We start from the raw sequence: 120506 nt of genomic DNA, 5'->3' as shown, positions 1-120506 counted from the left end.
AGTGTGTTTATGTGAGAACGACAGGGCTCGAATCCACGGTCCAGTGTGCTGTGCTCCCAGCGCGGTGCATGGCTTCCATCCCTATATGAACCATCAGTACAGTCAGATAGGAATAAAAAGCCATACAGCGCACTGGGCATTGGGAAGACTGGATTTTGAGAGCAAGGAGACAGGCATACACCCACACACCCACACACGCGCGCACACACACACACACACACACACACACACACACACACACACACACACACACACCCACACACACAGAGTCGGATGATAGATGGAAAGACATTAAAATACCCCTGGGGCCTGCAAAACTGTAAAATGACAGCAGGCGAAGGACATCGGCAGCCAGAGCGGAGGAGAGCTGATAGAGGATGACGCTGGGCCCTGTATACTGGGTATAGTGAGGATACGGCATCATACTGGGATGAAGACTGGTCAACGCACTGACAAGAAGACAGATAACGTGTAAGGAACATGTGAAGCCTCATCAAACGATGAGTGATGCCATCCAGTGTTGTGGTGTGGCAACAGGTGGCATCCACTGTTTATCCCCTCAGCGTCTCCTGGCAGCTGGATTTCCAGCTGTGAAGCTCTCGGCTCTTGAGGATCAGGCTGAACCACCCTCTGTGGTGTAGAAGATTTGATTTTTCTTGAGACATTGAAGGATCTTGACTTGTTAACACACTTGGTGTGGTGACAGAAAGTCCTATTCTTTTCGATCCCAACATATTCTTACCACAAAATATACTCTATGTTCATCTCCTCAACCACAGGTACTGTCCCATCCCCTCAGCTTTTCCAAGGGCAAATGTTGAAATCAATAAGAAAGAAACAGAAGCACTCATCCAGGTGGTTATGCTAACAGCAACGTAGAAAACAGCTACGTACAAAAATGTTACAAAGAGTTTCCAAAAATGCATTCATGCATGTTTGTTTGAAATATCGTTTTGATCAATTGAGATATTGTTTTGTACTTGGCAACAAGTATGTGCAAGTAATGGAAATATAGTTAAAATATATGTTCAATTTTATTAAATATACTTTCCATATTATAATCATTTTGTGACGCTTATGTTTTATTAAATGAGATTCAAACTTGATTTTCTTCTTGAATGGAAATTGTTGCATGTCTGAACGCAGCCGTAACTTTTCTTTTCCAGCAAATATAGGCCCCAACTGTGCAACAATGATTTAAAAGTAAAATCAGGCATTTTGCATGAGTGTAAATCTAACTGTTGGGATTTAATTTTAAAAAAAGAAAAGAAACCTCCCTTTAAATAATTTGCTCTTTAACCTTTTGAATACTGCCCCTATTTAGGAGGGGTCAACTCTTCCACCAATGAGCTCTGTGGCACCTGTTGACCTCTTGGATAGGAACCACATGCTGCAAAGTGCACCAAATTTACACATTTTTATCAAACCCATATTAAAAACCTGTCAGCGGGAGAGATGATTTCACGTGTTTCACAGAACAAACAACTTGTTCTCCTTTAATCAAGAGGCACATCTTTTCAGTGAACAACCTCCTCATTCTGCCACATATGGACATTTATTTCTGGACTATTCCTGAATCATAAGACTGAACTATATTTGATTTTAAGACTGATAAGAGACTCAATAAGAAAGACCTCAGTGAAGGTTATGGATCTTTTTGTACAATGTATTTCTATAAAATAATCTCTCTGTTCTGCCTGAAATGCGTATCCTGCCCTGCATTCTTGGGCCTCATAAGCTCCAGGAATGACTTGGAAAAGGATTGAGTATTTGCCAAGTGGCATTAAAACTAAAATAAACCTCAACAAAAAAACCTACAAGTCTGTATGTTATTATTGTTTTCTACAGAAATAAAGCCTTTAGAAACCAATCCTGTCGTGCCTTAAGAGGCTTCACAACTTCAAGGAGCGGATAAATAAATCCAATTACCGAGCTGTCAATCAAGACGCTAATTAGTACGACTCTGGCAGACTAAGTGGCATCAAAGCTGGAAACTCGAAATAGAGGCGACGAGAGAGGCACAAAAAAAATATCACACAAAACGGGGAAAATTCGTTGCTCGAAACATAACTACCGCAAATAAACCTCTTCAGACGCTCCCTCACACAACCTCTAGACCGGCTGCTGCTATTTCTGGATTGCCACAGACGAGCAACTGCAGCTCCTGAAAAAGAAGAAAAAGAAGAAGAAGCGATGCATCCGAGCCGGGACACCGCGCGGGTCCTCGTACGCCTCTGCGCCCCTTTGCCTGCGTCCTCTGGCCGCGCTGCTAGAGCTCATGAGCTCCGCCGGGTGATCCGAGCGAACAGGGACCGGCTTCAAACAGGTGGGCTCCAGGCTTGTGGTTGGGCTTCTGGTCGCTTCTGCATGAGGCGTGAACAATTGTCCAGGATAGTAGTTTGTCCCCTGCTCTGGCCCTCTTGTCCAAAGATAAGGGGGTCGCTGATGCTGCCGCTGATGCTGCCGCTGCCACCGGTGGATGTGAGGAGTTTGATCGCCCCTTTACGCATCTGTGCGTATTTCCATCTAGTGGCAGAGGCAAACAGACAGAGCGAGAGAAAGGGAGAGAGAGGGAGGGGAGGTGTGGTGGAACAGGAGAGGAGGGGGTAACAAAAGCCCCTGAGTGAGGAGGAGCCAACGAAAAAGAGGGATGAGAGAAAAGGGAAAGGGGGGGGGGGGAGCAAGGAGGGGGCATCATCATACCTGAACAGGAGACCTCCCTCTGCTTGTGTGTGTGTGTGTGTGTTTGTGTGTGAGGAGGCAGACATGGGGTGTGAGGGAGGGGAGGCTTATGTCGCCTCAGTGACGCGCAGTGTTAATAAAAGCCGGGCAGAGGGGCTGAATAAGGCTCTTTTCTGTCTCATTCAAATACCGCCAGAAAGCACTTTCATTCTGCTGATAAAGTAGAGAGAGAGTGTGTACGGTGGCACAGTGGAGCGAGAGAATGTGTGACTGTGTGTGTGTGTCCATCTGCATCTCCATGTGTTTGCCCTCTCTCTCCCTCTGTCTCTTTCACTGGCATTTACACTGCAAGCCAGACAAACAGACGGCTGGGTGTACGGCCCGACTGACGGCCGATAAACAGAAGCCCCAAAAACAGAAGAAGAAGTAGAGACAGCAAAGAAAAGAAGAAAAGAAAGGAAAAGCCCAAACAAAGTTGTATGTATGTAATATCAGATAAAATATGAGGAGAGAGACAGGTCCGTAAGGAGAGAGAGCAGCAAGGAAATGGAGAATAACAGTCGCCGGCACCCTCTTTTCAGAGAAAGAGGAGGGCAAAACAAAAGAGACGCAGCTACAATGTGTCTGCAGGCGAGACAGAGACACACTGAAACACAAGAGATGAAGAGGAAAACTAAGAGGTGAATAGGACAAGAAAAAGAGAGAATTTTGGAGAAACACTTCACAGGGATAAAGTGGAAATACTTGCTCTCGCTCTCCCCTTCCTCCTCCTCCTCCTCCTCCTGTTCTCAGGGGCTCGGCTGGAGTTGCATTCCAACGCGTCGCTCTCAATCCCTGTTACTCCCGGCAACACAGTTCCTTGATCTGGTCCCACGTCATGCCGGGCAGAGGAGGAGGAGGAGGAGGAGGAGGAAGAGGAGGAAGAGGAGGAGGGGGGCACAAAGAGGAGGTGAAGGTGGGAGCCTCAGGGGTGGGAGAAGTGGGAGACAGGATTGATGGTCAAATGGTTAAGAAGAAGGAGCCGGGGAGATGAAAGGGAGGTAAGAGGGTATGCCGTGCAGGAGGAGGTTAAGATGAAGGGAAGAGGATAGTTTAAGAGGAGGGAGGAATAGCAAGGGGAGGGTAAGGAGGTGACAGAGGACAAAAGAGGGGAAAGGATGGGGGACGTAGAGGCGAGAGCGAGAAGAAATACCAAGAAATGAAAGAAGACAGGAGCTGGTGAGAGGAAGGAAGAAGGGGTGAGAAAGAAGAGGAGCAAATATGTCTGACAGGAAGAAATAGGCGGTGGAGAAGCAAAAGAAAGATAGAAAATGAAGTGGGAGCATTGAAGCCGCAACACTCCCAACCCTTCCCCAGTCCTCATTCGATGTTATAATAAAATAAAAAAGTGAAAGGATCATTTGCTTCTCTCAAGCCATTAAAGTTAGATGGGTTTATTCTGAACTGCCTGGTTTAATAAAGTTCAATAAACGAGAGTTAATTAGTAAAGGAGAGAGATGGATATGATAATAAAGAAGAGGTGACACAGCACACATGGCTGAAGTCGCATTCGGAAAGTTGTGGTGAATATTTCTAAATCCCTGACAGAAACAAAACAACAAAACATAAGAACAAGAAATAAGGTTTCAATAATCAAAATAGCTCTTCATTAATACGGAGCTAGACATTGTCATCTAAATGTTCATGACAATTGTTGAGTTGAAAAGATGTGTTCAATGTAAATACTGTTGTTTTAACAGTCAACTATTAATGAATTCAAGGCGTTATTTATGTAATTATCCAAGCATGAGTTTAGATTATTCTATAATTCTGAAGTCTTACATAACTTTCACAATTTCCCACTCCAGCTGTCTGAAAGTCAACAATTTAATGTCATTTAATGAGTTTTTACGCCAGCGGAAACAAGCGCTGTCGGTCAGGATGGCATTATCAGCTGTTACCGCCGTATGCAGAGAAGCTGCAGAGCTAGCCAGTGGGGCACGCTCACATGCACTAACATGCACGAATAGCACATCCTGCTGTTGCTGCGTCGATGTAAGCCAATAACACGACAGAAAAACATTGACAGTACCGTGGCAGCTTTATTGTCCAATCCGAATAACACTGAAAGCATTTTACGTAAGCTGTGTAAGGAAATGGACACTGTCTGTTCTGAGATATGTAAGAGCAGAGACAGTTTTCATGAAGAGAAACAGCTACATGTTACACAGCCTGGATAAACCTCTGATCAATTCATTGAGCTGAACACACAAGCAACAGCCCTTGTCTCCAACATGAACAATCAGAAACAGATTGTTTTCACAAAGCGAAACATGAACTTGTGTCAGGTTGTCTATCCCTGACGAGATACTGTACAAAAATACACATCCACCTTAATGACCAAATAAAGGCGGACTAGATTCAGTATTCATGGACGTTGTGTGTTCCTGTTGATGTTGATAAACCATCTATCTACTCCAAGTTACAGCACACAGGGTTATTGAAAATGGCATTTATTGATCCACGTGAGAAGGAATTATATGAGAGGAGGTTAAAGGTCAACTCATCTGGGTTTTGAAGGCCAATACTGATTTTTCACTGACCATAACTTGACACTAGAACTTCCTTGAAGGCCATACTACTACAATACTAATGGTGATACCAGCTCCTTAAAGCAGCAATGTTTAGGATTTAGTGGTGAGGTTGTGAGGTTGCACATAGCATCCAACCAAACACCCCTCTGCTCACCTCATGTCGGAGAGCTACGGTGGCCTCCAGGTTACGTAAAAATGTGAAAGATTCTAGAGACAGTGTTTGGTTTGTCCGCTCTGGTCTATTGGACAAACATGGCGGTACACCAATGGCGGAGTCCGTGAAGGACCCGCACGCTATGTAGATATAAACGGCTCATCCAAAGCTATCAAAAACACAATTATTCTTCGGTGATATTACATGAATGTATTATATGATATTATGTTATATTTCAGCCAATTAATCCCCCTAAATCCTACACACTGTTTTTTAAGGTACAGTGACAGACATGGGATATTTAACCACAATGTGCTCTGATTGACACATCGCTCTAATGATAAAAGAGAGAAGGAGAGAGAAGATGGGCGGAAAAAGGAAAGGAGGACAGAGGAAGAGAAAGTACAGGAGAGTAAATCCGTAGGTGAAGATGAGGAGAGTATAAACAAATGGGAAGCAGGTGTGTAAAGACAGGATCTGATGAAAGTTTCCTCATGTTGACGACAGCCACTCAGATCTTATTTCATACCTCAAACACACCCACAGGTCTGTTGTCTTTAGGACCCTGTGAGGACATAATGCATAACTGTAACTTACACCCATGCAACTACAGTACCGATGTTGTGTTAAAACACCAAATAAAGAGACCATCCCAAATTAAAGATTATATGTTTTTTGGAAACGCTCTGTAGTTTCTCAGTTGCTGTTACAAGCAGAAATATGTATGCATGCGACAACAATCCACGCTACTGAAAGGCTGCAGACAGATTCCATTTCTTTCACATCTTAAACGTCACTTTAGAGCAGTAATGGGCATGTTGGAGTGCCCTTTGCCTCCGCTCATCACAAAGAATAGCTAAGCTGCCCATCACACATCGAGTGCAAATTGGAGGAAGATGTCAGCGATAAGATATCAGTCACTTTAACAGTCCATCCTGATGATTTGTAATATCAAACAGGCGTTTGTGATGATACAAGCGGCTGTTTTGCTACTCTCATCAGTTGATCATAACCAAGCTTTTACTGTTGAAGGCCTGGGAACATGTTTTTGGATAATGTTTTGTTGTGCTCAGCAAGTTGAGAATTCTATGTTGAATGCAACAGCAGCTTTTTTTGGAATAAGAAGAGGGGAGTTAGCATGAGCAGTGATAGGTAGAGTGACAGATGAATATCTGTACAAAACTTTGTTGCAATCCATCGAGTAAATGTTGAGATATTTCACAGCAAAAGGGAAACATTTTGCTTTATGATGCCGGCAGATGGAAAGTCAGTGGCTCATCAAAGTTAATGTGCTTCATCCTCTGGGGACCACACATGTTTTAACCAAATTTCTTAGCAATCCATCACATAATGGTTGAGGTATTTCAGTCTGGACCAAAGCAGTTGACCTGCCATTTCCATCCAGGAGCCATGCAAATAAAAACGATCTTGTGGATTTCCACTTTAAGACAAGCAATCTGAAGGGATCAAATATGTACAGTATGAAGTATGACATTTGAAAAATGTTTTTTGTTGTTGTTTTGTTTAGAATTTAGAAATGCAATTGACTCTTAACATGAGTTTTTAGCTGGTATCCCTGCACTGGCAACGGTTGTAAAAAGGTAATAATGTGCAGAAGGCTGCTCTGTACTGTGAATATGGATGTGATGCATGAGGCAGCGGTGAAGCATGACAGAGATTTCACAGCTGTAATCAAACATGTCGTAGTCAGTCTGGGAATGACAGGAATTTTAATTTCTCAGCATCTGCAAAGAATTTTGTGTGATCATACAGGTGGGCTCCTATAGGCTGTATGTTTTCATATATTACGTCTCCATCTACTATTTGAATGATCATTAGTGCAAGACCAGAATGATAATGCAAAGAAAAAAACAAGAAAGGATGTGTCTTTTCATCTTTGCTTTCGATGTTTTAACCTTTGAAAAAAGAACAGGATCATTCGGTTTTTATGATTCATGCAAACTCTGGCTGCTTTTGCCTGACTGTGGCACGCTGTGTGGTTATCCACAAAACATTAGTGGGTTAAAGAGAGAAGGTGAGCAAGAGGAAGTGACAAAGGATTGAAGTAAGCAGAAAATGAAAAGTACAAGGCAGAATTGAACATAACAGATGAGAATAGGCTGCAATAGAAACATTCAAAATATATGAATAGGCCCTTGATGATATTCCAACTCTATCTGCCTGTCAGTGGGACTCCATTGATATTCAGGAGGGAGCTCCACTTCTAGCAGCACATATCAAAAGCCAGTGTTGTGATCAATAAACATGCCATGGGAATCAAGGCTTTTATCTTTGGTAGCATTGGTCATTTGCCCAGAAACTGTTTGGAAGTTGGAGCCAGCTTTGAAGGCAGTCTGGTATGAGTCACTGGTTACATTTACAAGAGAGCAGAAAATCAGATTTTTTAACCTTTTGTGGGTCAGCTGAGCCGCTGATCCTCTTGACGCCGTCTCAGCGGTGGAGAATAAGAGGCCGGGCGTTTCGTCCCCGCTTAAGGCAGCCTTGAAAAAAACAGTTTTAAAAAAAGAAAGTTGGGATTGATTGTAAAAAATCTCTACAAACAGCTTGAACCCTTCGACTTATTGATTGATAATACTGCAGTCATAACAGATTGTGTGACATTTCGGAGTTAACCTGTGGGTTTAGGACTGATTGCATGTTTGGAGCTGCATGAAACTGGTGTATATAAAATCTCTGAGCAAAGAGTAAGATGTGAAAATATGTCCTTGACCAGTGCTGTGTCACGCGCAGGTAAACATGTATCAGCAAAAATAACCCACTCAGTATCTTCAAGATCAAATAATACGGTTTTATCTGGTTCTTCGTGACAATGCAGTTGTGCACACATACTGCATTGTCACGATTATTCTTATATTCTTCTTTGGTAGAGCCTTCAACAAAAGAGCTGACATCATCATTTGAGAGTTGACAGCCGTATGGCATTGATCAACGATTGCATTCACCAAGTCTGTTGTCAAAAGTTCAAATCCGGAAGCTCAATCAGCTGATCAACACTGTGGGATACCATTGAAAGCTCTAACAAACCAAACTGTGAATGGACACAAACTGATTTTCGGAGTGTTCTGATATACACTGGAATAGCAAAAGGTTACCTTCAAAGGTAGTTCAACACCTGTGCTTTTGGATTTCATTTTTTGTTTGATGTAGTTTATACAGGATTTATATATGGGCTAAAATGTACAAACCCACATGAATCATCCCCCATTCCATCTTTCCATTTTCCATCACTTAACCTGGTCTGGCTCACTGTGACAGCAAGCTAAGCAAATCTGCCCCGCCACGTCCTGCAGCTCCTCCAGGGGCATCCTGAGAGGATACTCTGGGTCGGACGAGCCCAAAATCTCCCCCTAGTTAGATAGAAGAGGTGCCATCCTGATTAGATGCCCAATCTACAGTATATGCACTGGATTTCAGTTGTTCTGAGTCCCTAATCCTGTCTCTGAGGTGACCTCAGCCTACAGGGAAGCTCATTTAGGCAGTATGGAGTGGTCCTTTAAAGCCCAAAAGTGTTGTTTGCAACTGCATAGGGGATTCATTACCTCCACCAAGGAGGTTATGTTCTCGGTTCAGTTTGTTTGTATTTCTGTTCGTCAGCAGGTTGATAGAAAAACTCCCGGCCTGATATTCATGAAACTTGGTTGAAGGCTATAGCGTGGGCCAAGGAAGAACCCATTACATTTCGGAGCGGATCCGAATCACATGGCGGATACACGCTTTATATGTCTCTCATGGAAACGGCCTTAGCAGAGGTCTGTGCTCTCCAAGTGAGATGATACACTTCCTAACTCTTTGTGATTCTGTCTTCAGTAAATGCTCTTCTGCATTAGACATAGACCCTCGCCCTTTATATATACATTATTTTTGTCTTCTTGGAAACCTCCATCTTTTCCTCACAGATGAGCCTTCATCACAAACAATAAAAATAAACATTAAAACTGCATTTTTTCTTTCTTTTTTTTAAACTCACTGCTGAGTCGTGCTAAACGCATGCTGTCCATTTCTGAAGAGGCGATCAGTCCCAACGGACGCCCGGCTGCTCATCACACTTCTATTAGCAGTGGAGCCAAATGCTGCTGCAATTACTATCACTGTCATGGCAGACACAAGTGGCACACTCCCGGTGATTAGAGTCAGGCTTTGGAAAACTCTCATGGAAATGCAGACACACACACAAATGGCAGTTGCAACTTGGCTAAGTGGATGCTCCATCGCTGTGCTACACTCAGCCACCTGCTGCCGCTTCAGGCAGGAACATAACAGTGCCTGAGCCATTAGACATTAGTCATTAATTGAGCCAAATCGTCAAAAGGTTAATTGTCTGAGACCAACCTAATGATTATACCAAACTCAAGAGCAATAAACACCTGGCTGCAATCCATTTGAAGCCATGAATTTCTTAAGCTAAGGGTGGGGACTGGAAATGGGTCAAGGGCTTTCCTCCGCTGGGTCCATGTGTGACGAGAGCAAGTAACTTTTAATGAGCCTGAACTTAAACTTTATAAACGCATATTCAGAGCTAATAGAAAGTCAGTGTGTTTATCACGTGAAACACTCGCTTTTTATACAATTGCTAGTTCTGCAAAGTGAGGTAATTCAAGTCTGTTTTAGAGTGAATGTATGATTTAAAATTAGAAACAGGATTGGCGTTTAGGAATAAAGACGGGCTCCGTTATTGTCCTCACACACATAGTAACACAAACATGTGTGTTTGTGCTTGGAGCAAAACTCCAATTACCACAACTATGACATTATTGTCTGGCAGGACGGTGACAGTTGGCTAAATCTCCAGGATTTATTGGATAAGTGTGTGTGCACACACACACACACGCATTCACTGTGTATTCTATCGTTTCAGTTGGCCGGTTACTGCAGCAGCCACTGACGGTCAGATCGAATGGAAGGCCATGCGGATGGAGGGATGGAGTGTGGGGCGATAAGAGAGAGGAGGGATGCATGTGGCAGGGAGGTGGGGGTTTTGAGGGTTATTGGGTGGACGACTGCCCACCCTTTGTGCTGCAAATCCGGGGGAATCTGCTGGCTATTGTGGCTCCCTGCTTGTTCACCAGCCAGAGAGCTGAGAGAGGGGATTTCAGCACCACAGAGCCGATGACGGGAAGCTTTTTTTTTCACAATTGTCTGACAATTGTCTGGGTTTCTCTCTTGCTCTTTTATCCTCTCTGTCTTTTCTCGCTGTCTCTGCTTTGCTCTTTGGCTGCAGTGCACACTCAGCCCCGGCCAGCTATAGTACAGTAATCTGTGAGCAGCCGAGGTTAGTGATCCAGTTCTGGGTTCCGGGTGGAGAAAAACTGTACGAATATATGTCCAATATGACACAATAAGATTTAAATCTGCTCCCATCGTAAATGAAATGAGAGAGTTTACAGGGATATTAATTCCATGAAGAAAACAAGGCTTTACTGTTTTGAGACTAGTTGCTATAAATTTACTTTTTCTTGCTTCTGCAGCAACACATGTAGGCCTTCATGTATGTATTACTAATGCAGGATGAAACAGACATTGTAACACAAAGCTGAAAGCAAATGCTGAATTGAAAAGAATATATATAAACGGGATCCAAAGCATTTGTAGCTCATCTAGAACTATATCCCAGCATGTTAGACGGTTGTGAGCGAAGCAGAAAAGCATTTCTGAGGGCGGCAAGCCAGAAAACAAATGGGGCTTCCTGGTGGTTTCGGTGTATCAGTGCAGATGTGTGCGCGTGTGTGGTGTTTGGTTCCAATCTCGTGCTGGGCTGTCGCGTCTCCCTGCTCCATTTCCTGTCTCTCTGCTCTGCGGGCTGTCGCAGGGCCTGGAGGAGGAGGATGGTGGGATGCCTGCTCTCCTTTAAAATGACAGAGTCGTAAAATGAATCAGTGGTTCATGATGAAGGGAGACGGTTTCAATCACTGCAGCAATCGCAGGGACGACAGTCCAACAGCGTATAGTTTGTCATTGGGGTTGTAACCTGTTGACAAAATAAAGTACAACCGTGAGAAGAACTGACGCTACATTATGAGTCTTTTGATGTTTTCAGGGACTGATAATTAAGCAGAGGCATTATTTTCTCAGTCATCCTAGGAGGACTGTCTCGAGGCTGGGATTCATGCAGAGACACCAAAAGTTAAAAGACACAGTACAAACAAAATGGATCAAATCTTTTACGAAAAGACAACTGAAAGGAAAAAATGAGAGAAAGAAGAGACAGAAGAAGAGAGGGGAGGAGAGATGGAGCAAGAATGTAGAAGCAAATTGGAATAAAAAGTGAGTGTTTTGTTAATATGTCATGACAAAATGAGACAAGGAAAAGAAGAAATGCAACCCATTGGTGGTTATACATTCAAGGCCATATGACCAATCTATCCGAGGAAAGGATGCACCAGAAATGATGGGAAAAGAGTGAAAATAGTAAAGATAGTACCATTAAGGAATGAAAGGTTGAAGGTGTCATCACACAAAGGCATCAATCACAATAATTGAAGGAAAGCAATAAAGGCTGAAAAAAGGAACTTCTATGAACACGACAGGAAAGCAAACAGGCTGAAGTGGAAGTCTTGAACATTGAATCTGACAACAAAGTGAGCAGAGAAAGAAGGAATATAAAGAAAGAGACTGCGAACCAGCACAAGAAGCAAAAAGAAAAACGCCGCGTAACAAGATGAGCCTGCAGGAGAAGACACGGAGACAGCGAGCGGTGATTAAACAGAGAACTTTTTACTGGAAGCTGAAGAGCTGAAAGAGCACTGTGAAGAAAAAAGAAATGAATAAAGGTTTTGGAGGGAAGAAAGACACAAAACAGGAGAGCAGTAGCGTGCATGTATGTGTGTATGTTAAAGTGTGTGTGTGTGAGAGATCCTGTATGAGCCATGTGGAGCGCGGGCTGCATGGCTGAGCAATTCCTGTCCAGTCGGCTGGTTGGCTGTGAGTGTGTACGGTAGGGGGTCCCATGGAGAGCTTTGATCATTACCGAGTGTGACAGAAGAGTTCTGACAGAGAGGTAACCCCCCAACCCAACACACACACACACACGTACCAGTAACACCATCACCACTAATGTTACTCTTATACAAAAGAGATGGCGCAGAAGGTGAGCCTAAAGTCGGGTTACCTGCTTATTAGAGGTCGATTTGCTATTTTTGTCTCATCTGACTTATTTCTGAAAGTAAATTAGTGCTGCAAATAACAAATGTCGCCTTCATTTTCTAAATTTTTCAATTTACAATAATTTGAATGGGAGAAAGGCAGCAAATGTTCACATGTGACAAGCCATTACAAGACCATTTTTGTCATTTTACTTGACGGTGCTGAACAAGCTAACAACAAGTAATATTTAAATGTTACTGGATGAGTCACACCCACTGAAGAAGGAAGGAAGTGGATATTTTGAGCGATATCAGGTAGAGGCTTACGCAGAGCATTGACTTTCACACGTGAGCGCACAGAAATGTAACCGACTGGAACCCATAAAGTTAGTCCATTAAAAGTTAAATATCTAATAATATAGGCCTATGCCAAACATAATACAATTCAGATCAATTTCTGACAATTATTTTTGTTATATTGCATTGCTGAACATATTGTATTTACAACTCACTCTTTTTCTCATTATTATTCTAAACTCCCTTTGGTTTGTTTTCTTTGTTACAGCCCAGTTTTGCTTTAGTAAAAGTAATAAGAGCACTAAGAGTTATTGTGATTGCAGTAGAGTCAGGTTGAAAGACATTTTCTTATTTACTTATTCCCTTGAAATATATAATTAGAATATCTGCATTTAATTAGAATATCTGCATTTAATTAGAGCAGTCAAAATATGAAAACAAACATGATCCTACTGTCTGCAGCATTGTGCTTAAACAATAACATCGGCCAACACATAACTCATAACCAAGGTAAGTCAACTCATAACAGAGCTACAACAGTACAACCATAAATCAAACAAGTCAGACTGATACATATGCTGCTCAATATTACAGAGCCGGCTTTCCACCATTTTTTCCTCTCTTCAGCAAATGTAATAGCTCTGACGGAAACTGAAAGTGAAAATGAGTGATGATGCAGGTGGCTTTGCATTGGACTCAGTTGAAAACCTGGCGCATCTCATGCAGACACTAAAGGGTGCCTTGTGTGTGGGTATTAAGAAGCCGCGGGGTTTCTGCCCAAGCGTCGCCCTGGGAGTGAGACCATTGTAATAAAGGAATATGTCACCCAAATTCAAAGATGTGAAGTTGGTGGAGCTCACCAAGGTTTAAGTAAGGCCTGCATCCTTTCTTGAGTGGACACCCAAGGCCTTCAGCGTATGTTGTGGCCTGTGCGTGGCTGCTACAGCTAAAAGGCTTAGTGGAAATGAAATCCCCTACACATAACAACAAATCATTTGATCAGTATTACTTGTGCTGTGACATTGTTGAAGAGCTCATTCAAAATCCATGGCCATTGATATGTTGCTATCACAGCTCCTCTGGGAGGCTTTTCACAGGTTTTGGTAACCTGGCTGCAGGGATTTGTTCCCATTCAGCCACAAGAGCATTATGAGTCAGTCACTAAATAAGATAAGGCCCGGCTCGCAGTCGGCAGTCTGAAAATGACTTTGATTCTTTGGGATAGTTTGTCTTATAGTGAACACCGACTATACTTCATCCACCGTCCTTCACATGCACACACCACTGCTATCACCTGTGCAACAAGAGAATGCACCATTTCTAATTTAAGTTCAAACAGACGTGCACATCTACGTAGAAAACCACATTCATGAACACAACTGAGGCCAGGAAAAAAGGCATAATGTTCTCTTTTACAATAATAAAATCCTGGATAATCTGAGAACATGGGGGTAAAAATGAACCTGCACAGCCTGGAGCAGCAGAAAAATCATTTGCCGATTACAATTGGGTACATGCTAATTTAAAATGAGAGAAATCTTATGGCCTCTCAAACTCAGCTTGTATTTGCCAATATGCAGTGCAACTGTATTATTTTTCATAGTCCAATAAAACTGCCCCTGAGAAGGACCAAAAGTCACCCTAAAGGCGATCACATCATCATACCCTTTAAAATAACAGCCCGCACACACACTCTCAGTCCAATAATAGAACATTAATTTACCAATTTATTTTGTCTCTCGTTGCCAGCCTGCCAGTCCTTCAGGTGTTTTCCTTCAGGTTCAGGTTTCTCAGACACTCCGTAAACTGGTAATTAGTTTCCCCTGGCTTTCTGTCTCATAGCCTCTCTCTCTCTGTGTGTGTGTGTGTGTGTGTGTGTGTGTGTGTGTGTGTCACATCCAGACAGAAATCAATTTCAGGCGGAGATCTATCAGCTTTTGTAGCCAGCGATCCAATCATCAAATAATGCATCTGATATCACGCTGTCGAGGTGGTCTGTTCAGGGAATGATTCACTCTCTCTCTTTCTCTCTCTCTTGTTCACTTTCTCATTCTCTCTTTCTCCATCCAATTCTTGTCTCCACCACCCACACACCTGCAGTATCTCACACATTCTGTCACACACACACACACACACCCGTACGCACACACACACACACACACACACACACACACACACACACACACACACATACACACACACACACACACACACGGCGAGGTGATGGATTGTATTTGGAAACACGTCTTTACCTCAATATCATCAGAAGAAAAAACCCTTCAGATCCTTTTACATTGTTGGATATCATCAGGCTGAGATGCTCACAGCACGCCAGGAGATGCTTTTAGATTAAGTGTTGTGATGTATTTATTTATAAAAAGAAAACTGCTTTCCCTACCTCTAATTCAGCTCCTACATTTCCCAAGATGCATTGAAATTGCATCCAACTCCTTTCACAACAGGTGGAAAGAGCAACAGTAAGCGACAATACCTCAGTAAGAGGATGACTGGGGATTTGTTCTCAAGGTGATAGCTGTGCTTCCTCTGATTTAAAACACCCATGTGCTGCATCACCTTCCGGTTCATTCAGGCAACTATTGGTGCAGAAAGTGTAGATTTACCTCTTGTGTGGTGGATTCCTCCCTGCATACCGTGTCTGACTGCCACTGCTGACCTCGAATGAAAGTCATTTCAGTTTATTTCAAATTGGATCTTCATTTCATAGTATTGGCCATTATTTCTATTTAACAGAAACATGATCGCAAAGACGACCTGTTTGCTGTGCACTTTTTTGGAAGAGTAAACAGAGGTCAAATTATTACCCAAACAGTTTGGTCCAAGTTAGATCTTCTATACCGGTACTTTTTGTAGTTGTGCACAGTTTCCAATTGCAATGAGTGATTATCAAGCTTTTAGTACACTTACTTTTGGTTGTAACTTGATGTAATAAACCATAGATATGAAATGTATCATAGATATTCATAATACCCAGAGGATCCCTTTTTTCCAAACTTAAGTCCATTTAACAAAATCACTTAGAAACTCTCTGAACTGCTGTCTGACATGAAACATGAATGAAATATTTTTGTTGAAGAAACATCAAAATTCAACATTATCGTGGTTTGCTGGTGTCAGCTGTACTCTCATTTTAATCCTAATGTACACTGCTCAACATGTGATGCTAACATGAACATGATAGATTGGATTTAAATGTCTTTATTCAAATTATTCAAACCCAACATGTATTTCTTGCTTGAAACATTTTCTCCATAAATTGGTGGTTTCTAGTTGGTGAAATACGTTCTGCAAATACGTTAAAAAAAAAACTCAACAATGTGTTCTCAAAGTACTTCAGAGACCTGCACGCTTCCCTCTGAGTGTTAACAGGTTTTCTTCTCGCTCCATTTGAGTGTGTACGCATCTGTTTATGTGTGTGTGTGTGTGTGTGTGAGAGTGAGGTTTCTCCACTTCGAGGCTGGAGTGCCACACACCCGCAGCTTGGCATCGTGAGTGTATTTTCATGTAAATGCATGGGTTGCGTGTGAGTAGCCAAGCAGCAACTGTGTGTGTGTGTGTGTGTGTGTGTTTACCAGCTGTATTCACGAACAGTGAGAGTTTGTTTGCTGTATATAGTGTGTGTGTGTGTGTGTTTTGTGTTTTGGGGGTTAAATATTGATAACATAATGCATTTAGACAGCCTCAGCCTCTCCCATTGTGATGTCGTCATGGTTACCACATGAAGGCACAATACTGTAAATATCTCCATTTACTATCAGTTAACCACACACACACACACACACACACACATATGCAGGAGCCATGAACATATGGTATACACACGCACAATCACACAGCCCTTTCACACTTACACACTTGACCAAGTGTGACACACAACACGTAAACAAGCAATCATTTTCACACATGATTAAAAACACACACTCACACACGCACAAACTCATCATTCATCATTCCATCCTAACAGACATCATTCCATCAGACATCATTCCATCCTAACAGACTCTATGTTGTGTGCACAACTGTCTGACAACACACAAGCATCTCATCTTTCTACGACAGTAAATTATCATTCACTCATTTACACACATCACTACCTCTCTCGCTTCGTTTGCTTCCCCTCTCGCTCCTTCAGGAGAAAGGTCAGCTCTCAGAGGAGACCCACCGGCCTGTCAGAGAGAGAGAGAGAGGGAGAGAAAGAAGGGGGAGGAATAATGCACAGGCCATGCTTGGCCGACACCATTTCCGTGTGAATACGACAGAAAGATCAGAAAGATCTCCCATGACACAGAAACGATTAAAGAAGAGGAAATTGGTTTAATCTCTTCTTTTTTGTCTGGTTGATTCACAAACAAGAGAGCGGTGCATCGCAGCCAACATGTGGTGAAGAGTATGAAGAGACAGCCGGGTTACTCTGGGTCTCAAATGGAAGAAGCTCTGTTCTGTTTCTTTCTGCTCTCTGTGATTACGGATACTGTACGTCGATATAGTGCTGCAGAGACGAGTCCTAAAACCAATCAGTGAGCAGGTTTGCACTTCCGGTTCCCTTATCTTGAGGTCGATGGGTTTTTTGAATGGGTTTCGGTTAGATGTCTGAAATAAGGTCTGTGTTTAACACAAGCTTCACATATTTTAATGTTTTCTTCTCCAATATAGCATTTAATAAATAACCCACTTGTGGATTTTGAAGCATTTTAGTGTCTTAAAATAGGTGATTGCTAACAAGTTGCTCAGTGACAGTACAGAACTTCATCACGTCGACGAGTCCTCCTGCACAGCGTCAGTGTGTGGCCTCACGCTCATGCGACCGCTGTGCAGTTCGTTTGTAGCCTAACGTGAGCTTTTTACTTCTGCCAATTGCATTCACGCTTCAAAAATCTAAAAAGTGATGTTGATTTGTGAAGATTATCTTGCTGAACAAAATGTGTACCGGTAAGTATCATAAACTTGTGTTAGCCATGAAGGTTATTTTCTGCAAAAAGTATTCCTTTAAGTTTTGTTTAGCCTCTAGCTGCCAGCAGAAGTGTGTTACAGTGCTTCCTCATTATAAAAAATAAAAAAATAAAACTGGAAATACCTTTCAAAGCTGCAAGCATCCTTGATCGTCCTCTACAGAGACTCCCCTCTTCTTTCATCCTGTTTCTTCTTGTACTTCACCTTGTCCTTGTCTGTGTTATCTTCTGCTTTTAGGGAAATGTATCCAGGATAAATTCCCACAATGCAATATTATTTCAATGTGTAGATACTGAACTCGCGTCTATTGATTGTGATTTACAAACAGTATTTTTTAAAATATTTTTTGCATCGGTGTAAACAACTAAATCTACACCCACCATTATACTTACTGACTCACTCAAACACACACTACAGAGAGGAGACGAATAGAGAAAAGAATAAGACCTTGAGTCGGAGAGGGAATAAGAAGAATAAAAAGATGAATTTGAAGGTGGATTTGATTCCCTCAGACAACTCCAAGGAGGCTGACACAGGTGGAATATGAATGAGGAAAGAGTGCGTGTGTGTGTGTGTGTGTGTGTGGGGGTGTGTGTGTGTGTGTGTGTGTGTGTGTGTGTGTGTGTGTGTGTGTGTGTGTGTGTGTGTGTGTGTGTGTGAGAGTGGTGGTGGGATGGCGGGCAAGGAGAGCGAATGGTGGTGGAGAGACCTGTGGAGTGAAAGAAAGAGCCGTCGAGAGAGATAGAGAAATGTCAATGAGAGGAGGGAGCGAGGAGAAAAGGAACAGAGTGGAAACAGAAGAGAATGTAGAGGAAGGAGGGGGAGGAGGGTCAAAAGCCTTCAGGAAAAACTGACTGAGGAGTGGAGAGACAGACTGGTAAGCTAATGGCAGAAGACAATACGAGAGAGACAAAAGGAAATGATAGATAAGAGGTAAAGAAATAGGGCTGGCATTCAAGAGAAGGGAGAGCGTGAGGGAGATAATTACAAGCTATGAGACAAAATTGGTTTGAAGGTCTCAGAAGAAAAGTCAGACGATGGGGGCTTGAAGACTGCTGCGTTCACAACAACGCAACAACATCTTCAGCCAGCAATAATGTTCAGAGGTGGTTAAATAGGAAAATGCTGGTGATCTTCGCAGGAATAACTGAGCATTTGGAAAATGCTGGCATCTGATTGTTGTGTGATAAACCCTTCATGGCCTTTGTGTGTTTTTGGCCAGCAATGTTCAGAAGACCTCTGATGAGAGGCAGGAAAGTTCAAGATAGCGTAATGGAGAAAGTCAGACGGAAATACAGAAGATGAAGAGGATGACGGACAGAAGGTCAACGAAGGGAAAATAAGAGAGACTGTTCATGTCACAGAAAAGCAACGGGTAGGAATAGGAGAGAAGATGGAATGGACAAAGAAAGAATAGAAAGGTTAGAAGAGGATAAAAATACATGTAAAGTGACAACAGAACAGCAACAGAAGAGAAAGGCAGAGTGAGAAAAAGGAAGCCAGATGTGCATACGAATGAGCGGGAACAAAAGGCAGACAATCAGGAATAGAGCGAGGCTGACAGATTGACGGGAGGGGTGGAGAAGGGAGTCGGTCTGGGGATCAAACCGGTCTCAAAGATCATTTGACAATAGATGGAAAAAAAGGAGGCGATGAGGAGCGAAAGGGTTCTGATGAACAGACAGGGAAGATGAAGGTGTAGGGGAGGAGTGGAGGTGGTGAGATAAAAGAAAGACAGGACGAAGAAAAAAGAAAGAACCAGCGATGGCAGACTTAGCTACCTGGTGTCACCTTTGTTGGTGCATGACGCCACCGCTCTGCAATAATATGTATGGAGACAGCGCTGGCTGCCGAAAATTTCACCTGTACTATCTTTAGATATACGGGGATTTGTTTTTCGTGTTGTTTCTGCTTAATTAGATGCTCAGTTTTAGTGCAGAGAAGGAGGCAGGAAAAGGAAGAAAGCCAACACTGTTCTGAAAGGACCTAAAAATGAGCAACACAACTGGCGTGACAAGACTGATTACAGGTTTTAGTTGACATCTCCTCCTACGATGATATTCAGTGGTGCTATGTGCTGCATTTGATCATCAATAAGGCATATTCACTTTGAGAGATTACAGTACTTACCATATGAAATCATCAACAGCAAGCTTCTATGCTGCATTTTAAATTCTGTGATACATTTTCCTCCAAATCTGACCCTGTGAGTGTTTTATGAAACACACCTTTTAATTTCCTGCAACGGCAGACGGTGGAGCTTGTTTACGTGTAGATTGAAAAATCACTTGAAACATCCTCTCAAGTAGAGTAAAAAAACAAAAGCATAAAAACAAACCTTGACAAGAGCAATGACGTTGAGAGCTGGAGAGTCTCGAGGAGCATTCTTTTTAAGCCTGGAGTTTGGGTTTACCACGTTATATGTCAGGAGACAGAAAATCGATCACTTGGGCAACGAAGCAGAGCCTGAGCAGAAATGATGCGGCACAAGCAAACACCAACTGCCAAGGCTGAGACACCTGTCAATCAATAACCCCAAACAGTACTAGAGAAAAATAAGAGGGAGGAAAAGAAACAAAATGCAGATGGAAAGCAACGATGTTGAGCAGAAAAATGAGATGAGACGAAAGAAGTGGGACAACAATGGAACCACTGACCCACCCTGATGCTTCCGAGGCTTGTTCACTTTTTGACACATTCACTTTCATTTCCACGTCACACCATCATAACGGTGTGACGGATGTGTCAGATATTAACGCAGTGCGTGCCAGGAAAAGCTGCACAGTTCACTGGACGTCTACGTTTTTTAATTAGACACAAAAAAGAATCAATGAACTGCTGTTGACATGCCGGTATATCTTAATAGCTGCAACATTAATTGAAAAGTGACACAACATCAAGGTAAACAACAGGTTTAATGAAGAGCTGTGGATTCTGACTGTAGCGGGTGAAAAAAGGTTGCTGCTCACAGCTCACATTTTCAGGTTTTTCTTCGATCTGGAGGGTTTTTATTATGTGATATTTTATTGGTTGTGCAAGTTTTCTGACCCTGAGGCCCGCAAAATCAATTCAGTATCCTTAATAAGATTTCAAAGATCCATAGTCATCTATCTTAAAATGAGCCTGCCTTTCTGAATTCCAGAAAAATGGACTTTTTGACAGCACAGCGAACAGCAGGTGAAGAGAGGTGTTCACCTCTGCAGACACACAAAGGAGTAGCTCATCACTCTTCCTCCCAATTCAATTTAGGGTACAGCCGAGGAAAGGGTTCTCTTACGGCCCATTTATTTAACATTTTCTAGGGATGGATTCTGCTGAGAACAATATGATCATGAGCCGCCCTCGACAGTCTGCCCTGTCTGCGCTGTAACGTATCTCCAGGACATCCTGTCTGAAACATCACTGAGTGAAGGTCAGACTTTACCACCCACAAAAATCAGATCAGTCACATTAATGTGTGCAGGCCGGGAAGTAGTGATTCAAGACGTAGTGACAGCAACGTGTGGGTGGACTGGTTGTGTACGTGCACAGGCAAAGAAGTAGCATAACAAATCCACACGATGCCCTTTAGCAATGTGCCTGATACTTGCCTCTGTCACGAAGGCAATGTTTATCGTTTGTCAGTTATCGGGTCATCTCAAAAAACGTGTTCATAGATTATTTTGTTGGAAACGACGTGCCACAGGAAAAGCTAATGAGTTCAGATCCAGAGAAAGCCAGCGGTAACTATAGCCTTCCAGCAAGGAGTCGCTACGTCGTCAAGCTTCCACCAATGTCACGTGGACTTGCAGCTTAATACGAGGAGAACAAATGATTTATCACATCATATAACATCTCAAGACCGGACAAATTTCTAGACCTGAATCATGATCTGTGGCTGTAAAAGAGAACAACGGCGTGACTAAGACGCTGTAGATCTGGGACTACAGATGAAAAATAGCCTTTTGGCTAACTCTGGCACATTTGCAGAAATGTTTTTATTAATGTGCACTGTCCCGTTCAAATAAACCAATAAATAAAATAAAGTTATGATCACTGGTGGGAGAGAAACACAGGAAGTGACAAAACAGCCTTCTTCACAAAAAAAAGGAAAGCTGGACTCACCAGTGTCAGATCTTTTTCCTTTGAGCGAGTCCCTTTGGCTTTCTGTGGAATAAACAATCACCGACCCGCCAGATTGGTAAGCATTAAAGTGTTGTTTGTTCTATGCAAATGTCACCTCCGACTGTTACCTGGTGTTGCTATTTGGGGCTGCCAATGCTCAGAGCTGCCTTTGAATTTGAACAAACCGGGTTGCTTTCATCCACACATTAAATTCCAGTGTCTGTTTTGATAGAAGTCTTGCTGAGAAACGGAGAAACAACAGTTTGTTGGTGAAAGTAAAAAGAGAAGAAAATGTTTGGCTGACCTGAAATCCATGTATCCAAATCCAAGGTTATTAAAAAGTTCGTATGTAAACCATCTAAACACCTGAAAGAATAGTCTTCTATACTGTGTTCCTCTTATTGTCAGCAAATCCCATGAAATTAACGAAACCAACAGTGCGTTAGTTTTTCTAGCATAACTTATCAATGTCCCTACTCTGTCTGTGCATTCAGCACCAAAAGATAGCATTTAAATACATTATAGCAACATACAACATATAGGTACAGACTTTTAAAAAGGCTGAACTACTTCCTCAAACAGCTGGGTAATGTAGTTTTTAGCAAACATTAAAAAGTGCGTCTGTTGGGGATTGTTCTCAGTGGCGGATCAATACACACTTTCGTGCTCTAGTAAGTACTTTTAATGATGGTGAATGTCGGATCATCTTAAAATAACTACAGTGTGTGTGTACATGGTAATAAAGGGACAGGTCCCCCAGTGTTTTTAACATTTTTTTTTAGCTCTATAGCACAGAGGAACAAGTTAGATCAGGCTTCAGCCTCACAGACAACACTCGTTGGAGGCATCAATTCATTGTTAGTTTCAGGCCGTTTTCACATCAGCGACCCGGGGCCTGGATTCCAGTACACTCCACCCCAAAGTCCAGCTTGTGTGATGAGTGAGAACACTCTGTGAGCTCTGGCATGGTTCGTTTCACTTGAAAGGGGATCTCGAGCACGGTTCACGTGAACTCGGGTACGATTCGCATCAGGTGCGAAAAACCAGTGTACTAAAAAAAGTACTGTTCAACACGAGAAGCAGACAGCAAGTAGTTTTGAGAGGTCAGGCTGTTTTCAATGCCGCCGCTGTCCAAAATATAAACAAAAGCAAAGATCGAAAAAACAAAGACGCAAGAGTACTTGGACATTGAACTACATGACGAATGTGAAAGCTGAGCTGCAGGGGACTGGAGAGGAGGGGGGGGGGCAATCGCACTCGGGCACAGAACGAATCCATCATGCCGCATATGAAAACAATTGGACAATAACAACAATATAGAATATATCTTTATCCTTTTATCGAGAGGAGAGGAAAGAAAGGAACGTGAGAGAAAACAGAAATACAGGGGGACCAGGAGAGATGTGAGAGACAGAGTGATGGAGAGTACACCTGGCTGGTGTGTTGAGGATCGACTGATATCACTGGTGAACGGAGAGACACACTGAGGGAGGAGAACGGAGAACAGGGGAGGGGGGGGGAGTAGTAGGGCGCAAGAGAGGAGGAGGAGAGGAGGGCGAGTAAAGGGAGTAACGGTCGTCTCCATGGTGAAGCAGTGGTCGTCATGGTTACCCACAGAGCCCGGGTCAGCGGCTCCAGGAATGTGCATGCTGTTTGCACACACGCTCTCTCTCTCACTCACACACACACTGGTCATTATTTTCTCCCCCTCTGTTATATATATGTGTGTGTGTGTGTGTGTGTGTGTGTGTGTGTGTGATGACAGATGAGCCCTGTTGTCAGAGTCTCAGAGGGGTGTGAATGTCTACACTTCAGGAGGTAAGGAAGAGGTGGGTGCTTTTATTGTGTGTGTCAAAATGAAAAAGAGGCATTGAGTGTGTGTTATTTCATCTTTTTTGATTTACTTTTGGGGATCCAAACACATGTTTGCATCTGGTGTGTGTTGTGTTTTTTGTTTGTGTGTGTGTGTGTGTGTGTGTGTGTGTGTGTGTGTGTGTGTGTGTGTGGTCGGGTCAAATAGGTTCATAGCATGGAGGGGTGACAAGACAACTGTGACTCAACTGAAGCTACCACATGCTGGCGCCTGGCTGATGGTGTGTGTGTGTGTGTGTTTAACACAGCAAGGAGCGTGAGTTAACCAACAACCACTGCTGTGCTGCCATTTATGTATCAAAAAACATCCAAATCTTTTTGTGCGGTGGTTTAGCGCGCACACACACACACACACACACACACACACACGCGCACACGTCTCCGCCTCCAGACATGCTCACCCGAGCAAAAAATCAGAAGTTCAAGCAAGAAATCCACTCACTATTTTCCACTACATTTAGGTTTCAACTGCGATTCACATGGTTACCATGACATGCAGGCACGCCACAAACACGCCACACCACACTGCTCTAATGTGCTCCAATGTGTTTGGATGCATGTGACTGTTTCATGGCGTCCTCTTAATTCTAACCCCACCTGCTCTGTGGAGCCATCTTAAAACACACACAGCTGAAATAGTGAAGGACTTAATTCCCCAAAACATTTTTGTCGATTAAAACTTGGAATATTAACAAATCCCACACTGGAGTAACTGTAAAGATAGGTGTATGATAAATGTGCTCACGCCTAATCAGCTGTTTAGCTGTGCTACGAGCCATTTCAGTGGCACTGGAAAAAGAAAACACCTCACAGGTTGCTAATTATAGACTTGCTAATGTCAGTGGTAGCTTGCTAATATTACCATGTTACCATGGTACCATTACCACCAACGCATTTGCATTGATAAGTTTGTTTGATAACAGCCTTTGCATTTTCTTGAACTGATAAAAGCCGAGCCAAGTTTCAGAATGTAGAAATAAGACCGATAAGCTCAGTCTGAGGTGTCCTGAAATGGGCCAGGTACACAGGTACACATCCTGCCAGTTGGTTTTGTTGTGTGTAACGATCACAACAGACCAATGAGGCTGCTAGCATAGACATTTATACACATTCAGTGTCTATAGGACTAGGAAGTCACAGTTATAGCAGCAGCAGAATGTCAGCTTTGTTATCAATACTGCACTAATTACATCTACGATATGAACCACGGGCAAACCTATCAAAAGGCTTTTGTGAAAAGTCACACATTCACAGACATCAACAAGGGTCGAGGAGCAGGTTCCCCAGTTCCTGGATAGTCTTGTGTTCGTCCGGGGTTTGTTGACGGTCCCTGATGATACACGGCACGCCTGGTTTAGCCGGCCAGAGTACGACTCGTATTCAACCTGCTGACCTTTACAGCGCCGACTCAACATTCAGGAGGGATTTCTACTCCAGCAAGTGTTGCATTGTTCACTCACTTCCACCTCATTCTCACACATCAGACTCTGAGAGTTATTTGAGCATTTGAATAGTTTCCAAAGAGTCAAAGGATGTGAAGAAATTGTGTTAACTAATTGTGTAATTGTGTATTCTCTTAAAAGCCACTCTTTTCAATGCAGTGAGAACGATATATCTTTTTCTTTCAATTCCCATTGAAGGCTTCTCAGTTTTGTTTCTATCTTGGCTAGATTTCAACACGAGACAATGTCTGAAGGCTTTGACAATGAAAACAAGAGCAACAAATTGAAATCCATTTGTACAATATGTTGTAAATCCAAATCCCTAAAGCACATATTATACATTCCCTAACTTTGTGTCTGTGAGGGTCAGACTTCTTACACAAGACTCTTTCTTACTGACGTTCATGTTCTATAATCCTTCACCGACAACAAAGTTAAACTTGACCACTCTTGATCTTGACCGTGACCCTGCTCTGACACGCGAGTCTGTGACCCTACGAACAACCTTTGACCTTTGTGACATCATTCGTCATCAAACTCAAACCTTTGTGTGTGTGTGTGTGTGTGTGTGTGTGTGTGTGTGTGTGTGTGAAAGCCCTTTGATTGAGCCTGAATGGACCTCCCACTTCACCTTTATTGTCACTCTATTCAGTCTTCATCTGGACTCTCAATGGTGCGTCGGGCCCCATCTGTGAATACCGTGGGCCACACTGAAAGGCATTAAATACATCAACGTAGACATCAACAGTCTTTCTGAATGACTGAATGTCCCAGTTGGTGTACAATGCCACTCCTTCAATTACATTTTGGACAAGGAACTCAAATCTAATGTCCCGTGTGGCGCCGATATAGGCCCCTCTGCCAGCTTTCTTGTGTTTGTAGGGTCACACACCGCCTGTCTTCAGTGACAGATATTGTAAAGCGTTCTTTAAAAAAGAAAAAAAAGGAAATCAGAAATGTTTGTCAAATGTCATTTGTGGCACCAAGATGACTCCTCCAGGGTCCTCGTCTGTCCTCAAATAAAACAAGAAAATACTTTCTTTTTTTTTTACAACTGAGGACATTTATTTAAAGTCAATAAAAATGCAAAGGGAAGTATATCTCAATGATCCCTTTCACATTTTTGCAGCACCAAAACCACTCCACTGTGCTCAGTGTTCATTTAATGTGATCGATCTTTTCATTCTCACACTGTTTGGCTCAGTTGTTGATGACAACACCAACACTGTCTGCCCAGAGTTAAATTGGTCTCTACTCTCAAGCTGTCACGCTTGGTTTTCTTTTGTTTTGTCTGTCAAAAGAAAGAAATAAATAAGGTCAATAAATAACTATTTCATATGATATCTTATTTGAAGGTTTCAATGAGATGGACTAACCCCAGCATGTCTCGGCATACAAGAAAATGACACGAGTCTCAGACTGGAGTTTCTGTATTCAACATTTTTGTTCCGTTTCTGCGGCCTGCTGTGTTTGAGGTAAACAACATTCCAGTCCATTTTCAGCCCTGGGAGGAGGGCATGAACCATTAGCTTCCAGAAGCAGAGCCCATTCCTGCACTGTCTCTCGGCCTGAGAGGAGAGAGCTGGCAGGCAGGCAGGATAGCAGGCTTCCTGCTTCATTGGCTGGACGGCTGGCTGTTACACTCTGGTGCACAGAGATGCCAAAAAAGTGGGCATAAGAAAGCCTCGGGGGGCCAGAGAATAACAAAGGGTACAAAGAAGCGACCTTGTAATTTAAATGCAATTGTGAGTTTTTCCAGTTTTGTCTGAAATATCCTGCTGCACACGATAGCAACACAAAGTTTGGTTTGTCTTAAGGACGTGATGACTCGGGTGTTTTGCATTTGAGCTCCACGAATCACTCAAAGATGTAAAGATGAAAAGTCTGAAAGCTGTGCCATACTTTGAATACTGCATTATTATTTCTTATACTTAAGTGAAAAAAGAATTGCATTATATTGCAAGGACATTTGTCACACACAACGTGTCCTTGGCTGCATTATGAGAGCCAAATAAATTGGAAGTGTAATATTTCAAGGTAATGTGCTAGAGAGGCAGAGATGAGCGGGATTAAAACAAACAAAGAGAATGTCATTTTTAAGTCTAGGGGTGAACATTTCATTGTTGTGCAATGACGAAAGAGTCAGTCATGCCAGGGCTTTAATTCGGGGGGAATATAGAGATTCTTAGTGTCGGGCCTCAGTGCAATAGTTTTGGATGTATGGATGTGTGTGTTACTGACCGAGAGGCTGTGTGCTGCTACGTTACCTGTTTTCTCTCGATTGAAGTAGAAATTAAAGACGAATCTAATCTAATCACAGTGTGGATTGACTGATGGTGAGCAAGAAAGGAAAAATAACAGATTGGTCTTCATCCTTTCGTTTTAATTGATGCACAAGGAGAAGTCTATTTTAGAGGAAGCACAGAGAGCAATTTCCCCCTCTGCTACACACTGCTGGGTTCACCTGGTGCAGCCTCCTCTCCGGACTCAACAAGTTTTTGGCTGCAGACTCACAGCACTTTCCTCCGTAACATCTCATTGGTTGAATGTGTGGCGTTCCAGGCCAGCTAGCCAGCTGGCACCGAGACACAAGTTACTGAGCAACATCCACAGAGCAGGACTTTGGAGCTAAGATGTGCTGCCGCGTGATACTACAAAGGCCAGAGTGTGGGCGCTGACGCTGACTGGCATGGTGAGTGCCAATCCGCATTCTGGCACCAAACAGGACTGTTTGTAATTACAGAGTTGTGGCTCAGAGTGGACACCAGGTGCTCTGGGCCAAACAGTAAAGAGCAACAAAGCCTTTTGCAAAGTCCCTTTTGCTGCTTCCACACCAGGATGAACACGACTCGTCTTCTTGTGTGCAGCTTCTCTGTTTACTCGCCAACAAGTGGCTTCAAGCAATTTGACACATTTCATCTTCACCTCTTCATATCTGTCCAAACTGTTCATAAAGGGCTCCGCTACTCCTGCACTCACTTTTCCATTTTTTGAATCGAGGCAGAGCAGGTTGGCTGTAGCCTGTTATTACTCACTAACGCACACAGCGGAGAACAGGCCAGTAATCACCACCAACTATTTGATGTTGAAAGAATACATGTTATGTATTTGGGAGGGTTTTTATAGCCCTGCTTTCAAACCTCTGCAGCCTTAAATAAGGCTTCTATTGGTGTGTTATTGTGACACCTCTTCCTCACATATAGCAAACACATGAACGTCAGGTGTATAAGAGGCCAAGTGTCTGTGTATGACTTGGGAAAATGTTTATCTACCGTAACTTCTATAACAAGCAACGCTAAAAGACGCGATAAAATTCCGAGAGACGAGATGAACTGCAGAGCTGAGTGATCCCTGTCGGTCCATCAGCACTAACGATCCTTGTCCATACAAGTACTACTTTGATCCATTGGTAATACAAAAATATGATTATAGCCTGCTGCACTGATACTCAGAGCCTGCTACACACTGGAATCACAGCAATATTTGCTTGTTTTGCTCCATGCATCCCAGTATGTTAAGGCTGTTGTACAAAACATACTTTGCTTTCAAATTTAATCTGGTTTATCTTTTTAAATGCATCGGATCTCTATAATCTTTGTTTGGACTGCAATCCAGAGCGTCTCTAACTGCACTCAAGGCAACTTTGGTCAATAGGATTGCCGACACAAGTGGAATCTTTGGTCCTTTTCACACATGCAGTCCATCCCTGAAATGTTCAGGAACATTTCCTGGGTTCCTGTGTGAATGGGAGCAGTGGTCGATACTCAGGGAAATCTGTACTGCCCACTTCCCACTTTGGAGAAATGAAGCCAATGCGGACGTGCCAAAAACTGCAGTATCTCAAATGACCACTTGAGACTGTCTCCAAAAGTACTTAAGAGCAGAAACAAACATGTTTACAGCTCGGTACAAAAAACGGCTTTGGTCTCTATAGCTAGTTTTCCTGTACATGGCAACTGTATTGACGGGTGGATTTTTATATTACTCACTCGTATTACTCATAATTGTCATCAAAAGCAGTAATTTTGCAGGGACAAACATGTAAAGAACTTAAGTAGAGCGACAAACCAATCACAAGACTCCGCCATGTGATGTAATTGAATCCGCAACTTGTTTTACAGTTTAGTGGGTGATTCGACTTGTCTCGCAAATTTCAGAATATTAAATGTATTACAAGAACATTGGCACCGGACAAAAACACCTTTTTGCCCGCCAAAACAATACCAGACGTCTTTCCGCCGCGTACAAGTACATCCGGCCTGGCACCATCTTCCTGCGCTGGACTGTCTCTTGCCCCATCTATAACGGCACTGCCATGCTTGTGTGAAAAGGTGCAAGATGTAAATGTTCCTGAATGTAGTGCATGTGTAAAATCACTCGCAGTGCCTGAGAGGTTATCCTAGTAATTTACTGGGAACTATGTGTGAAAGAGGCTTTGAATAAGTCTGCATGAGTACAGGAGGAAGAAAAAAAAAAACATATGACGAGTGAGAGTGCACTGAGAACGTGTGGGGAAGTGGTCTACAGTTCTATGGCAGCTGGCAGCGTAACAGATGCAGAACTGACCTGCGGAACCTCAACCAAGGTTTCCCTGTGTGACCTTCTGGGTGCTTTAAACCACATAAAAGACTGTTGTATCTTTCACAGATAAGTGGTTTCTGTCTGACAACAGAGATGAGCACTGTGGCCAAAACCGCAAATAGCAGCAGAGGAAGGGAGACTCGCCAGACAGGCACTTTGGAGCGGAGCGCTGCCCGGGCTTCATGCTTCTCACTGTGAGTGGAGCTTCAAATTGTTTATTTCACAGTGGAGGAAACCACTTTGTGCTAAATATTGCTGCCAGCTAAAAATAACATGAGTGTGGTTGCCTTTAATGAAAACTCTTAGCCAAACGTATCTCTGTATCCTTCACTGTAGTTAGAGAGATGGTCCCCTGGTATCCTTCTTAAATTTGTCATCCACTCAGCATACATCAACATAAGAAGGCTTCATTAAATTACATTAAAGCGCTGCTAGCGAGAAGCATCTGTCAGAAAGTTGTGTCGTGTCTGTTTATTGTCTGCTGCTGCTGAGCCTCTCCGTGAACCACACAGATGGGGCATCGCTCGCCTCCGTCTTCAAGTGCTTGTTTCTTAAAAAGCTAAATCGCCTCTCGAAACTCTCACGGATTGGCTGCTGTCGAAAGTGCTATTTCTCTCGTCGGCTCTTCTCTTCTTCAATCTTTCTCTGTGAAACAGATTTTTCGTGTTTGGTGTGAATGAATTTGAAGGAGTACATTCCACACACCCCATCTCATTGCAAAGCGTCTCAGATCTGCGGCGTTAACACGGGAAAGTACAAGTGGTAACTTCTTTTCATGTGACGCCTCATTGGTCTCATCTCGGTGCAATCACACACACACAGACAGTTTGTCTTCTTTGGTCACACTCACTGTGGATCAGCTCACGTTATTGCATTTGTGTACTTAGTTTGTTTAGGCCCAGTTAGACACATGCAATCCACCCGGGGGTGTTTTCAACGAGAAAATAGTTTTCCAGTGAAATGTGTGGTACACAGCATTTAGTAACAGCCTGTTGACTCCTGTTCAGTGGGAGTGAAACTGTGAAACCCAACAGAGCAGTGATGTACGGAAACACGACAGGGTTCCCAGCAGCGACTTATGCATGAAGCGCATTTTACACCATCAGAGCAAACATTTCAACTGTTCAAGGTTCTCTGAGAAGTCGAAGATGTTGCGCACACAACTGCATTCATCTGCAAGTATTAAACACTTAACAACCGCACATTTGATCCTTATTTTGTTTTATCTCAGGTTCATTTTTATTATCATCATCACCATCATCTATCATGATGTGAAACATGCAGTTCCTGATCTTCTTCCCCACTTGTGTTCTGGTGTTGTTTCTAATAGGTGGTTTGGATCTGTTCAATTGTTAAACATATTCTAACCAGTTAGTCAAACAGCATTTTTTTGATATTCTTTTAATTTCATGGCTAAAGCTCCAGTCTGAGCATGATGTAAATAACTGTTGTTATTTCTGTTTTATTTCATTTCCACTGTATACGTAACAGTAGGCACACACCAGCTCAGGACGCTCTGACATGACATTATTGTTGGAATGCTGTTAAGCATTCCAACAATAATTGTTCTTCGAATCTTTATTGTTGGAATGCTGTCAAGCACTGTTCAGCTGTCAAAATGTTCAGCTCCTTCAGCTCATCTCTGCTATGACTTTTTCTATTTCTAACCTTTAAACTTTTTGAATTATTAAGCTTTTTGCAACTTTTTTTTTAATGGGTTTCTATGGAGAAGATTTTCAAATCCTCTTAAACTTCTTCAACTTTCAAATCCTTCAACTTCCTCATACTTTCAGCTACAGACACCATTTCAACTTTAAAATGTTGCCGCGTAATTCAGCTTTCCGATATCTTTTAAACTTTTTGAACTGCAGCAATTGAACTTTTATGATTTTTCAGCCCTTTTCTGACTTTATAATGGGTGTGTATTGCACAGCTTAGAGTGCGTGATGTCACCGCTAGAGTGAAGAGCAGCTTGAGATTCTTGTGAAAAAAACATTTAGAAATTCTAAATAAAAGCCCCCAGAGAGTGAATTCCAACTGAACTGCTTGTGATGAACTGTATTTAAACGTTTAGCTCAAAATTTGGCTTTTTTGTTGAAATAATGAATGCTCTTACTCATACTGCGACAACTACTACTACTGCTAATATTTCTAGTATTACTACTACTACAACTACTAATTCAACTTTTGCTGTTGCTACTATTACTACTACTGCTACTGCTATTACTGCTCCCATAAATATGATTACTACCACTACTGCTATTACTACCACTACCACTACTATTATTACTTATACCACAACTGCTAATACTGCTATTCCTGCTACTACCAGTACTAATACTACTACAGCTATTAGTACGACTGCTACTAGTACTACTACTACTGCTACTTCAAAAACTGACTTTACTATTACTACTACTACTTATTATACTACTACTACTGTTATATAAAATACTACGACCACTTCTACAGCTATTACTACGACTACTGATGCTACTACTTCTACTACTTCTTCTAATTACTAATACTTCAACTACAACTTCTACTACTACTGCTACAACAAATATCACTACCGCTGGAATTCTTTTAAGCTACAGAAACCGTTCGAATATCAAAATGTTCAGCTCTTTCAGGAGAGGGGTGATATGACTTCATATTTGTAATCTTTCAACTTTTTGAATTATTAAGCTTTTTGCAATTTCTTTTTAATTGGATATCTATTTTCAGCAATGTTTTTGAGATTCATTCAGTTTTCAGCATTCCAACGCATTTTCAGCAGGAAATGCATTTTCTAGTTTGTTTGATGTTTACTGACCAACAAAGGGCTTTTACAGGATTAGTGGTGGTGTTTAAATGGTCACATCACATTAACATAATGTTAGGGTGTTGCTTGAGTGAATGACAGAAGCTGCTGCCTTTAATGGAACATTTTGTATCGACATTCATGTTCCCCAGAGGATGGACCCTCCTGACTTTTCCTCTAGTGCAGGGGTCTCAAACTCATTTTCACTCCAGGCCACATCAGCATCATGGTCGCCCACAAAGGGCCGGTTGTAAATGTAACTACTCGTAACATATTGTTAAATAAGTCTCTGCATTTGATTATTGTTTATTCAAGTGTTAAAATATTGTACATACAAATATATTTAAGCACATTTCTGTTATAACTTAAATCCTTTTAATTGAGGGTTAAGAAACCTACTCTATCAAAGATCAAACTATTAAAGAAAATATCAAAGACAAATATCAAACAAGTTATTACAATAACTTTGTTCAAAGCTTAAAATCCTTTCAAGGGTGCGTTTTCAAAACACATGAAGTATTTCATGTGTTTTAAAGCCATGTTTAAAGTAGTCTTCAATGTACATTTACATGTCAAATGTACAGTAACCAGCCAAAGAGCTGCTTCTATGACTGTGTTTAAGTATCTCATCATTTTGACTTTCTATTTCATAATTTTGACTTTCTATCATAGTTATGACTTTCTATCTCATAACTTCGACTTTCTATCTCATAATTTCGACAATGGGGATATTTTTATTATCAAGTCCAACTTTTAAAAAAACAAAAATGTATTTATTTATTTTTTTTTACTTTTTTTTTTTTTTTGCTGGCGGATTCGCGGGCCACATAAATCCAACGTGGCGGGCCGGATTCGTCCCGCGGGCCGGGAGTTTGAGACCCCTGCTCTAGTGCAACCATGAGGTTGACATTTTTGGTTTTGAGTGAAATATCTCAACAATTACAGGATGGATTACCGTGAAATTTGGTACAAATATTCACGTTGCCTCATCATCAAGTCAAAATTTGAATTTGTCCATTGCTTTGGTTTATGGCCAAATACATTCAAATCTAATGGAATTTCCATCAACCTTAGGTTATGGTGCCTGCTACCTATCTATGGAAGGAAACATGTCACAAAATGTATTTTTATATCGTTGACATCAAACCTAAAGTGGATCTGCATTGTCACATTTCCAAAAAAAAGAAATTTCTCAAAGAAACTAAATAAAAACAAAATCCCTCAAATTCAAACTGTATTGTCCAAGCCTGGTTTAATGAATTAAACCGCTGATTTAAACGGTTTAAAGTTGAAATAATCCCCTTCACATTCACCCTAAACATGCTCGGTCTATCCGGTGCTAATCCTTTTGCATTATTCCCTCCCTTTCTGTCTGTGTCTCTCTCTGTCTTTCAGTTTCTCAATTTAATTTCTCAGCTTGAATCACTGCACTGGCACGACTGTTAACCAGACGAAACACTGCCAAAGTGGTTTACAAAATGTAGAATTTCTGCCAGCCTTCCTTTCTCTCCCTCTCTCGTCATTTATCCTCACCCTCCCTTTTACCCCCTGCCAGCTCCCCCCACCGTCCCGTCTTGAAGACAGCGTTGCGTTGCGGCTCTGTGCTCCTAAAGAGCTGAAACTGTCGGCTGGGGAAGCGGTGAAATGGAAAAATTTAATCGCATTAAGAGAAAAACCTTCTCTTTTCATTTGTAAATTCCTGGGACACACTTTTTTTTTCTCCAGCCTCTTTTTTCCCTTTTACACCTACCTCTCTCTCCCTCCATCTCTCTCTCTCTCTCTCCATCCTTACCCCGACACGGCTGCTGAGCTCAGAAAACATCCGCCAAGGCCTCAACACACACACACACACACACACACACACACACACACACACGGACACACTCACACTTAAAGGTCCACACACATACAGTACATGCATGTAAGAACAAACACACTCAAACACTAAACTCCACACTTTACTTCAGCTGAAGATTTAATAAACCACGCACGCACACACACACGCACACACACACACACAGTAATTCCTTTCCTTTCCCCTTAAATGAGACAGAGATCAAAGACTATTTCACTGACTCCTCCTCTATTCCCTCCCTCCATCTTGCTTTACATCCTCGAAATCAGTCAATGTATCTCAATGTTCTTCCTTCCTCCAAACTCTTCCCCCTTCCTTTCTCTTCCTCTCTTTCTGTAACACTGCATCTGTCCTTCTTCATTTGCAAGCTTTTCCTTATTTGTATTCCTCTTTCCTTTCTTTTGGTTTCTTCGTTCTTTTTGAAGAGCCGTGTTCCGGTTTCATGTCGTGTCCACATCCGCCTCCATTGTCATTCAGCTCCAGGCACACGCACACGCATGCGTGCACAGGCGCACGCGTGCACACTCGCACGCGCGCGCGCACACTCGCACGCGCGCGCGCGCGCGCACACACACACACACACACACACACAATCTTCTTTCAAACACTACCCACCATCCCTACTTCTCCACACACACAGAAATACACACACTGCTTCTATGGGGACGAGCCACCTGAAGAGTTGAGGATTAACGGACCAGTTCAAAGAGTGTCAAGAGCATTTTCTCTCCAACTCCCCTGTAAACCCCCATCCCCCACACACACATCATTGGATTTTAGGAGTTTGCCTCCAAAATTCGACTTAACAAAGTGAGATGCTCTGTTGCAAAATAATCTCCAACAGAAAATTAAGCTCACCTGGGATTAAGAGTGTCACCTTTAAGGCTGCAATCATGCATGTTGCAATCATGCATGTCTTCTTGAAATTATGAAATTATGATTTGCAGCTTTAATTCAAGTTATATTAAAAAGTAAAGCTTCCCTTTCCCTTGTAAACCAACCTTGATTTTTTTTTTAATTCAACAAAAGCTCCGTTAAAGCAGAATAAATTGTGCAAGTATCTCATTTTGAAGTAACACTTGTTGCCATTTAACAGTTGTCAGTACAAGTTGTTTTTCTTGCTATAGTTTGAGATGACAACACATAAGCTACAGTCCCCCCCCCCCCCCCCCCTCCCTCTGGTTTCTCTCTTTTCTCTTTTTTTTTGTACGTCAGCTCTAAACTGTGCGGCTGGTGTCCCCGCTGAACTCTACACTATCTATTGTGTGTAAAAAGGACCATTTATCTTCACATTCCTACTGGATACTGTCACACTAAAAAGCACAATAGAGGTGCTTTCACACTGCAAATCTTTTCGTTCAGAGCTGCAACGTCAGCCAAACTGTAATACCACTCACTCTGGTGTGTGTTTAGGTGTGTGTGTGTGTGTGTGTTTGTGTGTGTCCCATGCTCTTTCACTTGCTCACTCTGTCCCTCATTCCCTCTCTGGCCATCAGGGGGGGCTCTCATGCAGCCACATCACACCTAAATGTTATTTCTCATTATAAAACCTGCGTGTCTTTACTGTCAGTTCTGCGTAATGTATGAATGTACAGTATATGTCCAAAGTCCAAAGTGCTCAAGAGGGAGACTAATTAAATGAAAAGCACATTTACTGATCTCCTCTACGATGTACAGTCTGTGTCTTATTTTATACTGCAGGAAGGGAAGTGTTGAGCAAACAATCCAACAATGGCTCAGCCAAGAATGAGGTCCAACAGCTGGAATCAAGCCCTGCAATCACCTTCCACAATCGCTACACTTGAAGTGCCTGCACAACATTGAACACACTCGTCAGTTTGGAAGTGAGCTGTAATGAATGAGTGAAAATCCCAGTTGAATCATTCAAAATGACGACATATACACAACCCTTGGTTGCCTCCTGCCTTCCTGTGAGTGATCCCGTTTCCAAAGGCTGATGTTTCTCCATTACTTGTGCTATTTCTGTAAACGCTGTTGGTACTGCATGCCAGTTCCAACATCTGTTGGGATTTTACCAACTATTCCAACTACCCAGACTAACTTTGATGAGAACATAGGCGAGGTTCAACAATCTCTCCATAATTGATGAATGTCTAAGTGACTGAAATGATCAGGTTCACCCTGATAGCCACTGTGACAGGTGGTATGACGGGTTTATCATCCACAAAGGTGATGCCATGAATCAAGGTGACATGTAAACCAGAATATCTGACAATAAATAAAGACGTGGCTGCATTCTTCAAAAGGATGGAAACTTGTAAAAAGGTAAATAATATGCACAAAATACAAATTAGCTAGCAAGCTAGACTTTCTTTATGATTCATGATGTAGGTAAACTGTGGCAGACTATAGCCCAATCAACAGCGTGGTTTAGGAAGCAGGTCACAGCCAACGAGCGCGTTTCATGACGTTGGACGCTTTGCACTCTGGCTTGGGCCGGGAAGTAAACAGTATGCCATAAAACCAGTATTCCATCCCTTCCATCCCCTCAATCCACGAGCCTGAGTCCTGCTTCCTTTCAGGAGTGTCTCAATTTACATGAAATGTCTTGGCAAGCAGGTTGCAGCTAAGCAGCATCTGTGCAGCCTACGTTCCTATTAAACAGTAATAACTGGAATCAAACGTCAGGATAGGATCTTAAACGCTGATATGTAATCATCCGGCAATATGTGAATTGATTTAATTGCACAAAAACCTTGAAATGAATCCTTCCTCCTAGCTGGTCCATGCCTCAGGCTCCTTATCTACCTCCTCCATTTTATCTGTTTCCTGCCTCCTTATCTGCTTCCTGTCTCCTTATCTGCTCCCACTGTGTGTCCTATTTCAATCCGTATGCGCCGGCTTTTGAGATCACCATCATCGCCGTGATCCCTGTGCTGATCAGCTTCCAGGGAAACATGGCCTCGGTGAAAAGCGGATGACCTTAGGGTATTGAATACATTTAATCTGGCTGACGTGCAGGCATGTTTGTGTGTCTGTGATGGTCCATGTGTGTTTCACCTTAAAGTACTGTTGGTCACCTTTGTATAATCCGTGTGCTCCGTCTGCTCCACCATGAAGAGGGCTGAAAACCTCTGCCCGCCAACATTACACAACATGCTGTACAAATAAAAACACCTCTTATTCAACACACAACGCAATCAGAGTCAGTTGGACCTAAAACAAAGACCGGGGCAACATGAAAGGCACTAAATAACACCCACAGCACAACGACTTACTCACAAAACACTCCAATGTGTCATCCTCACAAATGTAAAGTAATTCAACTTAATTTTCACATGTAAAAACTTGCTTTTTGAATCTAAAGACTGACGTAATGAATGGCCCTCCCTCATTAATGTTGCTGAGGTGCCGTTGAGCTCGACACATTCCCTCCAACTGCTCCAGTGGAGCTGCTTACTGGGGAAAAAGATCAGATATTAGAGAGATATAGATATAATATGTAGCAGGGTGTTTACATTCATTTACACTCCTCTCACTGGTTGTTTTACATAGAAACAGATAAAACTGCTAATAAATCAGATGCACACATATACAAGAGATACAAGCAATATATATGGAGTGCAATGCAAGAAATACAAAAGCACTGATGCACAACACACATTCTGATATTAAGATACGCTGCATCCAGCCTGCTGCTCGGCATGTGGTGGATGCTTTTATCCGGAATTCCCTTTGGTGCAAAGCATGTATTTTAGGGCAGGAAACCTCAGTGGGAATAAAATACAAGGTTGGAAAATGTAAGACCCATGAGCATTAGCTAGATGCAGATACTGTGAGGAATGCACTGAACTCCACAAACATGCACACGTTAATATGCACAGACGACACGCACAGGAAACATGTGAAGGATACTAATGTATGAAGAGTTGATATGCTATATTCTCAGTGTAATAAATCATTGCCACATTTAATTGGATATGAACTAATTTGTTTGGTCAAATTTTGTAGAAATTGAACAAACATCAAATAATAAATGCAGCATCTAGAGAATCAGAAACTGTGACAGTTAACAGGGTAGAAAAGACCAGCAGTGAGACGAGGAAGAAAAAAGGGACATTTATAGAAAAAGCATGAGAGCACAGGTGCGATGCTTTGACCAGGTTATTAGCTATTGTGTGCAGTGACAGCTCTAATGGAAAAAAATGACAGGTAACATAGGAGAGAGAGATGGAATGCGAAAGGTATGGAGGCTAAATAAAGGACTGGGATGGAAATATAAGAGGCAAAATGAACATAGACAACAACAATGAAGGAAAAGATGATGTCGTGAGGCATAGAATATGAGCAGAAATGAGGCCGGTAGATGGAGAAAATAAGTATGTGATCTGTCGCACAGAAGCCAGACATGGTGGAGCTGCATTATTCTGTATTTTGTGTCTCCAACACAAATATAGCCCATATAAAATATCTGAGATTGGCCCAGTGCTTCATTAACACTGCACCATGCATAATCCTGAGTGATAAGCATGCATGACAGAAATAAAGAAAATAACAACGTATAATAATGTCAGCTTCTAATTAACTTTACAAATGGCAAAACAAATCTAAATATATGTACGTATGTATCATGGAAAAGGGTTGAAGACAAATAAGTTCTCAAAAATTCTAATCCTGTGTCCCTTTAATTGTTCAGTTGTCTATTATATGACAAGTAAAAGTAAAAAAAATATCTTTTTTTGGGGTAGTCTTACAACAAAATCGTTTTTTTTAATTTTTCAGTAATTCATCAAATTGTTTTCCATGGCTTATCATGTACTTAGGGGTGTGTACATGAATTTATTCAGTCAGATGTGATTTGGTGTGACTATAGCTAACCATAAAACTGCCCTTGGCGTTAGCTGTTGGGTATTAGCGTTTCCATAGCATGTACGCTACACTGTCTGCTAACGATCACACAATGCAATGTTTTGCATTTTAGAAACGACTCAGCACATATTGCTTTACAGCTCCGTATCCTGTGCTATATTCCTTCAGCCACACCCACTTCAAGCAATCCAATCAAATCTTAAGGATTTGATATCATATCTTTTATTATAGAGACAATCCATGTCAGTCAGAAATACATCACACAACAGACGCTACATGGTCTTTTTTCTTAGACAACACTGATTGTGAACTTTATATAGTCGAGCATCTAAAATACCAAAGCTTAAGGGTCACATGTAGAGTGTCGGATTAAATCCAAAACAACCAACGATCTACAACCTGCCACTGAGAATAACGTCGAACACATTCAACTTACATTTATGTTACTCTGAGATTTCACCCTGACTTTTTGATCAAGCACCACCAACAGGTCAAAATATCAACACTTGTTTCAATCCTCATGGGTGGGCCAGTGTGGCGCAAGTCTTTTGTACACCAAAGTGCTTTTTGAAGGCCAATACAATGTGTATGCAAATGTCAAAGACAATAATGCAGCATGACAGGAAACTAGGGACGGAAATAATGTTAGTGATAGATGAGATTGAAAGTGGAGAAGGAGGAAAGAGTGAGGAGAAAGAGGGAGCTTGTGTTTGTTTTGTAGCTGCTGAATCCTTGAAAGAAAAGACAACAGAGAGTCAAGCATGGAAGAAAAGAGATTAGGAAGATTAGGAAGAGGGATTTAGGAGGGAGGGAGGGTAGGAAGGAGCCGGAGGGGGAGGAGAACGAAGAAAAGGAGGAGGGGAAAAAAAATCCAGGTAATTGAAAATGAACAGAGGTGAGAGAGGGGGTGGAGGGCCACTGTGAGGTAGAGGAAGATGAGGAGAGGCACAATATGAAGAAGCAGAGGGAAGGGAGTGAGGGGGGAGGAGGAGGAGGAGGAGGAAGGAGCGGAGGACAGGTGTGATCCTCCATAGCTCAGGTGTTCGTTTAGCCAAGAGCGGTAGCGGAGAGCGGAGGATTATGGGATTACGGACAGTGTCGTTGGTCATGTGAGGTGCCGTGGTCGACACTGACCCTGCTTACCTTCTCTCAGTAAGGAAGCCTAGCCTGGCTGTGAAGGTGAGGTCACACACACACACACACACTCACATACACAGACACACACACACACTCACATACACAGACACATGCCCACCCATCATTTTATCTCCTGCTCAGACACTAAACTCCTTCTCTACCTCTCTTGTCTTTTTTCTTTTACCACTTTTCTGTCATTTCTTTCTTCATTTACCTCCCCTCTTCCCCTCCTGACAATTTCATTTCTTTTTTTTTAAATTCTCTTGTCTATCTCTGTCTCTTTATCTCCCTCCCTCTCATTCTTTATCTCTGTCTTCCAGATGTCAGGCTTACTTTTGGTGCATGTCATACATGCACAGCTTATCCATGCCCTCACGAATCCAGCAGGACGCCTTGTTGTGTCTATCTGGAAGAATAAGGAATAAAATATAAGAAAGAGGATTAAAACATTGCGGAATCAGAAGCAATAACTCTGATCATGTTCAGACTGTGAGGAGTAAATACAGGAACCACCTTGGCCTCGGTGAGTTTGTCTTGACTTCCTATGGGGGTAAACATTGTACCGTTTATCTCATTTTAGTGGTCTCTTTGTGGTCGTTTACTTTAGCTGATCATGATAATTTGAGTAAAGTATAAAGCCAGTGGTTTTGACATATTATGTATTCAGCAAAGTATAGATTACAAAAAGCCAAATTCAAACTAAAATGTTGGACTACATGACAACACAACAGCACAGATCGACTCAATTAAATCAAATGCTGTCACATCTTCTTATTCATGGCATCTGGTCCGGGACGAGCCTCATAATTACACTGAATTACCATTTCAGGCTAATACAAAACACCTGTAAGGGTGCAGATACATTCTCTTCTTTTGCCACCTTTAAAGCATGCGCATTTATTTGCATGTAGAATATGTAATGTGACGAGAGTCTCTCTGCATTTTATCTCCACCAGACATTCGTCACATAGTGTTTATATTTTACCTTTTTAATGGCTTGGTAGAGAGCGTGCAGCTATCTGGGCGGTAGAGAAGGGTTTCCACTGCTAACAAGCAATCGCTTGACGTTTTTCACTTCTACAGTGTTCCCAACTGAATCCATGGCAACATTACAGCACAGTTCCTGTTCATATCCACGGCCCACACATTTTGTAAACTAGTTATACACGTTGCATAAAGTTATACGATTTTACACCAAGTTGTGTTGGGACACTGTTTGTCGGTTGAATCAGCCTCGCTGTTCTTATCTTTCACACTTTGTTTTGATTATACTGCCTACGCAAAGCTGCCACTCAGCCAGATATTCTTTAAAAAGAGTATTTTTTTGTGCTGCTTCCAGCTCTCATTATCTCATATCTTGTGCTGCCTGTTGAACAACAGCCTTCAGTGTAACAACATATGTTTCTCACAGTTGGTCAAATGTTTCGCTAATCAGGCCAATTGTTGACAACTACCTGTCTGTTTTCTGGGATTCCTCCAATGCCTGTCTGTTGCATTAGCAGAACTTTGTATAACACTTCTACTGCTACATTGTTTCATTTGACAGCAAAGTATCACAAGACAGGCAGGAAAACTTGCATCCTGGAAAAACACGGTTTCAAGTTTTTCCAGTTTGTGAGTTCTTCCGATTCAACAAGAGGCGACAAGAGATGAAACCTTCTTTACTCCTAAAATGTTACATGTTAAAAAGACACCTGGATTATATATGTTGTCTAATTTTACCAGGTTGTCCTGCCACTTTCATGTTTGATGAGCCTAAATCTGCTTATTTTTACCAGGGGTTAGGTTAAAAACAATATCACACGGTTGATAGGCGCCGACGTGTTTAATCTGACATTTTTCCCCAAAACGCCGACTTTCAAATTCATGATGAAGAAGATAATCCACATCGTTCATGGTGACACATTGCCAACACTCGGAGTACTTGACTTCGCAAGCGTGGGACTATCCCCACATGTGGGCTTGTCGAGCCGAAACCATTCTATCCAGCCACTGACCTTATGGTAGAATAATAAATATCAGCAGCAACCGAGGATTTGTTCATGTCGTACATTAATCCAGAATAATAATAGTTTCTAAATGAATCTGTACCACTTTGTCTTCAGGTTGTGTGTCTTGTGATCACACGTGTGATGGGCCAAATGCTTAGCATGATTATTTCATTATTCACATTTAAAATCTTAGTTGTATACTTCATAATTTAAGTAGGTGCATGTTTTTACACTGTGTTTTCTGCCAGCATGGATTTTGTATTTCAGCTGTTTGAGGCAAAAAAGTAAATAATTCTGATTAAAGTCGTCATTTCTTCATTTTGTTGCTATGGTTTTGGGCAACATGAAAAATTGCAAGGCAGTCACTGGTGTCTCAGCAGATCAGTGAAAACAAAAATCAAGGTAGAGAATGTCGATGAGTTGCTGGAGGAACTTTTCTTTCTTTGGCAACGGATGAAACAATGTGTACCTGCGTTAGATGTAAGGACAGCATTTCTCCTCCTTTACTTGTGTGCACAGCCTTGCACAAAATCTGGACCCCAACTGAGTGTCTACTGTATCGACTGCATCACTGAGTGTATGAAATATTAAATACAACTGCTTTCTCCATGACATGTGTGACTGAGGGAACCCATGAGGATGTTATAATCTGACACTAATTTGACTGCACCTACTTGAAATGGGATGTAGGATGGTAGAGAAGATAAGAACAGTGATTGAAGCCTTTAAAATAAGAAATAAATGTCAAAATAGAGTGCAGCTAAATAGATCGAAAGAAATGTCTGGAGATTCTAATAGGCATGATTATAGTAAAGCAATAGCAGACAAACTCCTGGGCCCTCTGTTTGTGTCGGTCTGTCAGGACACAATCTCCCAATTACTCAGGATAGAAAGTGTGTTTGTTTGTGATTTGTACGCGCGGATCTCTTCATGTTAGCTTTGTTTACATCGTTGAGAGTTTTGGGGCAGCTGTGGCTCAGGGTGGGTTGAGCGGGTTGCCGTTTTGATCCCCGGCTCCTTCGGCTATGTGAAGTGTCTGACTCTGAACCCCAAGTTGCTCCCCAGGCGCTTCAAAGCAGCCGACTGCTCCTAAACGCGTCGGATGGGTTGAATGTAAAGGTCGAATTTTATGCGAGTATGTATGTGATGATAAAAATAAAGTCATGCAGGAATAATCCTGCTGTCCTTCATCGCCTTCTGCTCATTATTTGATCATAACCATATCACCCGACGGACTGAAGGAGGTTCGACGTCTGCTTTGTGTTTAACAGGAACATGATTGGCTGTGAGGGCCTGACAGGTAGCTGCTCCAATGGCGTGGGCCGAGCCACGGTCCCGTCCAGACCCAAAGCCTGAACCAAAACTCACACCTCACACTCTAAAGACTCGGGACACTTTTTCATCAGCTATCCTTCAAGTCCAGCCTCCAGTTTTACTGCCCCTCCTTCTTCTGCTTGCTGCCTTTGCTGACCTGGGTATTGCTGGTCCACCGCAGCCAGCTTGCCCCCCTCTCCTGTCTGGACAACCTTTCATCATCTTCTGGGGCATCCCGGACTCTTCCTGCTCCGGTCGGCCAGATCCTAGATCTTTCGGGATGGAACGGGAGGGCCGCGTGGCCGTCTTTTATGAGGACACGCTGGGGAACTACCCTTATTTTACAGACAAAGACACACCGGTCGATGGGGTTCTACCACAGCACACACGGCTGGACAACCACCTCCAGAAGACACAGCAGGACTTGGAGGCAGCTTTACCTGCCCCGAGGTACCTTGGGCTGGGGGTGCTGCGCTGGGCAGAGTGGGTCCCCCAGTGGTCACGGAACCAAGAGAGGCAGGCGATGTATCCGGAGGCATCGAGAAACCTGCTGAAGACTTTCTTTCCTAGCTGGACCCCGGAGGAGGTGGAAAAGTGGTCACAGGTAAGAAAAGATGATAAAGTGTGAGGAAAGAGTGATAACTGATAAAAAGTGCTTCCAAAAGTGTTTCTTCTGTCGTGAAGACAAAATCTTTGATGTAAATATTCAGTGGGCCTTGAACACTAACAACATCATTGTGATACCATTTGGTATTGCTATCATGTCAGCAATTATATTTTATTATGATGTGAGCACACTTTAAAGAGGGAGTGGGGAGGAAGGAGCGGATAATGGATCATTACAGCAGCGAGTGAGGAAGAGATGGAAGAAGAGTCACAGCATGTAATTATAAAGTGAGCTTCTTTTGCATAATTCACTCAGCAGAAACATGGTGTCAAAGGTACAATGAAGGGTGAAAACAACTTCACTCTGATTCTGTGAACTACATTCAGTCGGTTTGGAAAGATTAGAACAGTATGCAAACAGAAGCCCTGGGTAAATGTGAATAAAGCTGAATTGGTGATCATGTGATAAGAAGGAAGACAAAGGCTGTTGATTTGAGGTTTGAATGGAACATTTTATACTAAAGCAGCGGCCACGAAGCCAAATCCAGACTAAACGGTAACCAAAGTTAAGCTAATTAACATGGTATATGTTTGATTAATCCGTAAAAAAAACCAAAACAATTATATTCTCCGTGACGTTGCCAGGCAACCGACGGTGACGGATTAAAAAAAACAGATGAAGAGTAGAAATTAGTGAGCCTCAAAGATGCTAATCTATGAGAACTGTCCCCAGCTTCAAATTGAATGGAAAGACATGAGAGTGGTTATCGATCTTCACATCTAACTCTTAACAAGAAAGCAGGAAAAGGGTATTTTTCCAGTGTCAAACTGTCAAACTATTCCTTTTAATATCTGCAAAATGACGGCAGGCCAACACTGCCATAACACTGTTCTGCTTACTGATTTGCAAATTGTCCAGAATTATTTAAATGATTAAATAGCTACAAAAACAGTTGACACATTTGTATCATCATTTCTATAAAAATGTCTGTACTCCACTGAGAGAGGATGTATTGATCTCGTCACAGGTGGACTTCGAGGCAGCAGCCCAGTCAGTAATGATGGAAACTCTACGGGAGGTCAAAAGGTTAAGGCCCAAAGCATTATGGGGCGTCTCTCCTTACCCCAGCTGCTACAATGGCGATCCCGCCCAAACCATGTTGGCCAATTACACCGGCCAGTGCCCTGCTACGGACATGGCCCTCAACGACGAGCTCCTGTGGCTCTGGAAGCGATGCTCCGCCCTCTACCCTCTCCTCACCCTGGAGAAGCTGCAGGTGGGTAACACTACTGTGCTGTACTTTTGTGTAAATAATGAATGAATGTGATGTAGCTGGTTTACAGGTAAAAATGTGTACAATCTGTCCCCTTTTTATTTATAGTGTGGGACCTCTGGAGCCAGGCTTCACTTGTCCAGTCAAATCAGAGAAGCACTACGAGTATCATCTCTGACTGGCACTGTGTCTGATCTAAAGGTGTGTTTGGTCCACATCATCAGGTGTTGGATTTGTTCAAATAAACAGAGGGCTCATGTGACAGGTATAATGGTGTTTATAATGTATCGTACTGAGGAGTACAGAGACAAGAAGCAAACCCTCTTTGTATAATGTCTTGTTAACAGGCAGACCTGGTTAGCGCCATAGAAGAGAGTGCTGCCATGGGAACAGCTGGAGTTGTCATCTGGGGGAAGAGCGAGACTGAGACGGCGGTATACGGCCATACATTTACATAAAGTGCATACGCCCACGACTATTAGTCTGCACATTTATACACCGACACTTCTACATGTCAAGAGTTCACTTTATAAACACACGTTTTTACCATTTCACTTTTTCCATCTCACTAATGAAAACTTCAAAGAGGGCTTTGTGTTGGCAAACATTTTCTTCCCAAACCTGTCTGCTCCTCCCAGAGAGAGTGTCAATACCTGGCAGAGTTTGTCCGCAAGGTCCTGGGACCCTACTCCGTCAACGTAACCACGGCAACTCGACTCTGCTCAGCCTCTCTGTGCCAGGGAAAGGGCCGATGCGTGCGTAAAAATCCAGAGAGCTCCGTCTACCTCCACCTCCCACTGCCGACCGAAGTGGTGGAGAAGGTGACGGAGAAGGTGAGGGAATGTCATTTGAAGCAGATTTAAAGATGCATCTGTGCTGGATTTATAAAGCTCCGTTCATGTATCGTGTTCCAGATGTCATTAATCCTGTTCACACTGAATCCCACTCCTACAATGAGCCAAACATAGATGATGACATGAGACATATTGTTCAGATGTAAAACAGACTTGGTGACCTTATGGTCTTACGACAGATGAAGCTTCTTCAGTTTCCAGTTAATTAGCTACGCAAAGCTAGAACTGCTGCAGTCTAAAGCAAAGTTCACACCACAGAACTGTCAAAGTTGTCAGATCGCCGAACTGTTCCTCACGACACAACTTGTTGACTTGTAATTTGGAGTCTGGAAGTCGTCATGTTTTTCACACTACACAACTGACCGGCGACAGTAGGTCAAACACTCCAAGATCCTTGAATGAAATCACGTAATCCCACGTGCAAAGTCATGCATCTCGATGTTGTCGTTGGTACCCGCGTTAACACGAAGCTTGTTTGCTCTCAGCGCAGCAACAACAACAACTTTGGTCTGTGTTGCATTGAAATAAATTGACATAACTAAAGTGTTAGCTTGGTGTCTGCAATAAACAACTGGGCGTAAAGTACAGCGTGTCTTACTGACTTTACTCTTTGTAGAAAGGTTAACAAGCACACGTGATGCTGAGATATAAGATTCTACTACAATGTCTTAAAAAAGATGAAAGCTCCTAAAGAAAAGCTGATTGCCTCTTTGACTTCCTCCCTTCTCTGATACTCAAGAGTTGATTCATTGAAGCCTGTGTGCACATGTTGAAAGGCAATTGTCAAAAGTTCTCAACTTATGTTCTTTCCGTGTGGAGTTGGAAGCCGAACAACTGATTTTGAGTCACGACTGATAAAGATAACCAAGACAACAGCAGGGAGTCCAGTTGCCTGAGGATCTTCTGTCTTTAGACAGAAAGAAAGCAGAGTACAGGAGCCGAGACACAACAGAGACAGATATGCTGGAACATTGTGTTCTCTGGGAGCACTCAACACTATTCAGCTGTCATAAAATGTAAGACACAAGTATGAATATTGCGGCAACTGCAGAACATTATGAAAAGTTTGTTATTTCCATCTGATTTTGAGCCGTATACTCTTTGATCTTTAGTTTTCAGACTGATATCATAAAACCTTCACTATTCCCTGTGAATATCACAGCAGCAATGTTTGCTTATTTTTCTATCCACCAGGAAGAGGCAGCAAAAGCCACGGATCAGCCGGAGACCAACACCAAACCAGCAGAACCTGACCCAGCTGAGATCTGGAAGAAGGACTTCCAATGCCAGTGGTACAAGACTGTGGACGGAGACGTCTCAGACCAGCAGTCCCCCAAAGACGGCGCATCTGTTGGGGGTGCAGTAAAAACAAATACTGGAGATATATTGGGGATTACAGTAACTTCTACAACAAAAGGTGCCTCTGGGATCGAGTTGAGAGGAAGCAGTTCACCTGGGACCGGAAGCCCAACGCCTTCACTGGAAGTAACTACAGACGGTGGAACAAATTCACTGAGTGCCCCTAACCCGACTGTTCTGCTGTTGCTGGAAGTCTTTGCCTGGAACCTTAAAATAAGAACAAACCATCCTTCACCTGGAAGGTCTGGGCTTCAACTGCAATATGAGCCCTTCTGAAGTGCCCTTGAGCAAAACACAGAATCTCTGCTAGCTGCAGGAGTGCTGCTTTGTTAAAAAATAAAAACCGATGTTCACAGCTGGAACTTCAAACCTATCACTGAATGTGCCGAGAGACAGTAGTGGTACAAACACGTCACTTTTTTTCCGTTCAGACAGGCTGAATTTAAACCTTTAGGCGAAAAGAGATGCGACAGACAAGAAAGACTGATCAGAAAGTCACCGTCACCACACATATATACAAGCAGTCTGTAAAACCTGCGCATGGTTTTATTCTCTTTGCACATTTTGTTGATACATTTCAGTCCTATGTGAAATGGTAATTATGAGTTTCTCTTTCCATTAAGTAGACGTGCTGGGTTAAAAGGCTGGTTCACCCCAAATAATTTAAACTCTATTCACAGTCATTGGATTGGAGTGACAGCGGAAAGGTCAGAGGCTAACATTTTGAATCCTTAAAATTAAACCAAAACGATCTGCTGTGCTAGATAGTAGAAAGGTGAGGGAGACCGTCTGTGTACTTGTAAACAGAGTGAACCCGTCAGTTAATCTGCCTGACAGAGATTGTCATTTTCATAAATCTTTTAGTAGTTAAGCAGCAGTTTGAGAGTCACATGTTTCATGCAATTTCAGACAAACAGAATGTGTCAACTTTGGCCTTCAAACATCCAGGATTTACATTGTGGATTGTTGACGTCTTCAAGAGGCCAATCTGCTGAACTGCAGCTCTATAGAGCATCCTCTGCAAAAATTAAACACGGGCCTTTTTGAAATATCACAGAGGGAAAAGCACAAGTATGAACAATACAATGAATGATGTCTGAATCCCATTTAGCTGCTTGAGTTTCAGGGTCCTGGTATTGAGCATGCTGGCTCACTGTCACAGCTTAGAGACATCAAAACAGAGCCATCGTTACTGTTATTATTAATAACGCCGCTGTGACAATTCAAAATATCTGCAGTGAAAAGGACCTATTGGTCTCCCCAGCATGTAGTTATTGTGGTTAGAATGTTATAAATGCAGTAACTGTTAACTCAAAGGACAAACCTTTAAATTCAGAAAAAACGCAAAACTTCCATCTGTAATAGAAAACCTGCATATATGTATACATTTTTTTGTAAGCCAGTTGTTTATACCGGTTTCTTTCACATACTTTCAGTGCTCCTTGAGGCAGCACACTTTGAAATAAAATGGAAACATTTGTTCTTGCAGCTCATGTAAATTTATTTGTTATTTTTCATTAAAATATACACTCAAGACGACGGGTATCTAAACTGTTTGTTTTTTTGTTACAGAAAGAGATCATATCTACACAGGTGCATCATCTGATTGTACAACAGAAAATGAATTAATCATACATTTACATTATGAACAAGGGCATTTTCTCTCATATTTCCCCATTTCAAAGGATCCTCTCACCCTGGAAATCTACTAAAACTCCCACATGTCCTCTCTCTGGACTCAACCTTCATCTGCAAAAGCGCATCAACACCTTTACAAGCACAGACATGATGGAGTACATGTCAGTATAATCAGGATCATCCCATTCTTGAATGTAAGCTTTGTGAAGATGCGGCTCTTCCTCTTTGCCAACAAGGTTGAGGAGAGCGACGATGAGACAAAGAGCAGATTTGACAAAGAATGCAATCTGAGCTTTTTGTGGTGAACATGAACCACGGCTAAAATAAGTACCTACTTTGCTTCCAATATTGCTTTGATAAAAGATTTTAAGATGAATATCCCAAAATCCACCAAATTCCATGTTTGCTGCCATCAGTAACAGGTATATGTAAAAGTAATAGCACAATGATCTCCTACAAGGCCACCCACCAGTGCAATGACAGACGTACCACAGTCTCTCCATTAAATCAAGTACAACGCTCCAGGAGAGCGAATGGCTTCAGGTCGGTAAAGTAACAGCCAAGCGACGCGGCACTCGTTCAGTAGCCACACAAGTCCACGTTAGTTCACACGCGAAGACGGAATCCCAACTCCAGTGACGTTGACTCTTTGTGGGAACAAGTCGTCCGATCCTTTAAATGTTGAAGAAAACAAAAGCGAGGACATGCTGCACGGAAACGTAGCTGCTTCTGCTTCTTCTTCGTGATTGGTCAGTACAGGCAGAAGCAAACCATAACTGGTCTGAATTTCATTCACAGGATTAATGACACTCTAGTCAGTTGGTTGGCTACTTGCATGTCTGGAATTTAAATTACATTTTCAATAGGTTCAGATTTCATGAAAGTCTTCAGGTTGGCAATATGTATCAATTGTTTCTTCGGTTTGATGACATTTAAAAGTCAAATAAGTACAAAGCCTTTAAAATATTTAATGCCATTGGGAATGTTGTGATATGCACAAAGATATTTTTTGCACGAAAACATCTCGGATTGCACAAAAGGAGGAGTGAGGTTGTTGGACACCTGGCAGGGTGGCTTTAAATCACAGAAGCAGACCTGTGATTTATAAAGTTTACAAGTTTTTAATTGATAAACAACATGACATAATCCGAGTAGAAAAAGTGAAACACTTTCATTACCTTCGACAACTACCCTCAGGCAGCACTTGAGCTTAAACTCCAAATGCTCCAGAGGGAACGTTCAGTGGGACAAAACTCTGGCTGTACTGGTTAGTTCCCAGTGACACCGAGTAGCAGCGTAGTCGATAAGCAAGCATGCTGAGAACACTGAATAAATAAACATTAAAATAAGACAGACAGACATGAGAAATGATGCTCCACCTCCCCTCATTAAGCCTGCAGTGTAAAGAATCGGATCTTTGTTGCATAAGGTTAAAAAATAGGCTTTCTGTTCCTGTGCAAAAGTCACTGTCTTCTGAGCAGTTCATACCGGCCTCTCCATCAGCGAAGAGACACACGGAGAGAAACATCGCCCCCATGTGGGGAGGAAAGGTTAGTGCAATCTGAACAAAGCGGGCTGGACGGATAATAACACCATATTCCTCCTCTCGCTGTAAACACATCTTCAAGGATCTGTGTGTGTGTGTGTGTGTGTGTGTGTGTGTGTGTGTGTGTCTGTGTGTGTGTGTGTGTGTGTGTGTTCAGGGCACTTGACCGAGTGTCTCCAAAACGGGTTCATTTCTGAGATTTCGTTTCACGACAACTTCCTTCGAGGCTTTTAAAAACAAAAAAGAAGAGTAAGAGAAAGCTCGGCCCCGAGCGCAAATCAATCGCAAATTCATTTGGAATCTCACGAAACAAACATCTTCAAATTATGAACAAGCGGCGGGACTATGAGAGCCAATCCTCCAGCGTGCCCAGTCGCAATGGTACCTGGAATCCAGAGGTGCACTTAATCTTGGCTGCAGTGTGTGTGCGCTCTACCTGCAGAAAGGTGGGTTTACTTGCAGACAGCCTCGTTCAGGATGTGCTTGATGTTGGATCTTTGCAGCTGGGGGCGTGTATTCAAATCGGACCGGTGGGGGGGGGGGGGGGGGGGGGGGCTACTTGCAGATCGCCTCCAAAGCGTCGAGGGTGCGTTTGATGTCACGGATCTGGGCCGCCAGGGTGTGTATGGGCTGCATGGAACGATCCAACTCCTCGCAGCGAGCCATCAGTGTGTACATGCCCTGTGGGAGCAAAAATACACGCCAGCCAATGAATAAAGCTGATGCTTTAATACAAACCTCAGCCGAATCAGAAGTGGAGAAAATGAGGGGAATGTGGAAAGAATAAAAACGATGACAGCGCTGCACAGTCTTTTTTATAACAAAGCTGATTTGATTTTGTGACTGAAAAATGCTTTTACTTTCTAGTTTACTGATATAGTTTTTCTATAAAGTGTAACAGTCAGGTTTCAAGATAACAAACTACATTGTTCTTCTTCAATGACATTGATTATTGTGACAGATTATCCAACAAATGAAGGTAATATACTGTATGTGTCCAAGAGGATGTAGAAAAGACAGCACAACTTAAATTTGTAGTGAACGTTTGTAATTCACGTTCTGGTGGACCCCTAACTTATAATTTCCTACATTTCCCAGAATTACAACAACCACCAGAGAACATGTTTCTGTCAGAGTCACACACACACACACGTGCACACACACACGCACACACACGCGCACACACACACACACACACACACACAGTGTCACCTTTATACTCATATCCACAGACTCTCCCAAGCTGTCAACTGAGTCTCTGTAGGTCTGGATGTAGCCCACACTCAGAGCTGTCATCTGGAAGAATCACGGACAGAAAGACCAACATGAAAAACAGATATGAGAAATATATAACAGATGTGTGCGAGTGTGAGAGACGATACCAGAGGACGAAACAGAACGATGGAGCTGAACACACGATGCATCATGAACGGACAGAGTTTCAGACTCACATTCTGGATAGTGCCATTGAGGCTCCGCATCATCATCTCCACACTGTGCGCCACTTCCTGGGTGTGTCTCTGAAGATCCAATAGGACGGCTGGATCAATGGGCGGGATGTCTGCTGGTCTCCGTGACAAACCCCGGCTGCGGAAGATGGGACCTGAGCAGTCCGCTGGTAAGAAATAATTATGAAATTCGATGAATAATATACACAAGTAGGGCTCTAACTAATGTTTGTGTTCATTTGATTTTTCGATAAATAGTATAATCGATGAAAAAAAAAGAAAATTGTGAAAATTCCCAGAACACAAAGAGCCCAAATCTATGACTTCTTCCAGGACAAACGCACGCAGTCAGAGAAAGGCAGCGAGTGATGCAAACAGGCACAACACGTGTGCAAGCACGAGCTAATGACGACGACATCAAGGAAATCGTTTCTCAAGCGAATAAGACAAAACATCACACAAATTACACGCAAGAGCAACTGCAGAATTATTCTCAGTTGAAGGAACAGCTGCTCTTACAAAAAGACTGCCAGCACATCACGGCACATAATTAAAAGAACACGTACGCTTTGAGTCGTGAAGTAAAACAAATGAGGTTTCCGTCTCTGAAATTGATTCCCGTCAGGCTGCAGCAGGACCTCAGCTATAAATCCCTCCAGTCCAAACGGAGTCTGAGTCATCTATCCTAATTGAATCAGCAGGTAGAGGGAATGAGCTGCCACAGAGGGCATATCGACTGTGTTCCCGTGTTTAAATTGAGTGGCCAGTTCAGCAGACACTCGAACACAGATGGGTTTCCCCCCTCTGGGTGAAGGGCAGCGGTTCAGGCCTCCTTTTCCTGGACAATTTGACAAGACAGATGGCCGCGAATGGACAGGCTTAACTTTGTCAACCTGCTGATGTTATAGAGATGATTTCATTTCTGAGTGACCATTTGGGAAAACTATCCGTTTCAATTGCTGCGGGGTTGAGTCTCTGCTGCTCGTTAAAACACGCGGCGAGGCTGATTTACAAGTTAGGAAATGGACAGCGTCCGTCACAAATGAATTATTCATCTGAAAATCTCATCGAGAGGAATCGAAAAATGATGAAGCTGATTGGGTGAATGTTTCTCGAACCAATTGTACCGCACTACACAGGACAACCAGCTGCATTTAACAATGACCATCACGATGTACAAACATGGCGCGTGATGAGCCGTCTGACAGCTGTTCAACACGTTGCAACATTGTGATGCTTTTTGGTGTGTTAACTGCTACGCCGATGACTGAGCAGACAGCAAAAAGGTGTTTACATATGTATGTCCTATATTCACTATTCACTGAATTAATAATTAATGGGAAACCCTGCACTGTATGATCAAGAACAGAAGCTGTTAAATGAAAAATCAAAACAGAAATAGGATGGATTGCTACATAATGAGACATATCAGTCTCAAATCACTAAATAAGAACAGATGATTCATGTAAACCTCCATCATAGGACATCAGATACAGCAATTCATTTGCTTAAGATAGTGCATTGATTCTCCATTACTTATTTTGGGTTAGACATGACCAAAGTTATGCATAAATGATGAGTCGGGGCTGACTGGGCTTGTTGGCCTCTGCGGGGGAAAAGCTGGCTGTGAATCTGACTTTAAGTCAGACACCCAGCACCAGCACCGCTGCTCGTAAAAATGCTATTAACCTGCTGAAATGTAATTTCTGACACCTCCCTGTGCAGAGGAAAACACAAACACATCCTCTGTTAGGGCCTCCTGACCCTCAAACACGTCGCAGTTATAAAAGTAACCTGCACTACGCACATCCTCCATCAGCCCAGTCGGCAGGAAAAACTGTCGGCATTGGACTCGAACCAAGAAATACGCTGAATTCGAGCGGAGCAAGTGACGATTGAGAGCTAGATATAAAAACAAGTGTAACAAGGTAGTGGGAGGGGAGGTGGATGGGTCAAATAAGCACAGGACTTTCAAGAAAGGTCCATGTCATACAAGACTGATGACGAAACGCATTTGTAGAACATCAATATTCAATGTATCTCCCAGAAGCATACGATGCAAACATTTTTTCGGGCCACTGGGTTGCCTCTACATGTGAACATATACTGTATGCACACTTCTGCAAGTCAAATGCAACATAACCATAAAGCACACCGACAGATAAACACAGACATACTGTAAATGAAATATAGTCACACGTTCTGTGATGCTTACAAATCAGCCGTATGAGAGCAGTGAGCGCGGCGGGCGTGAGCTAGCCAGTGGTGCGCACACACACGTGCATGAACATAGACTAAGAGCACGCGGCCTGTCCATGTCAACAACTCAAGGAGAAGCTCAGATTGTCTGCTCAGGTGGACATTACTCCACTATATCTTTACATTGATTATAGTGTTTTGCTGCTCTATTAATGCTCTGAATGTTTTATACTGCTCCTTGAAGTGGAATTCTCCTAATTGGGTTATGAATTACAATAATTAGGAAAATTCCCTTCATCAGTTTGATAAGAATCTTGTGACGGTTGCTTGGGGTCCATACTCACAGTCACTGCAGTCCAGACTGGGCTTGGAGCTCATTTTGATTTTCTGCTCCAGGTTCTTGGTGATGAAGTGAGTCAGGTCACCCTCCTGGCTGACTGTCCCATCGAGCTCCAGAGCTGAGGAGATTGTGGCCCTCCGCCCCTCTGACTGGCCCCCTCTGCCCCCTACCCGAGCCCCCAAACCACCTGTGGAGAATACACCAAAATCAGCTGAATAAAGTTGTAAAGTATTCCCAGTAATTACTGACTTATCAAGAGATGGAAGCCATACTTAATGTCGTCACAATTTCCACTATATTTCTGCACGTTATTGCGTAGCTAAAAGAGTTTTTTGCGTTCATACAAATGAAGAGATCGGGAACGAGCCAAACTGCAGTTAACATAAAATCAAACCTGTTGGACGGATATCTACCTCCACAAGCTTGGCTGATTTCATCCAGGCTCTTGCTGTCCTGCATCCCCCGGACGTTGCGTACCCAGACCTGGGCCATGACGTGGGGAGGGCAGGGGATATTGTCTGAGGGAAGAAGAGGAGGTGGAGGAGAGGAAGAGGACGAGGTGCTGGGACCGGGGGCTGAGGAGGAGTAGTGTCGTGAAGACTTAAAAAAAAAAAAAAGAGAAGGGTGAGGCGGTGAACAGAGAATGGAGAAAAGAGGAAGTGAATAAGAGAAGTTAAATTACTGCTTATCAAATCACACTGGCAAAAATCACTGTGAAACCAGCCCAGGAGCTATTGTCTTCCTGTTCATTGGCCGTCTCTTCTAATTGATTAACTTCTCGTCTCACACTCAAATTTGGCCATTTGGAAAAAGTTTGACCAACTTGGTCGCGAGAGGTAGATGGTCGATGTGTTGTAGTTCATTTGAAGCACACTGAAGTCTCGGCGTTGACTCTATATAGAAGCATAATCACACATAATCAAATAAAGATGAATATAATCCTACAGCCCACTCACCGCCACCTCTGTTCTCCCTCCTGCACGCTGATTAATCCACTTTTTTTCATTTTTCTCATCGTCCTCCTCATCCTGTTTCTCCTTCTCTCCATCTTCCTCCTCGTCTCGACTGTCAGTGTCTCCGTCTAAAGTCTCCGTCTCCCATCTGCCTGTAGCGGCAGGGCCTCCTCGCCGAGATGACTTTTTGGAGTGTGCTTGCTGCGCTGGGTCCCACAACAGAGCTGCATCGGGAGGCTCAACATTGTTAGAGGCCTCGTGAATGTCTGTGTCTTTGGAGCCTGATTCCCACTCTTCAAAGTCTCCCGTGCAGGAGGCAGCGGGGAGTGAGGCATCTGTCACACGAGAGGTGTGCAGCGACAACCTAGTAGATGTTCTCCCATTATTGTACGCCTCTGTGGCCAAGTGGCCGTCGCCATCGTAAACTCTGTTTTCCGCATCTACGTGGTTCTCTCTGTGTCCAAGGGCTCTATCCTCCGATGCCTCCCCAGGACAGGGCACTCTGCTCCCCCCACATTTCACCGAGACTGGAGCGTAAGAGCCGTTCTCTGAAGAGACGGGTGGCACAACCCCGTTAGCCGTTTCTGGCACTTCTGTGCCAATCACAGGGGAGAGACTCATCCGTCCACCTGCTGATGAAGGAAGAAAGGATGTTAGAGACTTTTTAAAATTCATATTTAATTTATGATTCAATTACAGGGTTGTATCATGTACTATGGCTTGCTGGGGATAGGTATCATTATTACTAACCAGTTTCGATATCATATTTTAACACTGATACAATGTTTTTTTCATACCTCTGATTGGGGAATAGGATGGATAAGTGTTAACATAAGGACTTTACCAAAATAAAATATAGTCTGATCAGAACAGTTTTCTGTTGCTACTCATTAGTTAGTAAATATCATATTATGGTCAATATTATATTCTAGGTAAGACCGCAATAACGAGATGGTCATGTCTGCTTTAGTTTGATCAACTAAATGAAATAGTCACATTGAAGTATAACATTTAAAAATTCAAGTTGAAGTAGTCCTGCTCACTGATTTTCCACATAGCAAACTATGGCCTGAAAATGCAATCAGAGATGTAAAAAGGGGGAGCTACCACTGTATAACCTCTCAGTTTACATCATATCTTTAAAGCCTTCCCAGCCCCTCTGCTTACAAACGCGTAATTATATTCAAAGTCTCTTGGTCTCCTGCATGTAGCAAGGGAAGTGTTAAATATAATGAATAAACATTCTGAGGAGGGACTGTGGTGAGGACTGGGAGCTGAACAGATTGAACATTTAAATGCCGCAGTGCAAGATTTGACATGCCACTAGTTTATCCTTCCATCCATCCAGAGATATCTGGAAGCTATCTAGATTTCTTAACCCCAGCCTTAGCTGTGTTTATGTGAAGACTGTAATCATCATACACCTTTGGATCCTATTATTTCAATCGTGGGCAAGAGTATTTATTCATAACAGCAGCTGTTATTTGGGCCCACTGTGTGGTTCAATGTGAAATGACGTAATATTAGGTTGCTTCGCATTAGCTTATACACTTAACTAACTTAGTGTTAGTGCTAGCTTGCATAGCATTCTCGTGACTTTAAGCAAACAACGCCTGTGGAGGTTGATCAGACGTCCGTGGACAATTACTACGTTTAATAACAGACAAACAGGAACAAAGAAATGACGAAGACATAAATAACTGCCTGCCAACGTTGAGGAAGTTGATGTCTTCTAGTCATTAGCCTCCCAGCTAACTTTAGCTCGCTGTTTAACGTAATGTTGTTGAATGACGTTAGCGCAGCACGGCTAACGTTAGCTGTCCAGGCCTTTAAATCACAATGCTTCCACAGCTCGTCTTTTCTTGTCTCACACTGTTACACGACAAATGGTCATTAAATGTAAATTATATTTACTTATATATTGATAAAGTCAGACAATGGTACCCCATCGCTTAATTTAACGAAGAAAACACTCACCAGTGTAGTTCCTGTTCAAAAAATGTAAGCAACAACCGAGTCCGATAAGAAAATCCTTCCCCACCAATCTCAACAGAAGAGTTCCGCCTTGCAAAATTAAAATCGTTTCAAGCTACAATAATGATAATCTAAAATAGATACAATCTTCTTCTTTGAATGTTAATGACAGCGCTGTTCGATTGACACAGAAGTATGTCACGGATTAAAATATTTATTGAAATAAGTAAAATAAATTAATTGTTGTTAATTCGGATGTTAAAAAAGACAAAAATACTCCCAGAGCAGTGCATGCTGAGCAACATTTAACTCCCGCATGTTGACTGTGGGTTTATTTGTCTCTATCTACCATCACGCTTCATCCTGCATTTCCGTCATCCTACAGATGGAGACAAACACCACAAACCCTCAGGAAATAACTTCCTCTAGATTAGAAGTAGTATATTGGTGATTTCAAAATAAAAAATGTATAGAAGCAGGGCGTCCTGATGGTCTGACTTCTGACCTCCTGGTCAGGGCAGTAAACAATCAACACATTCATTTTCTCAAACAAAAAATTAAATATGAATGCTTGTTGACCGTGTTGAGATATTCCGTGTCTCTTTAGGATATATAAGCACAATTTGAGTAGAAGCTATATCTTTTGTAAAGCTTTTAAAGCATGTCAAGACCCACGAATCAGCGTGTCCTGCTTTGTGCTGATGTAATTTGCAGTTACTGGCCTCCAACAGTCATTTTGCATTTGTAGTAAAATGTCAGTATTTCATCTGAACATCAGAAAACCAAGAGAGCAAAGTGTTGATTGCATACTGTATTGCACTCTCTCAGACAACTAATTGTTTCACTAATGATACAGCACATCACAACACATAGCAATATTGTGCTCAACTCCAATGCTTAGTGATCGGGTGCATGGTTTTTAGGATGTATGATGACCATTCAAAACAAAAATTCACTGATAACAGAATTTAGATTTAAAGCAAAAGCTGCATAGAACGACTCGCACATTACTTTTGTCAGCAACAAACAATTTCTCACAGTTTTTAATTTTAGAAATAGTGTTCTTGTTATCCCTTCTTGTGACATCATGCTCACAGTATCATCTTATCACTTCCAGTCCTCATTAAAATAAGTTTCCTGTTTGCAAAAGGACAATCAGGGCAAATGTCTGTTCGAGTTAGCTGAAAAACCGCTTCTTGTTTTGCCTCATAAACCATTGATGAATTTAAGAAATGTGTTTGCAATTATTTAAATTGATGGTGAACAGACTGGAGAGGTGGTTTAAATAATGAGAAGACCTCGGTTTCGCCTGTTTCCCTCCACAATGGAAGTCGGGCCAGCATCTGTGGCTATTTAAACCCTTGAGTGTGGCCAGAAATGACAAACACTGGTACACAGGAGGAGAGGCGATTCGAGACTACACTGCCACCACATCGAAAGATCCTTTAACATTTCGAATCAGCTCCATCATCCAGGCCAGCTGTTCTCTGTCTCGGTGGTGATTTGGCTGTTTTATCTCATTAGTTCCCTCTCCTTTTGTTCCAAACCTCAAAGCTTCAGACATTTACCTAAGACCTCTGAAATAAGCCAATGGCTTCCAGAGCTCCCCAATATAACACCCAATAACCACCATGGCTTTCATCAGAGATCACTGTCAGAGAGAACCTTCTTTAACAGACAAGTAACTGCCACAAGAAAGGAAACATTTAGGAAAATGAGGCATACAAAGCAAATTGAAAGCACGTGTCGTCAAACAGATGTGTTTTTCCATAATAAAAGCTGGACCCTGCATGTTGCACATTTGCAACGAAAATGACAGTGAGGGCCCATAAATCATATTCCCATAAATTGAAAATATTAATTGTATCCCAGTTCAGGGGAGATGAACCTGAGATGAACCTGCTCCCCCCCCCCCCAAATGAGACAGATTAACCTCACAGAGACCAGAACTAATGTTGCATTCACATACTCATTATTAACATGATGACACCAGAAAGTTTCCCTCAAACTGCAGACAAAGGGTTATAATGCAGAAGGAAGGGACCCCACTCTGAACTCCAAAGCAATCTTTTTTGTTTTAAATGCAATAGGTTAACATTTCAGCGTAACCAGTTTTCTTCACACAAAGTGGCATGTATCAGTGGTAAAATGTCACTCAGGGATCTGTTTTGTGAACATTTACGTGGTGTAAGCACTAGGACAGTGTACAACATGTGTTTCCAAAATCTTCAGCATTTATGTTTTAAGATAATTACATTTTATTATTATTGTGTCATGGGGGAAATTGTGGGTTTTCAAAAGAAATTTCAATGACTTTTTGAAATGTTGACGGGGCTGGTGTAAGAGAAAATGTATTCATCAAGAATGCTCAATCAGAAGATCAAGTGGTTACAAGTCAGAGGAAAGGACATCATCAAATAGAGACGTCCGTGGAAATATGTGCATTTTCAGCCTCCATTCACAGAAAAACGTCAGAGGCAGTCAAATTAAATCTGAAGCATGAGCTGACACTTTCATCCAGCATGAGAACTACACTGAAAGGGATACTGTGGTGAAGTGCACACAACTCTCATTACACCAAAAAGGCACTTTTATGAGCAAAATGGTGAAAAGGAGACTTTCTGGTCGACTGAGCAATGAGGAAAAAAGTCATAATGAGTCACTTTGTGTGACAAATGCCAAAAGCGTCTCCTCCTGACTGGTTATTTCCTATGATGAAGTGTTGTTTGGTGCATATTCCAACCATGCAGTAGGTTTTTATTGAGTCCTTTGGAGGGAACGGAAAATCCCAATAAAAATAAATCAATTCTGAGTCACCGCGCCTGTAAAATCTAGTTGTTGTGAATCTATCATTTTGTCACAGGAATACAGGTCTGAAGGCAACTGTTGGAATTGTGGGTGTGGATTGCCGTCAAGTCGTCAGTGACACTGCCAGACCTCTCTTGGTTTCTTTGCTATAGCAATTTGTGGTTTGAATGACCGCTCCACCATTTTCATGAGGTGCAAGTTTGGTGTAGAAATGTTAAACAAGCTTTGATTTGTAATTGTTCCCAGCTGCATGTATGCCCTAATGCCCCGCGGCTGACGTCAGAGTAGGGCTGTACTCACTATGTGATTATCATGGCCAAAATAATTCACAATGATGATATTATTGTGATATCTATAGAAAACTTGAAAATTCATCTTTACCTGTGTTTATTGTGCATTTTGTTTATTTTTTGGCCAATGCATTACATTCAAAATAGCAGTGTAGTGAGGGATATTATTTAATATTATTTTATTTTTTTTCAATTTAAATCTTTTTATTAATCCAAAAAAGTGTCGTGATTATAACAGCAGAGCAGAAGCTGTAGAGGACTCATACTTCCAGTTGGGGGCCAGTACTCTCCTGGTCTTGTAGCGGGTCAGCCTGTGGATCCTGCTCTCAGTGAGAATCAGGCGGAACTTGGCATCCTTGTCCTTTCTGTTTCTGTATTCGGTTGAAAACTAAAGTAATGGACAAAGAAAAATGTTGACCTGATGAAGGAGCTGGAGGAAAAGGTAAAGGTCAAGGTATCACCAATGCCATCATAATTCATCCGCTGGAGACCATGAATGTCTGTACCAAATGTCATGGCAATCGATCCAGCATTTGTTCAGATATGTCAGTCTAGAGTCTAGACCAAGGTGGCGAACTGACCCACCGACACTGCCGTCCCTAGAGTCAAGAGAACATGTAGCAGCTCTGAAGGTAACCAAACTATCACAGCACTGGTCATGTATGTGGCCGGGTCAGTGAAGAGAAACCACAATGACCTCTCAGTACAAACACAAACATCTAAATGTTCCTGTTAAAGTGTCTGTGATAAACATGTGAAAAGATGAATGGCAACTAATCAGCAATGAGAACAAGTTTCCATTGTCACGTACCAAAACAACAAGAGCGTTTTCTAAAAATCCTCTCCGAGCCTATTCATTATGGCCTCAAAGGGTAAATTGACACCGATTAATTAAAAAGTGTATTTATTGAAATGTGATGTTTGCAAGGCTGGCTGTTATCCTTTGGCTATACAGATGAAAGTCTGTACAAGATACTGTAATTATGGTATCACATCTATACTTTGTCAGACAGTAGAGGCTTTAAAGATGCAGTGAGGAAATAATGTCTCATTCCTCACAAAATACAGCACTGCAATACACTCCTTTATCTTTAATGCATGGTTTTCTGTTTTGCTGTGATATCCTGTTTCTTAAACTGGAGCTGAGTCTAATAATTTCCTCAAGGAGATTCCTGTCCATGACTCAAGAGCTTACAAAGTGAAGCAGTAAATTAAATGGAAAGCCGCAGTTGCACATAGTTGACCGGAGCCAGTCGAGTTTCAAAAGTAGCGTGCATGGATGGCATTATAAACAAACAGCAGAAAACAATGATGTGCTGCTGACCCCCCTCGATACCACCACAAGAGTTTGGAAACAGTTCAACAACTGAAGGGAAGGTTTGTTATCCAGCTCGATTGGAACGCATCTGTCTCCCAGAAGATTGCTCAGCAGAACATACCAGTTGTTGAACATTAAATGTGAAAGTACTATATGTGGTCACTTTGGAAGGCATGCATGGTGGTTTGGTGTTGTATGGTATGTTACCGTTTTGGAGTGAACAAAGGACCCTGTGCCTGAGGAATAACGCCGCTGGAATGGAATGGAATGAATCCCTGTAAAATAACTGTGCAAGGATTTGTTTCTAAACCCGTTTGTGCATATGCGGCTTAAAAAATACACGTTTAATGTGTCAGCTGGTATATTTTGCTGATGTTGCCTTTTTATAAACAGAGCATCCTTGGGGTCTGGATACAGGATGAGAGGGTTTACATTATATGGGATTAAATTAGTTGAATGTTCAACCTTGACAAACTTTACATCGTTTAAAAGCATAAAGCCTCGTGACTCAGCAGAACAGAACAGCAAAATGTATAAAAAAGGTAATTGAAATATTTGTGAATTTGGCTGAGTAGCTTTTAGACTAATTCTGATAGTAAATTCCAGAGAGTAGCACTTCAGAGGATAGGATCATATAGGGTCATTTTCAGGCTTGTGTTTGTTGATGGGCTTTCAACCTTGATGACAATACATAAATAATCCAACCGAGATTTAAAGAAACAGTCTGTAGCATTTAGGGAGAACTAAATGAAACATCATATTAATAAGTGTGTTTTCTTTTGTATATAATCACCTGAAAATAAGAACCAGTGTGTTCCCGTTACCTTAAAATGGGCGTATATCTTCACCTGTGTTATATCCACTGTATATACATGTTTCTGTGTTGTTCAGTATCTGTATATATTTCTTATTGGTACAGTAAACCACAAAACACAAACATACTCAATTGAAAGCAGACCTTTATACATATCTACAAAAAGAGAAAAACAAAGTCCCGGCGCATGAGAGGAAATCAGTTGAAGACTATTTCATTCTGTCTGCCAAGAAATCGTTCAGGATAATCACAGGGGATGAATATTGACACTGAGATGTAATTACAGTAATAAAGAGTAAAACACAAGAGGCCGCTGTAATGCTCTGCGCCAATGTCTTTGAGGGAAACACAATGCTCGCAATGCTCCATCATTGAAAATGTCTTGTAGGAGTTCTGCCTCCTAATCGTGTGGTGTTGGACACACATATACACACATTGCACACTCATATACACACACACACACAGACACACACGACATCCACAAGCTGAAGACCCAACAAGCTTTATTATTTTCATATTCTTTAGGTTGTTGAATTTGATGCATATTTGTGTGAGAGCTCAGAAAAAAATTAGAAACTATTACTCAGGCAGCATACTCAAAATGAAATCAAAGTTGTCATCTTCTCGCCAGCAAAATGAGCTTTTATGCCCGAAAACAAGCGTCACATTTGGCTATGTTTGCCTGAGGGGGATCATTCTGGCTCGCAGAATGTGTCAACAGTTTTGCACAGTTTTTCATTTGCCAACAGGATGGTGCCTGAAAGCTGGTCAGTCATATGGCTGCATATAGAGAACTGTAATCCCTCTGTTTTCCCTTGCTGTAGCCTCTGCAGTAATGGCTAGAAGGTTTCTTGTATCCGTCTTTCTGAAAAGTTAAATGTGCCTGAGGTTTTTTATGTCCATTTTAAAGCAACTGCATGACAAGCTAGTTGCATTTCCAGTTATCAGTCTTTGTGCTGAGCTGTTAAACTGTTCCTTGAGGCTTGAATTGTATTTGCAGCGGTACATTACCTAGTGTATTGTTTTATTATTACTACACTGCTTTCATGAGGCTTTGTCTATGTAACAAAGTATCTGCCATTATCTTGGTTAAAGTAACGCAGTGTTCATGTTTAATACACTAGCCTTTTATCTTGAACAGAAAACACCAGGATCATGTTTTTCAGGAAGGCTGATATGAAGAAACTCATTGAGTTAAAGATGCTAGTGTGCAGCAGAAGCTAGCAGGGAGGGAGTTTTGAGGACGTTGATCCTCCGTACTCAATTGTGTTTTCACTGTGGACTTGAAATTTTGAGGAACAAGATATGACAAGAAAAATGTAACAATGATCATGGTGTTAGCATTCAACAGCCCAGACAGTATGTCAGTGGCTACGACTCATACAATGTTGTTTGTGAACGCTCACAAACTAACTCCGTTCGAGAAGACACCGAATCCTGATTTCCTTTGGATCATACTGCCAGCGTCACATTCACCCTCACACCCTTTAAAATGTTTGAGGAGTGGCTGTCCCGAACACTTGTACACTTTCAACATTCAACACACTCCCATATAACCTCTCTCTTTCTCTACTCAAACAGCTCAGCGCTGGTGAGCTCTTTCATGTGGCCAAAGCCAAGTAGCCAAGCCCATATTAATGTCCTGCGGGCTCCCTCTGCTCTGTGTCGGTCTGGTTTATTTTTCTAACAGCATCAAAAGTGTCTACCATCCATTGCTGTGTTACCCATTTGATAGATGTACTGGCTTGGCCTCTGAACCTTAGATTGAGCTCACTGTGATCCCACTCATATCAAACACGCACGCACACACACGCACACACACACACACACACACACACACACAGATGCATACTGTACAAGCACACACATCCAAAAATGCAGAAATACATACAACCAATACAAAGAGATTGGGATCCTACAAGACCCAGCAGGATATATTTACTCTACTATCGCCGGAATTGCATGCTCAGCAACATCATTGTGGGATGAAGTTAAATTTATGAAAATATGAGAGGCTATTATTATTGGACGAATCCATGCATGTAACAGTAAACCATATAAAATAAACCTACGTTTTACTTTAGTGTGTCTGGCTTTCTCCTTCCCCCTGTCCATCCTCTCTCTAACCTACAGCACTGTTCTGTTTCAGCATTTGTTTTGTATCCGTTGTTCTGGGAAACAACTTAAACTGTCAGATAAACAGAAAGACAAGCCATCAAATTTCAGGTAACGCTCCTTTGAGCCGAAAAAATTGTGGAATGGGCCAGATTCTCAAAAAAAAAAAAATAACCATGATGGCTGGCACGACTGATCCTGATTTCAACAGGTGGGAGTGGGAAGGTGCATCAACAGAAGCAGATGTTAACAATTGAACATTTTGAAAAACAAAAAAAAGAAAAGCACTGTGCAGACTTCAATGTAAGGGTACACAAACATACAGTACATATATACAAAGACAGAGCAACACAAGCGTTAAATAAGCATCCAGTTGTTGAGACATCAAGGTTGAGTCGGTTGATTTGGGAGCTTGAGGTATTCCCCAAAAAGTCTGTCCTCCCAACTTCTAAAACAAGCAGTTTTACTCCAGACTAAACAAATAAATACCACCGAGAAGAAAGTCAAATAGAGGGGGAACAAGTTGTGTTGATTTAACATTAAGAACAAATCACAATTTACTGCCTCGCAAAGTCACTGAAGTTGGTAAAATCCCACACGCCAGAGTCCACTCGACACCGGTCCTGTTCACCACTTTCTCAAGTTCCAACTTTGTGGAATAAAGGCTTCTTTATTATACATCGGGCCTGCTTCATAATTTACAGCCAGATTTCATGACCAGTTGGAGCTACGGGCCCATATATATAATATATTACTCCACTTCTCTAGGTGAGCTGGAACCTACTCAATGTCACCAATGGCCCATTTAGGGTGGTGAACCATAGGTTGAAAAACATGCATGATCTGTACAGAGTCTCTTGGTTCAGTTCATACTTCGATACTTGTCCATGTCTTATCAGACACTCATGAAACATCTTTTTAAAAGCGTCTTGACATTGCACACGGTTCAGTATGCTGATTTAACAGACATGACCAAAGTTACAGTAAAAACTAATTATTTGTCCAATAGATACAGAGCCTCGAACATTTCAGTCTCCACTTGCAAGAAATATTTGAAATATTACCAATTCAAATATCTGTGGTTTGCCAAAATGTCATAATATAATGATGTCCATGGTTATGACGCTGAGTCTCTTTAAAACTATTCAATATTGATGTCAGGAGGAAGAATTTGTTTTGTAGTTACTGGATTGTACCTCATCTAATAGCAGCTAAACATTTATTTTCCCAGAAACCTATGAAGCAAAAACCTAAATTTGTTTATTAGAGTTGATGTGCAGATGTTTGTTTTGTCCTACGTATTAATAAACATTATTACCTAAATCTATACACTGTATTCATGTGGGACTTCAGGCAAACTGAACCAACACTCACAATAGGAATTCTTCTGACCTTATGAAACACACCAGATCGCCTGTGGCTTCATTTCTGTTCACTTTTCCCTCACACCTATACTAAGCTCTCTGTTGCTTGGCAGTTCCAGATTTGTCTGTGTACATTACCAGCTAACATTTCTGAACCTTGAGGAGAACATAATGGGAACATCTCCCGCAGTGTGTCTGTACAGCTGCAGCATCCTGGGAAAGTAGTTCTGTAACCTCATCAAAGCTGTCGCTCTGCTTCTCTCTTCCTTTCGTCGTTGTGGTCACGGTCAGTCATTTTGCGGTCAGAGACCAGCAATCTAAAGAAACCAGCAAAAGTCACACTGTTGGTGAAGTGTTGGTTCATATCCATTATAGGGGAAAAGGATGTATAATACTCATCAGTGCTATTTACTGCTATTCACAACCTACAGTAAACATTACCTTCTCAAAAGCCTTTAACTATCACTGATGATTATTTCCTAAAAAACACACAGAGAATATTCTCTTTTACCTTCTACTTTACGTCTTAGTTTCGCTGTTATGCTGTTTTAAGTACAGTCTCTGCTCAAGCTTTGCTTGTTTGTCTTCATGCGTTGACTTTCCACTGACATTGCTTGTCAATCAAAAATCTTTTGAGATGTTTCTGTAAGATGGATTTCAAAGCCTACTGGATTTAATGGAAGCCAATGTCTGCCTGGAAGGTATCTAAACACATCTGTTCTGCTTTAGAGAATAATGGGCAGTGTGTGTGTGTTTTTAGAATCAATGGGCAAAAACATGCAAAGCCACCAGTATGGTCCTTCAGAGGTGTTGGAGGATTTTTCAAAAGCTGAATATCTACTTTGGGACTTTTCTCTCTCTCTCTGTAGAAACTTCGAATCCAAAGCATCCTTTCCCATGTCCTTGCAACGACACATAGTCAGTTCAACTGAGTGAACTGGACGTGCCGTTCATCCTTCGTTCAACATACCACGCAGCCTACGGTGTTCCTTTTTATTCACAAGTCTTTTGTCGTTTTTTGTCCACATCCTCCTGTACATACTTCAGTTAGTTTATGTGTAGCTTAGTTTGAAGGTTTGTCACTATAAAGAAAGGATGCCTTTTTTGTTTGTAGATAAGTGCATGCGCATGTCATAGTCTCTGTACATACAGTATGTGTGTGTCTCAGTGTATAAGTTAAGTGTGTGTGCGTGTACATGTATGTGTCTTAATGTGGACGTTAACATAAATGTGTGTGTGTGTTTAAGTCACTGCCCTCCTGTTCCGCGACACATTCAAGCGCTCCTCGGTGCCCTCTGCTGCGGCTTGCTCCTGCTCTTCCTCCCCGCTGCTCTTGCTCCTCCTCCTCCTCCTCCTCCCCCTCCTCCTCCTCCTCTTCCTCCCCCGTGCTTGTGCCTCTCCCCCCTCTCTTTCTCCTTCTTAGGCTCCGCCATGATATCACCATGGCGACGCTGGTTGCGCGGGGGCCGGTATCCCAGGGCCCGACAGTGCTGGCCGAGGTTCCCGGGGTGAATCAGCGCCATCACGTCCTCATACCAGGGCTGGGATCTGGCGCTCTGATAGGAGGAGGCGGACAAGGAAGCAAGGAGGCGATTGGCTGAGGGGCTCCAGACGGCGAGGCGGACAGTGACGGCGGTCCAGTGGTAGCCGTGCTCCTCCACCTGGCAGTGGTAGACGCCGCCGTGAGACAGCTCAGCTTGACGAATCAGGACGCCCCGCTCGATCACCACTAGCTGGTCACCTGTTACCACCTGGAGAGACAAAGAAAGAGAGAGAGAGAGCAGATGAATGCTCAGTACTTGTGTTTTTGTGTACTTGGCTAATGTCATAAAACAAAAGTTATACACTTGCAAAGTACTCTGCTCTGTCTTTGCAGTTATTAGCAGACGCTGTAATTGAAGAAAGTGATGCTCCATATATTGTTAATTAAAGTAGATGGGTGGTATTGGAAACTAGACAAGTTTATCCTCCAGTACGTGTGTGTGTGTGTGTGTGTGTGGGTACCTGGTTGAGTTCAGGACTGTTCTCTCCAGCCTGTTTGTACCAGGTAACAGCAGCGTGTCTGGATCGGGGCAGACACTCCAGGTAGGTGCTGTTGCCCTCTGCAACCATCATCATCCTCTGTTCCGCCTCCACCTGCAGCCCGGCTGCATGACATCGTGAGAGAGAGACATGACAGCTTAGACATCTGTTTCATGTTCCATTTGAATTCTGATGGCTTTCTTTTGTTATATTATTTATATTTCTGCCAAGTTTATGAAATACATTTTCATTGCTGTTATTTTCAGTGTGTTCTACTCATTTGTGGAGTTTATCTGGATGCTCTCAGGATGAAGGGGAGCGGTATGATGTGCAGATTGTAAAGCTCCCTCGTCACATATTCAATGATATATTTGTTATGTTGGGCCATATATTAAATCGTACTAGTGTCTTACTGTAGCTGAGGCATTATTACAGTGAAGCTCAAATGTTACAGTAATTGCCTGCCAAAGGTTACACCACTGTGACTGTATCTGTAAGTATTGCTGAATGAACATGAATAGCTCCTCACCTCCTTGTCTGACACACTGAGTAAGTGGATCCTCAGCCTCCCCTAAGTGACGAGCGTTCCTTCTGTGGGGAAGAAGACATCAAATTACAGTAAGAAACAAAGAAGTACAACCTGCTACTCGCCCAACTTCATTACACCCTGTGAGGTGGAAGTGTTTGACTTGACGAACAATGCACTGACAATACAGACATTTGAATAATAAAGTCAAATCCACTTGGGAGAATAAATTTGCTCGGCAAATCTGCCTTTTACATTATTGGATTTTGTGTGTGAAAAGTGATGATTTTGGCTGATGGTGATGATGGTGGTACTATAGGAAAGGGAAGGGCGTCACCATAAACATTTGCAAATTTAGTATTTGTCCTAATTTGCAAATGAGCCACGTGTTGGTCTAATGGAAAAAATGCTTAAACTCTAATCAGAACGATTTGAGTTCAGATGTAATTTGAGCCACGTTTCAAAGTATCAACAAATGTGGTTTAGATCTGATTTGTGAAGATCGATTCCATGTGTTTTTCCTTTGCTAATCATTCTTTAGAGGGGAAAAAAATATGTACTTGTAAAATATTTCCAACATGGCCAGATTAGCGTTGTTTGGATGAACAGATCCAATTCGTCATGCCTACCTGCGTACGGTGGGCATGTAAGGGCTGCAGGCGTGTCCGTCCCAGGTGCAGTAGGGGTCTCTGGCTAGGCAGCACTCAGCGCAGGCCTGACCGTACAGCTCACACTGGTATAGCGCCAGCTGGGACACACCCTCCCTGGAGCCCACAAACAACCACTGCTGGAGGAGGAGGAAATGAGGAGCGGGATGAAACATAGAAATAGAGACGCAAGAGAAAGCAGGGGGATGGAGGAGGCAGAGTGAAGAATGTTAGGGGAAGAGGAAGAGTGAATGAAGTGAAATGAAGGAGAGCCAAAAGAGAAAGAGGGCATTCTATTTGCTCCCAAAAAACAGTGAGAGGCATTGACAAGTTAACCACGAAACCAGATATGTATTCACACATCCAACTCACACTGTAACAATTTCACTGCGTGACGACAGGGAGTGTGTGTGAGTGTGTGTGTGTGTGTGTGTGTGTGAGAGAGAGAATAAGAGAGAGAGAGAGAGATACAAGGTGATGCTTGCTTTTTGTAATCTCGATGTGTGTGTACCAGCTTCAGATTTTTATTTCATGAAACCTGGACTTCTTTAATAATGCAAAGTGTATTTCTGTGTGTGTGTGTGTGTGTGTGTGTGTGTGTGTGTGTGTGTGTGTGTGTGTGTGTGTGTGTGTGTGTGTGTGTGGCTTCCCTTCATTACTGCACCGACTGAGGTAGGGTAACCATAGCAACTGGTGATGAAGCTGTCCTTGGAGATACAAGGTGGTGAGATGAGTGATAAGTGTGATGTTGTGCATGTTCGTGTGTGTGTGTGTGTGTGTGTGTGTGTGTAGGGGAGTTTGGGAGTTTGGAAGTGAGTTTCTGTTTCTCTCTCTCATTTGTTACCTTTTTCTTTGAGAGTGTCATGGCTGTCACGGGTGATTTGTGCTGCGAGAAACAGAGAAAAGACAATCAAGTTTAACTTGAGACAAACAAACAAAGATGTATTGTTGCACTAGATAGAGAAACAGACAGCTAGATAAAAGAGAAGGTCAACGAACATATTCAATTAATCAATAAGGAAAGAATAAGGAATTTGTCTGAAACTCTTTGGATAATTCTAAATCGTGTAAAATAATTTAGAGGACTGATCTCATAGTCTGGTAATCATCCATATCACTTTAATAGGGCTTTAGAAAGCACACACATATATAACAGAAAGCAGAGAAAACAAACTCAAACTTCGCTCAGACAAAGAAATCTCAGCCATGTGTCAGGAGTTGTTACTTGAACTTGAGCCTCCAGTGGCATTAATATTGAGCTGAACTGTGAACATTGTGAACTGTGGTCTTTTACAGTCTGACATGATAACTATGTGCAGCTGCACAATTTATGCAAAATGTGTTTGAGTGTTTAAAGTGAATGGTATACAGTATATGTATTTGTGTTCGGTTCATGGCTGGGAAACACAACATACACTACAATAGGAGATTCGATCATGCTGTTTCCTCTATGTATTCACATTTTAAGGAGCATGTCATTGTTTTTGTCAGATGTATCTTTTTAAATATAGCATGCTTGACATTCTTGCTGACAATTTGCAATGTCAGCATTGCATGCTGTAGTGTTCTAGATTGTTTAAGCTATTGGTTTCCATTCATTTCCATATTGTCAGAACAGTATGCCGACCATTGAAACTCCTACAGTACACAGTAGTCAATAAAATATAGTAAATATGGTGAAACATGCAAAATCATTGGTATGTAGATTACGTGTTTTTGTACACAAAGAGTTCTGTACCTGAAAGACCTGCAGCTGCTCCAGAGTGACCTCCTGACTCTGCCCGTGTTCTCTGGGCAGATGGATGGCCTTAAGCACGAGGCCTGAGTCTGCAGAATTAAAAAAAACTAAACGTTTATTGCGAGAAAAAAACCCCCAAAACACACATTGGTGTTAGAATGCAAAGCACACAATCCTAAGCCCTCTGAAACTTTGTGAAAATGTGCAGCGCACACACTCTACCTGTGCCGATGAACAGGACATCGTAGGTGCTGTCCACGGCCTCCACTCTGTCCACCAGCAGTTTGCTGAATTTATAGTGAACACCCACTCTGACCAGGAGGGGGCGCTCTCCCAGCGGCAGCACATTTTCCTAAAACAGTGGGACAGTTGTGTCATGTTTATGAACAACGTGATTCATTTTATTGTCACTACTGTCGGCTACTTTAATTCCTTCATCTCACTTAAGAACTGGGACAAAAATAGAGGTAAAGTATTGACCCCACTCTAAAATAGGCCACAGGTCTAATTAAATTAGATTGCTGTAATTTAATAAAGTGAAATATCAGCTGAACCTGCAGCAGCGGGTGAGTCCTGCTGAAAAAGATGACGTCGTCAGGATATTCTCGGGTCGAGCTGTAACTTCCATACGTGCTGCTGGGACACTGAGAGAGAGAGACAGAGAGAGAGACAGAGAGAGAGAGAGAGAGAGAGAGAGAGAGAGAGAGAGAGAGAGAGAGAGAGAGAGAGAGAGAGAGAGGAAAAGTAAAGGATCTGAATGTCTGGAAGAAACTGAGAATTTCTTTTTCAATACATGTGGTGGAATTGAACTTTAAAACAGTTGCCTGAGTAACTCACAGTTCCTGGTCGCGGGTAGGGCACCTTGCCTGTGAACTCTGCCCACTTATACTGAGGTCCCTCCTTATGGAGGAAGTTTCCCTTGAAAGCTCGAACCACATCTTCCATTCGGTAAACGCACACTGCTGAACCGTTGAGGATATCACTGTGCAGAGACCAGAAAGAAAGGAGAGTCTCATTCATCACAGACTCATATGATCTTGAGCGGCCATGAATCAAAACATAACCTGAGCTTGGATGAGTTGCAATGGCCTTACAGCAGTAGATTAAATAAGAAAGTGATATGCTGTATGTATGTACAGTATGAAGAGCTGTGAGTCATTGTGGCTTTTCAGCTTGAACGCATCAATTCACTGAATGTAGTCCAACCCAAAGTCCAGCTTGGATGAATTCACTGGTTTCAGCCAGTCCCCACCACAACACATCCCATCCACTGCAGTTAAGACCACGGTCATGTTTGGGCTAACTGTATCTGGGTTACAGATTCAAGTTGTGTTCGACGAGCAGAGTGGCTAGAAACAGAATAATAGAAAGGCAGTGTGGTGATGCATCAGGGTGGTTTCCTTCAGCTCAGATAAATAACACACACATGTGTTTGGTCTCGTTTTTCTCTGGAGGGAAGTTGTCTTTTCTCCACTACGGTGATGGGGTGGAGTTCAGTGTGTTGCTAAATGGCACCTCAGAAAGGACAAATTCTTTCAACATAAGCTTAAAACCCCCGGTGGCCTTGGTGAATTTATATGTAAAGTGAATTAACACAGGAAACCAGAAGACGAATCAGAAAGAAATGAAATCCGGCAGCGAAATGCTTCAATTTTTCAAGAAATAAGAAATATGATCACTGGTGTCCAAGATGGCATAAGTGATGTGTGAGAATCCAAACGTGTGGACAGAACAAGTTAAAGAATTTAGCTGAATTTCAATTCCTCACATTTTCTAATTATTTGACCGGTTATGATATCTTAGATGAGATACCCAAACAAACATATGTATGATATATGAAAGAATAAGCAGATAAGTTAATAAATGAACACTAATGAGTGAATGAATGAAAACAAATGAACGAATGAATAAACACCAGCTTCTCCAAAACAGCACCTTTCCAAAATAAATCTCTCTGTTTATCTATAGCTTGTGATAGATGGTGAATCGAATTACGAAATTATCAAATGGAAAACAAAATGATACAAGCAAACAGTAGCGGACAGATCCACATTCTACACTCTCGACTTCATCACACGGGACAAAACACCCGTCTGTGTGTGGACTCACGAGTGAGCCAGAGAGAGAAGTTTCCATTCGGAGGGAACGACCTTTCTGCTCCCAGCAGTTCTGTGGTTGGGACCCCACCCTGAGTGATGCTTTGGAGTTCTATCCGTTCCCCACTGAGATTCCAGACACTTTTCCAAAACCCAGAACGAGACCAACTCCCTGCTCCGCCGTGCCAAATGTCGTCATACAGCTGCTGCTACTGTGGAGCTCTGCCGTCCGCCTCAGAAACGGGGTTATTTTAAGAGCGTGTGGTGCCGTCGGTAAGTTTGGAGGAAATGAGAAACTGCAGTTTGTCGCTCCCTCGTCATTTGTTCTGGCTTTTCCTCGCTTTATGTTTCCCCCCACTTTATTACAGCCAGTGCTTATTTGTCAGTATATCTCCCGACAATGAATCAACAAAGAATCAACTGATTGTTTTCTCCTTGCTATTAGATCCCCGTTATTGGCTGAGATACACGTTACTATTGCGTAGCTGTTGCTTCACAATAATGATGGACAGCACGGTTTGTCCTGTGTGTGTATGTGTGTAGTTAAGACGCAGTCCGTTGTACCTGATCCATTTTCCTCACAGACAGAAGGGAAACAGGGAAGCAAAGGGACAATCAACAGGAGAAAGTGACTCAAGCTGCCAACAGCTGTTTGTACCTGCCTCCCTCAGCTGATTTTAGAGAATCGTTCATGAATTTAAAATAAATCTATAGCTCTGACAAGGCTGTGATGTTATTGTTGAATGATCCTTTGTTTCATTACTACAGTTTCCCGTCCCTGCGATGATTCGACTGCGAGATTGTCAGTCAAATCAGGCTCCTTAGATCGGAAAGTAAAATATTTCACTAATTGGTGTCAGCTCCACAGTATATCTATTGTATCGGTCTGTCAGTGAGTCAGTCTTAGTGAGAGCCTCTCTTTTTCAGTATCGGACTTTTTTCTATCCATCCGTCTGTCTGACTTCTATCGTGCAGTTTTGTGTTTGTGTCATTGCTCTGTCCCAGACGGTCTGTCTCACAACAACATGCGAGCAGATAACCATTTTGTAGATGCTCACAATGCATATTGTCTATGGACTCTAATCAAACCCTTCTCAGTGCTGCTTCATATTTTCATTGCTTTGACTTGCTTTTCAATGAGGTTTCTAGTTGCACAGCCTGCTGTTCTCGTTTGACAATTGGCATTTTGTATTTAGCATTCTATTTCATCCTTACTGACCGCCAGAGGCAGTGCTTAACACTGGATATCTTCCGTCTCGTGCATGCGCAGGTCGAATATTTATATCAACAAAGTCACTCGTGACCTCGGATGACTCCCGTCGTCTATAAGTTCCGGTGTCATCCTGAGTTCAGTCCTTTTTCATCTTCTCGCTACGCAGGTTGACTACCATGGTAGTAGAAAAAATAAATATTTTGTCTACGAGCAAGATATATTAGAGTTTTTCGCGGTAGCCTTGTGACCACCGGTCGGAGTTGCGGATCTTCGCCCTCCAAAGGCTGCGACAAGCGGTCCCTCTTAGGAGGGAACGGCGTTTGCGCCGTGCGGACCATCGAGCCCCAGACTCAGTCTGACAGGGGCCACCCAAATCGCGAAGACAGCAATCGGTGAGATCGACTGACATTGTTTGTTTATAAAAAGGTTTTTTTTCCTCTGTTTGCAGAGCGTTTCCGCTCCAGCTAATCGAGTGGCGTGCTAACGTGAGCGTTGAGTTACGCTGTCGGGCCGCCCTTCACAGTAAACATTACGGCCAGATCAGTTAGCAGAGCGGTTCGCTCCGGCTAATTAGAATAAGCTGATACTCGGATTGGGTCTAAGCTAAATACTCTGATTGTGTCCATTGATTGTTGTGAACATTACGGCCATATCAGTTAGCGGATATCACAGTTAGCAGAGTGCCCTCGCTCAGGCTAACGGGTAGCACACCAAGAGTTACAGCAACTGTCTATCTGCTATCTACTATCCTAGTGAAGAGAGTGTCCTCACTCCCCTCTCACTAGAAGGGCTGTTCTCCTGACCTGTTTCCACAGTGGCAGAGTGCTCTCGCTCAAGCTAACTGGTGGGACACCAATATCTGCAGCAACTATCTTAGTGAAGAGAGTGTCCTTGCTCCCCTCTCACTGACTGTCCCCTGCCTGTTCTCAAACATTCAGCAGAGCATCCGCTCAGACTGGCCTAGAGAGTCAGCCATGTTTGACTTTCCCAGCTGTAGGACCCGTATGGCTCCTCTACAGCCTGATGATGGCCATGACCTCTGCCCCGCTTGCCTTGGCCTCGAGCATCTGAGGGAGGGCCTCTCTGAGAACCCATGCATGAACTGTGGCATCATGCTTCGAGCAGTAAGGACTGCTAGGCTCGCCGAGGCGGAACACCTGACGGGTATGGTCGACCTCCCCCTTTCGGGTCAGTTGAATCCAGCCCAGCCTACCCATTCCAAGCGCAGGGGCTCCCTCCAAGAGGGCTAAACCCAGCGGGCTGTCTTCTAGAGTCAGTTATTTCTTTTGTGTTTCCGTTCATTCACTGGTTTTTATTTTATTTTATTATAGTTTTTTTTATGTTTTTAACTATGCTTTTTACCATGTTTTACTATGTACTGGCTCTGTGGCACTCTGAGATTTAAAAAAAAAAAATGAAAAGTGCGTTACAAATAAAATACATTATTATTATTATTATTATTATCTGCTGACCTCCGAGCTAGCTCAGATGAAGTCGCTTTTACTGGCCCTCCAACCTAGTGTAGGGGGGGCTGAAGCACCAGATCCACCCGCGGCTGAGTTTTGCTCAGAGGAGGACGTGATGTCACTGGCAGCGTCAGCCACGCTCTTTACTGAGTACAGTGAAGAGCGGCCCTCCCATGCTTCTGGACCTGCCTCCCGTTGCTCAGCTCAGAGCTCTTCGGAAGGGGCAGTCAATAGCTCCATGGGGTCTGTCATTCGCATGACACTGGCACACCTGCAGTTAGATACACAGCAGCCGGAACCCCAGCCTGCGAGTGCCTTCTTCAGGCGTGTTCTCGCCCCCACCACCTTTGCTGTTCCTCCCTCCGAGGAATATCTGAGGGAGCTACATGCATGCTGGAGGGACACCAGGGCTCTGTCCCGTCTTACATCAGATGGCCGAACCCTGGCGGCCATGCAGGACGCGGCAAAGTTTGGCCTACCCCGTATGCCAGCTGTTGAGCCGACTATTGCGTCCCTCATAGTTTCCCCTGAGGAGACCCTGAGGCCCGATGCCAGGTGCCCTCGACCCCAATGTCGGGTCACGGATGACATGTTATCCAGGGCTTATGACACAGCAGCGCGCATGGGTCGTATTGGCAACTCCCTCTCCCACCTCATGCTTGCCCTCTCAGCTTCTCTGCAGCAGGCTACTTCCGACGCTTCCGCGACCAGCCTCAGTGATGCCTCACTGCAGGCGTTTGCCGGACCGCTACCCACAAAACCCTACCTACGTCCCCCCTAGACAACCTCTGGACTTGGGGACTACCAGGTGCCCCCCCAGAGCCTCGAGAGGCAGGGGGTACAGGAGATGATGTCTCCCGGCCAGCTGTCGGTTATTTCTCCCAGCAGCACATCAGCTACTGGGCAGCTCATGCTTCAGACCCCTGGGTGGTGTCCACCCTAACCCGGGGGTACAAGCTTCAGTTCCGACGCCGGCCACCAACCTCCAGCCGGGTCGAAATGACCAGTATCACCAATCCGGCAAAATCCCTAGCCCTGAACCAGGAGTTAGCCACGCTCCTGGTCAAAGGTGCAATCGAGAGGGTGGACCCCCTGTCACAGCCCGGGGACTAAACAAGTTCCTGAGGGTGTTACGATTTCACATGCTGACCACAGCAGACGTCCTTCGGGCGGTTTCCAGGGGAGACTGGTTCACGTCTGTCGACCTGAAGGATGCCTATTTCCATGTTCCCATTGTACCTCACCACAGGCAGTTTCTTCGCTTCGCCTTTCAAGGCGGTCACTTCCAGTTCAGGGTGCTCCCATTCGGACTCTCCCTCTCCCCACGGGTGTTCACAAAGTGTGTCGCTGCTGCCCTTTCCCCCTGCAATCACAGGGCATGAAAATACTGCCGTACTTGGACGATTGGCTGATCTGTGCGCCATCCCAGCTTCATGCGGCACAGGACACTGCTCGCCTTCATTCTCACGCGGCCCGGTCGGGCCTCAGGGTAAACATGGAGAAGAGCTCCCTGAGCCCTTCCCAGAGCATAACCTTCATTGGTGTGGCTCTGGATACAGTCACTATGAGTGCCTGTCCGTCACCCCAACGGGTGGACGACATCCTCCACAGCCTCTCTCCCTTCCGAGGGGGCAGGCGGGTGCCCTACATTATTTTTTCCGCCTATTGGGCAAACTGACAGCTGCCTCAGCTGTCGTTCCATTAGGGTTGCTGTCACTGCGCCCCCTGCAGAGATGGCTAAACAGCTTTCACTTGGATGCCAAGTGGCACAGACACAGGGCAATAGTGGTATCAGAGCAGTGCCTACTCGCTCTATCCCCATGGAGGGAGAGAGCATACCTGGCAAACGGTGTTCCCATGGGTTCGGTCCCATTGTGCCGAGAGGTGGTCACAACAGATGCCTGCCTCTCAGGATGGGGTGCAGTGTGGCAGAACAGGACTGCTCAGGGGCAGTGGTCTGCTCAAGACCACATAGAGCATGTCAATGTTCTAGAGCTACGGGCCATGCACCTAGCGCTCAAACATTTTCTGCCATACTTGAGGGGAAAGCATGTGCTCGTCCGGTCGGACAACACCTCTGCGGTGTTTCACATAAACCATCAAGGGGGCACCAGATCCGCAGAATTACTACGGGTATCCCATGCCCTTCTCCCCTGGGCTGCCCCTCGCCTTACCAGCCTTCGGGCAATGTACCTACCAGGGGAACGGAACCAGGTTGCAGATTTCCTGTCCCGTCACAAGCCTCCACCGGGGGAGTGGCGGCTTCATCCAGATGTAGTGCAGAACATTTGGGGTCTCTTCGGCAGAGCAGAGGTGGATCTCTTTGCCTCGGAGATGTCGACCCACTGTCCCCATTGGTTCTCCCTGACGGAGAGGACCAGTCCTCTGGGTCAGGATGCCCTGGTTCACATGTGGCCAGAGGGGCTTCTTTATGCCTTTCCACCGGTCCCTCTGATCTTGCCAACGCTTCTCAGAGTCCTTCAACAGGGCCACAGACTCTTGCTAGTCTAGACTGGTGTCCCTCTTCCTAAAAGGGGCTCGGCGGTTGCGTCCCCCGAATGCCCCGAAGGCCCCTGCATGGGACCTACATTTGGTATTGGACACCCTATGCTTGCCTCCTTTTGAACCCCTGGCACGGGCAGAGCCAAGATGGCTGGCAACCAAAACGGTGTTTCTCCTTGCCATTACTTCAGCTAAACGTGTAGGCGAGCTGCATGCCCTGTCGGTGATTGAATCGTGTCTGAGGTGGAACTCAGATGGATCGGGGGTTACTTTGTGGCCTAATGCAGCATTTCTCCCAAAGGTGCTGACACGCTCTCATATCAACCAGCCTATCCAGCTTGCGGAGTTTGACCCCCCATCGGGGGAGGAGAGGTCAAGGCTGCTGTGCCCAGTGCGATCCCTCAGAGCTTATGTGGAGGCCACCGCTTGCATACACCGGTCGGAGCAGCTCTTTATCAGTGATGGTGGGCCTAAGAAGGGCTGTGCCCTTTCGAAACAGCGCCTGTCCCACTGGATAGTGGAGGCCATTGCCCATGCATACAAGGCGAGCGACCGTCCTCTACCATCCGGAGTGAGGGGCCACTCTACCAGGAGTGTCTCCACGTCATGGGCAGCCCTGAGAGGTGTGCCTGTGGAGGATATATGTGCTGCGGCCTCATGGGCATCACCGAGCACATTCACCAGACACTACAGAGTGAACATTGCCACCCCTCACCCACTGGGGAGGGTTCTTTGGCCAGCTTCCTCTGCCTGAGCTATACGAGGTGGGTACTTGTGATTCCTCATCACTCTTTTGGTATAAGTCATCCAGTGTTAAGCACTGCCTCTGGCGGTCAGTAAGGATGAAATAGAACGAAAGTTACGAATGTAACTACGGTTCTATGAATCCTGGATGACCGCCAGAGTTCTTGGTCACTCGGAATCCCGTGAACTCGCGAGAAGATTCCATAGGACTGAACTCAGGATGACACCGGAACTTATAGACGACGGGAGTCATCCGAGGTCACGAGTGACTTTGTTGATATAAATATTCGACCTGCGCATGCGCGAGACGGAAGATATCCAGTGTTAAGCACTGCCTCTGGCGGTCATCCAGGATTCATAGAACCGTAGTTACATTCGTAACTTTCGATTTGTGTTCATGGTTTTTTTTCTTCTAAATTTCAAAGTTTCTTGTGATCTCATTGAAAAAGATTAATTTCGAAGAACTTCCAACTTTGTTGGGTGCAATAATTCTCCATATGATAACATACATCTGTTTATATGAAAATAAAAACCACTGCCTTTCTATTTCCTGTAAAACGTTACTTTTACTCTTTGAAAATGTTTTCGTAGAGTTATTCCAGTTATTCTAATAACAGAATCGTAAACGCCTCCGATAATGTCTGAAATGGTGGATCGAGTAAATTACAACATTATCATGATATATTCAAATGTAATCTTGTAAAATATATATTTTTAGTGAGAAGCTTGAATAAATACAGTTGTTTGAAGGAGATGTAACACGGCAATAACATAACATAACAATATTTAAACAGTTACAGTACCCAACGCTGCTACTTGGGGGCACAAAAGTGCAAAGTTGCGTCATGCACCTTTAACCAAGTAGTTCGATTTTCAACCCCCTCGATCAACAATCAGTGTTTATTTTATGGAAATCACATTCATAACAACAATGAATGTAGTAGAAATGTTGTCACATTTAAACCTCTGAGGCATTTAGGAGGAGATGAGACGCCTTCTCTTCTCTTTAATCTAGAGTTGTTTCTTTTACACGCAGAGGAAGAAGGTGCTTGCTGTACTGTTGCACTAAAAAGCTGATACATGCAGGTGTTGTTAATCAATACAAGTGACTCAACTCATTTCTTTACACTATGAGCGATCTCCAAAGGAATGAAAACTCTCCACCCAGTGGAAACTACAGACACACCCAGTGCCTCCCGCCCACCGTCATACTGCTGCTTTCAACTCTTCAACAAGTGTGCACAGATTTCAAATTGCCATTTAAAGTTACTAAAGTGTATTCCCTTGTTTTCTGCACATACCTAGAGGTGGTAAACAGGCCGTAGATGAGAGGGTTCTTCTCGTCTTTCGCCTGGAGGATAAAGATGTCTTCTGGATTGAGGGAACAAGGAAAAGAGGGAGTAATCAGGAGGGAAACAAAAAGGTAAAACATTATTTGAGCCAGAGTGAGAACTATAAAACTGCATGTGTGTTTATGCATCTATCAGACTGTGTGACTAATGTTGTCGGGCATGCTGGCAGCATGGCTGACTATAGCTGCTTGTAATGAACCTGTAGTCATTAATTACCAGCCACAATGGGAGAGCAGAGCGCCACAGGAGGACACCACCTGCTGTCACACACACTAACACCACACCTCAGCCTTCACTCTCCATTTCAAACACAGCCAATGACATTTGGTCCATTTTTTCTCACTCTGACTGCGGTGCCTCACACAGCGTTATCAGGTGGAGAGAGGATTTTCACTTTCTCCATCTGTCGGTCTTCAGACGCCACTTGCATGATGGATTTTTTAAAGTGTGTCCTGACAATTGAGAAAATACACAGATTGGCTCAATGGCAATATTTATATTTGTACATAATAAGATGTATCATACACTAAATGTCTGATCTGGACCAATTTAAAGAGATGATGAATCTTCGTTATAGTTCGATACCTTGGCATAATAGCAACACTCTGGACGAAGATATTATGTTTAACAAATTGCTGTTCCATAAAATCTGTATCCTGTAGTTTCTCTCCTTGAGCTAATCACTTTCATTTTCCCAAATTAGAGAGGAAATGAAGTATGTCAGAAATAGATGAAAATATGAGCGAACAGAGTGATCCTGACTTTTGGCCGAGCTCCTTTCCTTCAAGTTAAATTGACGTAAAAACGAGCCCATGAATCCAGTCATCCTCACAATACACACTGAGTGGTCAAATAGACGCCCTATAATCCCAGCACAACTCAGTGTGACATGTCAGACACTGCTGGTTATCAACATTTTTGTCCTAATATTTCAAGTGTTGCTCATCGTTGTATAATTCAGTCGTCTGCTGTCACAGCACAGTCAAAGCCTTGCCTTTCACTGTTTATTTAAATCACAATAAATCCCAATGTTTTTTTAGTTTGCGCTTTTGTCTCAGATAAGAGTTGGGAATGTTTTCTTCTTCTTGGTGGAAGAACAGAGCTCTTTGTGTTCTGTGTGGCATGCAGCGATATTCTATAAATACATGACTGAACTTGGCTCTCCGGGTAACGTGGGACAAATAACTTTAAAAGTCTTAGAAACTCTATAAAAAGGTTTTTAACCGGAAAGTACTCAGGTTGATGTTGAGATACAAAGAGTTTGGCAATCGTTGCAGCAACAAAGGTTGAAAAAGGATGTTCAAAACAAGGTGTGGATGTGCTCGACATGTCTCTGCCTTTATTCTCAACTCCTTGTTTCCTCTCCTCTCCTCCTCTCCTCTCCTCTCCTACGATGAGGCAAATATGTTATTGCGGTGACTGAGAAAGCGAAGCATATCACCGTTCCCACATTCCTGCCGTTCCTAGTTGCTTCAGATGGCCTCCATGGAACTACAGCCCTGCAGGAAGTCTAATCTCATCTCATCACACACACACACACACACACACACACTTGCCACACACAGCGAAAGATTCGGAAGCACATACTCACTCTCACAAACAGAGAGAAAAACACAAAAACCAGCACCTATGGACACATGCATGCACACACACACCAAACTGCAGGGAGCAAAGCACAGAGTCGAACACACGCTGATATGTACGTATGGACACACGTACAATCAGCAGGCCCCTGGGGGCCGAGCAGAGAGGAATAGAAATGGGTAGTCTGCAGCCTGCAGCGTACACATTGCTCACTCCCTCCATCCCTTATTTAATGTATCACTCCTTCATTGTTAAGTTTTCTTTAGCGCTTCTCCTGCTTTTAAATGACATATTGCTCTCATTTGTGCAGTTATCTCTCTCTTTACTTCTGTTCCTTGCTCCATATTTTACTTATACTGTCTCATCCCTCCTTCATCTCCTTTCATGAATCAAAACCCTTATCATCTCTCCATTTTCTTTTTTCTCCTTCTACTTGTCTTAAAGGTTGGTTTTTTTACGGCAGTTTACTCTGGATGATATATGTGCTCTTTGGTGAACGCTTTCATCCAAAGCACCTCAACATTTTTTGAAGGAAAGGAAGAGCCAGAGTCAAAAGAAGGGCATCGAAAGATTTACATCAAAACCGTAAGGCCTGAGGTTTATAGGCAGCCTGGTGGATGCCATTACGGTACAGATGAAATACAGACTCCCTTTAAACCTGGTGGGAGCATGTGTAGCAAGTGATCAGATTAGGGTCTGAACCCCCCCCCCCACCCCCCCCTGATAAAATCACTTTTGAAAATTGAATCGCTGCATTTTGTTTTCTCCTTTATATCTAAACAGAGCTATGAAAAAAAACATAACAGGCTATAAACTTTAACAAACCGGGTGTTTCAAAATGACGAAATGACAAAAATGACTGGAAACAGGGGTTTGCTGCTTTGATACTCCGACTGTTATTAATGAAGTCTGTTAAAATGCTTTTGAACCGGATGCCGGTACAACATCCTTGAATCTCGTTCAGTAATAAAGTCAAGTGTTTATATAAAACCCAAAATCTATAATTAAGACTAAGCATGAAGCACAAGCACATGACATAATAGAATATTGTCCCGACACCTTAATATAATATAATGATATATTGTATTTACTTGGGCACAGTGGTGCTTTGAGCTGAATGTCAGCATGCTACCCTGCTCACGGTGATAATACTGATGTTCAGCAGGTATAATAAATGTAAACAAGGTGGACCAACCGACCGACTGACACTGCCGCGCACGCAGCCAGCATGGCAGGTAATACCTGTACACTTGCTGGCAAGGGAAAGAGAAATCTGAATGTACTGTGTATGACAAGGTGTTTTAAAGCCTGGTAGAAAAGAGGAGCATGTAAAAGTTAATATAATCTGTTCAATATTGAAAAAGTACTGCGTAAACTAATATAAACTTTGGTAAAGCCTGTCGGGAAAAACTCTGAATCCCTGCCTTCTGCTTGAAAGTAAGTCAGCGTCTCTTTCTTCTCAGCACCTCACTGTGCATTCAGCTTCACATGAACACAAAGCTAAACTTTGGAAAGACGCAGCCAGAACAACATTTTTCTTTTTCAGACTTTGAACACGACGTCTCAGTTATTTACAGCTCAGCTTGGCAAGAATTCACTCTTATCTCTTCGTGACAAGTACGAATCGCGGCTGATTTAGTGCTGTTCCACCTCGCCTCTACACCTCCCGTCAGTTTGATTTATTTAACTGGAGTGACTTTAATGCCATTCATCTTTAACAGGGGAGGGAAAGCAAAACACACACACACACACACACATCGGTCACAGACGTGGAGGAAATATGAAGCCAATCTGCTTCTGTCTGCAAAGTTAATTGACCAGGTGAGTCAAGGTGAACATTTGATAATTTTTCAAGTTGAAGCAGGAAGGAGGTATCAAATATATGTGAATACAGAATTTGCACAGGAATCATCTTCATGCCTTCTTTTTCTCTCTTTTAACCACATGTCCTTTCTCTTTCACTGTCAGACAGCCGGCCAACGTCTTAAACAAACCATAATCCCTCATTCTGAGCTGCTTTTCTTTTTTCCTCCTCTGAATCGTCTTCTCACCTTTTCTTTCTCTCTTTATCTTTTCATCAGGTGCTCATCCCTCGTCCCTTTCTGCTCAAATCCTCCTGGACTTCCCAGGATCCCTCTGGGTGTCTCTCATTATCTTTGTTTCTCTCTATCGATGTCCCTCCCATTCTCCCTCCCTCCCTCCCGCTATCTCTCGATCCCTCGATCTCCCCATCCATCTGTCTGTCTGGCCTATTTTCTCCGGTGGATTGTTCTTGTGTCTTCCTCTCTAAACAAAAAGCGGCTGTGTCCCCCTGAGGGAAGATAGTCTTGTCTAGCCTGCAGACCTGCAGCCTCAGCCCCTATCTTCCTCCTCCTCCTCTTCCTAATTGTTCGGCCATAGCCCCTCAGGCAAACACCCCTATCCTCCTTGCTTCTCCGCTGTTCCCTCATTCCCGCCCTCTCTGCCCAGCCACGCTGAATGCCAACATCCACCTCCTCCCTTTTGCACCTTGTTTCTGACCACACTCCCTTTCTTTATTTCCTCCTCGCTATCTTACAGTAATTTGCCAATAACAGCCTTGCCTCCATCTTGTCTGGTTCTTTAACCCCTTCGGCCATTGGCCCTATTCCTTCTGTCAATGAACCGTGACACACTTCCCCCCCCCCCCCCCCCCCCACCAGTTACTGCTGTCATCCCAATCCTGATGTCTGTCTCAATTTTAACAATGATGTCCAGACTGTCTCTTCCAAGGTTGCAGTAATGGGCATTTTCACTCTGTGGCAAATGTCAGCAATGTCTGAATACCTCTTGTCTCATAAAAGGGTTTTTTGGTTAAAATTGACAGCTTTCTTCAGTTATTGACCAGCAAATCTAAATGATTATATATATATATATATATATATATATAAATATGATGTTCATTAGAATGGCCTACATCCAATTAGAAAAATAAAGCAGAATTTTTTTCTGCAGCAATAATATGACTAAAACATACATTTACATTACGTATGTTATGGATTTTAAAAAGTGTCATAATCTGTTTTACATTGTGAAATGTATAAAACTCTCTAACTTCTGCCACTGCCTCTCCTCCATGTTGTCTGAACCTCCCTGGCTTTTTCCTCACTCTCCAACTCACTACCTGCTCCTTCCTTCCATATGAACCCCATTCCCTTCCTTCTCTCCTGTCCAGCACCAATTTCCTACTCTGTAGAGAGATATAAGAAACGGTACCAGCAACGATCAGTGAGGACTTCTCATCCTATTCCTCTTTATTTAGTTAAAATGTGACTTCTCTTGTGTCACTTTCAGGCCACTGTAGCTCAAGGGGAATAGGAAACTGGTGGCAGAGGAGAGGCTGTACCAGACACTTGTGTAAGTGGAGGCACATTCTGTTCATGCGATGCACTTTCCACTTTAGAAGTCTTGACTAACCTTTACATATCAGCCACATCTGACATGTCCTTTAGACGCTCCATCTTTAGGACAGAGCTCCTCTCCTAGTTCACTCCTTCTTTCTTTTCTTGTCTGGTCAACACCTTGTGCTGTAACCTCTACCCTCTTCCTTCTTGTCCTACTTCATCTTTTCTCTTTCTAAACCCATCTCCTTTACTTCTCCCTCGTCTCCCCCTCTATCCTTCCCCTCATGATGAACTGGGCTTTCTTTCAAAATATTTTCACAAAAGCGATGGTGGATTAGAAAGGCTGAATGGAGGCATCAAACATGATTCATTTTCTTCAGTATCACAAAACATGTTTTCATACCCACTTTAAACAGAAAGGGTTTTTTGTTGATGAAGTAATTAAGTCGTAAAGTGGAAATGCATTCGTCAAGTAAATACGACGAGACTGGGCATCCTGGTAGCTTTCTTTATTGTCCAAAAGAGAGCATCCAAAAACAAGGTTTAATTACAGAGTAACACTGTTCACGCTTGGATGAGTGAATGTGAATGTTGACTATAAAATAGTACAAAAGACTTTTACTAAAGTCATTTTTACTAAGGCCAGGTGAAATTACCTCAACTAGTGGCAGATTTTATTTATACTTCTAATTTTCATATCATTTTCTCACTCAAATATACCGACTTTCCGAGATTAATATTTTTTCTATGTTAAAGCACACTGTGGTTGGTATAGTATATCTGTATTTTCTAACTAATTGACAACTCTTTATACATCCAAACAGTCTGGTTGTACTGTTTATTGGTCTCGCCATCCATTTTCTTCATGGTCCCTCCCTCCCTCCATTCGTCATATTCTTCCTTTTCTTTCAATCGCCCTCCTTTTTATTCAGATGTAACACTCATCCCTCAGTGCAGTTCCTCAGACTGCTCCAGTGACGTCCTTCCAAACATAAATACTCTTTCTTTTTTCATACTTTCCTGCTTGCTCCTCTCCCTCCTTTTATTCTATTCTAGCATGAGCGGGTGATGATGCAGTGGCAAGGATTTGGTTGCTGTCTCATGTCTGGAACATTGAATCTCTTACAAAAATGCCTGAAAATACCTCAATGTCTCTAGTGCCATAACACTGTGTCCAGCCACAGAATATATCCTTCACAACAACTACAACCACAACAGCAGTAAACAGAAGATAATCATCTTACTGTGAGCTGGACTCTGGAGTTGTTTCAGATTGAATGGGCAGCAGGAGTCCATCCTCCATGAGAGAGAAAACGCTAAAACACTTCAACTCGACAGTTCAGTGAGGCTTGACGTATAATTTCGAACAACAAGTGATTTGCAGTGAGCCTCATGAAAGTGAACTTCTGCAACTCCAGATAGAAAAACAACTGAACAATAAACTCAAAGCAATCCTGTCTAATTAGTCAGTCTATGTGGCGTTCAGGGACCAGCTGTTCTGTTCGAAAACAAAGCCAACTGGGTTCAAGATCTTAAATATGTGAGTCAACAACTGCAACAATACACGAAAGGAACAAGAGATGACTGTCACAAGTCCCCCAAATTACTATAAACAACAGAATACGTTTGTAACTTCTCGTTAAAAGGGACATCGCACACACCAAAGCTTCGGTGTCAGGCAAAGAGGATCACTGGCCAAGCTGAGTTATCTGACGCCTTGGGAGTGAGAAAGAATTGGATCTGTCGGTCAAAACATCAGTAAAACATAATTTACAAGTTATCTGGCTTCTTATAGCAACAGCAGCAAAGGCTCATGAAGTATTATGTGAGACCCAAATATCAGGTTTCGGATGGATTTGACCCATATGGTATCGAGAAACGTTTCACCTACAAAAGCGGTGTCATAGCACAACTACAACAACTACGCACAAAGACGTGAAAAAACTCACATTAGTATCATTTAAACACAACTAACGCCGGCTTTCTCTTATGTTTTGTACATCTCAGCATCCTCAAAATAATCAGCCAATTTTAATTATATGTTTACACATGCAGACACACTGCCCTGCTGCTATGAGGGACCAGCAGACCGTTTCGGGTTTATGGGATCTGTGATGTGTCTGTGTGGCGGAGCATGGCATAAACACAACATTGACAGCATTCTTAACGTGATCTGTTAATCTCCTGTTTATGGGTTTGTGGTTTTGTGTGAATGTGTGTGTCCTGCTGAAGTGTATTCTCAAGTAAATTTGTATGCACCCTTATCAGATGTGTAAACCGTGGCCACAGGCATGCCGAGTAGAACTGTTGATGCTCCTGACAAGTCAGAACTGTTTTGTGTACAGAGACTGAAGCTAAAATATGTGTGTAATCGCCAAAAAGCTGTGTGTGTATTTATATATGTCATGATGTTGAATGTGTGTCTGCATAAGGGTTTGACTATGTGAAAGAAAAAGAGTGTATGACTTACTTAATGTGCTAATGTACTGTATATGTTCACATGAATGGTCATTCTGTGTGTCATGTCGTTTTCTTTGACAATCTTTTCTTGACAAAAACAGTGACGATATCAAAACCAGTCCTGTGTCCACAATGCTCTTCTTGTGATGATCTATGTGGATGTCTCAAATGTCTTTTTCACAAAATAACAGCAAAAGCACGATGTTGCTGACAGCAGAGTGTGTGCAGCAGGAGAGTGCTGGGCCCAAAACCGCCGATTAATCGAAACCATCCTGTGCTTACGGCTTCTTAACTTTGCCGTCTCTACCACAGCATTCTAACTGACACAGTGACAAACCAACAACTGTAGTCACTCTGAATGGGTTAACGGCGTGATCCATAGAGTGATCTGAAATCAATGTGAGTCTACTTGATAATGACTCCCTAGTGGCCTAGTAATGGGTTGTTAACAGGGCAATTTTTCTCGCTTGACAATAGTTTGGACAAATCATTGATTGTATGTCAGCCGACACTGCAGATGTCGGGGAAAACAGTCAGTGCTGCGTACAAAGACTTCTGAGCGCCATTGCATTGTTTTTGCTTTGCGACGACAACATCTGAGTACTGTAGCATTGTACGATACATCAATGCATTTGCCTCTGAGCACGAGAGCATAGTTTTTGCTTCGTGACATCAATGAATTGGTCTCATGTTCCCCATACTTTCAGTGCATACAAAGACTTCTGAGTCCCATACGGGGTGATGAAAAGCAGAGTAGCGGAGCGGAATATCATTCATTGTGTGTCAGGAACAACAGTCCGTGATGCAAACTGGAACTCTCAGACCCCACAATCGGAGCCCCAGTGGCCTAATGGATCAGGCACTGGCCTCCTAAGCCAGGGATTGTGGGTTCGAGTCCCATCTGGGGTGATTTAAAGCAGAGTGGCGCAGCGGAAGCGTGCTGGGCCCATAACCCAGAGGTCGATGGATCGAAACCATCCTCTGCTATTTTAACGTCTCTTTCACTGCAATCTAACTAACAACATATTGGATCAAACCAACAACTGTAGTCACTCTGAATGGGTTAATGCAGTGAGCCACGGATTGGTCAGAGCTGCATACGAAGACTTTTGAGCACCATTGTTATTGCTTTGCGCCCAAAACCTCTGAGCACCATAGCATTGTTGCTACGAAACATTGACGCATTTGTCTTATGTTGTCCATATTTGCAGTGCTTTGCTTTGACATGTTTGCTCAATGCTGTTTATTGCCCACTGTGTTTTGTCTCTGTTGTCTGGCCTCGAAAGCCAGGCATCATGGGTTCGAATCCCACATGGGGAGACAGACAGCATAGTTTTTGCTTCGTGACATCAATGTATTGGTCTCATGTTCCCCATACTTTCAGTGCATACAAAGACTTACACAGATACGTAGACCTGCACCTATAGACACACACACAGACAGAGCCAACCGGAGTACACTGGCGCAAAAAAATGAATAAGCCCACAGCAACTGAATGTTGAGGCCAGTTTCCGTGGTAACCAAGTCTGAGGCACGAAGACGAACCCAAGGTGAGCCACAGGGCTCTCGATCACCGTGGTAACAGTGGAGCCACATAGACACACACTCACTCTGAAGCTGTGGTTCAGAACTCCAGACTAAAGTTCTGTAGTCAGCAAACTCCCTCGTCAATTCAAAATATCTTTGCGAATCACACTCTAAAACACACGTACGTATCTGCACATTAAATGGCAGAGCTCCAGCTATTGATGTCACCAGTGGTTGAGGGCAGTTTGATTAGTTTTACTGTGCATGCAATGTGTTTGTCCTTTGATGCTCGTGTGCACTCACGCAGCTGGTCAAAGTGTGTCTGCAGGCCATCCGGTCCGGGGACTGAACACACCATACGGGCCTTCTGGAAGGTACTCCACTTGTTGACTAAACTCCTCTGGCCTCCGATGTCATTCTACACACACACAAATAAAAAGAGTAATTTAATGAAGCAATTTCTACTTTCTGTCTACTTTAGGTCAATCATCACTCATTCTTTCTCATCCTCACAAACACAATCTACTTCAAAATCAACGAAGACAGAAACATAGATCCCACTGGTTTATTTTACATTCCTAAGAATAATCTATGTGAAAACCAGGATGACTAGTCACCTGGTGGAAGCTAATGAGGATCTAAATAAACATTAAAGAATATAAAGCCAATTATAAAAATACTAAACTATAATATTCAATGATTATGACCTACAGTTACTTTTATTTTATAGTAACTGAGATGCCCTGTCAAAAATAATTGCTATTGCTATGTTCATGTAACACATTCATTGTTGATTAAACTGCCTATTATTTTGTCAAATGATTGATTATTATTGTCAAAGGGAAAGATGAACATCATACTTTCCTAGAGCCCAGGGTTATATCTTCAAATTGATTTGTTTTTTGGTCGGCCAACAGCCAAAAACTCAAACTAACTATAATGTAATACTGATAGAGGTGGCAAATCCTCAAATTGGAGAAGCTGTACCAATACTTTTTATTATATCCAAAGAAAACTCAAGAATCTCCTGTTGCAGACATACTGTAACTAATTTACACATTTCATTTTGTATTTGTCAATGTTGCTTAAAAAAGGAATTAAACGATTCATTGATGATCCAAATAGTTGCCAATTTATTTCCTGTCAATTGATTAACTGATTAATTATTGCAAAATGTGACCACTGATTGATGTTGGAAACATTTTCTAGAACACTTCTATACACACATAGGCAGGAAAGAATATTTACGCAAACACACAAACATGGTCATGATTGTTTACACATATCTACATTAAAAGGCAAACAGTACAAACATTCACAGCGTATCACAGTGGAGCAGAAGACGCAGTGATAGCGACAAACATAAACAGTCCCCTATACACAGACTTCAAAAAGTGCATCTATACAAGCTGGCAGGAACATCCAATCACATCGCTTTCTACGTAAACACACACCTCAACAGGCGCAGACACACGCACTGAACAGCACGTATACATACTTTACTTGTTCAGGCAAACGCATATATTTACATAAACTACATGCAGACAGTTTCTGATATGAACAAACAAACACACAAACCTGGCCTCTATCTGTCTCCAACAAGCACACTTCATACCTTGCACACACGTGCCACTCTGGAGTAGAGCACCTTCCCAGCAGCCCCTTCTGCCTCTTGAGCGCGCTCAGTGAAAAACACGTAGACTTTATCATCTTCGGGGTTATCAGTTTCAGACAGCGGCGCTACCCGCACAAACTGGGCATCTGGAGAGAGAGAGACACAGGGAGAGAAACAGACAGGTACAACTGAGTTTACAAACAGCAGAGAGAGTCAACACGTATCTTGTTGTTGTCAGCAGCAGACGTTGACAGACTGGCCTGATGAAACACCGACCGGGCGTGCAGGAGATGGTTTTAGAGATGTTTATTTCGAGCAAAAGACATTCAGTGTAGTCCAGAATATTCAGTATATAGAATAAGTAAAATTGTTAAATGCATTATGACCAAAGAGAACACTTCACTTGAGAAATAGATGTAGAAAAAGAACAGATATGCATTAAAGGAGTAGTAATGTTTCATGTGGCACAACATGACTCACACATGACAAAGAAGGCAATCAATAGAAAACCTGGGAAGCATACTAACTAAATAAAAGGTCATTTTGTTTGGTGTATTCTGGATGATAAATTATAATATTTGCTGATGAGAATACCATCTCAGGAATCTTACTAGAAGTCTGCACATAAGCAGACTTCTGTCGTGGCCTCCAACCACGGTGGTAACAGATCACTTTTGAAAAGTAAGGAGTTTTTTACTCCTCTTTGACCTTTCTTTGCACTCACCCTGCAGCCAGGTGGAGTCGTACTGCTCGCTGCGGATGACGTGACGGCTTCCGAGACTGCGGAAGAAGGCGGAGTCCCGGCTCATGAAGTCTGAGGTGATCCCAGCATACAGCTCTCCATCTGCACAGGATAACGAAAGCTTTAGGTCTTTTTAGGTAAGACAGAAAGGTTGTCTATCTGAAGTTTAGGTTCAACATATTCTCACAATGGTTCATGCAATCTTTTTGTCAGATCCCCCCCACCCCGTGCCATGAAGTTTGTAACTCAGGCTTTCTATAAAAAAATTGTAGTCTCTTCCACTTCCACCGTCCCAAAACTTATTTCAACTACTCTGAAGTCAGTGTCAAGTAAACCATCAAAAAATTCTAAATCCTTTGACATTGTTACAGTAATATATATTGGGGTTTTTCCTTCATAAAAACACACAATTCAAATGATAAGGAAATAAAATATTGTATATTTATGGACTAAAACAAATCTTGTCATTAGTCGTTTTAATAAGCTGGTTAGAAGTATTTTAAACAGGTCATAATTCCTTTTTTAATATCCGTTTATGTTGTTTTGAAAACATCTCCTTCAAACAACTGGATTTATTCAAGTTTCTCAGCAACACTACAATTTACAAGATAACGTCATCATTTACCTTCGCACAATCCTCATTTTCACTGAACAGAGCCTGAACGCATCACAATGTAACTGAACAGACCCTCGTTCTCCTCGTGTCAATCGAAACAATGATTGGTTGTTTACAATGTAACATTACAAGAGATCGGCGACCAGAAAAGCATAAATGCGGATGTCCTGATTGCATATCTTACTGAATATTGGCGGATAACGATCGTCAGTAAGACTTTATTTCACACTGTGGTGTTTAACGTTAAACTGTAATTAATCCGCGGTTCACATGCGTGCCGAATGGCGAGGGGATCAACAGTGGTCCGTTACACAACTAAATACTTCAGAAGCTCATGATACTCCTATTGTACACATACTGTAACTAATTTACACATTTCCAGTGATTGTGTGTTGGGCTCTGAGCGCTGCCAAAACTCCGACACTCAATACTGCGCCTGAATGCATCCTGTGTAGACACAGATGGAGCACTGAAGCTGCTGACATGTTGCTCACACTACGGCACAGTGTACCGGTAAGTTTGTGTTACTCCTGCAAACCACCCATATTGAGAAAGAAATGTCGGCATTATGTTGAGGTGGCCTTATGAGGCAAAAAATCCAATCCCTCAAACGAATCATAATATTAACAATGTTAGTGTGCTGATCTTTCTTCAGGGGGTGTCGCGGTACTGCAACAACAAACCCATATTTTTTGTTTAGTCGTTTGTTTGATTCATTTGTCTCAGGTGAAACTGGTCATCCACACCAACCTAAAACCTCACAGACAAGCTATGGTTGTTGCTATGATGACTTATAATTCGGAGTTTATTTGAGTCGTGGTTTCGGAAAAACTTACCAACGACATCAGAGGCTGTTTTCTGAAAGGGATCGTAGGGACATTTCCCTTTCCCACACTCTGTCTGGCTGTAGGAGAGAGTCTGGTGCTCTGACTGGCAAATAAAACACAGCCAAAGGTCAGAGAGAGAGAAAATCAGCGAGACAGAAGAAGACAAACAGGAGAAAACAAGTTGTTTGGGCAGACTCATTTTTTTTAAATAATTTAATTCATCCTAACAAATAGGCAGAACGACTTTTTCAGCCAGCTGAACTAGCCTGCCACACACACGCACCGAGCAAGTGACTAATAGAGGCGAATCGGGCTAAGTGGTGGGATTTAAAAATGTGTGAAGTCCAGTCTTAAACCACTCTGCACCACCAGCTCCTCTAAGCACCACGTCTGAACCTCTCTGATCTCACACACCCTTTCATGGTATTAGCTGTTCCCTGACACACATTCACACGCACACACACACCCAAATACGACTGCAGGAATGCACAACCCCCATCCCCCCAACACACACACACACACACACAACAGGGAATTTTAGAACCATGAACCTATTCCTGTCACAATGTGTCTAAATCATGAGACATGACCGATACGACGGGTCAGTGTGGAATAAAGAAGATTTACATTCATATTATTTATTTATTATTATTTATTTCAATCAGCTGGAGAAAAGACACATCACTCCGTTGGATTTCACACTTCCAGCTGGTTACAGATTATTTGTGTGTGTGTGTGTGTGTGTGTGCTTGCAATAATACCTGTAGGAAGACGCTGGTAGCTATGAAAGCACATCGGGGGTTGAAGGCTCCAGTGCCACAAACGTACAGGTGAGTCTGATTAAACGGCTGCAGAACTCGCAGGAAGTTAGCACACTCCAACTGGACAGAGAGGCACACACGGAGGGACCACAGCGTGAGGAATAGTGGAGTGTGTAAAGTATTTTGTGATATTGTTTTATTACATATATATAAGGTGGTGGTTATTTCATATAAATTGGTTGAATTTTTATCACCGAAAGTAACAACATAGAATCTGTATGTGAGTAATGCAAGTTTAACTTTGACCCAAACTGTGTGTTTTTACACACAAAATACATGGATATCCCTGGCTACATGGAAATTGAAAGTAAGATATGTGTGTTAGCTTTTCTTGAGTTCCCTGTCAAAGTCATTTTGTCATTTTGTCCTGTACGTGTCGTTTTGTTGTCTGACTGAAACTACCTCACCTGAATCTCGATATTCTCACCAGCATCAGAGCTCTCTATGTTTATTGTTCCCAAATGAATCAGATTCAACTTTAGTTCTGCTCTAGATTGTAATCCACAATGCAACTTTATTGCTGCAGAACAGCATGACATTGCAGCACACAGTGAAGAAACGTTGTCAAACTTGAAATGACGTGTGAGTCACTGATCTATGTCTGTGTGGAATTATGTGTGGATTCATTTTCTGTGACTTTTAAACAGTACAGTAGTTACAGTGGTATATGTTGCCTCGCTTATGTAATCTGTTTGTGTGTGTGATAGAATGTGTTGACTCACCTCTGGATCCTTCCCAGCCATGAGACACTCTTGGACACGGTCTGGACTGGCTGGCCAGTATAGCTACAAAGAGCAAGAGACATAAAGCAAGCAGAGAGGGGGAGAAAGAGATTTAAAAACAGTTTTTATTACTGACTCTACATCACAGATGAAAGGCTTTTGGCATCGGCAGGTGCTTGACGAGGCAGGGAGACTCAGCAAAACATGACTAATCTAGATGAAAAAAGGCCGGAGGAGAAGAGGGAGTATTTAATACCTCTGGCGAGGCAGCTTCAGGGAGGAGAAAGTTAAAACCACCTGGCAGCACTGATGAGTCCTTTTGATGAGTCAAGCTGTCAGAGCAGCAGTAATGGTGGCAGCATGACAAATGAATCTACCATTTGGCGGTGACTACCGTACACTCTTTAGCTACAGCTACATGTGCACCATTATGCAACTAGTGTAATCACTTTGGACAAAGCAATCAGTAGGTTTTCTTAGCAGCCCCCTGGGTACTGTAGATGTAAACCATAATCATGTTGTCATGCAGAAACATTTGTTTTTTAGAACATAATTTGTGTGGTTACGCCTGGTCCAGTTTTGCCAATTGGAAGTTTTTCTAGGACCTGACATACTTAAGAAGAGTCAGATTCTGTGCCTATTACCTTAACAGAACCACACTCTGGGTAGGAAGCAACAAATATTGGCTGATTTGTTTTGAGTAGGAGGCGAGACATGGAACCCTGTCAAACGTATGGCTCGGGGGCAGATCTGGAGACGTAACCTATTTCAGTCTTTTGTGAAGGCATGAGACAGTTTTCATCCACTTTTTTTAAGTGTCTGAATCATTGTGTGTGAACAAAATCAATAGGTTGTTAAAAATCGAGTCGCAGGTTAGGTTGGGTGTGTGTGGGTGGGGGGGGGGGTGCGTTTTAAATGGTTTAGTTCAACCTCCCCAGTGGATTAATTTAAACCTGAACATATTCAGGATATAATATTTAAAACACCCACAGTAGGGATCATTCCACTGCTTTCATGTCAAGCCATTAGGAAAGGAAATAATAGATGAGGCAACGAGAGAGAGAGAGAGAGAGAGAGAGAGAGAGAGAGAGAGAGAGAATAATGGCAGCTACATGACGAATCTAAATACTTCCTTGTGCCATTGTGTCATTGCCAAAGAGACCACAGCGGGCAAGCTGAGATTGAAACAATTGGATAAGTGATCGTCCTCACTTATCTTTGCATACCAACTGCAGAGTTTATTGAAAAAATGCAGGAACTGAACTTTTGTTTTTGTTCACATCATAATGATAGAAATAAGACCTGTGCATCGACACTCGGGCTGCACGATATGAGGCTCGATGTCCTATTTGACAAATCTCAAGCTGCTGTGTTTCAACAAATTTTCTTTTATCAAAAAGTCTGAATTTGCTTGAATAAAATGTGACACCAACTCTTCGTAAGTGAATACGGACAACTGCTGGTTGAAGGAAACTATTTCTTCTGGATGTCCAGTAATTGTTCCCCGGTGTAGTCATACCCGCAGAGCCCTGTGCGGAGCCGAGACCATCAGATTAGATTACAGACCACGTTGCCCCTTATCTAAAAAATACCACACACTGACAGGAACATGGACCACCACTAAAGGATTCTCACCAGCTACAGACTGGTTCATGGAAATGTGCCCCTCTGTGAAGAGCGTGCTGGTTGTCAGTCTATACGACATACAGGAATGTGGGTGAATGCAGCATAGAAATCACTGGCAGGAAAAAAAAAAGGAAAATTTGATGTTGAGAAATGACGAATGTCTGTTCTTTGGTAGAGAAAACCAGAGCTGAAAAGGAAAGAAAGAAAATGGAAACAAAAGAGGTAGCGTGGATGATTAAAGGACAAGTACGCCACAAGAAGCCACAAACACACTCAAACCCTTGGTGACCCTTTGTGTAATGTGGGTTGCCAGCTGCAGACTCACACAGAAGGAATGCCTTGAGGGTTTCTGGCCTGATCAAAGAAAAGTGCGTCTGAAGGCAACAGCGTCACGTTCGTCACTCTGCCCTGAACTGGGCTGGACCGGAGGAACTGGTTACGTGTCCATCTCTCTGTGCCAAAATCAGTTTTATTGAGACGGCAAGACAAGTATGTGTGTTAGGTGTAAAACACGATAAAGAGAAAAATGAAAAAAAGTAGGAATAAGTTTGTCTTAAGCTGCACTGACAAGAAGCTCTGGATGTCAGTAGCAGAGGAAATAAACAGAAACGTAGAGAACACGGCACTGTGAGTGGTTTTAACACCACAAGGGAAAAGACTGCACACGAGCTGGAACAGTCTAAACAGACTATAAATACTGTATGCACAAAGATATTACTTTACAGCCAGCATGGAGCTGAGCTATGAGTTGACTATGACTATCTATCCTTTTGTTGGCTGACTGCCTGGCTGAGTGGGTGGCTGGCCAGCTTGACTGCTGCCTGTCTGTGTGTCTGTGTGCCTGTCTGTGTGTCTGCTTGCCTATACCTGTTTGACTCTCTCATAGCTCGTGTGTTCGTCTGACAGATGAGGGTATTGATTTGATCCGAGAAGGCGGAGTTATGAAAAGGAAGCGCTGTCGCCGTCCTTGCCGTGGCCCTGAACTCGTCACCGTGTCGGTCTGGGTATGAAATGAAAGCTGCAGAAGGAACCCAGGTATACTGTAACAAACCTGTAACTTACATCTAATACCATCGATCATTGATGTATCGATTTATTGGTAGAACCAGATGTTATGTCCCTGTGTTACTTGCTGCAAATCTTGGTTGGGGCTCCTGTGAATCTGAATACTGCTCATACTGATGCTGGAAACGCTTTGTAAATTGCACCATTGGTGAGGAGGAGCATTGCAGGAATATAGTCTACAGCGGGAACTTGACCAGCTGCATCAAGACAGGTCAGAGCAGAGCAGGGGGTCTGCCTCAGGGTTTTAAGCTTCATATTATTGATGCCATGTGAAAACACTGGTCCTTAAAATGTTGATATACGCCTTAAAAAAAAACTTGATTCATCCGACACAATAGAAAAGGCAGAAGCACTCGCTGGTATAAGAAATCCATGGACTACAGAAAATAGTTCTTTAACAGGCTGCACACATTTTGTTGTTGATGATTCAAAAATGTGGCGTGCAGGTGATCTGTCTCTGCCTTTGTTCCGAAGTTGATCCAACCTCCAGCTGCTCTTCTTTAAAAGTCACTCTCCCACGCCAACAAGGGTTGTGCTGCTCGGCAGTCAACGTGGACAGTGGTGGAGGTAGGAATGTGAGAAATGTGTCGAAATAATTTGTGGATAATCTAAACAGTACATGCGAGGTCAAAAATAAAACCACATTTTGGCAGATGTTTTGTCAAACACTGCAGCTGTAATAGAGAGACCAAGCTGGAACTAGAGGTGGAAAGATGAGCCAGAGGAAAATGTTGTAATTCGACTTCACAAAACAGAAATTGAGGAAGAAAGTATTTCTGAAATAAGAGTTAGGGATAAAAGACAGATAAGCGATCGGAGGGTGTGACTTTCCTCTTCCTCCTATCGTCACTGATTAGTCCCATCAAAGCACGGACACATTAGTTATCTGAATCTGCTGTCATTTGACCTGGAGTTTATGTGTGTATTATGTTTTTATCTCCAGGCCTTCATCAGCAATATCATGCGTGTTTGTATTGTACCTCGCCTGGAATGGTACGTGAATGTGTGTGTGTGTGTGTGTCTTCCAGCTCTAACCTTGCGCGGGTTCTGCGTTATGTCGTCCAGACTGGTAGACAGCAGGTTATCTTTCATGGCCACGTAGAGGCGCCTCCTGTCTTCGTCAGGCAGCAGGGAGTGCAGGTCCCCGGCCACCAGGGGCAGCGTCAGCAGGCGGCCGTTCTGAATTAGCTCTGAAGGAGGAGAGGAAGACAAAATGAAGGATTTACATTCGGCGAAGAGGAATGTAAAAATGACAAATTGTGCTTTTACTGGGAATAATGAGGGTGCTCAGTTAAAGATAATGGACTCCGGACTCCATCGGGGAGAGTAGAGTCAAGTTTATAATGTTCTCAATGGGAAATTTGGTTTCCACACAGTCATGGGTATCAGGAGCAATAATTAATGCACAAAATACACATGACACCCAATGCAAATATCTGTTTTGGTAACAGATGGTCCAGAGGTTTTGTGTCAGTTAAGAAGAAAATGTTTCAACAGACAAACAACAAGATAAACTGACATTTTGGTCAGAGACACAAACTTCCAGCAGTATCTATCACACAGACAATTGTCTGTTGTTTGTCTTGCAGCGGTATTTCTCTTATCACACTGAACACTCGAACGAAACAAAAGAAACTGTAACATATATTCTGCAAGTGACAAACACACACACACACACAGTACCAGAACGACATCTCCAGACAGATTGTATGATAACGAGCGATACTGAAAGCACAGATAACGAGCATGCAGCTTAACTGTTTTTTAAATGATTACACTGTTGCACCATGTAAACTATGAGAAAAGTGCACGTCCGTCTGTCATGTGTTAACGTTCCTATTTGAACTGCCAAGTGTTCTTCAGTAGATTGGACTTGGCATCGGCTCGCGGAGCTAAAAGCATAAACATATAGGCTTTAAAGCAGCACCAGGCATGGCTTCACACGCTGGCAGCTCTAAATAGCAGTGGGAGGCAGAGACGGAGCTTATACAACACAGTTTGAACTTTAAAAAGCGGAGGGGGGGGGGGCATATAATGTTGGTAAAATGCACATAGCATCCTCCTGTTAAGAAACCTTCAGCGGTGTTTTATACTAAATGATACCAAACGGACGAGAGGCAGAGGAGTAACTTTTCCAATCTGAGTGTATAAATCAGGCCCCAAGGACAAACTGGATGTATGGGATAATAATACAGCTTGCAATTAACATAAAATATTGCCCAGTGTAGCTTCAGCACATAGTATTGGTTCACTCAGGGGAAGATTTAAGGGAGTTATAAATGATTTATCATCTTTCACTGCGGCAGAAAACTCAGCTCGCTGTTATTAAAAGAGAGATCGTTTATAGTTTTGTATCGTTGGGCATTCGTGTGCTTCTTCCTTTACAGCGGCGATGGATCAACCCCTTTAAACACATACTTTAAGCTTCCTCAAGCAGCTGAATCTGAACTGACACTGAGATCATACAGAATAAAACCTGGTCAATGTTACTCTACCTCACTGACTTACACAGGAGGCAGTACAGTGTGAGAAATGAATTGATTCTCTACCAGTGTCAAAACAAATGTTTGAACGGATCAACAGCAATCGTAAACATGTGACAGAAAGCTAATTAATGTGATTTTGTGTCCGTACAGACCTGGCTGTTGATGCATCTGTCTCCGATATAGTTCAAACCTGTTATTAAACTTCTTCTGGACTGATCAAATGTAAAAAAAAATACAAAGGTAAAAGTTCTTCTCACGGTACCTCTCCTTTTGTCCACCACATTTACAACCCAACAAACACAAATCCATCTGTCAAAATACAAATCTCTTTGCTGACACATCGCTGTGGTTGCCCCTTATTCTGCAAATAAGCCGCGCCGCCTTTCCTCTCCAAACACATGGCAATTATCTTAACTACGGCTGACTCAAGCAGATGTGGGATCTAACAAATAAAAAGTGATGAATGACTCGCAATACCTTCAACACTCTGCTGTATCCCTTCTTTATATGCTACACGTCATGTTAGTTGGCATGTGGGTTGCATATAAAACAGAAGACGGCTTGAGCAGAGTGAAGAAAAGATGAAGAGACTTAAAGATGAATGAAAAGTGTTGAGGAGCGAACACCGAGAGGAAGAAAAAGAGAGATTGGCGGACGTCGGGAGAAGCGGGACACTGTTAAAGTGCCGGAGATCAATCCAAGAGACTGAGAAATAAATGAGACGAGACTGCTGAGAAGAACCGTGAAATGGTGACAGACTGGATATGAAATAAAAAGAAAGATGAAGAGACGGGAAGAGACAGACGGTAAATTCACTGTGAACATACTTGTATCAATTTGTTCAAATTAATACTCAAGAACTCGACCATTCAAATTCTGGTGGTACCAAATAACCACACTGCTGGGAAGGCCGGTATCTCGCCATCATGCTTTGCTAAATTCACAGGAAATTTAATCTGATTTCTTTGAACCCGATCCAAATTCATCAAAATGCGGAACATGGAGGGATGACAAGTTTCCACAACTCTGCCCAATTAACAAGCTGCATGCAGCCCATGTGACCTTTGTTTACCGTTCATATCTGGCATTTAATTATGGGATCTGAACAGAACCGAATATGACAAGTCGACTTTTCTTTTGGATGCAAAGAAAACTTTGTTGAATAATTGCAGTTAATGATATGTTATATAACACTTTCCATCTGTATTTTGCACTATGCACACAAAGCACACAGTAATTGTGAGAGGGGAAAATAGGGAGGAGGAGGAAGAGGGAGACAGGATGGGAAAAAAATGACATGGCAATGTGACAACAAGATGAAAATGGTCTGATGGGTGAAGACAGCTGCGAGATGAGAATAGGCGAAATGTCAAAACATGACACGGTGACAGACAGATGAGGAGAAAAGGGAAAGGGGGAGGAGGAGCGCAAAAGAGTGAAATAAATCTTGATGGAAGAAAAAATTAATAGATATTGATGGACGAGGATGAGCAGGAAGGGGAGGAATGGGAAGAGACAGGTTGAGATTTGGCAGGAAAGGTCGATGACGGTAGAAGACGGAGCTCCTGGAAAAACCCATGTTGCGATGACAGGGCTGGGGGGGGTGATGGGCATTTGGGTTGATTGAGGAGGAAATGAAAAAGGAGGATGAAGGGGAAGAGTAGCAGAGAGTGTGAGGAGAAATTGTAGTGTAATAACAGAGTGAAGAACGATGGATGGACAGGTAGATTGAGGAGGAAGAGGAGGAGGAGAGGGGTGAGAGAGCAGATTAAAAAAAGAGGCAAAAGTGAGAGGGAAAATAATATGATGACAGGGTGAGAAATGATGATTGGATGGATGACGGGTGAGGGAAGCAGCGGGGGAAGACGGAGCGGCTGTGGGAGAAGAGAGGAGTAGAAAGAAATGTCAGAGAAGAAGAGAAAAATGAAAGGCAGAGACATCAGGATGAAGAGGAGGAGGGAGAAAGACAGGCCGGTGGTGGAGACTGAGAGGAACCACAACATGCTGACAGTCAGTCGAAAAACACAAGAGATGGATGAGCAGAAAGGACATGAGGAGAGAAAAAAGAGAGCGAGAGGAAGGCATGACTCGATGGAAATTAATTGATAATCTGAAACAGGTACAGGCACAGGAGGAGAAGAAAGGTCTGCACACTAAAGGCACATAGGAACCTGTACTTTAGCGCAGTGGGACATCGCTGCTGATTTGGGTACTTTGTTACATATTCAGCAAACGGGCAGAGAGGTAAGTTGTTCAGCCTCACACTGATTTGGGCGTCATTAATCCCAGTGGGTGCATCCACCACCAACATTTCTAATACATCTATAAAACCATGCAGTCGTTGCTGCCTTGACTTGTTTGTCTGCTCTTCACTGCAGTGCACATGAAGCCTTTTGCTGCAGTATGTGCACTGTCCTACTAACATCAGTGTCACACTGGTATCAGGAACGGAAAACCTCTGATATTCCAAACTGACCTTTTCCTCCACATTTAGACTCAGCAGAAAAAGCAGAGCTGCTATTAGCATTAATGATGCTCTGTTCGGTTTAGTAACAAACTGTTTTAATATTTGCATGACCAGCTGATGTGGGATTTACGATTTTGTAAAAAAAAAAAAAAGCCGACGACCGCCCCCCCGTTATTTCTAAACATTATGTTGAAATGCAGAAAAATACAAATCAATCATTCCAACTTTGAAAACAGGCCATGTCCCCTCTGTTGTCAGTGGCCTCACAGTGTGTTCATGGGTTCTAGCTATTTGCATTCAAAGGCCGTTTGGAGACGAGACGTTTCCGTCACCCTCTTCACAGAGAGTCTGACCCGGGTGGACTTCATGCCTTGCTCTGCCTACTAAAGCATCAGGCACTTCATCTGAATTGCAGTCTGCGTGCCACAAGAGCAGCATGACCTCGCTTCATTCAATAAAAAAGGGAAAAGCTCAGCCTGACTGGATGTGAAACCACCTCTGCAGTGGAAACACCGGAGACATTCAGCGTCTGTTACCATCACGAGATCTATGGGTCAGACAGGCGGGAACCTAGTTTACACCCTCACTTCAGAGTGCCTTAAATCAGCATTATGGCAAAGAGGACGACACTCAGATGAAGAGAAGAGGGAACTGAGAGTGGCTTTGTAAACACACACTCACTCACACACACACACACAACCCAATCTCTCGGTTTGAATACAACTTCTTCATCCTGCACACGCCATCACACATAAACAGAATTTTTGGAATCTTTGTCTCCTATCTTGACCTCACAACGATGAATGACCCTTATTCAGAAATGAAAACACACATTCCTTTCTCCATCACGCACGCACACACACACACACACACACACACACACACACACACACCCCTGACTGAGTCGAGAAGCACCAGCTGCACCCACCCCACCCTTACTCTTGGGACAGTTGCCTTGGAAACAGCAACCATGCCGACATAATTTGTGAGTGTGTGTGTGTATGTGTTGAGAGGTGCCTCTTGGCCTTGCCCCCCCCACACACACACACACACCTCCCATGTCTTTCACACAAACAAATGAATAATTTGGCCCACGCCGCTCAGCAACACTTTGGCTAAATCACAGACTTTGGAATAATGGAGTGTTTTTCTAAGACATCAAGGCTATTTAGTTAATGGGAGGGGCCACACACACACACACACAACACACATACTAATTCATTCATTCACCATCAATCACACACATTTCCAGATATTTCAGGATACAAAGAGCACAATCTATGCCCCACCGCCTGGCTTTCTATCAATTCCAACATTCAACAGGATATTACTGCACACACCTGCCAAGACTGAATGAAACCTTCGTACATTCATGACCAAACACGGTCAATGCAGGTCAACCAATTCACGTCACAGTCTACACTAACCTCTGAATGAACGCTTTATAAGTTCCAGTGAAAGTGAGAGTGAAATTGTCAGCAGTCGCCCGTGGTCGATTTTTCTGATGATTTCTTCGACCGAGCAGTAATCTGTTCTCCAGCTCTGCAGCCTTTGTAGAAACTCTGAATTAAAATAGATTTTTTTCTTCTTCTAACTGGCTCTCAGCTCCAAAATGCCTTCAAATTGCATTGAAAGCTGGAAGAACAATCAGATATCATAATAGCCAGTTATCATGTGGCACAGAGAGGAGAACATAAGGCAAAGAATATTAAGAACAATATCAGAAGCCACCTTATAGTGCCGGAAAAGGTGGTTTGAATTAACAATAAATTAATCTGTGAACAGGCTGGGTGATACATGTTTACTTCTCTGTGCAATATTTCTTCAGAACAGATCGTTGTATCCTTCAAACTATCCTATCCTTGTAATTATATTGATTCTGTTTATTAACTTCCATGTTCCTGCCAGTGTACAGATGTCTCTCTTGAAAGCTATTTGTGAAATCGCAAAATGTTGAGTTTTAACTTTCATCATTGCCGTTAGCTTAACTTGAGACTGTTTATAAAAGCTTTTTATGGTGGTCGTAGTTTGGTGGGTACTGGTTACTATGAGGCTCATTTCTAGCTCTGCACGGGAAGCGACATGGTTAAAATGTTGTTTTTTTAAACACTGGAACCAGCGTGATCAGCAAGCACCAAGTAGCAAACACTTGTCTTTTATCTAATGTTATCAAAAGTTCTACAGACTACAACTACAAGTTCTTTACTTTAATCATAAGAGCCAATGCCACTTAATTGACCTTATTCAGTCATTTAAGAACTCCATCGAAGAAAGAGATAAAAGATAAGATACAGAAATATAAATAAGTTACTACAATAGTAAAAAGAGACTTTCCTTGTTCTATGAAAGCATCATCCTGTGCACACATGCACAACCTTGCAGCACACACACGCGCGCCTGCTGAGTGCAGCCATTCTTATCAGCACCAGGTTGACAGCGGGGTCAACGAGGGCCGTGACCTCTGATCCGAGCCAATTGGCCTCTGACTCCTGTCACTGGGAATCAAAGACGCAAAAGGTTGAGACGCAAAAGAACAGAAACGCTAAGACATAATCCTACTGGTGCGTCCACACGCACACTGAAATATGTGTGTGCCTGAATGGTTCCTTCATAGTGGTGCAAGCTTCTGCCTCTCCATATTTGCCATTTATATATGTGTGTGTGTGTGTGTGTGTGTCAGTGGTGGATATTTTATCCATGGTGAACATTAGATTAAAGGCTGCTGGTCATGGGAGCTCTGATGGACGTCGATGTGATTAGAGCAAATGTGTGGCGTGTGGCACAGCTAACAACATTCCTGCATTGCACTAGACATACAGGCACACACACACACACACACACAGACACGACAATGCATCTGTGTGCCCTCCTTCTCATGAACAAACACACCTGTGCACGAGCAAAAAGACTGCAAAAGACTTCATACAAGAATAAAGCGTCTGTGTTGTGCTGATAAAAGTAAAAATTGTTCATAGTGGTTCTTTTAAAATGAGGCTCTGTTTGCGTCCTAAAACTTTAATTTTCTACTTTTTGTATTGAAGCTGCTTTACGCAACCTTTTTTTCACAGGGATGCTTGTTAATAAGATGTATAAAAGGAAAACGTTACAGAAAGCTTATCATTGTCTTAGATTAAGCCCAGATGAGGCAAATCAAGACTGTTTCAAATCAATGATCGGCACATGATCTCATTCACAACACCAAGTGCAGTGCCAGTAAAGATTTCTGAGTGACCCTGTGTGTCCCTCTCTGAGCTCCACCTCAAAGTCTTTTTTTCAGTGAGGTCTGAGACGAAAGCTTGCTTGGGCGTGACCGATTTTGAGCTTCAGTGTGACTGTCGAGGTGAGGCTGGCAGCCGAGGTGCAAGGACGTCACGGCGTCAGAAACAACAGAGGAAAGCAGCGAGACGGAGCTCTGCTAAGTATCCATTCAAAGTAGGACGCGGCACCGCTTCCCATGCTGGCATCGCACCACATCGGGGCTGAGACGACGACCTGCACACTGCTGGACAGGATGTGTGCTGACTTGGTTAGCACACAGGCAGTGCTGGATTCTTCCACACTTCATGAGCAATAACAAGTTTTAGGAAGGAAACTTTCCCAACTGAGTGCAGGACTTGCAACACATATCAAGTTTAATGAATAGCGCTATAAGCCCTGCCGGGGTTTGCACTGGCACGGTGAAATATGACATAAGATACAAATGAAAGAAATGATGATGAAAAACTCAAGTCTGTCTTTCAATCGTTATCTCACTCATGGGAGTCCAACTTTCTTTTTTTCCTGGTGTTTTACAGCGACTTCTCCTCGTTTTCAGATTCCGACTTTTTCGCTGCGTACACACACACGAGCTGAACTTATCATCAATCTATCCAATTATTCCCACACCGCCGACACAGCGTCGTACATGTGAGCGTGTCAGTAAGCTACACGTGTAGTTTTGTTTCTGTGTCGGTCTTTGTCCGTCTGTTCATCTGCTTGCCAAACCCCAGGGAACTTTAGCTGTCTGGTGCAACGTTCCCAGGGGGAGGACTTTGTTGGCTGCGCCACCAGATGATGGTGGCGGGGGCGAGGAAACCGGGGGGCCCATTTCCTGTGGAAATGGGGTTATCACTTCACCAATTACTGGTGCAATTACAGCGGGGGGCCTGCAGAAGCCTGGGAACAAAGCCTATAGGCACACAGATGGGCACTCATGTGGACAGATGCACAAGTATGTGCACACACACACACACACACAAAATCATTTCTAACACGTGTCCACATACATACAGCAGTTATAAAATTCTCTCTTACGCCAAGATCACACTACATTTATGTCCCAGGTGTCAGATCGGGTGTCTCATGGCTTGCAGTCTCTCGCAACTTTCATAATGTGCAAAGATGATCAGGCAAGAGAGATGAATTTAAAGACCCAGTCATGTAAAAAGCAAAAACTCTGACATGCCTGTCTCTCCGTTGTGAGGTGTCATCGATGCAGAATCAGTTGTCTTCCACAATGACACACGACACTGGATTAAAGGACAACAAGTCATGCCCAATGCTGAGGCCCCAAGTCTTCCGATCGGACCAGCATCAAGCTAACATCTTGTAATCTGTCAGAATCATCCGCTAATCCCTTTGGGTATCATCTTCTATATGTTGAGAAGCATTGTTCTATGGTTATGTGTGTGTTACTACGGTAACGTAAATCAATTAATAATCATTCACATGCACACAAACTAATTATCTATTTGCTGCTTCTTCCTGTTCCACATGGACTCAAATCTTCTCAAATATTCAAACATATGTGCCCCCACACACACACACACACACACACACACACAGTGAGAAACATTATAGCCAAACACAGATGCAGTGCGTCTGGACTGCGTCAACGACAGACCAGACCCGTGTGGACAGCTTGACCTTTGACCTCAGTGCGTATGATTATTCATCATCATCAGACTGCTCGGCCTGGGTCGCCATTCTGCCGCACACACTTCAGTCAAGAGTCGATTCACTGTTTGTTTAATCTTTTTCATCTTTATTTATCTGAGAAACGGTTCACTGAGAACTCTCGTTGTTTTCTCTGCTTCTCACTCGCACAGCTACAACCGGTCTCGTGTGGGAGGCGCCCGATGCAGAACAACGCTGGTCGTTAAATGCTTTGCTCACGGTGAGACAGACAGACAGACATTTTCAACGAGCAGCAATAACAAGTCGCTTTTTCTCATGCTGATACTCCGACGTGAACACAATACCGTATATATTCCTAATCCTCATGGAAAAGACGAAGAGAAACAGCTGCAGTTGATCCCAGTAAGCTAATCTTCCTCTAACCGTCATCAAGTAGAGTGGAGTGTTTTCATCTACACACATAATGCTCCTTCGGTGCTGTCCGCACCCATCAGAGTTAAAAATCACTGCAGTCTCTGAATTGTCTGTAGCTGCTATTTCTTGGCTCAACATCAAAGCATGTCAGACATTCGGTATGCTTCGTGGACATGTGCTTTGGCAAATGGGCAATAATATTAATATCTCTACATCTTTAAAATGGGCGGCCATAAAAAAAGACATTGTCTTGTGAAGGTTGTGGATACTGATGATGTCGACAGCTCGGAGGGTCAAATTTCGGACAATTCCCTCCTTTAAAGCCCGGCCAGACGATAAAAAGCGCTATCTGTCGCTGCACATCCTCTCTCCTTTCTGATAAGTCCTGGTTCTATTTAAACAGGAAAAGGAAGTCTGACTTCAAACCTTTTGTGGCGCTTGTCTGATGTTTCCATCACTGGCAAAACAGACAGAAACCACAAGAATTTGATTAACAATTCTTGTGGTTCCTTTTTTTGTGTACGCAGCCATGGGAATGTAGGATCGCTCACACCAAGGGGTTAAAGATCAGATGTGTTGTGACTGTGTGCATGTAGCACTAAACCGAGGCTCGACCGGAGTCTGAACGTTGCCGTTATCTGATACTGAATCGATCAAAGTCATTGCAGAAAAAGTGACAGCTTGAGGTTTCCTTCGGGAATGAACCTCTGAGTATCACCTGCGTGTGTGCCCCCCCCCCTTCATATCCTGCATCTCCAGCCTGCTCTAATCTACAGCTAATGAGGTAAACTGCTGGTTAGAGTTGGTCTCAGCACGATTGATCCCCTTTCCTTCTGGCTTCAAGCTGGCCATCAAGCCAACTGTGTCATTGTGGATTAAATGTCGGCTAAAGTGAAAGGAATGCAGTGAGAAATATACGTTTACACAAAGCAGAGAAGAGAGACAACCCAAGACCTCCAGATCAGGGCGACTAAAACTTTCTCCAGCTAATATGACTTAAATTATATATTTATTTTTGCCCAAGCTCATAAAACAGTACGCAGCAAATGAGTTATAGGAGTAAAAACAGTTCTCGTGTGTCTTGACTGTTATATAGGGAAGAAATGCTGACGCACAGTAAGAGCCCCAGAGGAGAGGTGAGAAACTCAGCTCCAGATTATTGACAACAGGGCAGATTGGAGCAAATTAATACTTAAGGGAAATAGAAGAAATGTGAAGCTTGTGGTTTTATTGCTTAATTACAGGGTTCAGACTAAAGATAGCCTCTGATATTAACACCAGAAACCTCTCAAGGGGAAATTTACAGTCCACTGTTGTCAGGCACTGTTGTTGCCAAAACAAGAGTGTAATTTGACTCCTTTCACCGTCTCTGTCCAGAGGAGAAACCCCTCAAGCTCAGAGCCCCTGAATCAGGGGTTTTCATGTCTTGATGAGGGCCTAAAGTTTGGTTGCAAGAAGATTTTATCCGGCCCTCCAGATATTCTGGGAAATTAATTTCAAACAGCAAAGGAGGCTAAAGTATTTTTCAAGCACCTTGATTACAGCTATACTTCATATTTCAGCCAGATTAGTATTCAAACAAGCTGCTGAATAAAGTCTTCCAGAGAAAACGTCTGCCTCACTTGAGTGTTTTCTAAAGTGCGGGATGAGCAAGCAGCAACTGTTTGACTTCAGGAGTGACAAGCAATGGTGGCGCCACCATTGGGCACTTCCCTCCATTAAAATTAATAATCGAAAATAGAGCCTGATTCTGTGCCAGATAACCGTCCCAGTGAAATCCACATCTCAGCAACATCCCCAGCCCTGAGCCTGGAAAGCACTGGCCTAGATAGAAACGGATCTGAGAGAATAAATGAATAATCAAATATCTCTTGATTTTGAATACCTCTCTGAAGGCGTGATGAGGCTTTATTAGTGCATATAGTGCGAAGAGAAAGGTACGGTTGGGGAAAGCGGATGAAGATATACAACATACACCGAGAACCAGGTCTCACCTCTCAACTTGCAACCTCAACACTACAAAGGGGAGGTTTGTATTTTCCTGGGAAAAGAAATCCAGGCCAGAGGCCTTTGTCTTTCTTGTTTCGCTCAGCTGGATCTTCAAAAATACACGACGACATATTTCAAGGTTGAGGAGTTTTGTTGTAAAGTTTAGCTAGCAAGCCAGGAGAGTAATAACGTTGTTAAAGTCAAAGGAATTCCACACCGAGCCGAAGAGTGAGTGGGAAGAGAAGGAAAGACTCTCAACAGACAATTTACAAGCAATGAGACATTAGATCAGGTTGGACGTAGGCTTTTACAATTTCATTGAAACAACTGAAATGTTCTGTCTAAATACAACACGCGAATACATATTCAATCCCCTTCACAGTGAAGGCGATTAAAGCCGCAACCACATTCATTTGAATCTGGTCCAGATGGGGTCCAACGGTGGCCAAATCAGCTGCTTGTTTGTCTCGCAGACCACACAGATACACAACGTGCTTCTACTACAGACAACTCATCTGGGTTTGGTATGAAAGCAGCTGTGTATGGCTCCCCTAAACAGTGTTGTTGCTTGGGGATGACTAGGCAACAGGCTTTATCCTTCATAAAGTCACAACGTACAGATAGAAAGTATTTATATTCAAACTGTGTTTGTGCAACACGTCTTTTTACATCTAAATGTACAAACATGCACATGAGCAAACATGCATCTGGACACTGACGAACTAATCTTACGTTTGGTAAAACCAAGCACTTTGCATGCTAATAGCATGAAATTGAAAAGGCTTCATTTTCATTTACATTAATGGTTGGGCATTTCTCCAGAAAGACACAGGGGGGGGGGGGGGGGGGGGACAGCAGGATAAGTTGAAGCCTGAATCACAACCATCACAAGTAATCAGCGGTGTGGAGGTCAACAGTCAAAGCCAATGTCTCCCACTCACAGCAAAGAAACTCATATGATTCAATCTGAATATTCTCCAGTGACTGATTAACGTTGAATGTCTTTGGCAAGCCAAGTCACCAAGTGAATGCTGAATGAATAAAACATGTCTTCCTCCATGTGGGGAGAACAGGCTCACATTGACTGAATAAAGCATCCAGACCTCCTCTGAGGCAGCTAGAGGAGCTTCATTCTGTGATTGTGACGATGAATCTTTCGATTCCCATGTGACAGTTATGAGTTTGAAAGTAGCTGAAGGCTGAACTGTGACAGCAGTTTAAGTGTCTCTGTATGCAAGTCAGTATAAGACCTCCATGAATGTGTTTGTGTGCATGTTTACCTACTTGCATTTCTGTGTCCGTGTGTAGACAAAACGATATCAATTGTTTTTTCTTGCTTTAATGTGATTGTGTTTGTTCAGGTACAGTACTGTGTGTGTGTGTGTGTGTGTGTGTGTGTGTGTGTGTGTGTGTGTGTGTGTGTGTGTGTGTGTGTGTGTGTGTGTGTGTGTGTGGTACAGAGATGGTATCTCTAACCATCCATCATGAAGAAAATCCCACTACCATCAACTTAATGACTGGGATAATGGATTTAGTGCAATCAAGTGTGTGTGTGTGTGTGTGTGTGTGTGTGTGTGTGTGTGTGTGTGTGTGTGTGTGTGTGTGTGTTAGCCCACTCTTGCATATGGACAACATGAAGTTTGAGTGAATAACTGGGATAATTTGGTCATTAAGAGAGAGATGGAGGTTTAGGAGGTAATCCGGCATTTAAGTATTTAAAGCTGCTTTTTTTTCACATGAAGTTGGCCGGTCAGTCAGTGTGATTACACTTCACCAATCAGAAGAAATCTCTCTCTCTCTCTCTCTCTCTCTCTCTCTCTCTCTCTCTCTCTCTCTCTCTCTCTCTCTCTCTCTCTCTCTCTCTCTCTCTCTCTCTCTCTCGCTGTGTGTGTCAGACTAACAGCTCTGAATGTCTGGTTCTCCTTTATAACCTCTGTCCAGCCTTAAACTCACAATAGCTAAAAGGAAAACACCCGTTGACGTGTCAGCACCATGAATGAACTGTACTTAATATGAAATGTGAAGAAATCAGTGATGTTAACAGTGAACAGATTTACCGTTAATTGGCAATAAGAATCACCCTGACAGAGTGAGCCAGGCAGACACAGTGACAAACCCTGCAGCTAGACTAATTGATGGTGGAGCCTTACTGGGACAGTGGCTGAATGTGTCCCCAAAAAACCAATGCACGCAACATCGCGGCTGCTAACTCTGCCGGACGGGTGAACCTTTTACTGTGGATTGTGGGTTTGCGCCCCATCCGGGGTGATTGACAGCAGCGTGCTGGGCCCTTAACCCAGAGGTCAATGGATCAAAACCCATCCTCTGCTATCTATGCTTTAGGGAGGTTCAAAAGACTTTAACCTCCGTTTTACTGGCGACGATAACGCCGCAGGAAACAAAGGGCTGCTTGTATCACAGAGGAGCACAGAGGGAGGAATCCCTCTGAGACGCGACTAGAAGCAGGTCATTCATTTTGTAAGTGAGAGAAAAGGAAATACTGCATCTCATGGAGGAATCTTCCAGCCTGCTCCACTGGTCAAAGCGTCGTAAAGTCCGAGTCCATGGATGTCGGGGTTGACCCCGAAGGAATAGAGATCTGCAGTGGAGTTTCATTTGTAAAAGTGAACCTGTTTGGATCATCATCAGCAACACCCCGAGGCGACCAGCTGTGGTACCATCTTGATACAAATCTGAAAGGTCACGACTGTACTCATAAAACCATCCTCTCCTAACAGTGTTTTAACGTCTGTTTCTAGCCCCAAGTCTTTACTCCCCTTCCAATGTGTAGCAATGGGATGTAAAGAAGGCCATTTTGCTCTCCAAAATGGACAATAGATTCCGACACATCATTGCATGTCAATCCACACTGTCGATGTCAGTAAACAGTCAGCGGTGCAGACAAAGACCTCTGAGCACGACAGCATTGCTGCTTCACTACATCACCGCTCTGTTTCGCTTCGTCATGTGTTTCCCCTGCTGTCTATGTTCATGTCTGGGTCAAGAGTGGTGCTCCAGAACAGTAGAAGTAACCCGAAGGTTCCCTTTTCTGTGCGTTGCATCCTAGACATTAGCACAATCTATAAAAGACACAAAGCAAATATAGTCTGCTTGCTGACATCTTACAAAGAGAGTATATTGTATGTACAGAGTTTTGTATTTTTGAGTAAATGCAGTTCGTACTTCAAGCAGCTTCAGTCTAACATTTAAGGTTGCGTGAATAGTTTACCGCTGCTGGCAGGTGAAGCCTGCTTTACTGAGTTGAAGAGGTTTCTCAGCCAGTAGAGGAAATTAAAATGTGACAATCCGCTAAATTGTTTTTGATCAAATGATTCTGAGTGCACTGCAGACTTTTCCTCCAACGTCATGCATTACACAACGGTCACACTCCTTCACAGAATGCTTGCTGGAGAGGGAAACAGCACGACGACAGTTTTTTTATCAGATTAACACCTTTGTTTGCTCAATAACCGGTCATTTCTTATATTCTATATTTCATATAATTTGTCTTACTTTGTATGTTTCACGTGTATTATCAGGTTTATTGTTTACTGATCTCTAACTGCACATAATCCATTAGTAGATTGTTTTACTTCTTTTATCATCTTCTGTAGCTGTTCTCTGCTTATATTACGGTTTCTCACTTTACTCCATGATGAATTTGCTTTTGCAAAAGATTTTATAGTGGTTGTCTGCTATGACTTCAACAGATGAAAGAAAATCCAAATGTGCAGTATCTCTAAACAAAAAATCCTTTTCTAATTGCAGCGATTCCCTCCCTCTGTCTGAGAAACCCCTCCGTGGTGATGGGAAGGGAAATGACCACAGCATGGAGCTCCCACAGAGAGAGACAAAGAGCACACACACACACACACACACACACACACACACACACACGGGCATAATGGTGGAAGTCCCACTCCCTACACACATCACATATTTCTTTTTGTTCTCCTCCCAAAGATGAACATACTGGCCACTGTAGCTATAAAAACACACACAGTCCAAACAACAACCGTCTCTTGTTCAAAGTCATGAGCAGAAACACAACAGACCCACCAAGACTGAGGTGGACAGAGATCCTGCAACTAAAACAGCTCTATTTAGGCACACACACACACACACACACACACACACACACACACACACAAGCTCATATCCTCAAAGTGAGGACGAGTGATAACGACACACATGCATACTCAAGGACAGACACATAGTTCATGCATGCTCACAAAGACACACACACACACACACAAAGCAGCTACTTCAGCAGCTCTTCACATTTCCACATTCAGCTTTCATTAGAGCTAAATTCCCACCTGGGAGAATCCAACAAGGTTTCCCTTTCCCCCTCCCTCTCTGTACTTTCTAGGTCACGACTGGTCGACTTCAGCCTTATCACATCTACTTCACAGAGCCTTTGTGTTTTTCTTTTCATACAAATAAAGTGGCAAAGACACAGTATTAACTTTACAACCGTCGGACTTTGTTGTAGCGATGTCAAACATATGAAAATCATGCTGAATATGTCATTTAGGGAACTTTCTAACATCACAAGTGTGATGGAGAGGCTAAAAACAAGGCTGTCACAGCCAAATTTGAGGAAGATGAGGTGATTACAGAGATGGAGGAAGTGAGACAGTGGGGGGGAAAGGAACAAAACGGGGAGAGGGACGAGGTACAATGTGTGCTCCACATATCGCATAACAGTCCATGGGTAGTGATAGAACAGGAATGACAGAAAAGTGAAAGACGAGAAGAGCTGCGTGATTCCCGTCACCTGCATGAGTGTGTGCGTGTGTGTGTGTGTGTGTGTGTGTGTGTGTGTGTGTGTGTGTGTGTGTGTGTGTGTGTGGGGGGGGGGGGGGGGGGGGGGGAATGGCAGCGTAACAGATGTATTAGACAGTAAGAGCAAAGAAAGACCGCTCAAAACAAAAAGCCTCTTACCGGAGTGTGTGAACTGCAGTCTTGGTTGAGATGCTCTCCATGCCCCCGTTAAGGTAGCCCCAAGGTGGGCGAGCAGGACCGCAGTCACCGGCCAATACATCCTCCTCACACACACACAAGCACAGTCCAAGCCCAATCGTACACAATTCAGGCAACTACAGTAGCAGGTGCCCGACGCAGTGTTGGTCAAAATCTCAGTGAAGTGCTGAATCCCAACACACACTCACTCACACACACACACACACACAGGTACACACACACACACTCTTAGTTCAAAGTGCTGCACCGGTAAGAAGCAAAAGTCTGAGTTGCAAAGATACTGAATCCAAACAGTCTTGTGTCTTGAGTCAGGCTTCAATAAGTCCCGATCCAGAAAGAAATTCACTTCTCCTAACACCAGCACTCACACACTTTACCATCCATGTGTTCGTGCGTGTGTGTGTGTGTGTGTGTGTGTGTGTGTGTGTGTGTGTGTGTGTGTGTGTGTGTGTGCTTCAGAGATGGACGGGAAAATGTATTCCAAGAAAAAAGTAAGTCGTCTCTCCGCTGCCTCCTCGCAGCTTGACAGCTCTCTTCTGTTCTATCGCTCATCCCAGCTCCTCTCTGTGGCTGCTCTCTCTCTCTCTTACTCTCTCTTTTGCTCTCCTCTCTCTTACTCTCTCTTTCTCTCTCTGGAAGGCGGAGGGAGCAAGATCCCAGACCATTGTGGCCACCCTGCACACACACACACACACACACACCGATGCAGGCACGCACGCCGATTCATTCCTCCGGGAAAACCTAGTTAAAGTGGAAATGAGAGAGACAAATCAGCTTTCATCTTTATTCCCATTTTTCTTTCTCTGACTTTCTCAGTCCCTCACTTCCTCTCTTTCACTCCTTTTCCCCTTTCCCTTACTCTCTCACTTACTCTTTTTCTTTCCCCTACATTCTTTCATTACAATGTATAACACGTGTAACACCAGTGATCTCCGAGCTTTACACAAGACACACAAACAATGAAATAAACAAAGTGAATTTCAGCAATGTTTGATTTGGTAGGAAGAATAATAATGAGAGAAAAGTAAACAAACTAATGTAAAGAAAGCCAGGGAGATTTATAATTAGGGCCCAAGCCATGAAGTGCATTACAAGTAATGTGTGAGATCATAAAAATCAATTCCAAAACAAATCTTCTCCTTCACTTTTTCAGTGCCTCAGCCTCTTTCCTCTTTCTCGTTATTTTCCCGGCTTCCACTCTCAACCCAAATGCAATCATTAGAGCTTGTGCCTTGGTTCTTGCTGTGTTATTTTCATTAGACAGCTGCTGGCTGGGGTACGGCAGCGCAGGCTGAATTTTTCACCAGCTTCAGTTTTAATAACAGGCTAACCGAGACAATTTATTCATTCTCTGGGATAAATAATGAATTTAGGTTGCGGCAAACTAACAAGTATACACTCTCTCCAAGGATTTCTGATTCCTAAATGATTCACGCTCCAGACTTGTTTGCTATTGTCCATCGTATATAATGAGGAGAGATTTTTTTGTTGTTTTTCAAGTTTCACGCAGCAGTTTAATTATATGATTAGAAGTTCTGTAACTTGGTGTTTACACAACCTCACACCGCTTTTAATTGGATGAGGGCAAATGTGATCAAACCGCTTGTTGGTGAAGTTATCCAATTATTTAACAGAAGAAGAAGAAGTTGCCTCTTGTGTTATACAGACTGACCCCAGTGATGGCACTGTGCCCTGCTGGAGGGGCCCTGAGCCTGACGCTAACGAAGATGAACAGCAAATGTTTCTGTCGCTCATATAATCGGACAAAGTGATGCTCTGCAGCTCAACACAACTGCGTCATTCCCTAAATCCCTATGGACAAAATTAACAACACATCCATGTTTATTATCATCATGATTAGTAGTAGCATTGTTGTTTACTGCTTACCTCTCATGGAGCGGGTGCTTCTATTGTGGCCATCATCCTGATCCATCAAATGGTGCAGTACTGTGACATTGTTCACTTTTATTTTCAGTTGATGACATCCCTGTATGTGAGTGACAAGAAGACAAACAGGGAACATACAATTGTGTTTATTCAATTGGTGTTAATTCAGTTTGAAAAATGGACATTTCAGGTATTCTGATGCAGATTACTCTGAGACGTTACTCTGAGGATGTGCTGCCCTTTCCCGTCAAAGATCCACAAAATACGGTGTGAGAGACTTAGAAATGTTCGAATTCTTTAAAGTTCAAGTTGGCCTTTCTGTTGAAATTCCACAAATTTGGAAAAACTGGACGAGTAAAGTCCAAAGGTTAAAAGTGTAAAAGTTTAGTTTGACATTTCGCAATAACACTACTGCAATAGCTAAACAGGAAACTGTGGACGCACCGGTCATCACTTGAACACGTGAGTGAAGGAGTCACAATCCGCTGACTCTTGCTCTATGTTTTATAGTCTCATGGTTTCTAGCAACAATAGACAGTGGATCTCATGCAGCTCGCCTAAAGGCCTGTCAGCCATTTAGAGCCAAACAGAAAGAGAACTAGATGCAGATCATTCTCTGTGGCGGTTGGATCTATGGGCAACAAAACAAAAGGGGGGCTCCTGTTGCTGAAGTCGCCATGTGCATCACATCTGAGGAGAACAGATTGAAAAGACTCGTAATGGTCACTTTCACCTTTCTCACTTTAAGCTCCACGCCATGAAACAGACTCACAAGGACCTCCCAAACTCTCGGGTCATGGAGACGGGACAATTACAAGCTCTTCACCAATCTCAGCTGATCAGTCAGCGTGTTAATCACAACGAATGGCCTCCCAGCTATGAACAAAAAGCTTCTGATTTCTCTCTGACAAGGGACATCAATTAGTGAATTAGCAAATGAGCTCTGGATCATTACTGGCCTCAGATCTCACCGCTGCCATTCTCCACAAACCACATAGACACTCACACACACACCCATGCGTCCATTAACTCATGTGCATTCCCTATGTTTCCTGGGTTGAGTGAGAATGCATCATTTTAATGGGATCTCATTATCATCGTGTTATTCTGTATGCTTACTTTCATGAGGTGTGCGCCCCCTTTTCAGGCTGATATGAACCCTAATGTCATTATTTCACAGTGTATATGTTAGTCTTGTTTGGTGTAAATGGTAAGAAGACAAAAAAAAAGGATCAACTCAGCTGTTTTTAGAAACATACTGTACGTGAGGGTGCTTTAAGACGGTTTTATATTACAGGGGCCCATTACAGTGGGGTTCACAGGTGATTTTAGCTTGAACCCCGCTCCCAACTTGGTCATTTAAAATGTCAAATAAATACATTAAACGGGTATTTTTTTATTATTGTAGATGAGAGTGAAAGCAACTTGTTGTCTTCTTTATGGACAGCAATGAAGAAACAGGTGAAGTGATGTTAAAGTTGGTATTATTTGTTCTAAACCCGTTTTATCCTGTTTAATAAAGAGCCTATCTAACTGACACAACAGTTACAGCACACATATAACAATTATTTCAAATAAAATATGAAATAGTCATTCTTGGGGTTAGGTGGTGGGTGTAAGGTGGCCTAACAGGTGTGTCTAAGTGTCCTTTGTATTTAAGATATTTTCGAATGTTACAGTAAAACAAACAAATGCACAATGACATTAAATAAGATTACCAAGTTTAAATCTAACATAAAAGAGTTGAAAACCTTATCCAAATATGTCTATGGACCGTGGTCTCTGACTGGATAAACTGTACGGTTATAACTCGCCTCACACAGGTGGGACTGTGCTGCCATCTTACGGGATAATTGGGATCTCGCGTTTCGGAGACACTGAATTCCCGCGAGAATCTCGGGGAGAGTGAACTTCTAACGAGACTTGGTTTGTCATTTTTTTTGCTTGAGTATATCTGCACGCCCAAAGTGAACCAAACATGTACCAACAACGAACCTGTCAAACTAAAACTGTTGCAGCGTCCCAGAGGAGGAGAAGCAACTATTATATATCTGCACAAGAGATGTAATAACAGCGTTATCTCACTAGAGGCCAGTGTGTGACTGGCTCAATTCAGTATACTGTGAGAGAGGACACATGTATTAAATATGGTTCAGACTATACATGTGTATTTTAAAATGTCTTTAACATAGTCTGATTCTGACTATGTTAAAGACATTTTAAAATAAGCTTACAGAAAATAAATAGCACTTGAATGTGTACATGCCTTTAGGTGGTCTTGAGATCCTGCAGGCATTATTTTTTACTATTTTTCAGGAGACAAAAAAAACCGTGAGGGAAATATTGAACTAAATCTAAATGCGGATGTTCAGCCTAATACATTATTCACGCGACCCTCTTTTGGCTTCCTACCTGCTGTGAATCGCACAGACCAAAACTAAAGTTGTAAGAGAGATGGTGGTGAGAAAGACATTTAGAGGGTCGATTTTGTCTCATTTTCCAAACAATTATAATGTATGATATTCTTGCCCACATTTGTAACATTACATATTACATTTCAGCACACTTGCACAAAGATGATTTTCCATTTGTTTCTTATTACAATTATACCATAGATAGTTATTATGTATTAGTATATCCATAGATTTAGTAGTCAAGTATAATGTATGCCTTTGCTGTGATATTTGACATACATATGTCTAATATTGGCCGATTAGGTTTAATCCCAGAGAGTCGTTTGTATTTAAATTCTTTAAATGACGTGAGTGTGTTTCTGAGAGGGTGGAGTGTTTCGTAGGGAGTGGTGGGTCGGCTGATCGTCTTGCGCGCTCCCGTCGTGATGTGTTGGAACCTTTTGTGTGGGGGCGCGGCTGTCAGGAGCGCGCATGAAGATGAACCTTAGACAGTCGTGAACCTACTGTCGAATATAAACAGCACTGTGGCTGAGTAGTCTCAGTAGGGTGAGAACTTAAATGAGAGGTGATTTTGTGGGCAACTCGTGTTTTTTTTGTTGGGGGGGGGGGGGGGGGGTGTATTAATATGTGTCATGGAGAGTATAAACTCGTGTCCCACCAGAGGAACCTTGGCATATGGGTCACTGGGCGTTGTGTTTCAGTGCGGACAGCCTAAAAATAAACTTTTGGAAACAACAGAATAGGTGGGTGTATGCGTGACTCACTATCATGGGGCAATCCTTTTCATAGCCTTGCTCCAAAGTCATAACAAAATAATACACCTCAGGCAGCAGGGGCCAGTTCCATCAGTCCAAAGTCATCACCAAAGATCGTCTAATTGAGAAATGAATAGCAAAGTAGAAGAAATAAGCCTCACTCTCACCTTCAATGCAGCAGCAGCAAACATAAACCAACAGATCTGTGGACTCCAATACTTCCTGATTGAGGGGGCATCCCAAACTCCCTCTGGAGTTGGGTGAACACTAGTGGGACCAAAAACAGATTTCCCACACACCGTCATGTTGATGAATAGTTAACATCCACTACATGTA

The 120506-nt window shown here is 42.8% G+C and overlaps 3 protein-coding genes across 3 annotated transcripts; 1 reads left to right on the top strand and 2 right to left on the bottom strand.

Moving 5' to 3' along the window:
* Nucleotides 1-43701: 43701 nt before the first annotated feature.
* Nucleotides 43702-48072, top strand: LOC306780644 (hyaluronidase-2; the record flags this gene model as incomplete). The annotated part of the gene is made up of 6 exons (XM_079273079.1): nucleotides 43702-44307; nucleotides 45338-45586; nucleotides 45692-45841; nucleotides 45931-46017; nucleotides 46222-46416; nucleotides 47632-48072. The coding sequence occupies 6 exons, from the start codon at nucleotides 43702-43704 to the stop codon at nucleotides 48070-48072; spliced, it is 1728 nt and encodes a 575-aa protein (XP_079129205.1).
* Nucleotides 48073-49629: 1557 nt separating this feature from the next.
* Nucleotides 49630-58006, bottom strand: borcs6 (BLOC-1 related complex subunit 6). The gene is made up of 7 exons (XM_079274339.1): nucleotides 57898-58006; nucleotides 55924-56552; nucleotides 55381-55567; nucleotides 54972-55154; nucleotides 52432-52595; nucleotides 52193-52276; nucleotides 49630-51661 (listed from the first exon to the last, which is right to left on the bottom strand). The coding sequence occupies exons 2-7, from the start codon at nucleotides 56539-56541 to the stop codon at nucleotides 51536-51538; spliced, it is 1362 nt and encodes a 453-aa protein (XP_079130465.1). The 5' UTR covers nucleotides 56542-56552; nucleotides 57898-58006; the 3' UTR covers nucleotides 49630-51535.
* A 9871-nt stretch (nucleotides 58007-67877) lies between these two features.
* Nucleotides 67878-115175, bottom strand: sema3h (sema domain, immunoglobulin domain (Ig), short basic domain, secreted, (semaphorin) 3H; the record flags this gene model as incomplete). The annotated part of the gene is made up of 18 exons (XM_079274316.1): nucleotides 67878-68354; nucleotides 68608-68750; nucleotides 69155-69216; nucleotides 69781-69938; nucleotides 70643-70684; nucleotides 71537-71625; nucleotides 71759-71888; nucleotides 72091-72180; nucleotides 72374-72518; nucleotides 80859-80928; nucleotides 90146-90260; nucleotides 91458-91603; nucleotides 92182-92301; nucleotides 93652-93745; nucleotides 94404-94523; nucleotides 95186-95248; nucleotides 98912-99066; nucleotides 115076-115175. The coding sequence occupies 18 exons, from the start codon at nucleotides 115173-115175 to the stop codon at nucleotides 67878-67880; spliced, it is 2319 nt and encodes a 772-aa protein (XP_079130442.1).
* Between the last annotated feature and the right edge of the window lie 5331 nt (nucleotides 115176-120506).

Source organism: Melanostigma gelatinosum, assembly GCF_949748355.1.
Source record: "Melanostigma gelatinosum genome assembly, chromosome: 8".
NCBI lineage: Eukaryota > Metazoa > Chordata > Actinopteri > Perciformes > Zoarcidae > Melanostigma > Melanostigma gelatinosum.
Note: the sequence above shows the minus strand (reverse complement) of the source record. Positions and strands in the feature narration are given on the sequence as shown.

Coding starts and splice junctions, on each gene's coding strand:
- borcs6 (XM_079274339.1), bottom strand. CDS start 56,541: ATGAGTCTCTCCCCTGTGATTGGCACAGAAGTGCCAGAAACGGCTAAC. Junction 55,568..55,923: donor GAGGGAGAACAGAGGTGGCG/GTGAGTGGGCTG, acceptor TTTTTTTTTAAG/TCTTCACGACACTACTCCTC. Junction 55,155..55,380: donor AATCAGCCAAGCTTGTGGAG/GTAGATATCCGT, acceptor TATTCTCCACAG/GTGGTTTGGGGGCTCGGGTA.